The sequence below is a fragment of the Ahaetulla prasina genome, chromosome 2, assembly GCF_028640845.1.
Source record: "Ahaetulla prasina isolate Xishuangbanna chromosome 2, ASM2864084v1, whole genome shotgun sequence".
Lineage (NCBI taxonomy): Eukaryota > Metazoa > Chordata > Lepidosauria > Squamata > Colubridae > Ahaetulla > Ahaetulla prasina.
In genome coordinates this window covers 229,374,324-229,518,502 of record NC_080540.1, presented here as the reverse complement: position 1 = coordinate 229,518,502, position 144,179 = coordinate 229,374,324, and the positions used below count along the sequence as shown (strand labels likewise).

General features: G+C 38.8%; 3 protein-coding genes and 1 long non-coding RNA gene across 4 annotated transcripts; 2 read left to right on the top strand and 2 right to left on the bottom strand.

Annotated features, from left to right (window-relative positions):
• The first annotated feature begins 54,143 nt into the window (after positions 1-54,143).
• Positions 54,144-57,982, top strand: TMEM252 (transmembrane protein 252). The gene is made up of 2 exons (XM_058168058.1): positions 54,144-54,593; positions 57,724-57,982. Exons 1-2 carry the CDS (start codon positions 54,295-54,297, stop codon positions 57,980-57,982), a joined length of 558 nt encoding a protein of 185 aa, XP_058024041.1. The 5' UTR covers positions 54,144-54,294.
• A 1,584-nt stretch (positions 57,983-59,566) lies between these two features.
• On the top strand, positions 59,567-60,345 carry LOC131193391 (uncharacterized). The gene is made up of 2 exons (XR_009153909.1): positions 59,567-59,755; positions 59,864-60,345. It is a non-coding gene; the product is annotated as an uncharacterized LOC131193391 (long non-coding RNA).
• An 865-nt stretch (positions 60,346-61,210) lies between these two features.
• Positions 61,211-125,915, bottom strand: PGM5 (phosphoglucomutase 5). The gene is made up of 11 exons (XM_058173480.1): positions 124,972-125,915; positions 109,639-109,801; positions 108,011-108,157; positions 106,697-106,822; positions 103,036-103,226; positions 101,171-101,325; positions 85,955-86,070; positions 81,556-81,691; positions 80,210-80,393; positions 79,582-79,716; positions 61,211-65,109 (listed from the first exon to the last, which is right to left on the bottom strand). Exons 1-11 carry the CDS (start codon positions 125,230-125,232, stop codon positions 65,020-65,022), a joined length of 1,704 nt encoding a protein of 567 aa, XP_058029463.1. The 5' UTR covers positions 125,233-125,915; the 3' UTR covers positions 61,211-65,019.
• Positions 125,916-129,374: 3,459 nt separating this feature from the next.
• Positions 129,375-135,551, bottom strand: LOC131193387 (forkhead box protein D4-like 1). The gene has a single exon (XM_058173481.1). The coding sequence runs from the start codon at positions 134,159-134,161 to the stop codon at positions 133,187-133,189; it is 975 nt and encodes a 324-aa protein (XP_058029464.1). The 5' UTR covers positions 134,162-135,551; the 3' UTR covers positions 129,375-133,186.
• Between the last annotated feature and the right edge of the window lie 8,628 nt (positions 135,552-144,179).

Genomic DNA, 144,179 nt, shown 5'->3' with positions numbered 1-144,179 from the left:
TACTTTCTTGATGGCCAAGAACATTTTGCTAGAAACATCACAATTCCTTGCAACTGAAAGGAGCTTCCTGAAAAGAAAAGAACTGGAGAGGAGGTTGCCCTCAAGCTATGGAGAAGATTGTAAAAGCACAGCTCTCATGATAAAATCTACACACAATGGGGCAACAGGATCTAAATGACAGAGGAGGTGCTGAAATAAATGCCTGGATTTTTAGCACTGGAATCCCACTTTTCTCATATTTGTTATCTCTTGCATTCCTAATACTAAGATCAAACAGGTTTGACCATAATCACATAAACCAAATCTTTCTCCAATCTCTATTTTACATACAAAAAACTTTGACATATGCCCTATCCTGTGATATCCTGTGGGTCAGAAGTTTTTCCTTAACTGATTAAATTCAGGCTCAGCAAATGCAGGAATCATCCCTTCCACAAAATTCAGAAGGAGATCAGGTTGATTTGACCTTCTCTGTAATTGCACAGATCATCTTTTATCTGCAGCTCCTAGCCACACTGCAAATACATCTAATTTTCTACTATTGTCTCCTGAAATGGTCCTCTTTGAGCACATCTAGTCTCATCACTCCCACATCTCACTTAGAAGGAACGAGGAAGAAATAGAAACATAATTTAGACTCTCAAGCAGGAGAGCTGTCTGGAATACTTATTTATTGGAAGGGATGCTCGAACAGTGCCTTTTCTTGGGAGATGGCAGTTGACATTGATGTGCCTCATTTAGTTTGGCAGCCCCAGTGGCAATACAGTAACAGAAACCTAAATTTGCCATGCAACTGGCCCTTGGCACTTGAAGGGAACATGACAAATGAAAAACATCCAAGAATAAGAAGGAGAGTTTGGTGATGGGGAAACGTCTTGAGAAAGATGTAAAAGAGAGGGAAATATAAAGAACGGTTGCAGGAACTGGGTATGTCTAGTTTAATGAAAAGAAGGATTAGGGGAGACATGACAGCAGTGTTCCAATATCTCAGGGGTTGCCACAAAGAAGAGGGAGTTGGGCTGTTCTCCAAAGCACCTGAGGGTAAAACAAGAAGCAATGGGTGGAAACTAATCAAGGAGAGAAGCAACCTAGAACTAAGGAGAAATTTCCTGACAGTTAGAACAATTAATAAGTGGAACTATTTGCCTGCAGAAGTTGTGAATGCTCTAATGTTGGAAATTTTTAAGAAGATGTTGGATAACCATTTGTCTGAAGTAGTGTAGGGTTTCCTGCCTGGGCAGGGGGTTGGACTAGAAAACCTCCAAGGTCCCTTCCAACTCTGTTGTTCTATTCTAAATATCTCTCTCTTTCTACAGGGTCAAAAGGAGAAATAATTAAGGGGATCTGAAACTTCAGAGATCTCAAAAACTTCAGGTTGAGAAGTAATGGAAATCCATCCTCCTTCCTGCTGTACTCAGTTAGAAAAAAGTTGAGCAGTTGGGGGAGATCTCATCAACTCTATCTGACAAAAAAAGGAAATGGAGGGGCACTTGCCTTCAGGCTCCCCAGAACCAGAAGGAGAGAGAAGAAGAAAACAGAAGGGGGAAAAAACCAGAAATGTCCATTTTTGGCAGAAGCAGTTAAAATTAGAGAAGAATATGTTGTATAAAAACTGAAATTGGCAAGGCAGCTAACAGTGACTTCCAGGCTAATGCAACATGCCTCTGTAACATCACAATGTGATGGAATGCGCACCTGCAGCAGCAGAGGGCGAGGAACGTGCCAGCTCAGAGCTTTCCCGGAAGAGAAGCGATCCGGATCGAGAGATTGCACATTCCCGAGCTGGATGGGGAAGAGATTCAGGGTAACCACACCCTAGAATTTCTCAGAATATATTTAGTAGCTTAGAAAGTTATAGTTTTAGTTTGGGAAGATTCTATCTATTAGGTATTATATAAGCAAATAAAAGTTTGAATTCAATTGGATTTCACAGTCTCATCTCTGGGCTGGGCCTGACACTCCTACAGTAGCTACACCGGATTCCCCTAGGCTTCTGGATGCAACTCAAGCTGCAGGTTCTCTCCTTTAAAGCCTACATCATATGAGGCCTAGTTACTTGTTGAATTATTTGTCCCCGATGGCTTCTACCTGTCCCATTTGATCAGGCAAAGATGTGCGGGTCCACTTGGTGAAAGAGTATCAATTGGCTTCAGAGCTTTGCCTTCTCTGTTATGGTGCTTGCCTCATGGAACAGCTTTTACCAAGAGGTAGGGATGGCTTTAATTATTCTGGTTTTCAGGAAAACAGTGAAGACCTGATTTTTCTCTCAGGCACCAGGCTGGAATATTGATGGAGTTCACATGGTATGACAGATTTACGAATGAGAGTTTTATCAGGGTCTTAACATTGTTTTTCATTTTAAATGTTTTTTTAAATAATCATATTTTTATTTTTGTTTGTCACCTATAGCATTTTCTAATAGATGGACGGATTTTTTGTTTTAAAAATAAGAACAAGGAAAAAAAACCCTAAAGTTTATGATCTGGAACACAGACTTATGTAAAAGCTTTAACTGCAGCTGGCAAATAATCTATGTGTAAGGCTTCATTTTTTTTCCTGAAATGAAGACCACAGTTAATTGAGATGTGTTTGAAAAGTTTCTGCCAACCAAGCAAATTCTTGAAGAAGGTATTAAATGTTTGGAAATTCTAGACCGAATTGCTGAGTTTTGGTGTGAAATCTGATTGACATCTAAGCTGCTTAACCTTGATCTAGAGAGCAACTGTGTGTTCAGGAGTATGAATTGGGCTTTTCTGGAACCAACTCTGGTGCCTTTGTAGATCATATCTGTAGAAAGCAGAAGGAATAGTCTTCAAGGACAGGAGGAAGAGCTACTGCCAAGGCAACGGTCAAACAAAAGAAACTTGAGTCCAGGGCAGACCTGTAACATATGCAAACATCTTGGACAAGACCCTTCCTAATTCACACTAAGATAAAGGAAAGGTTGGGGAAAAGCACATTTAGATTTGCAAAGTTCTGTTACTCTAACTTTACAATAAAAGTAGTGTTGGACTACATGACTTTGATTTACCAGTCTGGTCTATTTTGGGATGACAACTATAACGCTGTGGAAACATCTTGGAGACAGATTATTAAATCAATTATTTTTTATTTATTAAATATACAGGTTGCCAAATCTGGAAGAACCATGGTGGCTTTCCACAACATAGAATACAATAGAATATCCATGGTACAATAACCTTACCTAAAACAATTTCATTCAAGAAGATACTACTAATACTTCAGAACTTCTAGAAGCACTAATTCACAGTGGTTCAGCTAGCTAAGCAACATGACATAGTGAAATAGTCAGAGGGAGCCTAATTAAGATCCTTTATCCTCCTTTCTAGAGGTTGGTTGCTATGTACCACAAATCATTTCGTCTAATAACCAAAGTGGGATTGGCACTAGTAGATCAACACAAAAAAGGAGCAAGTGTATTTTCAGCTGACTCCAAACCTTTTAGGAATGTGCAACATTTTTATAGTACAAAAGACACCTGCAAAACTCTTCATGCCCAACTTTGAACAGCCAAGTAAAGTTGAGTGAATGCACAGATCAAGTTGATACACAGAAAATTGGTCTGTTGAAGCTCTTATAGTTTATAATGTTTTGGATACAGGTGATTAGTGAAAAATGAAACAGAATAGCAGAATATTCGAAAACTACAATAGTACCTTGATACTTAACTGCTTTGAAACTCATCAGATTTGGTGCTCAATGCATTTTGATGTGAAAATTTTGTCCTAATATTCAGAGTTTGTTTGGTACTCAATGCACAATCTAGAACTTATCAGTGTCAGTTAATTATTCCTTATGGGAAAAATTGTTCAGTATTCAACATTTTTGGTAATCATTGCTCTTCCTGGAACCAATTAACAATGAGTACCGAGGTTCCACTGTAATAACAGATATACAATAAGAAATGAACAATAAATTAGCAATCTTGATAACCATAAAATTAAGAGCACCTGGAAAAATTTAATGTATCCCCAAAACAGATAAATACAAGAACACATAGCCATACCAAACACTTTTAAACAATAAATTGGTCAGTAATCCAGGAATAGCATGTTCTCTTTTATATGTATATGGAAAGCACTGAAACACAAAATAAAAATTTGCCTCCCAACCAAATAAACATGACCAATGTTTCCTTACTCTCAGTCAACATAGTAGACAATTTAGGAATTATAGCATGGAGCTGTAGTCCTAAACATCTTGAGGGCATCAGATTGTTTATTGGTATAATAATGTAACAACAATATACATTTGTTATAAAACAAGAACTAATTAGCATTGACAATAATTGGAACAAGATTATTCATATATAATTAAAAATTCAAATCAAAGCTAACAACCAATAAAAATCTTTATGTATTTACAATCCTGAGGAATATTTCTTTTAAATGAAAGGGGTGGCTTGAATAGCAGCACCTAGTTGACCTTGGTTGATCTCAAAAAAATCAAGCAGGATTGGATCTAGTTGAGACCATCCAGATAGAATGAGACATTAAGTATAGCCGTAGAAGTTAAAAACAAACCTAGAAATTCTGTAGAAAAACAGTAGGAAACCTCTTTTGCATATTTCCAGAAAATCTGCCCAGGTATCTATTAAATTACCAGGACCCCAGCTTGATCTTAAAAAGAGTTCACCTTAATAAAGGTATTACCTTTTTTAAAAATATATATATTTTATCACCAATGCTGAAATAAAGTTCAGGTAGCAACCCAACTGGTTTCTGTAATTCTGTGGGACATTGTCACCAATAAGTTTTCTCTGCCCCTGCCTAAGAGGGGCTGTTTTTGCATGTTACATTAAACCACATTGGCAAGATATGTTTGTTGTTAGTTGCGAAATCGTGTCCGACCCATCGCAACCCTATGGACAACATTCCTCCAGGCCTTCCTGTCCTCTACCATCCTCTGGAATCCATTTAAACTCATGCCTACTGCTTCAGTGACTCCATCCAGCCACCTCATTCTCTGTCATCCCCTTCTTCTTTTGCCCTCAATCTTTCCCAGCATTAGGCTCTTCTCCAGTGAGTCCTTCTTTCTCATTAGGTGGCCAAAGTATTTCAGTTTCATCTTCAGGATCTGGCCTTCTAAAGAGCAGTCAGGGTTGATCTCCTCTAGAACTGACTTGTTTGTTCGCCTTGCAGTCCAAGGGACTCGCAGGAGTCTTCTCTAGCACCAGAGTTCAAAGGCCTTAATTCTTTGGTGCTCAGCCTTTCTTATGGTCCAACCTTCACAGCCATACATTGCAACTGGGAAAACCATAGCTTTAACTATACGCACTTTTGTTGGCAGGGTGATATCTCTGCTTTTTAGTATGCTGTCTAGATTTGCCATAGCTTTCCTCCCCAGGAGCAAGCATCTTTTAATTTCTTGGCTGCAGTCCCCATCTGCGGTGATCTTGGAGCCCAGGAAAATAAAATCTGTCACTACCTCCATTTCTTCACCATCTATCTGCCAGGAATTGAGAGGGCTGGATGCCATGATTTTAGTTTTCTTAATGTTGAGTTTCAAACCAACTTTTGCACTCTCCTCCTTCACCCGCATCAAGAGACTCTTTAGTTCCTCTTCGCTTTCTGCCATTAGAGTGGTATCATCTGCATATCTGAGGTTGTTGATAAGATATGTTTAATGTTGTGCAAACTTAGCCCACCAAGTTTAATGCTGAATGAATTCAGAAAATCAGTTTAGGAAAGCCAATTATGGCTGTTTACTATAAATAAGTGTTTTGGCTGAATAATGAGTTAGGAATCCAAAAGAATAGTACGAAAAGATGATTACTGGGACAACAAACAATTTCTTCTCTAAATACAGGCCTGGTTTACAAAGCTATAATTTGTTCAACTATAGCTTTTTGAAGGAATTAAACAGAGTAAATTTATATAATGCATTCAATACACCAGAGTTTATAAAAGTACATGGACTTGGTTCATACTGAATGCTTAATCAAACAAAACCATATTTCATCTGCATCTTTACATTGCTCCTTTTATGTATTCATGCCTTTTTGACTCTAAGTCACTTTTTTAAAAAAGTCTGTTGGGACTGAGACATTTTGGCAACTGTTGGCAAGAAATTCATTTTGAACTTCCACCCTCCTGTCATTGGGCCTTCCCATCTCCTTCTTCGAGAAAAGTAACCTGCAACTGATTTATGTGGCCTTACAGGTCAGTCTTCATCTTATGACCACAACTGGGACTGACATTTCCATTGCTAGGCAAGATGATTAAGTGAGTCACAACGGATTTTATGATATTTCTTTCCATAGTTGTTAAGCAAATCACTGCAATTGTTAAGTGAATCATGCAGCGGTTAAACAAATCTGGGTTCCAACAGTGACTGCTTATTTTGAGGACTGATCATGTCACATTTTCAGTGCCATTGTAACTTTGAGCAGTTGATAACAGTTGTTGGTTTGTGGTTGTAAATACATACTTCTTTATGTGTGCATGGTACTCTCTCTCACACACACGTACACATACAAACACAAACACACACAGACATACAGACATATGCTTACAGAGATATAAGGTTGTATACAGTTGTAACAAAATTAATGTCCCATAGACATGTAATTATATAAACTACATGGTTGAATTGGTTGCCATTTTTTTCTAAATATTCATTTGATTATGACTTTTAAGTATTCTCAAATACAGTAATATTTTCTCTGAAAAAAAGGTTAATTAAAGATACTATGATTGGCCTATGGCGCATGGATTTTGGTACATTCATTATATACATACATTTAGAAATGCATATAAAGTTTAATTTATATAGACCAAACGAAAGCAAAAGGGTGCACATACTTAAAGGCACAAAAATTCCTTCATTACTAGCTTGTCTCTAATGTCTTTAGAGCAGAGGTACTGTATATTTCATTGAGGGCCGCAACAGCACTGTGGTTGAGCTCAGGGGGCTGAGCGGGCATAGTTGATTGGGTGGGTGTAGCCAAATGGGTGGGTGTGGCCATCTTGATGCCACTCACTGGATGTGGCTGACTGGGTGAGCGTGGCTGACTGGGTGGGCATGGTCAGCTTGATGCCAGTTCCCAAATTGGTGGCATGTTTCCTCTTTGCACTGGGTAGACTGGGCCGAAGCAACGGGGGGTGGCCCCTTACATTTTCTAGGATGGCCCTGTGTGTCAGATCCGACCACATCACGGGCCTGATACAAGTCACGTGCCTTGTGTTTAACATCCCTGCTCTAGAACTACCATTTCTTGAGATGCTATGCAGTAGTAATATAGTAGTTATTTTATTTTATTCTTTATTTTTATTTATTTGTACGTATTAGACAATATATATAAGTAAAAACATGAATTGAATACATAAAATGAATATAATTAAAGGGAACATTAGGATATGGACAGTAGACACGCTGGTGCTCTTATGCATGCCCCTTACAGACCTCTTAGGAATGGGGTGAGGTCAACAGTAGCCAGTCTAAGGTTAAAATTTTGGGGGTTTGGGGATGAAACCACAGAGTCAGGTAGTTCATTCCAGGCATTGATCACTCTGTTGCTGAAGTCATATTTTCTGCAATCAAGTTTGGAGCAGTTCACTTTAAGTTTGTATCTATTGTGTGCTCATGTATTGTTGTGGTTGAAGCTGAAGTAGTCATTGACAGGTAGGAATTGTAGCAGGTGATTTTACGAGCTACACTTAGGTCATACTGAAGGCGGTAGTTCTAAATTTTCTAAGCCCAAAATTACAAGTCTGGTGGCATAAGGTATTTTGTTGCGAGTGGAGGAGTGAAGGATTCTTCTAGTGCAGGGCTGGGCAACTATGGCCCCTTTATGACCTATGGACTTCAACTCCCAGAATTCCTGAGCCAGCATGCTGGCTCAGGAATTCTGGGAGTTGAAGTCCATAGGTCATAAAGGGGCCATAGTTGCCCAGCCGTGTTCTAGTGAAATATTTCTGGACATGTTCAATTGTATTAATGTCCGAAATTTCTGATGCTAAGCGAAATCGTTGTTAAGTGAGTTTTGACACACTTTACGACTTTTCTTGCCACAGTTGTTAAATGAATCACTGAAGTTGTTAAGCCAGTAACCCGGTTGTTAAGTTAATCTCGCTTCCCCGTTGACTTTGCTTGTCAGAAGATCGCAAAAGATGATCACATAACCCCAAGACACTGCAACCGTCATAAATATGAATCAGTTGCCATTTTGATCACATGACCGTAAGAATGCTGCAACAGTCATAAGTGTGAAAAACTGTCGTAAGTCACTTTTTTTAGTGCCATTGTAACTTCGAATGGACACAGAATGACTGTTGTAAGTTGAGGACTACCTGTAATTGCAATCTTTGCTAATTGCTCAACAAGACTGAGGGGCAGTGGCGTACCAAGGGTATTGGTCCATCAAGGAACAAGCAATAAGGGTAAAGACACGTGGCGACTCCTTGTGATTTTTCTCTTCATGCAGTTTTCTTGGCAGAATCTTTCAGAAGTGGTTTGTTATTGCCTTCTTCCTAGGGCTGAGAGAATAACTGGCTCAAAGACACCCAACTGGCTTTATGGCTAAGATAGTACCAGAACTCAAGTCTCCTGCTTTCTAGCATGGTGCCTTAACCATTTCTTTACACCAAATTGGCTTTCAGCCATGAAGTGGGTGAGGGAGATTTAAAAAATGATCTATTCTGGATACCAGTTAGTAGCTATGTACACCACTGTGGAGGAGATATCATTAGCTTTCTTAATTACTACAAACCATTGCAGATAGTCCTCGACTTACAACCACAACTGAGCCCAAAATTTCCATCACTATGCAAGGCAGTTGTTAAATGCGTTTTGTTTCCTTTTATGACCTTTTTTTGCTACAGTTGTTAAGCCAATCACAGCAAGGGTGGGTTCCACTTACCTTTACTACCGGTGCGCAGCGGGAGCGTGCGCACTTCTGCGCATGTGCAGATCACCCATGATGATGTCGTGGCAGGTAGACGGAGCCTTCCGCCAGTTTTACTACCAGTTCTATAGAACCGGATCGAATTGGGAGCAATCCACCACTGAATCACAGCAGTTATTAAGCGAGTTTGGCTTCCCCCACTGACTTTGCTTGTTGGAAGACAGCTGGGAAAGTTACAAGTGGTGATCACATGATCTCGGGTAAGTGCGACTGTCATAAATACATGCTGGGTGCCAAGTGCCCAAATTTTGATCAGGTGACCATGGGGATGCTACAGTAGTTGTAAGTGTGAAAAATGGTGCAAGACATTTTTTTCAGTGCCATTGTAACTGCAAATGGTCACTAAATGAAATGGTTGTAAGTCAAGGACTATCTCTATTCCATGAATTGAAGAAAGCTCAGGCTAGTCATTATTTATTAAGCTAAGCTTCTTCTCGTGTCCTGTATATTTCTATGATTGTCTTTGAGGAAGAAGAACATTGGAAGAAGATTGGAACTTCATCCTTAGCACATCTCAACTGGCCTTTGGATCTACAGGAGAAAATTAACAGAATACTTGTGTGCAACATATTCATATCTGACAGAAAAGCTGATTTGTTTTCCTAATAGCTGAATTTTTCTTTCTCCAGTTTGATTATACATTAGACATTTTTTGTTGAATAACTGTTTTCTTCTTCCAAAAATCCAGCTGATTAAAGATGCCATTTCCACAAAATAAAATAAAATAAAATAATAAAATAAAATAAAATAAATCCAGGCCTATAATTATCATCCATTATGTAGTAAATTTAATTATCTCTTTTGTTGTCCCCAAAAAATTGAAGCCAGATTTCTTTGTAGAAAAAGAAGTCTCTTTCTATCACAATGGGGCTCTTAAAAAAATACAAGATTTCTAGATTCTTACTATGAATACATATCTAGGAAGCTTTTTAAAATTTTCTTTTAGCATTATATTTTTATCTAATATCTAACTCTTAATTCTAGTTCCAAATAGCTGTCCCATTTATCATGCTCACCTTGTTACAGAGCATAATGACTAATTTTTCTCCTTAGAGTCATATATCTAGGTTAATATTTAATGTATGCTATTGCTGCCTTTTTGAGTTTCTAAAGGCCAACGGCCTTCAGAGCAGCATTATGCTTCACTAATGTGCCTTTTTATTTTTATTTATTTATTTATTGGAGAAAGCAAATTGGAGAGAACCTGTATTCTCTGAAAATATACCAAAATGGTAAAATATGTAGGTGAATCTGTGTATTTGGAAGGCAAAGCCTTAAATGTGATATGTGATAATATAACACAGTCATGTTATTCATGACAACAAAGAAGAGATGCTTAGAACAAGTATGTTTTGCTTTTGAGGCCAAATTAGTGGGTTTCCCCCCCAATCTGCTTTGCTTCTTGATAATGGATAGTGGGACATTCATTTAGTTATGTTAGGTTGTACAGTAGCAATTGAATCTACTTAACATCAGGTTTACTCCTAGACACATACTGTAGTTTAATATCAGGTGATCCTTTTCCCAGGGTTTTATCGTTTGTTTTTTGATAACTGCCTTTTCTTCTGAAATTGTTTCAATAGTTCAAAAGTTTGTGTCTATTTCATGTTACATATGTCATTTTTACTTTTGTCAATTACAAGATAACTGCTTATAGCTGAATAGAGCCGAAATATTGTCACTGCAACCATATCAGGCCCATTTAATCAAAGTATTGGTAGAAATGGAGAGTATAGTATTGGCAGCAACAACAAATTATTGCAGCGCATGACTATAATTATTTTGCTTGGTGACACTAAAATACAGTAATGGCATTTGGTGCTAAAATAGTAGTAAAATTAATTTAGTAGGACTCCCTTACAAAAAATTCAAAATGATAGAATCATTTTTTTTTTTAAAAAATTGAATTTATTCATAAAATAGAATCCTGGATTCATTTTTTAACATATTAATTAAGATTAAAACTTGAGGAAAGCAAGTAATTGTGTGTGTGTGTGTGTGCATTATAAAATTTAATATATTTTAAGTTAAAATGACATGTAACATCAAATAGACAGAAGAAGAACTGTATCTTTCTTTCAGATATGCTGATTCTATTCCTCATCTACCACAAGCATTGACCTAAAAATACAAGTGGTTAAGGAAGTGATAGGTGAGATTAACCTATCCAAAAAGAAAAAGACAGAGTTACAATGAGAAAAAGCTTGAAGGCCAGATGGATTTGCTTTCACCATCTGTTTGAGAATTTCACCCACACAGCTTACAAATTCAGAATTCTCCTTGATTTGAGTAGGAGTGACCTGCTTCATGGGGCTGTTCTCTTTAACCTTTAAGCTTTATCCAAAAACTTTCTACTATTGACCTCACCCCATTCCTAAGAGGACCATAAGGGGCGTGCATAAGCGCACAAACATGCCTACCGTTCCTGTCCTATTGTTTTTTTTCTTTTCTTCTTTCTATATATATGCTTATACCTCCTTATATTTACCCATATATGTTTATATACTATATAATCTTTTGTATGATTCCTACATATATTGTTGTGACAAAATAAATAAAATAAATAAAATAAAATAAATAAACCTGAAGGATGAACTACATTATTTCCGAAAGCTTTTATCAACTCTTTTATTTAGAAATCTGAATTTGGGACTTCAGAACCAAAAGATGGGCAGGAATCAGAAGAAAACTGAAGGGAGAGAGTAAGAAATATATATATTTACCTTCCTTATTGTGCAGAATATAAGATATACCGGTAAATACCATAACAGACATAATTACTGTCATGTGCATATTTACATTTCAAACATATAATTAAAGACTTCAAGTTATGTTAGGAGCACAGCCACACCTGTACATCCTGTAACAATGCATATTCATCTCTATTATCTTTACAAATTAAGTTCTGCTCTACGTTGGCCATGCCATGTTTAATGTTTTTTTTTGCCTCTTTAACAGAAAGAAATTTGCAGACTATTAGAAGCAAAAAAACTTGTTCCACATATCATGCAAAGCAAACTTTGTATCAAGTTTACAGTAAACTTACAACCTCCCCTTATGATGTGTTTGTAAATATTTGGCACATTCCCACAATTGAAAACATAAGATGTGCATAACTCTAGGAAATGTTGGCTGCATAATATTCCAATCAATTGTAGCTACTAGGGCTGTGCAACACTGCGGGTCTGGTCACTATAAGGAGTCTCTTCAAAATCTTTGGATGGCCAACATAGCAAATATATAAAATCTAGGTCCCATGAAAATAGAAATAAAAGCCTGTTGGCTTTGAAAGGCAGACATTGGTAGGCATTCTATGGTTACCTTTAATTATTGATTTTAACAATACACAACATTCCAGTCATGCTATTGATGGTTTACACTGCTCTAATAATTGTAAAATAATAGATGAGAGGTAATGGGCTTTAAGAGTCATATACTTAGAGGTCAAAAGAGTCAAGATGGTAGCCACAACCACAGATTTAAAGCCCTTCCCCCCCCCTTTATTGTTGTTTGTGTGTTGTTTGCTTCTGGCATGCCCTCAGGACTAACATCTCAACTTCTTTGATTGTCTGCTAGAATCATTCCTGGGCTGAAATAGAATTTGCTGCTATGAAAGCAGCTTCCCCTTTATGCAAATGAAGAGCTTTATCTAAAACACAAGAGAGAGAGAGAAAGCTAAGTAGAAAGCTAAAATGTTAACTTTATTTTGGCTCCTAAGCTCAAGCCTTGGAAAAGTCTGTTCCAGTCTAGGGCTCCAGGAAACATATAGCTGATTTGCTTTCTTCTCTTTTCTCCATAGATTTGAGTGGGGACCAACCTTCACTTTACCGTAGACTCTTTCCAAATTCAGGAAACTGTGTACCAGCTGCAAAACATCTGTGCATCACCAGTGTACTTGCAGAATGGATACCTCGTATATATCAACTGCGTCTCCAATATCTTGATTACCTTCATAGCCAAGATTATGAAGCAAATGGGAAAAGCGAATGGGGGAAATCTTTACAAAAGCTCTTGACTTATGACTGATCATTTAGCAACCATTCCAAGTCACAGCAGGGCTTCTTACAACCCAGATTCCAAGTTGTGACACTTCACAACTTGCAAGTATTCATGAAGGTTGGGGTGTCCTGGGCTCATGTGGTCACCTTTTGACAAGCAAAGTTAATAGGGTTGCCAGATTTCACCTTTTAATAAGCAAAGTTAATGGGAAGCCAGATTTCACTTACCAACCATATTGCTAAATTAACAACTGCATCGGTTCTCTTTAGCACTGTGGCAAAAAGGTCATAAGATGGGGCAAAGCCCGTTTAACAACCGTCTTACTCAATAACAGGAATTTTGGGGTCAATTGTGTTCGTAAGTCAAGGACTGCCCATATGGTGCAGATGCTTTCCACTTCCAAAGCTGAACAACGAGTGGCAAGACATTCTGTACCCCATAAGGCTGAGAGAGAGAAGAGAGATTAAAGTTGACTCCTGGGTGAGCTACATATTTTATTTTTTATTTCTATTTATTCATTTGTCAATCATATATAAGATAACAGGTAAAAGTATAAACATAATTTGGATACATGAAAAGAGTATGTAAAAAAGGAATATTAGGACAGGGATGGTAGGCACGTGGGTGCACTTATGCACGCTTATGCACACTTAGGCAGCTGGATGGGTAGATTTTGCAGTCATTGATCTTTGTCCTGTGGGCTTCCTGTGGGCTTCCCAACTGTAACAAAACCAGTTTTAGCTCTCAGAACTTTGTCCATGTCTTATGCTGGCTGTTGAGTTTTTAGAGAGAGTTTTAGTGCTGTCTCTGGGTTGTTTGCTGATAACAAAAATCACATGTATGAAAGTGGCTGATAACTAAAGAGTTATGAGTGGGGATTATGCTGCTAAATCATCCTGCCACAAACCTTTCTTAACAGCTGTGAGGAATTATTATCCAAGGGTTGAGGCACAAGTTTGGAGGAAAACTCCTACTTTCATTATCTCACAACACTGGAAATGAAGGAAGTTTGAAGAGTATACTCAGTAAAAAAAAAAACAACCAAACCTACATAGCTGTCTTTATTCTAATGTGACTACTAAGAAAACAAGGATTTATTCCCTCAGGAGATATTCTCTCATCAAAACAGATCATTGTGATAGAGATAGACTAAATTTTAAGACCACAAATCACATGGGAGCCCCTGAAAACAATTAGCCTTCCATCTATTTCCCCTTAATGTTTAGACATGGAAATGCAGGTGATGCCATTAAAACCTTTGTCTTTCTCCATCATATCTCTGCAGCACTGGAGACCAGAAATTGTTATGTTTGGGTATTGACGAGGCAGGAGACCAGGTTAGTGACAACAGCTCTTTAATATAGTGTGACCCAGCAAAACTCTGGAGAAAAACCTCTCCTTATATACACTTCAGCCTGAGGCTGCATCCAATCAGAGACGAGATATTTCCCGCCTAAAACTCCCGCCAAAACTTACAGTAATACATTACACTCCTTCCCTCCCAGAAGGCACTTTGCCCATATTTGCATACTACTTCTCTACGTAGTCCTGCAGGTACGTGGGGCGTCTCCTGACTCTCCCGGACCTGCGCAGTTCACTTTCTGGAGTTGAGTCGAGCGTGCCGGAGGGACTTTTCGTTCCTCTGAGCTCCTCCTCCCGGCCATCCGGCCCTGGATTATTCGCCGGCTCGGGCCTGCTGTCCTCTAGAGGGACCGGAGGGTGTCGCTGGACCTCGCCTGACTCAGATAAGTCTCTGTTTGGTTCTTTGCTTACGATTTCTGTTTGTTCTCGGCTCCAGTCAGCTGTGGGGTTAATTAAATCAAAGTCAGGGCTGGTCTCGCCTAATTCCGTCTTATCGCTCACTCTATTTCTTAATTGATCTATGTGGCGTCGCCAGATTCGGCCATCGTCTAGCTCCACTAGATAGGATTTAGGGCCCGTTTGGTCTATGATTCTCCCCCTCCTCCAGCTAGGGCCGGCGCTGTAATTCCGAGCCCATACTGTGTCTCCTATGGCTATTTCTCTGAGTTTCTCCGGTTTAGTTCTGAACCCGTCTTGTATGTAGCTTGGGTGCAGCCGGTCTAGTGGGCATCTTAGCTTTCGCCCCATTAGCAGCTCTGCTGGGCTGCGGCCAGTGGCTACACAGGGGGTCCTATGTTGGACAGTTAGGAATGCGTCGATTTGTGACTGCCAATCGCCGGGGCTACTCCGTGACAGCGCCTCTTTCGCACTCCGAACAAAACGTTCAGCAAGGCCGTTCGACGCAGGGTGGAACGGCGCCGAGAGGGCATGTCGGATGCCCTCTTCGGCCAGGTACCCTTCAAATAGCGCTGCGGTGAACTGTGGACCGTTATCGGACACGATGGTGTCCGGTAGCCCGTGTGTGGCGAAAAGGTGTTTTAGTGCCGAAATGACAGCTCCCGCGGTTGTGGATTTCATTAGAATGATCTCCAGCCATTTGGAGAATGCATCTACCACAATTAGAAATGTTTGGCCGTGGAAGGGGCCGGCAAAGTCAATATGTATGCGGGACCAAGGGCCTTGGGGTGTCCTGGGCTCATGTGGTCACCTTTTGACAAGCAAAGTTAATAGGGTTGCCAGATTTCACCTTTTAATAAGCAAAGTTAATGGGAAGCCAGATTTCACTTACCAACCATATTGCTAAATTAACAACTGCATCGGTTCTCTTTAGCACTGTGGCAAAAAGGTCATAAGATGGGGCAAAGCCCGTTTAACAACCGTCTTACTCAATAACAGGAATTTTGGGGTCAATTGTGTTCGTAAGTCAAGGACTGCCCATATGGTGCAGATGCTTTCCACTTCCAAAGCTGAACAACGAGTGTACCCCATTCTGTACCCCATAAGGCTGAGAGAGAGAAGAGAGATTAAAGTTGACTCCTGGGTGAGCTACATATTTTATTTTTTATTTCTATTTATTCATTTGTCAATCATATATAAGATAACAGGTAAAAGTATAAACATAATTTGGATACATGAAAAGAGTATGTAAAAAAGGAATATTAGGACAGGGATGGTAGGCACGTGGGTGCACTTATGCACGCTTATGCACACTTAGGCAGCTGGATGGGTAGATTTTGCAGTCATTGATCTTTGTCCTGTGGGCTTCCTGTGGGCTTCCCAACTGTAACAAAACCAGTTTTAGCTCTCAGAACTTTGTCCATGTCTTATGCTGGCTGTTGAGTTTTTAGAGAGAGTTTTAGTGCTGTCTCTGGGTTGTTTGCTGATAACAAAAATCACATGTATGAAAGTGGCTGGTAACTAAAGAGTTATGAGTGGGGATTATGCTGCTAAATCATCCTGCCACAAACCTTTCTTAACAGCTGTGAGGAATTATTATCCAAGGGTTGAGGCACAAGTTTGGAGGAAAACTCCTACTTTCATTATCTCACAACACTGGAAATGAAGGAAGTTTGAAGAGTATACTCAGTAAAAAAAACAACAACCAAACCTACATAGCTGTCTTTATTCTAATGTGACTACTAAGAAAACAAGGATTTATTCCCTCAGGAGATATTCTCTCATCAAAACAGATCATTGTGATAGAGATAGACTAAATTTTAAGACCACAAATCACATGGGAGCCCCTGAAAACAATTAGCCTTCCATCTATTTCCCCTTAATGTTTAGACATGGAAATGCAGGTGATGCCATTAAAACCTTTGTCTTTCTCCATCATATCTCTGCAGCACTGGAGACCAGAAATTGTTATGTTTGGGTATTGACGAGGCAGGAGACCAGGTTAGTGACAACAGCTCTTTAATATAGTGTGACCCAGCAAAACTCTGGAGAAAAACCTCTCCTTATATACACTTCAGCCTGAGGCTGCATCCAATCAGAGCGAGATATTTCCGCCTAAAACTCCCGCCAAAACTTACAGTAATACATTACACTCCTTCCCTCCCAGAAGGCACTTTGCCAATATTTGCATATTACTTCTCTCGTAGTCCTGCAGGTGCGTGGGCGTCTCCTGACTCTCCCGGACCTGCGCAGTTCACTTTCTGGAGTTGAGTCGAGCGTGCGGAGGGACTTTTCGTTCCTCTGAGCTCCTCCTCCCGGCCATCCGGCCCTGGATTATTCGCCGGCTCGGACCTGCTGTCCTCTAGAGGGACCGGAGGGTGTCGCTGGACCTCGCCTGACTCAGATAAGTCTCTGTTTGGTTCTTTGCTTACGATTTCTGTTTGTTCTCGGCTCCAGTCAGCTGTGGGGTTAATTAAATCAAAGTCAGGGCTGGTCTCGCCTAATTCTGCCTTATCGCTCAATCTGTTTCTTAATTGATCTATGTGGCGTGTGATTCTGCCATCGTCTAGCTCCACTAGATAGATTTGGGGCCCGTTTGTCTATGATTCTCCCCTCTTCCAGCTAGGGCCGCTGTAATTATGTGCCCACACTGTGTCTCCTATGGCTATTTCTCTGAGTTTCTGGTTTTGTTTTGAACCCGTCTTGTATGTAGTTGGGTGCAGCCGGTCTAGTGGGCATCTTAGCTTCCGCCCCATTAGCAGCTCGGCTGGGCTGCGGCCAGTGGCTACACAGGGGTCCTATGTTGGACAGTTAGGAATCGTCGATTTGTGACTGCCAATCCCGGGGCTGCCGTGACAGCGCTCTTTCGCACTCCGAACAAATCGTTCAGCAAGGCCGTTCGGCGCAGGGTGGAACGGCGCTGAGAGGCATGTCGGATGCCCTCTTCAGCCAGGTACCCTTCAAATAATGCTGCGGTGAACTGTGGGCGTTATCGGACACGATGGTGTCCGGTAGCCCATGCGTGGCGAAAAGGTGTTTTAGTGCTGCAGTGACAGCTCCAGCGGTTGTGGATTTCATTAGATGATCTCCAGCCATTTGGAGAATGCATCACCACAATTAGAAATGTTTGGCCGTGGAATGGGCCGGCAAAGTCAATATGTATGCGGGACCAAGGGCCTTGGGGTTTCTCCCACTCCAACACTGGGGCCGTGGGAGGTAGTGGTCTGGATTCCTGACAGACTTGGCATCGCCAACCCTGTCACTGATTTCCCTGTCCATTTGGGGCCACCAGACATAGCTCCTGGCTAACCCTTCATCCTCACAATTCCTGGGTGACCCTCATGCAGGAGTTCCAGGACTTTTTTCTCAGCTTCTATGAACTACCACCCTATCCCCCAGAGCAGGCACCCCTTGTACAGACAATTCCCTTTTTCTTTACAAACTCTTTAAAACGCGCCCGGGCGATCATCCCTTGAACCCATCCAATCACAGTTCTTAATACAACGTCGGTATGAGGCCCGAGCCACTTCCTGAGATGTGGCTGGGCCAGAGTCCAAAGAGTCAATTAGTAGAACGGGTGCGCCCGGGGTGGGGTCCTCGATTTTCCCTGGCAATGGGCATCTGCTCAGTGCGTCTGCATGCCCCAACTCCTTTCCAGGCCGATGTTGTAGTTTGTAGGAGTAGGCGGCCAGAAAAACCTTTGTCTTTCTCCATCATATCTCTGCAGCACTGGAGACCAGAAATAAATCCCACATCGACACAGTATTTGGCACAAGTTTGGAGGAAAACTCCTACTTTCATTATCTCACAACACTGGAAATGAAGGAAGTTTGAAGAGTATACTCAGTAAAAAAAACAACAACCAAACCTACATAGCTGTCTTTATTCTAATGTGACTACTAAGAAAACAAGGATTTATTCCCTCAGGAGATATTCTCTCATCAAAACAGATCATTGTGATAGAGATAGACTAAATTTTAAGACCACAAATCACATGGGAGCCCCTGAAAACAATTAGCCTTCCATCTATTTCCCCTTAATGTTTAGACATGGAAATGCAGGTGATGCCATTAAAACCTTTGTCTTTCTCCATCATATCTCTGCAGCACTGGAGACCAGAAATTGTTATGTTTGGGTATTGACGAGGCAGGAGACCAGGTTAGTGACAACAGCTCTTTAATATAGTGTGACCCAGCAAAACTCTGGGGAAAAACCTCTCCTTATATACACTTCAGCCTGAGGCTGCATCCAATCAGGCACGAGATATTTCCCCCCTAAAACTCCCGCCAAAACTTACAGTAATACATTACACTCCTTCCCTCCCAGAAGGCACTTTGCCAATATTTGCATATTACTTCTCTCGTAGTCCTGCAGGTACGTGGGCGTCTCCTGACTCTCCCGGACCTCGCAGTTGACTTTCTGGAGTTGAGTCGAGCGTGCCGGAGGGACTTTTCGTTCCTCTGAGCTCCTCCTCCCGGCCATGCGGCCCTGGATTATTCGCCGGCTCGGGCCTGCTGTCCTCTAGAGGGACCGGAGGGTGTCGCTGGACCTCGCCTGACTCAGATAAGTCTCTGTTTGGTTCTTTGCTTACGATTTCTGTTTGTTCTCGGCTCCAGTCAGCTGTGGGGTTAATTAAATCATAGTCAGGGCTGGTCTCGCCTAATTCTGCCTTATCGCTCAATCTGTTTCTTAATTGATCTATGTGGCGCCTCCAGATTCTGCCATCGTCTAGCTCCACTAGATAGATTTGGGGCCCGTTTGTCTATGATTCTCCCCTCTTCCAGCTAGGGCCGTCGCTGTAATTATGTGCCCACACTGTGTCTCCTATGTTTAATTCTCGGATTCTATCTGGTTTTGTTTTGAACCCGTCCTGTACGTAGTTGGTGTAGCCGGTCTAGTGGGCATCTTAGCTTCCGCCCCATTAATAGCTCGGCTGGGCTGCGGCCAGTGGCTACACAGGGGTCCTGTGTTGGACAGTTAGGAATCGTCGATTTGTGACTGCCAATCCCGGGGCTGCCGTGACAGCGCTCTTTCGCACTCCGAACAAATCGTTCAGCAAGGCCGTTCGGCGCAGGGTGGAGCAGCGCTGAGAGGGCATGTCGGATGCCCTCTTCAGCCAGGTACCCTTCAAATAATGCTGCGGTGAACTGTGGGCGTTATCGGACACGAGGGTGTCCGGTAGCCCATGCGTGGCGAAAAGGTGTTTTAGTGCTGCAGTGACAGCTCCAGCGGTTGTGGATTTCATTAGGATGATCTCCAGCCATTTGGAGAATGCATCCACCACAATTAGAAATGTTTGGCCGTGGAATGGGCCGGCAAAGTCAATATGTATGCGGGACCAAGGGCCTTGGGGTTTCTCCCACTCCAACACTGGGGCCGTGGGTGGTAGTGGTCTGGATTCCTGACAGACTTGGCATCGCCAACCCTGTCACTGATTTCCCTGTCCATTAGGGGCCACCAGACATAGCTCCTAGCCAAACCCTTCATCCTCACAATTCCTGGGTGACCCTCATGCAGGAGTTCCAGGACTTTTTTCCTTAGTTTTTCGGGAACCACTACCCTATCCCCCCAGAGCAGGCACCCCCCTTGTACAGACAATTCCCCTTTTTTCTTTACAAACTCTTTAAAACGTTGCCGCGTAGCGGGCCATCCCTTGAACCCATCCAATCACAGTTCTTAATACAACGTCCCGGTATGAGGCCCGAGCCACTTCCTGAGATGTGACTGGGCCAGAGTCCAAAGAGTCAATTAGTAGAACGGGTGCGCCCGGGGTGGGGTCCTCGATTTCCCCTGGCAATGGGCATCTGCTCAGTGCGTCTGCATGCCCCAGCTCCTTTCCAGGCCGATGCTGCAGTTTGTAGGAGTAGGCGGCCAGAAAATAGTCCATCTGGTCAGTCTAGGTGAGAGTGCTACTGGCGTTGGGCGGTCGCCAGCCAGTAACCCCAATAGCGGTCTGTGATCCGTCACAATTTCAAAGTCTCGCCCAAAACGTATTCGTGAAATTTTTCACCCTGACACTATTGTAGAGCCTCCCTATCTAGTTGGCTGTAATTTCTTTCAGCCGGGGACATCGCTCGTGAATAGAACGCTATAGGGGCTTCAGTGCCGTTTGGGAGTCTGTGGCTAAGTACAGCTCCTACTCCATAGGGGATGCATCACAAACCAATACTAACGGCAGCCTGCTACTGTACTGGACTAACAGGCTATCGCTTGATAGCAAACTTTTACTGCCTCAAATGCCCTATTCTCTGACTTCCCCAAGACCAAACAGTGTTTTTCCAACTTATGCAGCGGTTCAGCAACGGTTGCCTTGTCTTTTAAAAATACAGCATAAAAGTTTACCAGACCCAGGAAAGCCTGAGTTCTGTCTTGTTTTTGGGTGCTGGGGCTCTCTTTATCGCTTTGACTTTGCTCTCAGTGGGGTGAATCCTTTTTTGTCTATTCTATATCCCAAAATTCAACAGATTCGACCCCCACCTGGCATTTTTTGCTTTAACTGTCAGGCCGGCTGACCTAAAATGGCCAAAACTTTCCTTAATCGCTTCCCCAGTTCTTAAATCTTCCCTGATACCAACACATCATCGAAATAGGGCACGACTCCTGGTAGCCCCTGTAGGAGTCGTTCCATCAGATTTTGGAATAGCCCAGGGCCACACTCACCCCAAACTGTAACCGAGTGCATTTAAAGGCACCCTGTGCGTTACAATGGTCTGGGCTTCAGCTGTGCTAGCATCTACGGGTAGCTGTTGGTACGCTTGTGCCAAGTCTAATTTGGCGAAAACTTGTCCGTGCCCTAGTGAGTGCAATAAGTGTTGCACTACTGGAACTGGGTAGGCGCTCTTTTGCAATGCTTTGTTCAAGGTAGCCTTGTAATCAGCGCAAATTCTTATGGACCCGTCTGGTTTTATAGGGGTGACGATTGGCGTCTCCCATTTGGCATGGTCAACTGGCACTAGTATCCCCTGGCTGACTAATTTATCTAACTCTTTGTCGATTTTAGGTTTGAGTGCAAAGGAACCCTCCTTGCCTTTAACCTAATGGGAGCTATTTGGGGTCTAAATTGAAGGAGATAGGGGTCCCTTGTACTTGCCTAAACGGTCCTCGAATCGTCTGCGAATTCCTCCATTAGGGTGTTTTGCAGGTTGCATCCGGTCCGGTGGGCGCCAGTCACCCCATTCCCAACGCCGGAACCAGTCTAGCCCCAGCAAGCTTGGCAAGGTTCCTCGACTAACGTGATGGGCAGGGTCTTTTCGTATGTCCCGTACTTGACCTCGACGGTCGTTGTCCCTCGAACAGGGATGCGGTTGCCCTGGTAATCCTGCACCCGGGCCGTTGTTTCTGTAGCTTGCGCTTTGCGATGTGTGGCAAGGCTTTCACAAAAGTGTCCCAGGACATGATTGTGATAGCTGATCCTGTGTCTACTTCCAGTCGGCACGGTACGCCTTCAATCGTCGGGTTTGTGAAGATCTTTTCTTGATGCGGGTAGCTGCGTGGTCTATGGTAACAGTCATTCGGTTTGACTTCGCTCTTTCTTTCCTGGCCAATCGGTCGCCTCGCCGATCTCGCGCTCTGATTGGCTGGTTTGAAATTTCGGGGAATGTGGGGTTTGCATCTCTGACTCAGAGCCGCTCTGATTGGACGATTTGAATTTTCGGCGGGAAGGTTGGGGTGCTCGGCAGACTTGAGCCAGGTGCCCCTTCCTTTCACACCGCCGGCAAATGGCGTCCCTGAACTTACATCTTTGGCGCTGATGTCGCCCCCCGCAACTTCCGCATTCCTCCGGGTCTTCCCTTGTCCATTTTCGGTGTAGTGGACTTCTTCCTCCTCTTCGCTGGTTGACTCACGATAGGTTTCTTCGTGGTGGACTGTGCTCGGCTTTGCGCCCGCCATCGGCGTGAGTCGCTTTTGTAAGGTGTCTGCTGCATGGTTGGACATCTCATGGGCTCTGGCTTCGTCCAGGGCGTTTGCCAATGTCAGGTTGCTCTTGGCTAGCAACCGTCTCCTCAAACGGATGTCTCTGACCCCCCGTATAAGTTGTTCCAGCAGCTCTTCGTCCAGATCGCGGTACTCGCAATGCTTGGAGGCTTGTCTCAGGGCTGCCATGTAGTCGCTGATAGACTCGCCTTCTTGTTGCCTCGCTCCCCAAACTCGTACCGTCGAACGTATTTGGACGGGGCTGGTGCGTAGTGATTCTTCAGGAGGGTCTGAAGGGTCTGCCACGATACGGAGTGTAGCGGTGTTGGCTCCGCTAGGGCTTCTGCGACGGCGATGACTGCGGACCCACAGTGGCTTATGAAGTAAGCCCGTTTGCGGTTGTCGGAGACTCCCTGTAGCTCGTTTGCCTCCAGGAAACTTTCGAAACGGGTCATATATATTCCCCATGTCTCCTGGGCAGGGTCAAACGGAGTGGGTGGCGTGTAGCCGGTCATCGCTGCATTCGCCGTCACCTTGCTGGGTTTGAGTCTCGTAGTGAGTTCAGCTCTGTTCTGGTGCTCTGCCTCAAAATCCCACCTTCGTCGCCAATGTTATGTTTGGGTATTGACGAGGCAGGAGACCAGGTTAGTGACAACAGCTCTTTAATATAGTGTGACCCAGCAAAACTCTGGAGAAAAACCTCTCCTTATATACACTTCAGCCTGAGGCTGCATCCAATCAGAGACGAGATATTTCCCGCCTAAAACTCCCGCCAAAACTTACAGTAATACATTACAGAAATAAATCCCACATCGACACAGTATTTGGCACAAGTTTCCAGTGTCTTTATGTCTTTGGTTTCAGTGGTGTCAGGATAAAAAAGGAAAGCATTTCCATAAATCAGTGTTTCTCAACTTTGAAAAACTTTAAGATTCGTGGACCTCAACTCCCAGAATTCTCCAGCTTGCAGGCTGACTGGGGAATTCTGGGAGTTGAAGTCCAGGCATCTGAAAGTTGCCAAGGGTGAGAAATACAGCTATAACAGTAGTGGGCTTCAAATTTTTTTACTATTGGTTCTGTGGATGTGGTTTGGTGGGCGTGGCATGGCTTGGTGGGCGTGGCTTGGTGGGCATGGCAGAGGAAAGATACTGCAAAATCTCCATTCCCTCCCCAATCCAGGGGAAGGTTACCACAAAATCCCCATTTCCTCCTAATCAGCTGGGACTTGGGAAGCAGAGAATAGATGGGGACGGGGGCGGTCAGAATTTTTACTACCAGTTCTTCGAACTACTCAAAATTTCCACTACCGGTTCTCCAGAACTGGTCAGCACCTGCTGAAATCCACCTCTGAGCTATAAGTCATACATTTTAGCATAATCAGCTGGATTCTATAGCTTTTTTTTTGTCAACTTCAGTTTTCAAATTACCTTGGTATTTAAAACTTATCTGTTGCCCTATGGCAGGGGTCTGCAAACTTGGCTCTTTTAAGACTTGTGGACTTCAACTCTGGGAGTTGAAGTCCACAAGTCTTTTTTTTTTTTAATTATTTTTCCATAACAACAACAAAGAAAAAACACATTCTCATCAAACAATTACAATGTGCTGAAGGGGTGTTTACATATCTTCTTGTGCAATACGTATCTTATATTGTCTTTTCTAACATATCTTTCCTTCTAACCAATGGTAAAAAAATTTCCATATTTCATAATATTGCTTGTCTTCTTGATCTCTAATTTCAAATGTCAATTTATTCATCTCTGCACATTCCATCATCTTCCTAATGATTTCATCTTGCAAAGGTAATTTCTCATTTTTCATTTTTCAGTTGAAGTCCACAAGTCTTAAAAGAGCCAAGTTTGCCTGCCCTATGGGATTGATTGAAGCACATTTTAATGCAAGAGTCCAATCCCAGTCAGTGATTTGGGTAGCACGGCATGGCCAGCTGCAAATAAGGCAACTTGCAAACTTGAAATGCTTAAAAGATTGCCAACAGATTCCTGATGCTTAGCAATACAAATGGAATTGTGGATAACCTAATTAACATCACTATTCCAAGCATGACTAAGTCTCTGTAATGGGATGAAATAATCTCTCCGTAGTGAGCAATCACATTCAGAACATCAGTGCGTGCCATAACTCTTTACAGTCAACATGACTGCTAAATAATTAATACAGCCCTGCCCACAAAATGTCTACAGCTCAGAGGCAAACATAATGATAATAATAACAATAAGAAGAAGAAAAAATACAAAAAACAAAAACAAGGTTGACCTCAATGAATCAGAAGGAAGACATTTCCTGGCAGAGACAAAAGTTCACAGAAAAAGGAAAAGTGCTGTTATCACTCAGAGGGAACAGTCTGGGGAAGGTTCTCCGTTTTAAAGCCTATTCACACTTGGCTGCTTCCGTGAGAGCTTGATTCTAAGCTGTTTGCAGGAAATTTCTCTGGTCTGGGACATTTTGGCAACATCTGGCAAAGTATTAAATCTACACAGCAGGCTGCCATGTTCTCCTGCTGGACAATTCTTCTGTTGTTGTGTCCTTAAACCAGGAAAAGAAATACTAATTGCTTCCCGTTCCAGTGGGAGAATCTTCCTGGAAATATACTTTACATAGGTATAAAATACATCTATATTAAACAAAACGTGTGTGTGTGTGTGTGTGTGTGTGTGTGTGTGCATGTGTTATATGTATTATATATTATGTGTGTGTGTGTGTGTGTATAAGTATATTAAAGGACAGAAAGACACATATATATATACATATATGAGGACCATAAGGGGCGTGCATAAGAGCACAAACATGCCTACTGTTCCTGTCCTATTGTTTTTCTTTTTCTTCTTATATATATATGCTTATACTTCCTTATATTTCCTCATATATAGAATAGAATAGAATAGAATTTTATTGGCCAAGTGTGATTGGACACACAAGGAATTTGTCTTGGTGCATATGCTCTCAGTGTACATAAAAGAAAAGATACGTTCATCAAGGTACAACATTTACAACACAATTGATGATCAATATATCAATATAAATCATAAGGATTGCCAGCAACAAGTTATAGTCATACAGTCATAAGTGGAAAGAGATTGGTGATGGGAACTATGAAACGATTAATAGTAGTGCAGATTCAGTAAATAGTCTGACAGTGTTGAGGGAATTATTTGTTTAGCAGAGTGATGGCCTTCGGGAAAAAACTGTTCTTGTGTCTAGTTGTTCTGGTGTGCAGTGCTCTATAGCGTCGTTTTGAGGGTAGGAGTTGAAACAGTTTATGTCCAGGATGCGAGGGATCTGCAAATATTTTCACGGCCCTCTTCTTGATTCGTGCAGTATACAGGTCCTCAATGGAAGGCAAGTTGGTAGCAATTATTTTTTCTGCAGTTATGTTTATATACTGTATAATCTTTTTGTGTGATGCCTATATATATTGTTGTGACAAATAAATAAAATAAAATAAATAAATAAATAAATATATGCAATGATATACTACATCTGCATTTAAAATAAACATTTTATTGTCAACCCTTTTGTACTCTAATAATTTCTAAATCTTTTCTTTAGTGTGAATGCTAAAATAGCACAATGAGTAACAGTTTTACCCTGTAGCTATGAGGTGACTGGTTTATAAACTGGAAAAACATTTTTTCTAAATTATTATTTTTCAACTACCTAGTTTTTGTTGCATTTATGTTTCTCAAAATTTTTTTATCTTCAATTAGCTACGGAAAGATTGCTAGATAAAAGAAACAGTAATTTAAAATATTTTGTAGGAGGAAAACTATGGTAGTTAAAGAAAAAAAAAAAGCAGGAAATATCTGGCAGGGCCCGGCTGAACTAATAAACTTTATTTATAGTTCATCAAGCTTGTAGTTTTTCATAAAATGTGTTACTCTGAAAAGATACTACAGGTAGTTCTCAACTTACAAATATTAGTTTAGTGACCGAAGTTGACAATGGTACTGAAAAAGTGATTTATGACTGTTTTTTTAAACTTACGACCTTTGCAGCATCCCTAGGATGACGTGATCAAAATTCAGAGGCTTGCCAACTGGCATGTATTTATATGACAGTCTCAATGTCCCAAGGTTATGTGATCACCTTTTGTGACCTTCTAATAAGCAAAGTCAATGGGGAAGGCAGATTCACTTAACAACCAGGTTACCCACTTAACAACTGCAGTGATTCACCTAAGAAGTATAGGAAGAAAGGTCATAAAATGGGGCAAACTTCACTTAACAAATGTCTTGCTTAATAATGGAAATTCTGGGCTCGGTTGTAGTTGTATTTCAAGGACTACCTGTACCAGAGTTCTCTTCATTGTCCGTATGTGACAGGGGTGGGTTCTACTTACCTTTACTACCGGTTCACAATGGGATCACATGTATGTGCTTGCTTCGCTCGCGCCCGCCTGCTCCACACTTCTGTGCATGCACAGATCGTCTATGACGACATCCGGGTGGGTGGGCAGAGCCTCCCGCCAGTTTTACTACTGGTTTTCAAGAACCGGACTGAACTGAGAGCAACCCACCACTGGTATGTGAGAAGGAAAATATAGGCAGGGCATTGAATCAGCAACTTGATTTACAAAACATATATTTTAGTCATTCTGCTGTTTTGATACTGGTTATCAAAGAGAAATCTTAGAAATTCTTTCTGGGTTCTGCAAGTATTACACCCTCTGTGAAGTTCAAAATTAAGGCAACTGACTCATATTTATGATGGTTGCAGTGTCTCGGGGGTCATGTGGTCACTTTTTGTGTCGTGACAAGCAAAATCAATGGGAAAGCCAGATTCACTTAACAACCATGTTGCTAATTGAACAACTGCAGTGATTCACTTAACAACTGTGACAAGAAAGGTCGTGAAATGGGCAAAATTCACTTAACAACTATGTCGCTTAACAACAGAAATGTTGGGCTCAGGTGTGGTCATAAGTCGAGGACTACCTGGAATGAACTCCTGGAGCAGGTTGCAAAGAAGTGAAGCCCTCTTGTTGAAACCGACAAGATCCTTTGAAAGATCTTAAGACAAAAAGCTGACTTTCAAACCACAGCGGGGAAAAGTGCTGGGGATCAAATCTGTGACAGAACGGATGTGAGTAAAAGCTGAGTTCATCTGTTTTTGCTCTGCAGAAATTATTGCTGTCCCATCCTTGGAATGAGGCAATTACTTGGTGAAGATAATCCCTTAAGACTGTACATCCTAGAAGCGTTCGAATTCACAGACTGCCAAATCATATTGTGTTTTGATTGTCAGTGGCTTGGTGCGCTTCAAACTGTAATCCGTAGCCAGCCTTTCCCACTAAATCTAGAAGAGGGAAAGAAAGGTTGGAGCTGTACTTCAAAGAAAAACCAGGAAATCCAGTTACCTCTTGAAAAAGCACCTTTGGGACAACCATAACCTGGATGGCTGAGAATCTCCATAGACGTTTGAGCTGTAGGTTTCTTTACACCACAGAGCAGGGGTGTCAAATCTTGGCCACTTTGACTCTTAGGGACTTCAACTCCCAGAATTCCCCAGCCAGCATAGCGTAGCTTAGGCCGGGGTTTGAACCTCTCTGGCCTAAGCCAAGTGAAACATACTTATCTTGCTTTCACACCCCCTTGCCCACAATATTGCAAAGCTATTCTCTTCCCTCACACCCCACATTTAAGAAACAACATGTTGGAATGAAACTATGAAGTAGCAGTGAATGGCACTTTGCCTCTGTGAAGCTGAGCTATTAGGTTTTTCTTACTGCAGAGTTTCATTGAAACACAGAAATGAAGGAACATCCTGTTCCTTCTGCTTTGATCATTGTAGCGTCAGAGCAACAATAGCACAATAAGGGGAAAAAGAAAGAGCCTACGTTGAATGTTGAAGGGGAGAATGTACAGATAATAGAGGTAGTCCTCGACGTACAACCACAATTGAGCCCAAAATTTCCATTGCTAAGTAAGGCAGTTGTTAAGTGAGTTTTGCCCCCATTTTATGACTTTTGTTCCACAGTTGTTAAGTGAATCACTGCAAATGTTAAGTGAATCATGCAGTTTTTAAGTGAATCTGGCTTCCACCATTGACTTTGCTTGTCAGAAGTTGGCTGGGAAAATTACAGATTGTGATCACATGATCCCAGAACAGTGCCACTATGATTAATAAATACATGCCAGGTGCCAAGCGCCCAAATTTTGGTCACATGACTGGAGATCCTGGAACAGTTGTGCAAACCAGTCATATCACTTTTTTCAGTGTCATTGTAACTTCAAATGGCCACTAAACAATGTCTGTAAGTCGAGAACTACCTGTATGAATGTATCCCAATCATTTGGGAAACAAGGGAAAAGGATGGGAACTAGTGCATTCAGAAAGGAATCGCGAGAGACCCGAATAGGGCCCAGTCAGCAAGCTTTGCCTTGCCTTAATTGCAGGGATGAGAAGGACAAGGAATAGAAAATGACCAACTAGGGTCCAGACTGAAGCACTAACCCAGCCCTGTTACAAATTGACTGTAATCTGAACTGGAATGTTTAAAGCTAGGTTCAGAACAGCTGGAAGCAGAGAGAATCAGCTTAGGTTGCTATGCCTATTGCATAATTGCCCTTGATTCATCTTGATTTCCTTAATAGCCATAATCATTTCCTCCCCAGCCATTGAAATCCTAAAATTTTCTGACTCTTAGCCAAGCCTTCTATACCCCACTTTTAAGAGATCCCAGAGTTCCTTGCTATATTTCCATGGGATTCCCCATTAGAAGATTTCAACAGCAGGCTATTAGAGCCACTGAACATTACATCTCATATACTTTGCGCTTCTTCAGTGGGCAACTGGCATCTGTTTTGAATGAAAAGGATTTTTGTCTGGATTTTCTTGGTATGTCATGTGTGAATGAATATGTTTAGCTTCTGGGTGCTATTAAACAACAAGCTTATTCTACCCTGTTTCTCCCAAAATAAGATTTTTCAGGATGCTCATAATATAAGCCCTACCCCCAAAATAAGCCCCAGTTAAGATAGTCAGCCAGATGGGTGCATTTAGTACCATATTTCCCTCAAAATAAGACCTAACCAGAAAATAAGCCCTAATGTGTCTTTTGGAGCAAAAATTAATATAAGACCTGGTCGCTGCTAACTTAGAACTTATTTATTTTGTCTTGCTGGACTGGCTTGAATTTTTTAAAATTTTTAATTGATTTTATGGATTTTAAATTTTATTAGCTTTACAGGGTTGATATTGTATTTTAAATGGGGCCAATTGAATAAGTTTTTTAATGTTTGTTTTTAGCGTTGTATGTGTTGTTTTTGTATTTTATTGTGGCTGTTAACCGCCCTGAGTCCTTCGGGAGAAGGGCGGTATACAAATTAAATAATAATAATAATAATAATAATAATAATTATTATTATTATTATTATTATTATTATTATTATTATTATTATTATTATTATTATTATTATTATTATTATTATTATTATTATTATTTGGGGAAACACAGAAGGTGGGAAAGGTGCAGTGGGAGAACTGGGTTGCTTGAAAATCTGCAATGGTGCTCTGAAAGACAACTGACGGACAGCCTTCTCACTTTATTGTGACATGGTAAGGATAGGGCTTTCAAAACCTTCCATGTGGTAATGAGATTTATTTATTTATTTATTTATTTATTTATTTATTTTTCGTATTTGTATACCGCCCTATCTCCCTAGGGACTCAGGGCGGTTCACAGGCAAATAAAAAGGTACATATAAATACAAAATAAAATATCAATTAAAAAACTTATTCCACATAGCCAACTAATTAAAAATAACAATATACATAATAAAACCCATTAAAACCAATATAAATTTAAAATCTAGTTCAGTCCTGCGCAAATGAATAGATGTGTTTTAAGCTCGTGGCGGAAGGTTCGGAGGTCCGGAAGTTGACAAAGTCCTGGGGGGAGATATCCCTGATATCTCCCCCCAGGATTGTTATATCTCCCCCCAGGACTGTTGACAAAGTCCTGGGGGGAGATATCTTGAAAGAGTGGTCAAAAGGTGGCAGCACCTTACAATCTACCAAACAGAATAACAAAGTTGGAAGGGATCTTGGAAGTCTTCTAGTCCAACCTACCTCCAACCTCTAACCCTAACCCTAGACCATTTCAGACAAATGGTTGTCCAATCTTTTCTTAAAAATCTTCAGTATTGAAGCACCCACAACTTCTGAAGGCAAGTTGTTCCACTGATTAATTGTTAGTCTAACTGTTGGGAAATTTCTCTTGTTGGTTCTCTTTTTGATTAATTTCCATCCACGGCTTCTTGTCCAGCCTTCAAGTGCTTTGGAGAATCGGTTGAACCCCCCACTTCTATGTAGCAGTCCCTTAGATATTGGAACACTGTTATCATGTTGCCCTTTCTTTTCATTAAACTAGACATATCCAGATTCCGCAACCGTTCTTCATATGTTTTGGCCTTCAATCCCCTAATCATCTTTGTTGAGTCTTCTGTTGAATAAACAGTTGTGTCTTCTTAGATTATGAAAAAAAAATTGGTTCTGCTTTACTGTATAGTTCTGTCTGCCAAATAGCTGTTTGGTAGATTGCAGATTGATGTTGGGTACATCTAGGGAAAAAATGGCTGCAGGAGATGTGCTAGCACCTGGAAGTAGTCAATGGCACCTGGCTGTTCTATCATTTCCTGAGCCCCTGACTGCATCATCACAGGCCAATCAGTGAATCACACACATCCCTCCCATTTTGCACACTTTGAAACTGATCTGGATTGCTGAAGGTTTAAGGGGAAGATTGGAACAAGAAATATAATTAAGGCCTTTCTCATTCTTGCGCAGGGGATATGAGGTAGAGAGCACAGAGAATGTTCTGGAAGGACAGAAAGAAGAGGCAATGATCAGATAAGAGGGACATAAGCCTGGGCCAAAAAAGTAACTTTAAGAAAATGTCTCAGATAAGCCTCTCCCTATCATATTAAGATACAATGAGCATGAAAGCTGACCAGGTGACTTTGGACCAGTCATTCTCTCTCAGTCCAACTCACCTCAGAGAGTTGTTGTTGTGGGGAAAATAGGAGAAGGAAAATGTGTTGGATACGTTTGCCATTTTGAAATACTTATAAAGTAATAAAGGTGGGATAAAAAAATCTAATCAATAAAAATAAAACAGCATAGATATATAAGTCATTTGTCAGCAAGATCTGACAAAAATAAAACTTATTTGGTGACGGTAGGTAAATAACAATTACTTCAGTCTGAAAAGTCTTATCAGATATTCCTTAATGTTCAAAAAATAGAGAAGGGAAGAGTTTGGTGAGTTAGTTAGATGGGGAAACATCTCAGGATTTGGGTGCAGAAACGTTGAGCTGTTCCACATCTTTTTAAAGACAACTCATATGAGCTTTTACAACATCATTGCTCCATCTATCACAGTTTAAAGACTTGTAGAAGAGATAAAAAGCAATACAAGCTTAGTAAGCAAAGGGAATCATGTAGGAACAGCTTATTGTTTGATTGCTCTATTTGGATCCAAAGCTTTTAGAAAAATGGATATTGCTGTCCTAGCCTTTTGAATTGAGAGTTAATTTTAAAATTAACACATTTCCTAAGGGATTATCTTGATATATTTGGAAAAAAAAACCAATCTGGAATCATGTCTCAGATCCACATATTTTATTAAAAGCATATAATCTTTTCCGATCACAGTCCACTTCAATCAAAAACAATGGAAGAGTTAATGTGATGTAGGATTTAGATTGGGATGAGGTGAAAAATTGACAAACTGGTTGTGCTTACATGTGAAATTTATATGTGAAACAGATTACGAGTGTCTTATTAATTAACCATTGTAATGTTTGCAAAATCAATTGTGTTCCTAGTAACTTCAAAATGAGTTGGAGAATTTACCAACTCAAAAGTATGGAGATACACAAAAATTAGTATAGCTCATAACTGCCACTAGATGGTATTATTGCTGTATGAATGCTGGTTGTTACAGAAGAGTCACAATAAAAGGTTCAAAATCCTCAGGGTAAAGTGTCTACACAGTTTATTTGTATTTATGTTAACAGTACTTCTCCACATCATTTAGTTTACATTTTTCTTGACAGCCTTCAACCTTTCCGAATCAATAATTCCATATTACTTGTGAGCTGCTATTTTTAAGGAGTTTGAAAATCTCAAGACACAAAATCAGAAGTTTTGTGACCAAGAACTCCTTTTTTATGACAAACTTCTCAATGTAAGAAACAGCATTTGGCCATCTCTAGCAGTAATTCGAAATGAATTATGTATGCTTCCACATGTTGCCACTTTGCTATATAATGAGGTATATTTATCAATTCAGGAGGCAAAAGTACTAAATATAGTAGAATCCCTATGGCTAGCCTATTAAGAGAAATACAGTTTAGCTGATGCAGACAAGATTTAATTTTCTGGAGTCTAAGGGAGCTTAGCTGTGCTCAGCTCTAAACCCAGTGCTGATATTCCTCAACTTACGACCACAATCGAGCCCCAAACTTTTGTTGCTAAATGAGACAGTTGTTAAGAGAGTTTTGCCTCATGTTACAACCTTTCTTGCCACAGTTGTTAAATGAATCACTGCAATTATTAAGTTAGTAACATGGTTGCTAAGTGAATCTGGCTTCTTGATTGACTTTGTTTGTCAGAATGTTGCAAATGGGGATCACATGACCCTGGGACCCTGGAACCGTCATAAATATGAGCCAGTTGCCAAGGGTCTGAATTTTGATTACGTGACCATGGGGATGCAGCAACAGTGTGAAAAACAGTCATAAGTCACTTTTTTCAGTGCCATTGTAACTTTCAACAGTCACTAAATGAACAATTGTAAGTTGTGAACTACCTGCATCTATAAATGTCTAATAATGAGATATATATAATCAAAAAGAATTAACTAAGCACATACAAGCATGTTTTGCACACCATCTTCAGCCATTAATTATTTAATCATAGTTTGTTTAATAAACCATAACTGGTTAGGTTCTAACAACATACCAAATTAAACCATTTCATAGCCTACTTATCATGTGTAAACTCAGCCTGACTATTATTCCCAATGATGTTGGCTGGACATGAAAAAAAAAATCAGTTCAACACATCTTGGTAAATATTGCATTGGATCTTCTTAAATGTTGCATTAGGAAAATTTAATCATGGACTATTAGACTTAGGAGAGTCCATTTCTGGGTTTGCACAGCTCAATGCATTGTAAATTTAATTACTACAGATTCTATTTATATGGCTGCCCACTCACCAAATGACTCTAGGTGGCTAACATGTTAAAGCCCCCCCACCCAAAAAACCCAAGCCTTGTGTAATCTTGAATTTTACAACATGCTAGGCTAACATTTGGTTGTTGGGTTGTGGCTCTGTATGTCCTGTTAACACAGTAAGCAGCTTTGATTTTCATTTGCCACATGGTAGCTTTGATATGACAAAGGATTGTAATTGTTTGGACATTTCACTGTTAATTACAATATCTTCAGAAGCTAAAAGTGTCACTGCTTTTCTATTTCAATTAATCAGCTGTGATCGCTGTTGATAACTGACCTGCCTGTGGGAGAACAAGGATATATACAAGACTGGTTTAATAGATTAACCAGTCTATAATATTTAACAAGAATTCCTGAACTTCTCAGAACATTTTTGTGCTATCTAGGTATGTCTGCCAACAGATACATAGGCTAAAATCCTGGCCAAAACATGACACTAATTGAAACCCACATAGCCACAGTACCTTGTTTCCTTAACAGTGAAATAATTAGGATCAGAACTTTCCAGTTGCTTCTTTGCTGGCCCCATAGTCACACAAACTCTGTGTATTAGTTTTCCCAAATTATAATGTCCCAAGAATATGTTCCAAGAATAAAATTACTCCATCAAAACAGATAAGATGGAAGTTGCTGATAGTTGCTTATAGGCTGATGTAGTCTGGAATCTGATTCTGCAGGAGTTTTAAAAAAGTGGTTTTATGGGGTCCTTGGTGTCTCTGAGTTTGGTTGTTTTCTTGCAATGTTTCATTGCCCAACTTGGTAACATTAGTACTAAATCCACTGGGACTAATGTTAGATTAGATCTAGCCAGTGGTGAAATCCAATTTTTTTTGCTACCAGTTCTGTGGGTGTGGCTTGGTGGGCGTGGTGTGGGAAGGATACTGCAAAATCTCCATTCTCTCCCCACTCCAGAGGAAGGATACTGTAAAATCTCCATTCCCACCCCACTCTGGGGCCAGCCAGAGGTGGTATTTGCTGGTTCTCCGAATTACTCAAAATTTCCACTATCGGTTCTCAAGAACCTGCCAGAACCTGCTGAATTTTACCCCTGGATCTAGCACTGATGATGTTACCTAGTTAGGATAATGAAACATCTGCAAGAAAACAACCAAGCTCAGAGAGTACCAAGGACTCCACAGTTCAATGCTGGGCTACAAATATTTTCTTCTAAATGGTTTTATGTAGGAAACTTGGATTTTGGAGATCAAAACAGATAACAGAGTAGAGCAATGATGGCGTTCAATTTTATCAGATTCAGAGTTGTGACAATCTGTTATCCCTTTGCTGTCTGTGGAAGGAAAAAGAAGGGAGTGTCCCAGAAAATATTGCCCAAAGGAAAATACAATTTTCTTCTATTAGAGGCACAGCCTTTACTAGTGGTAATAATCCTTGCTTATGCATGGCCATCCACTGGTAGCCCAATACTGATGACTTCTAAAGGGACCCTTCTTTTTTGAGTTACAAAGTGCTTTCACCAAAGATATACAGTATATCATTTGAGCACAAAGACTACCATGAAAATGTATGTCTGCAATTTGCTTAGATGTTCTATCTTCTTAAAACCAATAGCATCTTCCACACTTTGCAGAAGTTACTGAACAGAAAAGATTGCTTCAAGAATTATGATAATTGAATCACTTTCCTAATTATGATATTGATGGGAAACAGTTACAAGTGAGATGGTAAATGATAATAGGTAGGCTTTGACGGAATCTCCTGTGCTACTGTGAAAACACGCATCTCAGATAATGTACTGCAGCCATTAAAGGCAGCCAAAGAAAATTGTATTTTTTCAAAATACAAGATGCACATCAACAGCATGTATTTTAAGGAATCACAATCTGGAATAAGAGGTGTTATTTTCAGATGAGCTAGAGATATAGTTTTAAAAAATTATGTCCTGGCAGATAGCTCTCTCCTTTGAAGTAAACACGGATTTTCCCCCCCAAAAGGATCAAATAAGAACTTAAAGGGGTGCCTCACACTTGCTGAACCTGGAGCAAGTCAGCAATTGCACAACGATTATGAGCGTCAAACCCAATGGTGTGGAACAACCTGTTGGCTGTTCCAAGCTGGGTTTCTGAGAAAGAATTGCTTTTACATAGTTGTATCTCCTTGGCAAGACCATTGTGCAGCAGTAATTCATTATTAATTAACCAATTTCCTCCCTTTGATTCTCATTAAGGATAATTCTTTTCCTGGTTTTCGACATGAGAATGCAGCTGGCTCACTCATGCTAAAAAATATCTTTGCATCATGTGGTCTGAATGGCTGATGGTCAACAGTTTTAAGCAGGAGCCTATCCTGTCATTGCTCCTCTTTTGCTACAGCACAGCTCATGTATCAAATGGTTTATTTAACCATGTTTGTTGAATAAGCCACCGTTGGCTGGCTTTACACATAGTACTAAGCCATAAAATATGTTTTGCAAATGATTATTGATTTTATACAATGCATTAAGCCACAGTCAAACAAACCACATTATGAACACTGTTACATTAGTAAATGTCATTATTTATTTATTTATTTATTTATTTATTTTATTTTGTCACAACAATATATGTAGGAATCATACAAAAGATTATATAGTATATAAACATATATGAGTAAATATAAGGAGGTATAAGCATATATATAGAAAGAAGAAAAGAAAAACAATAGGACAGGAATGGTAGGCACGTTTGTGCGCTTATGCACGCCCCTTATTGTCCTCTTAGGAATGGTGTGAGGTCAATGGTAGACAGTTTTTGGTTAATTGCCTGTTTAAAATACATCGCACATCACTCTTGCTTCTTTTCATGTTTCCTTTAAACATTTCTGCTATATAGTCTCAATTTCAGTTAAATTTATAGGAATTGAGTCTTGAATCTAGAATCATTGGCTTTACAAGCTTCATTAAATATCTGTAAAGCTTAATGCTAATGTTGGATTGCAACTCCTAATCAAGATCTAAACTTAACAAAACTATGGTTTATATTAAAAGTGCCTTGACCATTCTGAGAGTGAATGAAAGCACATGAATGACTTAGACATAAGCAGTGGTGGGATTCAACTGGCATAACAACCAATTCGCTTCGTGCAATCCATACACGTGTAGTACTTTTGAAAACAGCACCTTCTATTTTTATTTATTTATTTTGTCACAACATTATATACAAGCACATATATTGAAAGGAAACAATAGGACAGGAACAGTAGGCACTTTTGTGCACTTATGCAGGCCCCTTATTGTCGTCTTAGGAATGGGGTGAGGTCAATGGTAGACAGTTTTTGGTTAAAGCTTTTGGGAGTTGGAGAAGAGACCACAGAGTCAGGTAGTGTATTCCAAGCATTAACAACTCTGTTACAGAAGTCATATTTTCTGCAATCAAGATTGAAGCGGTTAACATTAAGTTTGAATCTATTGTTTGCTCTTGTATTATTGCTATTGAAGCTGAAGTAGTCTTTAACAGGAAGGACGTTGCAATAGATGATTCTGTGTGATAAACACAGGTCTTGTCGGAGTCGGCGGAGTTCTAAATTTTCTAATCCCAGGATTTCAAGTCTGGTGGAATAAGGTATTTTGTTCTTTACAGAGGAGCGGAGAACTCTTCTTGTAAAATATTTATGGACTCGTTCAATTGTATTAATGTCAGAGATGTGGTATGGGTTCCAGACAGGTGAGCTGTATTCAAGAATGGGTCTGGCAAATGTTTTGAATGCTCTGGTTAGTAGTGTAGAGTTTTTGGAAAAGAAGCTACGCAATTCTTAGAGCCTTTTTTGCTATGTACTTGCAGTGGGCTTTGGCACTTAGATCATTTGATATGAAAAGTCCAAGGTCTTTAACAGGGTGGGGGTCATCTGTAAGGTAATGTCCATTAAGTTTGTACTTAGTGTTTGGGTTCTTTTTTCCAATATGTAAGACTGAGCATTTGCTGGTTGAGATTTGGAGTTGCCAAGTTTTAGACCAATCAGATACAAAGTCAAGGTCTTTTTGAAGGGTAGTAGTATTGTTGGTGGTGTTAAATAGTTTGACATCATCAGCAAAGAGAACACAATAGCTTGAGATATAGTCCCAGAGATCATTTATGTATAGAATGAAGAGCGTTGGTCCAAGAATGCTGCCTTGAGGAACGCCACTTTTGACAGGGACAGGATTTGATAGAGCATTGCCAATTTTGACTACTTGTTGTCTGTTTGACAGGAAAGCAGTTATCCAATTGTGAAAAGGTCCTGAAATGCCGTAGGATTTTAGTTTTAGGAGAAGTTTATCGTGTACTACTGAGTCAAAAGCTTTGCAGAAGTCTATGTAAATTGCATCTATTGCTTTGCCTTGATCAAGATTAATAATCCATATGTTTTTGCAGTGGAGAAGTTGTAAGTTACATGATAATTTTTTTCTGAAACCAAATTGTTTATTAGAGAGTAGGTTGTTTGTTTCTAGGTGGAGGGTAATGGATTGGTTGATGATAGATTCCATTACTTTGCAGGTGACGCAGCATAGAAAGATTGGTCTGTAATTTTCAACTAGGCTGGGATCTCCTTTTCTGAAGATAGGGATGACTGTAGCTAGAGACCAAAGTTCTACTGCAGCTCCAATGACTAAAACAGCTGAGGAGCAGCAATCCATGCTGCCGCGCTGAACAACTGGGCTTCAAACAAAGGAAATAAAGGTTGATATAGTGCAGGGGTCGGCTGGCAGGCCCAGCTGATCGTCGGAGTGAACTGGTTCGCTCTCAGCTGATCGTTGGAGCTACCGGTACGCCCGGCAGAATCCCACCCCTGGACATAAGTCTATAGAGGAGAAAAAAGAATAGAAAGACTAATCTGTTACAATATTGTAAATTACAATATTTTGAATTGTAAATTACAATACAAAAATTACAATATTGTAAAAATTATGTGTAAGATAGTACGATAAAGACGATCCAAGGTCTGAAAAAGCCAAATACCATAAGCTTATCCTTCCCAACTTCCTCCAAATTGGAGGAAAATTCAGGGGGAATCACAGTACAGATAGATAATGGCTTTAGGTGCTTCACAATGCACCTAAAATATGTTTGAGCCTCTTTTAATGGATTTCTGTAAATGCCCAATTAGATATATGATTTTTATGCATTTAAGCGACACCACATTGCTTTATTAGCTCTCCAGTTAAACAGGCTATAAATATTATAAGTAAATTAGTCCTTTTACATGTTTGCAGCTAGTGTTCACACTTTGATTAAGAAGTTTGGAGCCTTTAGAATTTACATCAGAGAGTGATATCCATATAAAACTAAAAACGGGAAAGGAATTCAATCTTGTATACAAAATAATTAAAAAAGAACCCCACAATTTTCTTGACTCGCTCATCTTTCCTTCCTCTCAAATCTCATTCCATTTTTTATATTTAATATAATAAAAACCTAATTCTGTAAATGAGGAGTGGATCTGACCTTCTAATCAGGGGTTGGCTGTAGTGAGTGTTTTAAAAAAGTCAAGATGATGGCTTTGCTCACATGGTCATACCTACCATCTGAAGTTTTTGGACATCTCCTCCAGATGTTCCTGCTTCCAGTGTTGTTAAATACTGGCTGGCCATTTGTTCTTCGAATTTTGGAAAATGTTGAATACTCTGTGTTTTCATATTTGAGTTATTGGTGAGCAGATATTTTTTTTTATTAAGTTAGACAGGTTTGAGGAGGTGGCGTTTCCATATAAGATTTCTTTTATGAGTATCACTTGGGGCACTAACATTTCTTTATGAACAAATATTGTGGGTGTCTCCCAAATACAAATTTTTATTCATCCTAGATAGATTCTAAGTGCTTCATACATACCCAAGAAAAGCATATACATCCCTAAAAAGCAATGATTATTCAAAAGCTGTACCAATGATTTGGCGCTAGTAGTACCCATATGAGTTAATATTCCAGTGCTTATATTGCACCATCAGCAACTACAGAATTGCAACCAACTCTTATTAAACATTTTCTGAGGTGTCCACTAAATAAACAATCGTTCCTGTTTCATTCACATCATTTTAAGATAAAAAAAAACTAATTTCACATTTTTAAAGTAGCTTCTACTGATCTGCAAGGAGAGGATGTTCAAATTAATTATTCCAAAGATCACATAAATAATTAACATAAGTGTCATCCACTCATTTCCCGCTTCTTATAAAAACAGAGTAGTGGCTTAGTAACTATAGTTAATGCTTCTAAAGCATCAGTCAAAAGCCAAGTAAATTATTCCTGATGAGTTGAATAAGCTTCCAAGCGCATGAGAAAGAAATTCTAAATAAACGTCATACCAAGTCTGATTGATATAAGATGGCACAGAAAGAAACATTGAGAACTTTTCAGGATGTTTATTATACCCTATAGCAATAAATTAGCACCACTGCAATTCTTGTGGCATCTGTTTTCTGAGCTGGCCTAACTTGAAGGGCTGACAGTAGCAGATTTGTCACATATTTTTATCTGCTCAAAGCCTTCCATTAGCCTGAATATTTTCCTATTGAGTTCCTTTTTAGATGCTGTTTGCATTGTGAACATCTCTATATTTTTAACCTTCTTTGCTACTGGAGGTTTGTACACATGACAAAGCTGAAAAGGAATGTTTACATTCTCTATTTTTTCTTTTGTTTTCTTTTTGATAACATTTGATTCTATGATTATCATCTTGGGAGATTGATCTACTTCCCTACCAACGACAAAAGGAAAAAGTTGTGGAATTCTTGTGTTCTCTGGAGTCCTTGGTGCTCTCTGAGCTTGGTTGTGTTTCAGAGGTGGGTTTCAGCAGGTTCTGACCAGTTCTGGAGAACTGGTAGCATAAATTTTGAGTAGTTTGGAGAACCGGTAAATAAAACCTCTGGCTGGGCCCACCCCCATCTATTCTTTGCCTCCCGAGTCCCAGCTGATCGGGAGGAAATAGGGATTTTGCAGTAACCTTCCCCTGTCACACCCACTATGCCACGCCCACCAAACCATGCCACGCCCACCAAGCCACACCCGCAGAACCAGTAGTAAATTTTTTTTAAACCCACCACTGTTGTGTTTGCTTGCTGACATTTCATTATCCAACCAAAATGATCAATCAATCAATCAGAGTAGAGGTGGAAGGGACCTTCGAGGTCTTCGGGTCCAACCCCTTGCTCAAGCAGGAGACCCTATACCAGCGATAGCTAACCTTTTCCAGACCGAGTGCCCAAAACATGTGCATGCTCCCGTTAATGCACGCAAGCGTGCCTGAACCCCCAAAATGCAATGCTTGCACTGCCCCACACATGCGCCCTGCATCCGCATGTGGGGCCCTGGGCGCACGTGCCCCCGCGAACATGCCCTGCCTCCCCACGCATGTGCGGCAGAGACCCAAAGACCAGCTGGCCGGAGGGAGTTGCGCGTGCATGCGCAGCAGAACTGAACTGGGGCAACTTTCGTGCCATCAGAGAGGACAGTGCATGCCACTTCTGGCACGCGTGCCGTAGGTTCTCCATCATGGCCCTATACCATTTCAGACAAGTGACTGTCCAGTCTCTTCTTAAAAACCTCCAGTGATGATGCACCCACAGCTTCTGATGGCAAGCTATTCCACTGGTTAAATGTTCTCACTGTCAAGAAGTTTCTCCTTAATTCCAGGTTGCTTCTCTCCTTGATTAGTTTCCATCTATTGTTTCTTTTCTGCCTTCTGGTGCTTTGGAAAAGAACATCATCAATGCAATCTGATGATCCTTTCCCTTCTGTTTCATTAATCTTTGCTCAGGTTAGATTCTCACCTAAGCAAAATGCTTCCAACATGACCTGTTATTCAAGCTATTTTATAGCTTTAGTTGCCTTCCAGAAAAGTGCTAGACCTGTGTTCAGTTATAGCCCACCTGACCATTCATAAGCTCTGGGAAAGGTTGTGAAGAGTATTGGGAAAACTCCTTTTTGGTCCACCTCCTAACCTTCCTCTGCACATGCAACTGTCAGGTGGCAACAGGCCTAGTAGAAGGACATGGGGTGACATCAGAGAGAGTGATGGATAAGTGTTGCAAGGGAATAGCAGTTCTGGCTATGAGTGGCAATGGTAGCGTCAAAAGTATCCCATAAAGTGGGCAAAATGGTGCCATCTCCCAAAGTAATAAAAGCAAGGAAAAGTACAACTACGTGGCATCTCTTTCTATTAGCAGCAATGGAAAACCTATAATGCACTTATTTAGGAAAGACCCAAAAACATGCAACTGATGGAACATGGTTCTTTTATTATTTTAATTATCTCCATGCAGCCCATGACAAGCACTCTTTCAAGAGTTGCATTTCAAAGCACATTGCTCATTCAGAAGTATGCTAAAGCCTGTGTTTTAAAAATAGGCCTAGAATACTTTCAGAACCTGGTTTACACAGCGTTATAAGAAATCCACGTAGTGCATAAGCAACACTTTCAAAAACATTGGCCAACCCTTCTATAAGCAAACGTTTCTGCGGAAACTGAATGAAAATAAAACAAAATACAAAAAGTCACAACCACAAAGTGGACTACGGATCACAGCCATTTCAAAATATAATTTCAAGGCCAAAGGGTTAAAACAAACAGATGTTTAATTAGAAAGAAAAATGTTGGAGATAAAAGGAACCACAGTCAATCTTTCATATCAAATATGAAAGATTGTCAAATATTCAGACTCTTTATTGATAAACCTCAGAGAAGAGAGATACATTTCCACCGCAGGTATGCATAGAGTATATCATCAATTTGCTTGATAAGGAAAACGGGAGGAAATCTGTTAAACTTTGAAGTTTCCTCTCATGACCCAGGTTGCTTGCTTCAGAAAAGCATTTCCTCTTTTGGGATTTTTCTTTGAACTTCCTTTCTGTAATTTGGAAAGAATATTATGCAGGACTGATATTTCCCCCTCTTCATGTAAGCATTGTCTGAAACAAATCATTTTTCCTGGCAAAGTAGCTGAAGCATACCAGCTGTCCAGAAAGGGGCGTGGGGGGGAAGCTAGAACATCTAAATGATTATCTTTCAGCAAAGTTAGTCCTTCATTTATTAAAACTTCCATAAAGGGAACTCACCGGTCTTGCTGAGCGTGGTCTGGAATTCAAACCAGATGTAAATGGGAGACTTGAAGGCACTGCTTTATCCCAGAGGGCTTAATACATCAAATGTTAATAGCAGCTTTAATAATATTGATAATATTAATAGCAAATATGAATGAAGAAGATTGAAGCCTTCAAACGTTATAAGTTCAGGATCTGCTTTAATTTCACCCTTCCCGACATAATCTGGGACTGAGACTCATTTCTTAGTTTTGTTTTAAAGGTCCATTTTCTATGGAATTAATTCTGGCCTCTAAATAGTTCATTGGTTGACGACCAACAGGATCTTTTTCTGAGAAATATATCAGGACATATATTTCTGGTGGAAAGATGGCATAATAATATAAACAATATAGACATAATGGTAGAAATGCAAAATATGCTTAGCACCGAACCTTGAGCATTTAAGGTCTTTGACTTTTGTAAAATAGCATAACAATTTCACCAAGTAGAAGTTACAGTAGATTCTAAAGATGGGATGCCTATTAGACCAGAAGCTGAAAAAGTGCATTTATGTTCCTGCAGGCTACAGCTGCTAGTCCATGGCTCTCAGGAAAACAACAACAACAACAAAGGTGTCTTTTCCTTGCATGTAGAGTGGCCATACAGTCTTAATCCCAGGAAAACATGCATTTGAGTCAAGAATCACTGACAGGGGACAATTAGATGCTACTTGTCTAGTGGGTGGAGTCTAGGACAACTAGTCTAGGACAATTAGTGGGTGGAGTCTAGGACAATTAGTCTAGGACAACTAGTGGGTGAGTCTAGGACAGTGATAGCGAATCTTTTTTTTCATGCATGCCCACACCCATAATTCAATGCCCCCCACGACCCAGCCCCTGCCCCACTGCGCCTGTGTGCAACCGCTTGCGGTCCTCCACGCATGCTCCTGACCCCGCCTCCTGCATCCCATTTTGGGCCTAGCAGGCCTCCCTGAAGCCTCTGGAGGCTAAAAACGGCCTGCTTCCAGACTTCCAGTAGGCCCGGTAGGCCCGTTTTTTGCCCTCCCTAGGCTCCAGCTTGGAGCCTGGGAAGGGCAAAAACTGCCTCTCCCACCCTCCCCCAGAGGCCAGAAACGCCCTCCCAGAGCACAAGCCCTGTACTTACCTGGTATCCAAAATGTGTCACTTGAAGACTCCTGGAAAGGAAAGGGTGGTGTGGGCAGGGCCAGCCAAAAATCAGCTGGCCAGCACGTGCATGCGCACTGGACCTGGGCTAGGTCAATGGCTTGCGTGCCTGCAGATATGGCTCCGTGGGCAGCTGTGGCACACTTGCCATAGGTTCGCCATCACAGGTCTAGGACAACTAGTCTAGGACAACTAGTGGGTAGAGTCTAGGACAACTCACCACAGCCAATTCACCATGGCCAACTTGCTGCAGGACAATACAATGATATATTTATGCTGTAGTTTTATCACTTGTCCACGATGAGTTGGCCATGGCAAGTTGTCCCATTCTGAAGTGGGCGTGGGCATGTTGTTGGCAGTTCCTTAATTGAAAACTATATTTGGTTGGAATTGCACAGGAGAACACACCCAACGTCTTCAAGGAAGTGCCAATAAATGTGATATACAACCCCAAGCCCCTTTTTGGCTTCAGACCTGGAGCACTGCAGGGCCACATTTGCATTATGGTAATCTGAAAAAACAAAGCTTATCACTTCTTCAATCAACATGTAAACACGTTAGCATTTTTTTAAATTATCCAGATCTCTAAGGTAAATGTTAATGCAAAGCCTGACTCTGAATAAATCAATTTACTCAATGCAAGAATTTAAACAAATAGTAAACAATGATGTCGCAGCTAATCTAAACCAAAAAACATCAGCCATTAATCATTCAAACCCAGCTGACATCTGGTTAAATAAGATGCTGAATCCCTATTTGCATTAAAGTAATTCTGAAAATATTTACTTTTAAAAATTATTTTTATTAGGAAAAGATGCATTCAAGTATTATCAAGTTACAAGAATGGCATAGTTACAAAAAAAACCAAACTAGGATATGTTCTGTTATTGATGAATATGTAGTTGTGTGTTTTTTGTTACGATCTGAAGCAAAGAATATGACAGATAAATCCATAGCTTGTCAAATGACAGTTGTTCCATATTTTTGGAGTATAGTTCATAAGTACAACCACCTATTTAAACTATATTAATAAATGTATTAGAACAGGGGAGCAGACCATATCATATGTGCAACTGTCCCTTCGCTCATTTTACGTTTTTAATTTCATGATCTAAGAGTCAACTTTTGGTATGTCCAATAAACACGAAAAAGAATCCCAAAGGTGTTTTTTCAAAAGACAACTGGACTTTGTTTAGCTTGAAGACGTTTTGCTTCTCATCCCTGAAGAAGAACTGAGGAAGCTTCTTGGAAATCTCTTCAAGCAAATCTTCAAGCAAATCAAAGAAAGTCCAGTTGCCTTTTGAAAAAGCACCCTTGGGACCACCATGACCTGGATGACTGAGAATCTACATAGACATGAGAAAAAATCTTTTCTAGTATTACCCTTCTCTTTAAAAAATAAGAAACATACTTGAAATATACTTTCAAAGATCCTAGCCATTGATACTTTTTAGTGTGGGATATTATTGAGAGCCATTTTGGTGTGGTAGTTTATTTATTAATTTGTGAGATTTATATGGTGGTACATCTAGTAACTCTGGGCAGCTGGTATTTTAAAACCACATTGTTCTATTGTGTTGTGGCCTGTTGGCGAAGCCGGCAGGAGAGTCGGACAGTGAGGAGGTTGGGAAAGAACTTGGGCCGGTCCTGGGAGCTGGGGAAAGGTCGGACGAGGGCTCTGCATCAGAGGCAGAGAGGGAGATAGACAGCAGCGAGGCAGAGGAACAGCTGGAGCCTGTTCCCAGTTTGCGCATGCAGTGTGCACACACATTTCCCAGAAGACGAGAACATTTAAGAAAACAGGGTCAACTTGGGAGTAAGGCCACACCTTGGAGATAATTGGCCCCTCCCATAGGAAATAAAAGAGGAGCACACAGGGAGTGGGCTTTTGCAGGAAACAATTTGTTCATTCCGTGAATCCGAGAGACTCTGTTCCTAGTTTTGCCTTGTTCTGCGGTTGGAAACAATTTACCTGGCAGCTTGCCAAACGAGATAAGGTGTGTTGAGAAATATTTTTTTGAAAAACTGTTTGGACAAACCTTGCTGACTGTGAATGAACGTAATTCACAGTCTTGTCAATAAAAGAGGTTTTGCCAGTAATTCCTGCCTCCTGCTTGTTAAGGGAGCCTAGGTCAGAACACATTGCTTCTAAAAAAATACTGTATATCTATTTGATTCTCATAGTAATTTAAGAATTTTCAATGCTGCTAATATTCTGGGACTAAATTGTAATATCAAAAGATGTTTCAACTGTACATCAAGCCACTTCATACAAAACTGAAAAGTCTTAAAAACGTGATTAGCAATAGAATTGACATAACGTGATCTAACTTTCATGATTTCATTCATAAATACTTCCATGCTGGGATTATCCTAGCAGGCAAGTTTATCATGAGAATAAGAATCAAAATTATGCATGCATCCTAAAGTCTTCCAAATGTGACAAGGGAATCACATAGTAACTTCCTAATTATACCCCGAAACCTTGGTGCTCTCTGAGCTTGATTATTTGTAATTGTACGTGTAATTGTAAACTGACTTGGTAACATCATCAGTGCTAGTGCTAGTGAGTATGCGGTTTGCTCCTTGTATACAATGATTTGCCCTGCCAGTGTTCGGTGTGGTTTTATTCTTGGTACTTGTCTCATTAAGGTGTTGTTTTCTGCCTGATTATTTGCCTAGTGTTAATCGCTGCTTATCTGGATATTGATTGCTGGAGAGAAACTGTTCTGGTCTTTTTGCTTCCTTCTTAGCTTTTTTTATTAACGCTTGAATGGCGCATAGATATGGTTTATCTCTATATGTCAGTTGATGGCTTGAATGCCAAGCTTCCAGGAATTCTCTACCATTTCTGAATTTTAACAGAGTTTCCCAGTTGAAATTGGGTAACTGGGTACATCCATGAATGACAACTAGCAGTCAGTAGACACAGTGAAAACGCTTTATACCAAGTCGGGTAATGAAATATCTGCAAGCAAATAGCGAACCACAGGGAGCAGCGAGATCTCCATTACTGAGTGTAAAAGCACCCACTAATATAAATGTCCGCTGTCCATTTCTGCAATCTAATTTTATGTTCAATGACAGTATTCCAATATTATTTGGAAGTTTCTTAAATGTAACAATAGAAGTCACTGGAAGAGCACCAGGGAAGGGAAAGTTGTGTACTACAAGGCTAGGTTGCAGACCAATGACATATGTTCAGTATGATCCAAGTCAGCGGTCTCCAACCTTGGCAACTTTAAGACTTGTGGACTTCAACTCCCAGAGTTCCTCAGCCAGCAAAGCTGTCTGGACTTCAGCCAGCAAAGCTGTCTGACTTCAGCCAGCAAAGCTGTCTGACTTCAGCCAGCAAAGCTGTCTGAGGAACTCTGGGAGTTGAAGTCCACAAGTCTTAAGCTGCCAAGGTTGGAGACCCGTGCTCCAAGTGACAGAGTTGGGGAGAGAATGGAGATACTGATTAATTTGCATTTTAATTAGCATAATGACCAACATCTTGTTTGATTATGTGTGGGTTTTGAAACTACTGGATTACACTTTGATAGGACCAACTTCCTTCCGCTACCATGCAGCTAGGTAGACATTTCCTACAAAGTTATTAATAGTATTAAATGCTGGCAATCTATTTTAGCAAGATGATTCACTACAAGGAAGGACTGTGCCTTACCCTTCACACGCCTATCACACTCCCATGGAGCTCAGCAGGTTGCTAGGCAACCCTGGATGCCTCCTATGTCACCAGATTATAGTTCTATCTAATCACACGGCCCATTGGGCTGTGTGTTCTGCACAACCTAATGGCTGGCAAATAAAAGATGTTACTAAGTGCAATGGCAATATTTTCCCAAGTGTCAATGAGTGCAAGGTGTGCTCAGCACCTCTGTGATTGCTGTAGGCCCTGTGTGTGGAGGTCGATAAGCTCTGCAGATAATCTGTCAGTAATCTTTATTGCAGTCATCTTGTTTAATTGAGGCCTCCGATGTCCACATTTAGCCAGGGATCTTATCAGCAAATGTGAAGGTTGTAAAAGACTGGGAAGGGCCAAATGAACAGGAGAAGACAAAATAAAGGAAAGGGAAAGTTTAAAATGGCAATATTTATTGCAAAACTGTTATGAAAAAACATCAGTGTTTTTGAATTGGCTGTTTTGGATGCGCATGGATTGTGGAAAGTACAGCCCTTATTTGCAACAGGTAGAACTTTGAGTGACACCAGTGTGGGAGATCAGCTGGCATGGCCCTTTTGGTTGCAGCAGGCTTTATAAAATTAAGGAACAAAATTGTACGATTGCATTTTAAAGACATTAGTTGTTATAGAAAGGAGCTCTGCAGGCAAGCTGTCTCAGCCTTTTTTATTTTGCTGCAAACTTTAAAAGAAATCTAGTCATTTATATATATGTACCTACTCCCTCTGCCTCGGTCTCTGTCTACCTCTCTCTGTCTCTGTGTCTCATAGGCATATGTCTCACTGTGTCTCCTGCCATCAGAAATTCTAGTGCAAAAATGCCTAACTATATACCTACAGGATTTTTTCTGAACAATAGTATGTTCAAGAAAGGGTATACTGTAAGTGCTCATGTAAAACCACCTTTTTACAAGCAGAAATTAACATATGACAAACCGGGTTGGGTGCTTTTAGCCACTTTTTAACAACTGAATTGTATTCATTATGGCAATTGCTTTGACTTTTAATGTTCACACATAACATTCTTTGATTGCTGCTATTATATCCAGAATAAAGACCTCTATTTTCCTACAATGCTTAAATTCAGATAAAGCCAAATGCTTTATTTGGCTCTAAATGAGTTTCTAGCAACTATTTCATTTATGTCCATCTATTCAGTTTATAAGTTTGAGATAGATGGCTTGCTAAAGCAACACAGCAGGTGCGATAACTGGATTGGAAGAGACAAATGACTGAAATGCATGTTTGAAATCTTATGAGGGAAAGTGGGTTTGCCTGGAGTCAAATAAATTATCACTCTCTGTAGGCAATTTCAAGGCCTGAATATAAGCTTCTTTCAGCCAGCCTTGTAGGGTAGGCTGCTTTCATGAAAATTAGATATTTAATAAGGTTCAAAGCACTTTTTCGGAATCATATCTCAAGAATGTATCTACTGGTTACCACAGGCTTGTGTTGATACTGTGCTTCTCAATCTTGGCAGCTTTAAGACATATGGACTTCACAGTGGTGGGTTTCAACATTTTTTACTACCAGTTCTGTGGGTGTGGCTTGGTGGGCGTGGCATAGCTTGGTCGGAACGTGGCAGGGGAAAGATACTGTAAACTCTCCATTTCCACCCCCCTTCAGGGGAAGGATACTGTAAAATCTCCATTCTCTCCCCAATCCAGGGGACAGTTACTGCAAAATCCCCATTTCCTCCTGATCAGCTGGGACTCAGGAGGCAGAGAATAGATGGAGGCGGGCCAGTCAGAATTTTTACTACCGTTTCTCCAAACTACTCAAAATTTCCACTACTGGTTCTCCAGAACTGGTCAGAACCTGCTGAAACCCACCTCTGGGACTCCAGCTCCCAGAATTGGGAGTTGATGCCCATCCATCTTTAAATTGCCAAGACTGAGAAAACACTGCATTCAGGCATATTTAAAAAATCCAAAACAAATGCCACCAGTATTAGTTCCAGCTGTTTAATAAGGGGAAAGGTACTGTCAAAGTGTTTCCATTGGTCAGGCAACACTCATAAACATAATCTCCAAGTAATTTCATTACTTGATGGAAGAACAGCCAGTCCCTGGCAAAAGTTCAATGTCCTCCTTAGGAAAATCAAATTTTCACATTAACCGCCAAACACATCCTTGGAGGAATCAATGCTGTTTTACTGCATATGGTAAAGCTGAAAGCAATTGCCATCACTCCCTTGTTGATGGTGTTATACATTGTGCTGACTGAAAGGCTACAAACCTCAACATTAAAAAATCAAAACCTTTCCTTGAACAAAAGATCAGTTGATACTTTTGTTCAAAAGAACAAAATTCTGGGAAGCAGCGGATTTAATCATGGGTTACGGAATAAAGCACAAAATTGTAATCGCCCAGCAAACTAAACCCAACCAAACCAATCACACAATGATTTAAATGCATGTGGGAACTCAGCCAATCCAGGTGTGAATGTTTTGAGATCCAAATGGGGTAAAGAGCTATATATAATCCATGGACTCCATAGAGGATAAAGAAATCAATCAATCAAGGCTTTGCAAAAACCACTCTCTGTAATAATAACGTTTCTCACAACTGGCATGCTGCAGCCCGTCATGAGATTTTCTTAGCAGTACTGAGTTGTGGAAAAAAACAGGTTTATGAAAAAGGGCATAAACATCAGACTTACACAAATATTTTTTAAAATATGCTTAGTCGCATACATTGCCTCATCAAGCTGCAACATAGGCTGAATTAGCGCTGGTTTGTAGTGTTGAACCACTGTCATATTTTTAGTGCTCGAAGTATAAACAGTATATTAGGGAATCACAGTTTGTTGGAGATTTGAACCAGGGATTGACAGTGATTAATCTGTACATCCTAAATTGCTAACAGAATTGGCGAGGATGAAATAGTGAATGTTTTAATAGGTTTTATGGAGGGCTCCACCATTGTTTGGTGGATCCATTTTGCTTTGCTTAATGACTGTCTAAAGTGCAACCCCTAATTTTTCCATGTGTATCTTGTGCACCAGGACTGAAAAACTATTCTTCTGAAACTGGGAAGCAATAAGCCCTTTAGAATCACCAAAACTAGCACAGATGGATTGATGGTTTAAGAAAGTACTGCTTCCAGAGCAGCTTTTATTTAATTATTTAAAACATTTATATGGCCACCCTTCTTGTGCAGGTTGTAACCAATAGGTAAAATCACAGCCATGTAGAATAAAAATATTAAAAACCAATAACCTACCCCCGTGACTAAACTGAACTCACCCCATCTCAGTGGAATGGTACAATTCACCACGGCTAACTCACAATGGGACAACTAACCATGACCAAGTCACCATGCGGCAACTCACTGCAGGACAATTCAACAATTCAATGTAATTACTTAAAATAATTTTTAAAATATTTTATTTTTTGTCATTCACATTTCATTTTATCCCTCCTTTGGCATCCTTTCTTTAACAACTCTATTTTGCTATTTCTTCAACATTAGTGTAACTCTTGTCCTGCAGCGAGTTGTTCTGTGGCAAGTTGGCCATAGTGAGTTGGCCAGTGGTGAGTTGGCGAGAGCGAGTTGGCCGCAACAAGTTGGCTGTGGCCAGTTGGCCACAAGTTGGAACAGCTATTGCCAAGAAGAAAGTGGAAAGAGGGCCACTTGATTGCTTTATGTATGGGACCACATCGGCTGTAAATTGTCTTTTAGTAATGCCAGGAAGTAAATCCATGGAGAACATTGTCCACTTAAGATCTTTGATAGGATGGAGAACCTGGTAGTCTGGTTACGGCATGCATCGAAGGGATAGACTAGCTGCCATTTCACCTGTTATATTCATGAAACAATCTTGAGTACAATTTACACTGCTAAGTCAATAACTTGAGAAATCCACAATGAAACCTAGAACAGTTTTTTTTAATGAGCCATTTTAAGTGACGTGTAAAGATGAATCAGAGAGCTGACTGAGTCCACACTTATCAGGAATCTGAATTGGAAAAAAATACATCATGCTCTTTTGATAAATGAAATTCCATTACAAATATCCAGTCAACTTCATCTCTAAGTTCGGTGGTGAAAGGAAGGAAGGCTTGGATTCCCCATGGCATGAATGGAGGAACTGAAATTTAATTAAAGGGGCATCTTTATTTCAACTTATATACGAGTAATCCATTCCCTTATAGCAGGGGTCTCTAAACTTGGCAACTTTAAGACTTGTGGATTTCAACTCCCAGAATTCCTCAGCAGGCAAAGCTGGCTGAGGAATTCTGGGAGTTGAAGTTCACAAGTCTTAAAGTTGTCAAGTTTGGAGACCCCTGACTTATAGTAATTGAGTGCCCCATTGATTGAAAACAATCTATGTTGTCTGTCTGCATGCCCTTGAAAGTTTTATTTAAGGTGATCTAACTCATCCTTCTAAAAACTTTGAGCATCTTATCAAGCCAACTCAATGCAAAATAGTTCCAAAGCTCCAATACTTCTCTTGTTGAAAAAGTTATTTTGTGGCCAGTAAGGAAGAGTGGAAACCAAAATGTCAAGGACACTTTTCAAACAGGGGGAGTCAAGTCACAGTGATGGCTGGAAGCTGACACTTCATCCTACCGTTGACTTTCATCTGCCGTTGACCTTCTTCTTTGCATCCTTTTTGCCTTAAAATCCACCATCTGACAGACTGTTCCTAGTTTACATCTTGTTAAGCTGACATATAGATTTTTTACTGTGTGAACCTATCTATTATGGTTTTGTCAGGGCCAGCTTATTATGGCTTCTTGAACAAATCAGATTTAAAAATGCTTGGTTTTATGTTATATTTCTATATCCCTGCTTTTGGAGCTCAGAGAGCCTGCTCCAGCTACCTAAGCCTTTTGTTTTCAGCATGAGTGTTGACCTAGGAGAAAATTGTTGTTGGAAAGTGTATCAATAGGACAGGGATGAAAGGGAAAAAAATAGACAGGCAAGGAAGGTTAAGCATGTCCTGCCAATGATCATCTTTCTATCTCTATCCAACAGCAGAATTTGGAGGGTTAAGAATTCTAGGCTTGTGTTGGAGCATGAAGTTCTGTCCTTAAAAGGATTGACAATCGAAGAGTCTGAATACTAAGTGAGTTCATGTTCAAGCTTTTTTTTTTTTAAAAAAAAAAGCACTTTTGCTTTATCTTTACAGCTCAGCTATTTCACAAATGAAGTTTTCGCTCTTTCGGTTATATTATATCTTCTTTTAACTGATATTGCCATTGCAGGAGAAACAAATGCTTAGTCCTACAGACTGCAGATTGGAATAAGGCATTTCTCCACTGACATCACTAAAAACTCTCTTCTTTCGATAGGCTTATTGCACTTGGGAACTTAGCATTTTCTAGGATCGTCAATAGCATTACAGCATGGGATTCTCTCACTGTTTTAGTAAAGAGGGAGAGAGAGAGAGAGAGAGAGAGAGAAATGATAGTGGTGAAGTCAGTCCAGGCAGAACTAGGACATAGTTGATGTATTACAGGTCATGATGTCACTGGCGGTTGGGTGGTATTTGTTCTTGTCATTCAGTGCCCTTGATTCCTTCCTAAGTGTCTCATAAAACAGATAATACATGCTTTCAGGGTGATTTACGCAAGGAAGACTACCTAGTAAAATATTTCCCTTGGACGTGATTCCGGTTCAAGGATCTATATAACCCCAGCTGCACATTTCAATGGAAAGCATAGAAGGTGTTGGTTATGTTGCGTGTGCAACTATAGCAGAAATGAGATAATTCATTGCAAGGACAAGATTTTCTTGTTACAGAAGGGTGCTTTCAGATAAGATTATGCGATGCTCCTATCCTGTTTCCTTCTTGGGATATTATAGAGATGGTGATTTAATTTGGAATCTACTTATTATTCCCCCTTACCTCCCTGTTTGTTGTCATTATAAGATTCAATGGTTGCGCAATGCCTTTTGCTTGATAATTGTAGGAACTATCATCTGAGAACACTTGCAGAAATGTTTGTTCTTCTTCCTTTGCCATTATTTCCAGCCAAGTTTCATTTATGCTTGGTATCCTAAAAGGTGCTGTGGGAATTAGTGGAAAGATCTCCCTCTACAGCAAACTGCCCCTGCATTTAAGCTGCACTACAAAAACATCAAGTGGTAGCTTGCCTAACGGTGGAACTGCTTATCAGCCATGAGACTGATGCTGAATATGTTAAAATAAGAAAGGATCAATCAAGGACAGTCTAAATACCTTAGTTCCCACTTGCAAATCAATGCATATAACCAAAGACGAACAGTTAATCTTTCTTGACCACTGGAACAGAGCTCACAAGTTTTTTTAAAAACTTATTTTTAATAAGCCAAGAACTAATTTATACCTTTGGAACAAATTGGTGGAAGGAAGGCTGAAAAGAAATCTTGTAGATAGGGCAGCAAGGGTTTGCTGAGTTTATGTTGGCAATTAAACAATACAGGAAGTATTTTTGTCTCTTCTTTGGCAGTGTTTTGATTATAAGTTAATCTCCTGAGATACTATGACTGCATTAAATGGTTAATGGGTACCTTAACACGTGTCCAAAGGACAATCAGTCTCTGATCATATAAAATCTGTGCAAAGAGAAGGGCAAATTGTTCAACCAGAGCATGCTGAGACTAAGAGCAAGGATGTCCAAGAACCTCTTCTCATTTGTCCGCTTGTTTGTGTTGTTACTTGGCTTTGTAACTATTTGTTTAGGAGCCTTTTGCATCTCTACAAATGCCTCTGCATGTAAGTGCAACAGTTTGCCGCTTGCATATTTTCTTCTACCATTAGGATTCTTTCTTCTCATTGCTGGGATCTTCTGGAGCACCTATCATGAAGCCAGCAAGCACAACAGCTTGTTCCACAGCATTATACATGGGAGTCCTAGACTTCAAGAAAGTCACATCACGACCATAGATAGGTATGTGTTGACTATTTCAGGGATTCAGCTGGTCCTGATGTACGCTTCTTTTCCATCTTAATTCTCTGCTTTGAGTTTGCTCCATTTAAGTTCTTGTTTTTTCTTCTTGGTAATGACTCACTAATTATACATGCTATAAACACAGCTCTTTCTTAAATGGTATCCCGGGAAGTTAATTGTCTCAAGATATGTATTGCTCTCTGATAATATCCAGTAATTGTTTATTATTTTTCCCCAGCCAGTTGTAAAAGGAATTCTCTTTACATATATGTAGTTGTTCAACAACATATTTAAAGTACCCTCAGTTTTCATTCATTTACTTTTATCTCATAATCTAGTAAAAAAAGATTACAAAATTTTATAACCATACTGAGAATCAGTTGTGTGTAGTATTAAGGCACCAGGCTATAAATGGAGAGACCATGAGTTGGAATGGAACACATATATATGTTACTGGTTGGTTTTCTACCTAACATTTAATGTTTGCATTTTGTTCTCCCTAAGTACCGGGGTCTGGGAAAACTACTCCCCACTGGCTTCCTCTAAGGGAGACTTTTCCTCAGCCTTAAATTCTCTAAATTTGTCAGTGCCATGATCCAACCCATCTAGGGAGAACTAGATTAAGAATGGGTGATTTATTCTGCTTTCTTTATATTTTCTAAAACTAATTTGATCCTTAATGAACTGCTTACTACACTTTATTAACCATTCTAGATCACATGCAGTGGTCTATCATGCAAAAAATCCTGTTTAGTGCTAGACACGGATGCCGCAAAACTAGATTCACTTTCCTACTTAGCCACTAGAGGACCTCAATTGAATAATCTGTTAGACCAGTTTCTCATTCTTGGCAATTTTATGATGTGTGGACTTTGACTCCCAGAATTCCCCAGTCAGAATTTTGGGAGTTGAAGTTCACACGTCCTAAAGTTGCCAAACTTTAGGATGTGTGAAACATGTATGAAACATGTGTGAAACAATGTTGTGAAACATTGGACATAGGCTATTCCTTCCAGTGGTTTTGAGCATGCTCAGTTATAAACTTTTAAAGAATAGCAGCATAACTATACTTAGTTTCACACCTTCTAAAAAGAATAATGTGTATCTTTGTCCGAGTTTCTGTGGTGGGGTCACTTGAAATCATGTAAGAAACATGCACTGTCATGAACTATTACTATCCTGATAACAAGTCTTGGACATTATATATTCTGAATTCAAATCAATCAAATGAATTCAAATGGGCCTCTGTGGCTCAGACTGGTAAGACAGTCTGTTATTAACACAGTTGCCTGCAATTACTGCAGGTTCTAGTCCCACCAGGCCCAAGGTTGACTCAGCCTTCCATCCTTTATAAGGTAGGTAAAATGAGGACCCAGATTGTTGGGGGCAATAAGTTGACTTTGTATATAAATATACAAATAGGATGAAGACTATTGCTAACATAGTGTAAGCTGCCCTGAGTCTTCGGAGAAGGGCGCAATATAAATGCAAATAAATAAAAAAAATCAGAGCGTTTAAGAATACTGTACAGGGCATACCTCAGTCCTATAGGTATTTATGGCTTCACAATATTTTTCCAAAAAGTCAAGAACACATTCTTTTTTTTAATCAGCTGATAGTTCCAACCATGTTCAGTACATGTTGAAGCGGTATGCAGTTGCCTGCTTATTCTCAGTTTAAAATCCTCACTTTCATATTCTGGGCCATTCTGCAACAAAATGGAGAGATTCACAATATATTTTTCTTATAGTCAAGCTGGTCTTCAGGCTGGCATGCCTTTTTAAAGGGCTACAGATACAAAAGTCATTTCTTATTCTGTTATGGTAACAGTGCCATAAACACTCACAATCGGCAAAGCAACAGCTCTATAAATATGACAGAGTGCAAACCTTGCTTAGATAACCAGAAAAATGTCACACTTTGGAAGACACCACAGCCTCATTAGGAAGTAAATTTAGGAACACTTTTAGACAGAATACACGTATGCAATTTTTGTTCAAATACCAGGGGAATTAATGGAAGACTAGCACATAAACTATTTGGTATTAATCAAGTTCATTTTTCCTCAGATGTGCCTCATATAATATTACCATTACAGAATACAGCTAGTCCTCGACTTACGACCAAATTGAGCCCCAAAATTTCTGTTGTTAAGTGCAACAGTTGTTAAGTGAATTTTGCTCCATTTTACAACCTTTCTTGCCACAATTGTTAAGCGAATCACTGCAGTTGTTAAGTTAGTGACATGGTTTTTAAGTGGATCTGTGTTCCCCACTAACTTTGCTTGTCAGAAGGTGGCAAAGGGACTCTGGGACTGTCATAATTGTGAGTCAGTTGCCAAGCATATGAATTTTGATCATTTAACCACAATGCTGGATGCTGCAATAGTCATAAGTGAAAAATGGTCATAAATCACTTTTTCAGTGCTGTTGTAACTTTGAACAATCACTAAATGAACTGTTGTAAATCGAGGACTACACCAACATCCTGAAAGGAAAAATGTTGTTCATAGGAAAAGCTTACCCCTGAGGTGAGATTGGCTCCCACTTCCTGAGTTTTCATAAGAGCCTTAAGACCTGGTTCTGCCATATGGCTTGGGGACCCAATGGGAGCAGTTCTTACTGGAAGTGGTTGAAAAATTAAAACAATCCGACATCTCTACACCCCTCCCCCTCAATCCGGCATGTCTGGTTCCCTCCTTTCCCATCTCGTGTTAATGCTTTTATTTTTAATGATTTAATTTGTGTATTTCTATGAGTGTTGATTTTAATGTTTTTTTTTAAATGTTTTAAATGTTTTTTTCTATAAGCCATCCAGAGCCATTGACTACAAGATGGCTGGCAAATAATAAATGAACAAACAAGTAAACGAACAGAAGAGTTGTGATGCTTGTAAGGCAAAATAACTATCCAAACCTCTCTTTTCCCAATTTTCTCAGAACGTCACTATCTGAAAGATATTTTTTTGTTCTTGAGGTAATGAAATGATTCAGAGGGTAGGAAGGGTTATTGTAAAGAGTAAACAAACAAAAAAAACCCCCAAGTTTGTATAATTTATAAACCAATATGGGATAATTTTTAATACCACCTTTTAAATAATGTGTGTTTCTTGTCTTGGCTGTCTTTTGCAGGCCTGATTTCTACCCGCCCTCTTATGAAGCCAGCACTGCTCTGGGAAAGCAGACTTTCTCACTGCCAGCCTGCTCACTGGAGCCGAAGAGCTATGCTTATAACATACCTCCACCTTTGTACACAGAAAGCCGCTTTGAATTCATTGAAGAAATTGGTGCTCAGGAACAGCAGCCACCTTCCTATGAAGCCTCTGTGCAGCAACAAGCCACAGGGAATGACCCAACATTTGGAGAGGCTTCTCACACACTTCAACCATAGAGCAACTGCTAAAAAGATGGGCTGTCGAAGGACTGGAGAAGATAAGCCGTATCTGTTCTTCTGGGACATAGCCAATGTTTAGACATTGTGTGTAAAGCCTTGGTGAGGAGGTGCGGAAAGGACAGTGCGGTTCCATCACCAGGCACTGGGCACAGATGAAGGAGCATTCAGTGGCTGGCAATCACTGAGCACTGAGCACAGATGAGGGAGCATTCAGTGGCATTCAGAAAGTGTCTTTGTGACCTGGAATAAGCCAGTGTTGCTGGTTTTAGGAATGATGATGAATTCAGCCCAACATTGTTGGTTGATGGATGGAAACAACTGGGTCTTCTTGAAGATCTTATGATAGTTCTATTCTGCCTCTATTAAGCAATGCTTGCAATAGCACGCACAATCTTCTGAATAGCAGCAGGCATGGCAAGAGGCAATGAGTAAATGAAGAAATTTAAAGCTTCAACTTAGCAATGAACATGGGAAATATAGATACAGCAAAGCAAGGTCAGTTACATTCGCTTTCGTCAACTCAAATGTGTTTCACGTGCATTTGACTTCAACTTCCATACTCTTGTCAGACATGCACAGTCTTTCGGGAACTGAAGTTCAACACATCAGAAGAGCACCAGACTGGAGAAGGTTATGTTACTGTAAATATCCTATTCTTGGCATTCATAAGGGAGATGAAAGGCACTTTCCAAAATTAAACTCCTAAACTCTTTTAGTGTTCTGTAAGCTTTCCTCTGTACCAAGAGATGAACAGGTCCAGCTAAAACGACTAAAGACTAAGGACTTGGTTTACCAGCTCCTATTCTCCAGTTTGAGTATAAAAAACGAAAAAAACTTGATTTAAACTTCTACCATTTCAGTGAAATTGGATTTAAACAACTTATCCGAGTTGTAGTTTGGCCCTGCTTTGTTTTTTCCATGTTTAAATTATTGTGATACTATAGTGCAGTATCTGGGATACAGGAAACTAAGTTACAATGGAGCCCGCAGTCACGCAAAAAATATGAAGACAAAGCATACTTTGGATAAAATAGATTGTGTTCTTAATTCAATATTTATTCTTTCTAAAAAGAGTAATTGTATCAATATTGCAATTAATTATTTTTCATTATGTACCCCTATTTAATCAACTTCACTACCGCTCATTACTTTTGAGGGGTGGGAATCTCTTAGCACAACAGATAGCCCATTGAAAAAATAGCCAACTCAATGTTAGAGGTTTAGACAATTGCAGTAAGGTAATTAGCATTGGAATGTCTTCCATACATATACATTTTTAAAATACCTTGGAATTTTAGCATCAATTCTTTTTGTTATCCATTAGCACTACAGGCTGAAATCTAATGAATTACTTAATAGTTGACATTTCTTGGTTATAGTAACTTTTTTTATTGTGTTTTGGGGCTAACCAGTTTACATTGTTTAATGCTGCATTGTAGTTTTCTTGTAATAAAGTTTTATAATGAAATACATTTTGAGAAACAATTAGCAATTATTGGCGGGGAGAATAAATGTGCATTTGTTTCCATCATACAGAAGAAAGAAGGAAGTTTCTTGGTAAATTCCTCCATTGCTCCTTTGTACTATGCAACAATCAAGTCTTGAGCTTGTTTATGGCACCCACTATTCTGTACTGAATTCCAAAATAGGGACATTTCCCCCCCCCTTTCTTTAGGTCAGAAAACAAAATCCCAATTCTCATTTCATGGTAAATACAAAAGTATCTGCCTATCAAGGTATTTAGGAAAAATCTAATACTTTAGGGCAGGGGTCTCCAACCTTGGTCCCTTTAAGACTTGTGGACTTTCAACTCCCAGAACTCTGGGAGTTGAAATCCACAAGTCTTAAAGGGACCAAGGTTGGAGACCCCTGCTTTAGGGCTCTGCCTTATCTTTATGGTAATCTACATGAGCAAAGTAATTTTGTGAATCCGTATTCAGTATTAACTTAGCTCCTATTTTCATGACAAGTTTAAGATGGTACAGCACTTCTTTTAATGAAGTGATTTATCACATATGAAGGATAGTAATCAAATATTCTTTCTGCAAGTGAAAAGAACTCACTTCCAAGTGAAATCTTGTTCTGTGATCTAAAGCAGGGGTCTCCAACCTTGGTCCCTTTAAGACTTGTCGACTTCAACTCCCAGAATCCCTCAGGCAGCAAAGCTGGCTGAGGAACTCTGGGAGTTGAAGTCCACAAGTCTTAAAGGGACCAAGTTTGGAGAGCCCTGATCTAAAGTATCAGTTTGGAACTAATTCAGAGGACAACAAATACACCAGGGAGCTGGAAATGATGTTTTGGGGAGAGAAACTATGGAAACTGGATGTGGTTAACTTTAGAAAGGAAAAAAAAAATGAATTGAGCTCAACATAACAATAGAGTTGGAAGGGACCTTGGAGGTCTTCTAATCCAACTTCCTGCTCAAGCAGAGGCCCTATAGAATTCTGGACAAATGGCTGTCCAATCTCTTTTTTAAAAAAACTCCAGTGATGGAGCACCCACAACTTCTGAAGGCAAGCTGTTCCACTGATTAATTGTTGTCACTGTTGTGAAATGTCTCCTAATTTCTAGGTTGGTTCTCATCTTGATTAGTTTCCAGCCTTTCTTGCCCTGCCTTCAGGTGCTTTGGAGAATAGGCTGACCCTCCCCCCTTCTTTTTGGCAGCCCCTCAAATATTGAAACACTGCTATCATGCCACCCTAATCCTTCTTTTCGTGCAACTAGACATTCCCAATTCCTGCAAGCACTAAGCCACTCCTAATCATCTTTGTTCTCTCCTCTGCACTCTTTCTAGAGTCTCAACACCTTTTTTATATCACAGCAACCAAACTTCACTCATGGACAAGTCCTTGTAGCTTTCTTGGCAGCAAACCAGATGTCGTTTTCTTCTGTCTTCTGGATGGTTTTGCAATTTCACAATCTAGCCTAGGGGTCGCCAACCTTAGTAACTTTAAGGTTTGTGGACTTCAACTCCCAGAGTTCCTCAGTCAGCAAAGCTGGCTGAGGAACTCTGGGAGTTGAAGTCCACAAGCCTTAAAGTTACTAAGGTCGGAGACCCCTGATCTAGCCTACAGCCTTGAGATTTCCCTGAATTTAAAAAACTGCTGCCATCTGCTGATATGGAGGCCATGTGTTTGTAACAAAATAAAAAGAAAAGTTAACACATCTCCAATCCTTTTCCATGGATTGGCTCTAATCAGTATCAAAGACTTCAAAACCCATGACAATATGTATGCGTTTTAATTCAGAAGTTGTATTTCATTTACAAAGATTTCTTAAATTGTGCTCAGCTTTTAGCTCACTCCATATACAGTAAATCCTCCAGCAAATCTTTATATCACTTATGAAAGGCCAGCACGAAATAAACCAAACTAGCTACTTGTTGCTGTGGGCAGCCAAAGGATTATATGCTTTGTAATGTTATATAAAACAGAACAAAAGTATTTGACTTACAAAAAAAATCTGTTTAATAATACTGCAATAAAACACTGTGCAAAGATAAATCAGTGCCTCGTTTACCTAGACACAGCTTTAAAAAAAACAAAACTGTTGCATTGGAGCAAGCTGTTTTCCATCAGCGATTTCATGCAAGGCAAATAGGACACAGCAGTTTATTAAATGTCATAGTAAGTTTTGAAAAATATCAAAAGAATCCAAGCCAGCTACTTAAAATACCGCAGCATTCAAGATTGCACTAGAAATGAAGGTTTGCCGCTGCATACCAGGCTATGAACATTTGATTCCAGATTTTACAAAAGCTGTTGTAATGACACAGTCACACCTCAGCTTCCCAAGAAGAAAAAATATTTGAATTAGTGACAAGTTTTATGTCGCAGTTTTGTGCTATGGATGGAGCCATGTTCATATTTTACAGCAGGGTTAGCCAAACTTGGCAACTTTTAAGACTTATGGATTTCAACTCGCAGAATTCCCCAGTCAGCATTCTGGGAGTTGAAGTCCACAAATCTTAAAGTTGCCATCACCAAAGTTGGACACCCTTATTTTACAAACTCAAAAAACATTTTCCATAGCCCAACATTCACTGAGCAAGCCTCCTTCCTCTGCCATATTCCCCTTTTAGTAAGACATTGGGCAAGCTTTTCATTAAATGAACTAGGCAAATATTTCTAAAACTTCTACTACAGTTTTGCTAACCACCTAGATGGTGTTTTAGTTGGGAAAATTTCCCTCTTCAGCTCCATACACTTTCATGCACCGAAGCCTTGTCTCTTGATTAAATTACTTGGAAAATGGAATTGTAATTCCTTTGTCCAGAGTTATGCAAAACAGCACATTTTAATTCTAATGTTTCCACTGTCTTCCTGCTTTCCTTTTTTAGCTCTCTTCTACCATTTGAGGTTTTACTGCAGGGGTGCCCAAATTTGGCTCCTTCAAGACATGTGGACTTTAACTCATAGAATTCCCTAGCTAGCATGGGGAATTCTGGGAATTGACATCTACAAGCCTTAAAGTTGCCAAGGTTGGGCACCCTTGTTTTAGATTTTTTTTTAAAAACCCAGATTTTCTTCTGCTTTAGTTTAAAAGGATCCTAAATTCCATTTTCAAGGTTGAGGAAATTATCTGCTGTAAAGGAGTGATGGTTTTTTAAAAATTGTTTCTGATGTAATGTTTCAGAGATATTGATAAGGGGTATATAGAAGCAGGAATCTTACACTTCCAACATGCCAGAACATTTAAATATTTTGATGTTATGCGAGGATGGATTCAGTAGCAGAATCCTAGTTGTCGAGTCATATTCTCATACAAAACAATTAAACTACACTATGGATCTCCAACCACGGTATGTAAGGGCATACAGTCCTTAAAAGACAGATTATGTTGCTTATGTCACTTCCAACTTTCTGAATTATGATTATAAATCGGTGCATGACAATGGAACACACCACACAGACTCATTTCCTTCACCTTATCCAAATTCATATGTTTGTGGAGTTCTTGGTCCTCTCTGTTTGCTTGCAGATATTTCATTACCCAACTAGATAACATTATCATCACCATCATCCTCATCAGTGAATGTGGGTTTTCTGCCTGTTCATATATAAGTAATTTGCCCTGTTCATATATAAGTAACTTGCCCTGCCAGGGTTGGTGGGGATGTGGTTTTCTGCTTGGTATTTACTTGATTAGGATATTGTTTTCTGCTGGATTGTTTGTCTGGTGTTAATGCCTGTTTATCTGGGTACTGGCTGTGGGAGAGGAATGGTTTCCTTTTTAGCTTTACTGTCTCTTCTACTGTCTCTGGTGTTTGGTGTTTGGTTTAAAAAAATGTTAGCTGATCCATCTGTTAAAACTCTGCTGTAATAATTAGCCCTTTTAAAAAGTGGGACATAAATATATCTTGAAAGGTATTTTTAAAAGGTTTTGAATTAAATTAATTTTAATTAAGTATTTGTGTATGAGAGAGCGATAGTGAACATGCACACAAGAGTGAGAGGGAAATATCCTAAAGATTTACTTCTAAAAAGAGAAACTGATAACAAAAGGAGAGGGATCATTGTCAAGAGAGCTCCACAGTAGGAGATAAATCCAGAATACAAATCTAATTGCAAAAAGGTATTTTCCTTAAACTGAAGCTGCATAGAGCTGAATCAGAGTAGGAAAAAGTGGTTGAAGAAATACTGTAAGTAGAAAAAAGCAGTCCCATTTTTAAGCTACAAGCAGAGAGACCACACACACAAACCAGTTATGCTGGCGATGGTGTTTATGAATAACAGCAGACAGGAACAAAACATGAAAGCTGTTTGCCAAACAGATTGCTGCAAGGTAACTTCTCATTTTTCCATTTAAATACGTAAGATTTAGTTACATAAAGTGTGTATAAATGTAGCAGCTGGTGCATAAAAATGTAGTCATTAGTCTTAAAAATTGAGCTGAGAAATTAGAAGTGGCAGTTGCCAGTATGCTTTGAAAAAGATAATCAGCTAACTAAAATCTCAGGATAAAGCTGCAGAATTAGGCATATTTATGGAAGATTACACTTTTTTTGACACTCAGGGGGACCTATTTCCAAATAAACCTGCTGGGCTACATATTTGTAACCTCATTGATTAGAATAGCCCCACCTGCAGATTCTGCTCATAAGCTGCACCCCTTGGATTCAATGGCTATGGTCACACAACATGAACCTACTCATCATTAACTCATCGTTTACTTAATAAATCCAAATTTGTAGAAATCACTGAACCATAAATTAACCACACAGACAAGAGTCACAAAGCCCTAGGGTCACTAGGCTAAAATGTGATTGGCTAGTTTGTGGTTCACTGCATTACACAAATGCTTTGTAACAGCCCAAAGAAAGGATAAAATTGCTGATATTCTAGTTCACGGATGTCAAACTTACTGCGTCATGTTGCCATCATGTGATGCTTTTCCCATTTGTGGAGCTGGAGTGGGGGTGGCCTGCACGTGACGCATCTGGCCCGTGAACCGCCAGTTTGACACCCCTGTTCTAGGTTGTTCCACACTCTGAGACTTCAACTATCTAAAATAAGAGCCCTATTATATTTTAATTCAAAATCAATCCATCATAACTCCCAGATGGGTTTAGAAAATAAGGTAACCTAAGAATAATATTTTGTTTTTGAGCTCCTAAAAATGTTCTTGACTATCATAAGAGTGCTTTCTTTTGAAATTATGATGGGAGATTCATAAAACACTATTATCAAAAATCTATGTTTTTCAGCCAGCTCTAGCTAAGGAAACATGTATGCAAATGCAAATGCAAAACACAGGAATCTTTTTTTTTATCATCTCTTATAAATAAATCTTGACATTGTTCAGAGAGAGCCCTGGTTTTAATTATTTGCATCACAAGAAGATGCTGAAGCTATAAGAGACAAGTGCACATTTTTCTTAATAATGAAACTCAAAATAAATTTTGTCCATCCACCTCCCTCCCAACTGCCCCCAAGCCCTTAAGCTAATATAAGGCACAAAGAACTGGTGTGTTTGAGCAATGTCTTCATTCTTCCTTGTCCTCCCGAGTTTGGCCCTGAGTCAGCAATTCTCCTTCAGGTGATGACAGTAGGACCCTTACGACCTGTCCTCTCATGAATCTGAGATATTTTCAGTGCAATGGCAATGAGCGGACTCAAAACTGCCTAGAGAAAAGAGAAAGAAAAGATACTTTGAAGAAAACAAATTTGAATACAGAAATCAGTGGTTTATGTATCAAAAAGGAAGAAGTTATTAAGGCCCATCAACATATGCATATATTAAGTCTTCCGACTCCACCAATACGTTTCCATAAACTAACATGTCTTTCAAAATTCATGTTTAAAGTAGAAAAGGAATTGGATATTAAAAATACCAAAAATAGTATGTGACTAAAACGTTCATGATGTTAATTGGAAAGAAGATATTATTTTTTTTCAGTGAGGAAAAATGGGTATTTTCAAGAACAAGGTGGAAATGTTGAACTAATTTAAACATTTAGCATTATTTACAGATTGAAAATCATTTTGTTCATTTATCTGAGTTGATGTGTTCAGCAACTGCTGGTCAAGGAAAGATCGGAATAGTTGGACCAGATGCAGCTGCTCAAAAGTTCTCTTTGCCACAGCCTCCACCTACTCATCCAGGAGAGACTCCATATTTGTATTTACTCCTTCGAAGAAGTACAGGAATCAAGAGCAATTTCAGGTGCTACCTGCTTGGTACCTGAAAGCCTCTGTAGAAAAATAATTCTGTCTTGCTAGGATACAATCTGGTCTATCCCCACCCACTCTTTCATAGATCCAGGCACTGAGTCAAGACATCCACTATATCTCCAATGACCTCGGATGAGAGATATGTCATTGGTTATCATCAGTATATTAATTTTTTGGGGTGCCTTGGAGTCAGTGTTGACTCTTGGCAAGTGCATGGACAATTTTGGGGGGCAAGATTTGAGATGTGATTCACTATTGCCTCCTTCCAAGAGTTGAGAAAAAGAGAGCGATTGGCGCAAAGTTACCCAGTTAGGTTCATACTTAATGCAGGACTAGGATTCTGGGCGTCCTGGTTACCACCCTGATCCTTAGTCACTACAACAAATTTACTCTCTGTATTTGATCACCTCAAACCCAGGGTTGTAGATTTAGATGTTAAAGAAAACTGAAATGTCCAAAAGTTCAAACTCTCCCATGAATGCCTAATTTAAAATTTTGCTAACCAGAGAGAATGACTTAAAAATACAGAGTACAAATTTTCAGCATTCCATCAGACAAATCAAATACTTAAATGAAAAATTATCTTGGAAAATTCTGCTTTTATGCTTTTATGACTTTGTGAACTTTACTGTGGATGGGGAAATGATACAACAGAGGAAGTGCTTACTTAATGTCTAATGTCAGAGGTAATATTTCACTCTTATCCATTGATTAAAAAAATCAATACTGTACTAACACCAAGTCTAACCCAACAAACAAATCCCACAAATTCTATATCACAACTTTGATATGATTTTAATGTTCCTGTACTAACTAGCTGAACTTTTTATGTGTGAGAAAATCACATAATGGTTTTAGAAACGTCCCTTTTAAACTGAAAACCCAGAAAGTTTTTGGCTGAAATCAATCAGCTTATCATAAATAAGACAGGAATCATTTATATTAGCCTAAACACTGCTCTATAATACAATGCATTATGAAAATAGGAACTTGTTTAATTCATTGCATTTTTAATTGTATGCGATTCAAGTAATTCGAAGATTTGTTACACAAAAAGTGACATCATTTTAAGGGTGGAGGACATGTTGTTTTAATATATATCTGAAATGTTATTCTCTTCTGCTCCCAGCAAAACTCTGCATACCTTTTTTCTGAAAAATGAAAACGATCAACTAAAAAACTGATACGCGATGAGCTAGGAAGATAACTAGATATTTCTTTCCAGCCCATCACATATCTATTTAATAGATAAATAACTATTTATCTTTCTTTATAACTTGCTTTTTTTCCAGTACTCTTATATCTGTAACTTAATATTACAAAAACAATGTGCTTTCTAAGATATCTCAGAGCCACAAGCACTACGAGGCTCAGGACAGGTTATTTTTCTTATAAGGGATCAAATGGGAATTTGGTCCTGTAAAAATCCAGGAGTAGAGTAGTTAATTATACATTCATTAGAAAATAATAATAATGCTGAGCATGAATGGGGTTGGTCTTTCAATTTTTGAGAAATTATTGAGGATTCTATCTTAAAATGTCGGCTTAGTCTCTAAGCATCATCTTCATGCAAGGAAGAAGGGGAAACTGGTAATAGATAAGTAGATGGATAGATAAGATAGAGGACAGACAGACAGAAAGACGGATGGAACAGAGTACAAGGCAAAACTATGACCATAGTCCAAAATGCAAACTCCATTTTTGCTTCAATAAAATACTTGTTTAACTGAAGTTAGCTAATTTTTTCTAAAATTAATGTTCTTCAACTGAATCACCTGTACAGATCCTGCCCTCAGTGTATTTCTGTTCAGTTCACTAATTTCTCTTCTGCTAACCATCTAGTTTTCTAATCTCTACCCGTCAACCCAGGACCACCTCTGCCAGCCATTTCACTCATGATTCACCTGCTCTCTCCAATCACCCCACTCTTCCCTTCTCTCCTCAATAATTTACTCAGCACTTTAGAAAAACAAAATTGCCATCCAATTTTACATCATCCTATGGCTGCTTCAGGTCTGAACAATGCTCAATTAGTGCACCATCAAAGCTGACAGCAGCCAGAGCATAGGAAAACTCAAAGAAGTAATGCAAGATAGGTAGATGTGGAGAGACCTGGCCCATAAAAGAGTTAGAGAACACTGAATGGATAACCCATCAATCATCAGTTATTGCAATGTAAAATAGTGCCTTCTCCTGCATTCTTGGAGGTTTCTAGCTAAGATGCGTCAGGACAGCTACTGCCAGAGTACATTTCATTAAAAAGAACCATATTTTTTTCTCCTTTTGTTTCAGGGGGCAACTGGATTTATGCTGTACTTCACCTTACAGCCACTTGCACTTTGCAGTATGCATTATCAAGCAATGCATTTTTTGCACGCACTGTTCTGAAAATTCACAGAATGTAAATGGAGAATAAACACACTTGCTGGATTCTGTATGTGAAATGGCACTACTTGTGAATTGAGACGATTCTTGCCAGGTAGATCACAAGGATTCACTTAAGGCAGTGATGGCTTACTTTTTACTGTTGTGGGCCAAAAGCGTGGGGAGCGTGTGCCCACACCCATAATGCAATGCCCCTTGTGTGCCCCGCCCCTGCACATGCAACCCCCCCATGCTCCCCTGTACATGCACGCACATCCCCATGTGACCCCCCTGTGCATGCTTGTGCGTCTCCCACATGCTCCCCGCCCCCACGCCAGAGATCTGAAAATCAGCTGGCCAGGGGGAGATGTGCACACATGCGTGGTGGAGCTGAGCTGGGCAACAGCTCGCGTGCCTGCAGAGGGCTCCGCATGCCACCTGTGGCACACATGCCATAGGTTCGCCATCATGGACTTAAAGCAAGGTGACTTTACTTCGAAATATACGATTACTCCTGCCTCCTTGTTAAGGGGCAAAATAGCAGAGATCTAGCTAGGTGTTTCGTTAATGTTATGGGACATTCCAAAGAATATAACCAATGGTGCTGTTACTATTTATCAAGAATCTTATTTTATTAATCATGCAAATTATATCACCTCTATTTCACTAAATAAAAAAAGAAGTTTGGGTCTTCATATCTGTTTCTGCCAAAACAGTATTTTCCTACCTGGGTTCTCCAAATGTGTTTGATGTCTTTCCTCACTAGCTGGAACTGATTTTTATAGTACTTTTTTTTTAAAGAAAGGAACACTTTCTTTGTTTCAGATTGTGCATATGGTTACACTGTAGAAAACACCGATAGCTGAGTGACACTATCTTGTGTAAGAGGAAATGGAAAAGCTTCCTGTTGCTAAGGGGTGTTTAAAAAAAAGTCAACATGGCAGCCATGATCATACAATTGAAGGTCTACCTGATTTTATGCCTGCTACACATATCAAACGGGGTATTGGGCATTGATTGCACTACCACAGCTGCCATCTTTACTTTTTTTCCATATGCTGCCAAAACCCCTCTTGTTATTGTTCTTCCAGAGCCAAACAACATTTTTTCATAAGCCACCAACTTTTCCATAGCAAAATTGCTGTTGCTAGGAAAATATTATTCAGGAATGTTCTGCTAAGACAGTTTTAAATGCTACTATCTGACTCTTCTTGCATAAAGTAAGAACAAACGTATTTTTTTTATTAAACATTACAATTACAAAGATAAAACTAATAGAAATTAAAAAAAACCCACTAAAACCAGAGATTCAACCGGTTCTTTCTGGATCGTGCAAACCGGTAGCGGCGACTACAGGAGGCTCCGTCCACCCAACTACTGCGCATGAGCAGAAGGCCATGCACATGCGCAGAAGTGAAGCACACACTCACATTTGCCAACCAGTAGGGAAGGTAAGTGAATCCCACCTCTGGCTAAAACAATAAAAAAAGATAGCAAATGCAGAGAAATAAAAGTAAAAAAGAAAGAATAAGAACACAGTAAAAGAAAAGAAATATATAAAGAAATGACTTCCCCCTTCCTTGGAACAAGTCTAAACAATTTGTTAACTTATCACCCTCTCTTAAAGTACAACAAATTACCTCTTCTGGCCATATCTCATCTCTTATCTATAAATAAAGGACGGAAATATAAGTTTGTAAATATATAATCCAGTCAAGTACAACAAATTATATCTAAAAATAGTTCAGATATTGATTTGAAATGTGCAATAATTATTTTATTATTCTGTTCACCTTTTCATCTGCAGCTAGTTGGGAACCACATGATACAAATGAATTTAGCACAGTCATAGTTTCAGTTGATAAAGAAATAAAATCAAATTATAAGAGTACATAGAAGTTCAAGGTTCAATTTATTATAACTATCTAATAAAAGCCATGCAAAGGTTATGGCTGTTGAATAGTAATATGACAAGCAGGGGCACTTTTTCAACTAATTATCAAGAATGATACACATGATTTCCAATTCTGTTGTACTCAGACTGCTTGTTATTCCAGTTATAAAGTGAAATAAAGGTTTTGTTCACAAAATTATGGTTTGTGGTAAGCAGGTATTTGGTCTGGTATCCCAGCAACTTCTAGAGTAGCCAATATTTTAACATTGATATGTTAAAACAGGGGTCTCCAACCTTGGTCCCTTTAAGATTTGTGGACTTCAACTCCCAGAGTCCCTCAGCCAGCAAAGCCAGCAAAGCAAAGCTGGCTGAGGAATTCTGGGAGTTGAAGTCCACAAGTCTTAAAGGGACCAAGGTTGGAGACCCCTGTGTTAAAACAATGGCTTGATTTGAGGAATCTTTTGTTCTACCCATCTCATATTTTCTGCCTCTCAGGATCAAAAATACCCAGGTGATCAGCCCATCTGGGTTCCACTTAAGATTCCTGAGTTTGTGTTAAAAGGCCAGGAGAAATATAATTACAAAGCCAAGTTTAGTATCTGGAGGCAGATATTATAACAAGACCGGATGAAATAAGTAAATTAACTTACGTATATCTAATCTTGGGGAAGAACTATGGACAAAGCATTTTGCCTTAAGTGCTTTGAACCATGTTCTTCCTTCGGATGGCACATTAATAATCTATTAATATTAGTTATGTAATAAGCGTGTGATATACATATATTTAACCTGTAATTGGAGAGACATAAAAGCACCAAATTCAATTGGCTTACCTAAACTCAAGCATATAGGCCATGATAGACTAGGAGCCTGAAGCCTTCCATATGATGTTCAGTAATGATCTCATTATATAGATAATCCTCAATGTACAATTGTAATTGAGCCTGGAATGATATTCGTAAATTCTTGCAGTCATTAAGCCAGTCACAATGTGACCGTGTCTGATTTAACAACCTCTTCTGCATTGGTTGTTAAGTGTGTGCAATGGTTGTCAAGTAAATTCCTTTTATTCAGTGGAATTGTTTTTGGCCAAAACTAGAAGTAAACACTGGAAACTGGTTAAAAAAAACGTAAAAAATCATGGTCATTTGACCCTGGGATATGCAGAGGTGGGTTTCAGCAAGTTCTGACCAGTTCTGGAGAACCAATAGTGGAAATTTTGAGTAGTTCGGAGAACCAGTAGTAAAAATTCTGATTGGCCCTGCCCCCATCTATTCTCTGCCTCCCAAGTCCCAGCTGATCAGGAGGAAATGGGGATTTTGCAGTAACCTTCCCCTGGATTGGGGAGGGAATGGAGATTTTACAGTATCCTTCCCCTGCCACACCCACCAAGCCATACCATGCCCACCAAGCCACACCCACAGTACCAGTAGTAAAAAAATTTGAAACCCACCACTGGGGATATGGCAAGTGGCTTCCTGTTGCCTTTCGGGTGCATTTCAAGGTTTTGGTTACCACCTTTAAAGCGCTCCATGGCTTGGGACCTGGGTACTTACGGGACCGCCTGCTGTTACCTCATGCCTCCCACCGACCCGTACGCTCCCATAGAGAGGGCCTTCTCAGGGTGCCGTCCGCCAGACAATGTCGGCTGGCGGCCCCCAGGGGAAGATCCTTCTCTGTGGGGGCCCCTACTCTTTGGAACGAACTTCCCCCTGGTTTACGACAAATACCTGACCTTCGGACTTTTCGCCACGAACTGAAAACATATTTGTTTGTTCGTGCGGGGCTTTCTTAATCGTTTAGTTTATAATTTTAAATTTTTAGTTTTAACTGGGGTTTTTAGATGTTAATTATTTTAATTTCGGCCACACTGTGTAATAAGTTTTTTAATTTATTTTTTAATTGTATATTGTCTCTTTTTATCTTGGCTGTACACCGCCCTGAGTCCTTCGGGAGAAGGGCGGTTTATAAATCTAATAAAATAATAATAAAATAAAATAAATAATAAATACAACAGCTGCCAAGCACCCAAAATGTAATCATATGATCCAGGGGTGGGTGAGTTTGTAAGCCATTAGAACTTCAAAATCAGATTGTAACTTTTTGGGGGAAGTCTGTAATTTTGAATGATCACTAAGCAACCAATCATTAAGCAAAGACTACTGCATGACACGAACATCTAAGAGTTACAGTTCAACAACATCTAGAAGACCAATCTCCATGGGTGACAAGGAGAAGACTTTTACAACTTGAAGTCTGCCAGACTTTTACATCTTGAAGTCTGCCAGTCCAGGAGGACTACAGCTCCTAGCATCCTGGAGAGCACTACGAATGGCCATAGGATTGTCATCCACCAATGTATCACCAAATACCTCAAAGTCATCTAGAGTTCAGGTTTTAGCTTATTCCCCATAACATTCCCCCATAGCTTATTCCCCATAACATTCCCCATAGCTTATTCCCCACAACATTTCTGTGGTAAAACAGTTGCCTTGTCTACTGCGCCAGACAGTAACTTCTATCAAATCTGTAAATGAAAACTGAGCAAAAATCTCCAAAAAGTAAAATGTGTCTTTTGCCTTTGTGATATAAGGCACTATTAAATCTTGGGTGTCAAACTCACGGTGTCACTTTGCTATCACGTGATGTTTCACGACGTTTTCCTCCTTTGCAGAGCTAGGATGAGTGTGGCCTGCACATGATGCATACGGCCCGCAGGCCGCCAGTTTGATACTCCTGGCCTGTACAGTGACTGTGAATTTCATGAAGGCCGTGGATTAAAGGGAAAATAAAACCTTATTGGAATTATATACTCTGTATATTGATGCCTTTCATTTTAGCCATGTTCAAATTTGAGAAGTGAATTTGCTTTTCTGATTAAATCATTTGATCTTTCACACTGCAAAATCATCTTGTAATTTACATAACCATCCCATATGTTCGCCATAAACTTAACTACGGTCACTATAAATTGTGTTCGTTCAAAAGCAGCTGTAGACACCAACCATCCCATGAGGGCAGATGAATTTGGCAGCTAAACTCATGACTCAACTGCGATGTTATACAAATGCCTTTGGGGGGAGGACAGAATTTCATTTTGTAGTAGTGAAACTCGGCTGAGGTTGAGAGCCATCTGTTTCCCCACTGGAAAGAACGCCCGCCTCGTCCTTCTTCCAGATTTCTGAATATTAAACGCAGAATTTTTAAGGCAGGGTTTTCAAGCATTTTCAGCTCAGCCTTTTTCAACTTCAGATCCACAGAAGGTTAGCCATGGCATATTTTTTTTTGCAGGAAACAAAATCAGCCCTAACCTTTTCATTGCATCTTAAAAAAAGTGGCAGAATTACAGTCAGGTTAACTTGACCTCTCAGTTTCACCTTCTCTTCTAAATGTAGGAGATGAACAGGTATAAGTTTCTTGAAGTTTATAAATTTTATTTTAGTTTCCTCCTTACTAATTGATTTCACTTCCTTTTTGCGTGGAAAGACTTTCTGCTCCAGGATCGAGAACACCTTAGACAAGGTACTGGCTAAACCAGGGGTGTTAAGCTCAAGGCCTGGAGGCTGGATGCGGCCCAAGGGGTACTTAGATCTGGCCTGCGGGGCCGTCTGGAAACAGTGAAGAAGCGGCGCGCAGTGCTTCTGCCAGCAAAAACGGGCTCTCGAGCTCCGTTTTCGGCTGCCACAGCCTCCTACAACCCTCTGCCAGTGAAAATGGAGCTCAGGTGGGATGCACATGTCCCTCCCGAGCTCCGTTTTCACTGGCAGAGGGTTGCAGGAACCGTGGCAACTGAAAACAGAGCCTGGGAGCCCGTTTTTTTTTTATTTCATTTTGTCACAACAGTATACACAAACATTGTCATAAAAAAAAACATATCATGAAGAATATATATATATATAAGTAAAGAATATGCATCAGCTATATTAATTTAATATAATGAAGGGAACAATAGGACAGAAACGGTAGGCACTTTTGTGCTCTTATGCATGTCCCTTATAGTCCTCTTAGGAATGGGGTGAGGTCAATAGTAGACAGTTTTTGGTTGAAGATTTTGGGATTTTTCACTGGCAGAGTGCTCGGGCCACTACAGGAGCCCCTGACAGGAGTGACGTTGAGTTGGCAACATCCACCCTGGCCATTTTCCCACCGCTCCCCAAGGTCAAACACAATCCTGATGAAACGAAATCGAGTTTGACACCCCTGGGATAAACAATGGCTTTTTGGACGAAAGCACTGATTGTCTTCAGCTTTCAAAAATTGGAAGGAATAAAGCACAATAGCTCTAACCAAAGTTGAGAGTCAGAACTTAGGTGGTCCTTCTTCTTTTTTTAGTTAATTCCCTTCTGTCCAAAATTTCTTCACAATGCAAACCAATCAGATTTTTTTTACACTACTAAAATTAGTCACCTGAAAGTTATTTTTAGGAAAAATATGTTTTAAACTAAAAAAAAGTAATATATGAGCTTGGTTTGTCCATGAAAACTAATACTGGTAGTTGTAAAAGAGATTTGGGGGGGGGAAAATATTATTTGGGATGGTTGAATTATTTATGTTCAGGTAGTAGTGGATCCAGAGAATAAACATCAAACATTTGAAATATTTGTTTTGTACATACTGCATTCATGATGCTTAAAGTTTCTCATGTAGATGCATTGTGTTTCTGAGTGTGATTCGAAACTAATTTCAGAGACTGTTTTCTATGTAGGTAACATTAATTATCTTTGCATTTTGACCAGGTTTTGTTTATCTCATTGAATATTTCCCCACTTTTGATATAACTGTACTCGTGTGGACTCCATCGATAATAAAATATACCTAATAACTTTTTTACTGTGCTGGAATGGATCACTGTTCTTGCTGCCATTGATAAAACAGTGCAATTTGTCTTTTTTTAAAATGCTGCTTAAGCAACCAAGAGGTCAATGGAAAATAAAGAGAAAGCAAAAAGGCTATATTGCAGAACAAAGGGAAATCGATTAATAATTGTAATTACTATGCTACAATGCATAGTAATTTTGTTGTATAATTCTATTTTTTAACAGAAGAACAGAGTTGAAAGGGACCCGGAGGTCTTCTAGTCCAACCCCCTGCTCAGGCAGGAAGCCCTATACCATTTCAGACAAATGGTTGTCTAATCTCTTCTTTCAAATTTCCAGGGTTGGAGCATTCACAACTTCTGGAGGCAAGTCGTTCCACTGATATATTGTTCTAATTGTGAGGAATTTTCTCCTTAGTTCTAGGTTGGTTTTCTCTCATTGATTAGTTTCCATCCATCGCTTCTTGTCCTTCCTTTTGAAACAAATATTTCTAAAAACACTGTTCTTGTTTTAAACAAAACTCCATTGTAATTTAATTTTGAATTTATAAGTATGTACATAAGCATACCTCAAAATTACAACATATAGGGACCTATGTAGTCTTTCTTGGGGTGTTTTTCTTTCTCAAAATGATTCTATAGGATCTACCTTTATCAATCGTGCTCTGCTGGGTAAAAGTTAAATATCTTGAGATATGCACCATATTTTATGGAAAGCACATATTCGGTACATTAATTTCAAATCATTCATTGAAAATGGCAACTGAAACACAATTATTGCTCAGTAATCTATAAGACAGAGTTGCAACTAACAATACCTGCTCTTACCCTTTGTATTTAACAGAAGCTAATTCCAAATTGTCATAGATGAAGCCTTTTCTATCAAAGAGGAAATGATAGGAAAAAATCTTTTTTTAAAAAAATTCCTGCATAGAAGATGCTGCCAAAATCCCAGACACAGAGTTATTTGAGAAAGTTGACAGCTTTAATGGCACAGTGTTTTTGGATATGGTAAAATCACAGCGCTCCCCACTTTTTACCTCATAACTTCTACTTATTCTGGTCTGAATGATTACAAGTATCCAATCTTTTTTGCAGAAGGGCCTCCCTTTCGTCTGAATTAGGTGGGTCAAAATATCTCAAATAATTAGGTATTTTATTGGCAGAACATTCCCTATTGTTTTCTAGGTTATCTCAAAATACTTAAAAAAATAAAACTTGTAAAATACATGGTCTCAGTTGCCAGTGGACAGGAAGTATGACTCCTGCATGTGTTTCAGAAAAGGCTATTATAAATGCACTGCAGGTTCCCTCAGATCTGTCCGGAAAGGAAATCACTACATAAAGTCTTATTTCTTTCCATGACGCATCTCCAAGTGACTTATACCCTGCCCACATTGAAAAACAACTCTCTTAAATATCATGATGTTTAAGTACAAGATATGGCAATGAATGGTAAATTTACAGAAATATTGATGACAGGGAAATGAAGGAGTAAAGGAGATTAATAATAAGAAAAATAAAAATAAATTTCATATACAGTCTAAATTCACCCATAATGGTAAGCAAAGATTTTTAACTACAGATTGCTGGGGAAAAAAGCTAACTCACACAGTTCAGGGATGAGCAACCCACTTTGTGGCTAGGAGACACACATTGTAAAACACCTTCTCAGCTTTTAAGGGTTGTAGAGTTTGTGATGAGGAAATCAGGACTTTCTGCTGGAGGCTAAAACAACTCCTGTACGTTATTTGTTTGTTTGTTCTTTCTGGCTTTTTGTTTAATGAAAAATGTTGCTGCTGCAATTGGCAAATTAGATTTATAAACTTAAGTTTCCTTCTTTTCTATGAAAAGAAAAGAGCTATGTATGGTGCACATAAAAGTAGTTTTATAGAAAGAAATAGGCAAACCGCCCCCCCCCCAAGATATACTCTCATTACAAACAATTTCTGCCAACTCAATGTTGGGGGATACTGGATGCCATGAAAAATGGTCTGCAGATCACTTATGACTCAATGATAGCTTATTTCTGCAACCATTGGTGAATTCAGGTAAAGCAAAAACCAGTAAATCTCATTTTGACATAATGCAATGTTTAAGAATCACTTGTAGTCCGATTGCACTGTCTATTCTAGTAAATTATCTGGGTATCAGCTGGAGATTAATTTTTCTCCAAAAAGTATATCCATTATTGCACTCGCTAGGCACAAAATAACCCAAGTCATGCTATTTCACACATGAAGGAAAATAGCTGGTTATTCTAGCAACTGCAGCAAAACATTACTTGGGGAAGATTCCCCATCTCACTATTCTTAGTTATGGGCCAAAAGCTGGAACAGATATCCACAACGCCTATGGGCAGACATTGTTGCTTGTTTGTTTGTTTTTAAATCACTGTTTCAAGATGTTACAACATGTATTAGTAAATGAGAATGACCTTTGGGGTCAAGGGGAAGAGATGATGGCTAGGAAAAAATGAGACAAGAGAGCGGGCAGCCCCCAATGGCTTAAGAGTCAGAGGGAAAAACGTAGGAAGGCTATGCTTATATGTTCTCCTTTTCTGGTTTTTATGCACTCGCTTGTTTTCCCAATTTATTTTTCCTATTGATAAAAACAGCAGTAAAAGTTTTTTTTTTTTTCCAAATAGAAAAGTGGGGGGGAAAGAAATAAAACTATTGGCGCTTTGTTCTTAATGGATCTCTAGCAAAACATCCCATCATCTCAGATTCACTTTCCCTCTGAAAAAAAAAAGCTGGATTGGATAACTTGATAATTTTGACGATCTCAAATACTTTTCCTACAGAGAGGCAAGGTTATTCTGCAGCTGTGATAGCCATCCTGAATGCAAGGCTGAACCCTAATTTTTAATTGCACATGTTAGTCTCATCCCTCTGATAATTAAGATACTGCACTTCATTCTCCTCTCTCGGGAAAGCCCATCTAGCGAACGTTCCCAATGAGGCAAAATTGACAGCAAGTATGAATCTGGAGAAGCTGGCTGCATTCTGCTGAAGCACTCCTTTAGCCTTTAACTCCTCTTTAGTACAGAACAGTTTTTGTTTATAAATACAAAAAAGAACTCTCCAGCAGCTTCGCATTTCTTCCTTACAAGGAATCCAAAAGTTGCTCGGATGTATTTCCCAACTGCAGTATTACTGCAGCAAATTACTGGAATACATTAGGAAACTAATTCTCCAGACAAATTAGCTTAACAGCAAGCTATGTTAAAAATGTTGAATTTTAATTCAGATTTATGAAAGTAAAGTAAAAGAGAAAGGGAGAAATAAGGTCTCTGATCATAAATCTTAATAGATTTATGAACTTAAGCTTCCTTCTTTTCTTCTATGAATAGAGCTATGTATGGTGCACATAAAAGTAGTTTTATAGAAAGAAATAGGCAAACCGCCCCCCCCCCCCGCCCCGGCAAAGATACTCTCATTAAAAACAATTTGATCTTTCCTTTTGAGTTGCAATCTTTTTAGGCATGGCAGGACAAGCTTTCTTAAGTTCTGCTTTAAGGAACAGGCAGAGCAGATGAAATCTATTCTTTTAAAATCAGTGTTTCATAGCCTGATTTATTTATTTGGAAATGCAACTCTTGCGCTTCAAATAAATTTGCTTAGACTTGCAATCTTATTTAGATGATGTAAAGAAATGCAGGAATTACTGAATTTCAACCATGGAAAGTTTTGTACTTGCCAATGCTTATCCTTGAACCATGAGATAGCATAAGAGTACAGAGCCTGTAATATATATAAAGACTCAAAATGAAACCCGAAGAAAGTTTGGAGTAACTTGTTTGTGGGATGGGTGGTCATAACAATATGACAAAATAAAATAAAGAAATAAATTACTAGATTTATGATTTAAATTCATGGTTTAAAACCTTGGCATAGCATTGGTGACCTCAGCCAAGGAGAGATGTGATGCGAGATGTGATTGCAGTAAACAGCATTTTGAAATAAGAAAGAACAAGAGACAGAGGTAAAAGTGGGACCAGAAACAACATGTAGAATTTTCAATACTTTGTGATCTTTCTGAAAATTCTCTTTCTAGTGAGAAGGGGTTTTTTTTTGTTTTTTTGGGGGGAGGGCAGGAGGGACAGCATTTTTAGAATTTTTAAAAAGTTTGAAAAACTCCCCCCACCTTTGTCAATTCTGCTTTGCTACCCATGATTAATTCCAAACTTATACATCCTGTAAAGCAGTCTATTACTTAAAACACTCTTGCCAAGGGTATATGTTGTACGATTTGTATTGTTACAATGTCTGGCCACGTGAACTTCATTACATAGTTAAGAATGAAACTGTATCGATCTACTATCTGCTTACAAAACATGCAGATATTCAGGGTTTTCCTCCAGTTTGAAGTGATTTCAGTTAATACATGTAAGAGTTGAAAGGTATGATGTCTCTGGTCAGACCTAGCTGTACCCCTGCCCCTACCACGTCCCATGAACAGAAGTGGTCTCCAGATATAAATGAAGGCCAACCAGCGGGGGAAGTCTATCATATATCTTAGTTTCCTTTGAATCTCTTAACCATATACACCAGGGGTCCCCAACCCCCGGGCCATAGCCCATTACTGGGCCGTGTCCTATTTGCAACCGGGCCGCATAAGCGGTGGACCAGCACATGCGCATGTGCAGCTCAACTCATGCGAGCAGAAGGCCGCAGTACATGCTCATGCACACACAGCTCCACTTGTAGTCGAGCTGCGTGTGCATGTGCATGGACACTGCTCTCCTCCCCATTCCCCAAGCAGGGCTGCCAAGCCACAAAGGTTGGGGACCTCTGATATATAAAATATCTTTTTCTTGGAAGTGTAAAAGTAATTTATCTCTGTTTACCTGTGGCTCCCTCTCATGTTTGCTGGGATCTTTTTCATAGCTCTCCGCATAGATTCTAAGGGTGGCACGCACATGGCTAGAAGCACTTAATCTAAAGATGAGTCTGGAAGCATCAGTGAATATAATCCTCAACCCCTGTAGAGCAAATAAATATAGTATAAGTATGGAAACAGAATTCTTGAGAACAATAATGTAAATGTTACTATACTGTAGCATCTAAGAGTTCATTTGCAACAATAACTGATTTTCTTATTCAACAGAAGGACATAATTTTCGACCTTATTCTATATATCTGTACAATTGGAATTGTTTGGCTTGTCTGCTAATTAAAATAGAAATGATTTGTGTTATGCTTACTATTTGGACTTTGGAGATATTTTCCATTATTAAAATTGTCATGTTTGTAATAGCAAAAGTTAAAAATAATGCACATTTCTATTCCACTTCCCAATTGCTATGTTTGGAATCCACTCAAATCTAATTGTTGCTGCTGGCAGTGAAGGACAAAGCAAAAGGGAAAAATTATTCAAATTCTCAATTATCTTCCTTAGTCTTGGCCTGGTTCTTACCAATTATTTCTCTTTCAATGATGTCATGTTATGTGAAAAAAAAAATCTCCTGGACATACCTGTCTTTTGGTCACAGTGCCATCTACGGGATCCACGTATTCAAAGTTAGTTGCTTTCTGCACAGTGTAAACATTATTTCCAACAGCAAACTGTTGATTAATGAAAGATTTGTCAGTGATCAAGGCTTCCAGGTCTCTCATTATGTAGTATGCCATTCTAGGATCCAGGGCTTCATAATCAAATCTTGTATTGCAAAAAAGAGAAGAAATATGTGAAAAGTTAATATATATTATTTACTTGTGAAATCTGTTACAGTTGCATGTATATGACTTGGCAGGTGACAGTTAAAATAGAATAGAAACAGGAAACAAAACCAGTCATTAAACTCAAAAATACATAAGAAGTAGCAACCAAGCTTTCCACAATAATTCAGCTGAGAAACAGCTCGCTTACACTATCAAGGCTCCAATTTTGATGGCAAAGTCAGGTTTTAGTGCCTTGTGAAAGGCCAGAGGTTTGGAGAAAAGTCTGATCTTGGGAAGGTGTAAGGATGTTGTGAAGAGTGGTTACCATGTCACAAATACAATACAAACAGGACAATTTTAAATCTCTTCTAACACCTGGGTCTGAATCTGGTTCTGTTGGACACCTGCTGTAGTCCTTGTCTAGCTAGGCATTTGCTAGTTTGGAAAAGTATGGGAAATTCATATCCATCTATTATTTTTATACTGCCAGCTGACACATCCCACTGATTTTACCAGATCTATGGTTCCAGGTATGATGGCATAAACCAGGGATGTCCAACCTTGGCAAACTTTAAGACTTGTGGACTTCATCTTCCAGAATTCCTCAGCCAGCCATACAATTCTGGGAGTTGAAGACCACAGTTTTAAAGTTGCCAAAATTGGACAGTCCTGGTATAAATGACACTACTACAACATTAATGTTATAATTATGGGACAACGTTTGTCTATTTTATGACTTTCCTTTTATAATAAAATGCAAATAAAAGTTCAATGACATTAAATAATACACGGTAAAACATTTTCAGCATTCTTAATATTTTTTTAGCTTTAGAATACCAATATTGTCCGGTTTTGATTTTTTTGGAATATGCTGTTATACATTTTTAAAATGTCTGAAAGTGAACTCCACATCTTGCCTATAAATTAATAGCACTCAAATTCTATCTGAACGCAGAAGTTTACTTTATAATGATAACCACTTCTCCATGCTGCAGTACAAACCAATATTGTAGTTTTTGCAAAAATTGAAATGATGGTTTGTGGTTCGACACACCCACACTCATAATTGTAATTACTTTTATTGTTATTTCTAAAGGCATAAAACAGATGTTGTAAAAACCGGAATTAAAATGGCTATTATTCTGCTGATAACTCTTCACCTGCAATAATAGTGACGGCCAAATTTTGTCCAGTGATCTCGAACAATTTCCTCCACGCCCTGCTTTCGAGCTGCCATAATTGAGAGCCAAATTAAAACAGCCCAAAGTCCATCTTTCTCTCGGATGTGGTCAGATCCTATGGAAAAAAATAGTAAACATATTATATGATAAGAGATAATCTCATTTGGATTGGAAACAGAGATGCTGTTATTCAGTGAATTACTGTACTTCCCAAACATGTGAGAATATTCTAACTATATTAAAGGTGGACTAGGATTTGGACTATTTGATAGTTTTTGCTTATGCAACATACGTAAAACAACAAACTTCAACTTCTCCAGGCTGGCCCCCTTCCTAATCCTTTATTACACTTATTGATTGCTTTTTAAAAAATCCATGCATTTTAAAAAAGAACAGTTTATCAATTAATAGTATACAACCAGAGAGGGCCGGTTTGGTATAATGGTTAAAGGCAATAAAACTGGGAGATTGGGAGTTCTAGTCCTGCCTTAAGAACAAAACTGGGTGACTTTGGGCCAGACATTTTTCTTAATCCTAGGTAAAAAAAAGAGCAAACAATCTCTGGAAAGCTTCCAAGAAAACTGCAGGGACTAATCCAGGCAGTTGTCAGAAATCAACACTAACTAGAAGCACAAAAAAAGAAAAAAAAGAGTTTTACTAAATATAAACAAGAATGGTTCCACTATATTTCCAGTATCATACAAGGCAAACTCAGACATTAAGAATATGGTAAAGGGAAATAATTAACATACAAAAAGAAGTAATTGCACTGTTTATAAGAATCTTGATATAATTATGTCAGGCTGGGAAGAAATTTGGAATTTTGTAATTTTACTGATTTTTCTACTTTTTTCTCTTTTCAGTTTTCTTTTCTTTTCTTTTACTTAACATGATTATCTGCATTTATTCTGGGCACCATGACAAGTGATATCATTAATGAATCTAGTTCTATGCATTTAATTAATGAAATAATTTTAAATTTTATGATAATTGTAAATAATTATTGACTAGATCCTTTCCCACTTTTTTCCTTTTATATAGCTATTTATTCTATTCTTTAAATGCTTTACAACTGGTTCTCTGCCCTACTGATTTCTTCCAACAACCAGTTCACCAAACTGCTCAGAAAGTTAACAACCGATTCTCCCGAAGTGGTGTGAACTGGCTGAATCCCACCACTGGTTCTTCCCACCCTTCAAAATGTTTCATATAGAATTTAGTTGTTTTTATTGTTTGGTGTAAATGCCAATATGCTGCCAATATAGGAACAAAATCTTTTTCTGTTGTATCAAAAAAGTCTTCTAGACATCCTGTATTTGCTTTTGCTCAAAAAATTCAGAATTAACAGACGCTAATCTGATGTACAGAGATTCAATTAACATGAAGGTGAAGGTAGATATTTGCCACTATTGAAAATATGAGACCTGACTCTATGTTTAATACATTCAGCAGAAATTTAATTGATAGTCCTTTTAGAGTTGTGAAATGGAGTAGGCGCTGTAGTTTAACAATACAAGAAATTCTCAACTTACAACAGTTCATTTAGTGATCGTTCAAAGTTAAAACGGCACTGAAAAAAGTGACTTATGAGCCTTTTTCAGTTACAATCTTTGTAGCATCCTCATGATCATGTGATCAGAATTTAAATGCTTTACAACTGGTTCTCTGCCCTACTGATTTCTTCCAACAACCAGTTCACCAAACTGCTCAGAAAGTTAACAACCGATTCTCCTGAAGTGGTGTGAACTGGCTGAATCCCACCACTGGTTCTTCCCACCCTCCAAAATGTTTCATATAGAATTTAGTTGTTTTTATTGTTTGTTGTAAATGCCAATATGCTGCCAATATAGGAACAAAATCTTTTTCTGTTGTATCAAAAAAGTCTTCTAGACATCCTGTATTTGCTTTTGCTCAAAAAATTCAGAATTAACAGACGCTAATCTGATGTACAGAGATTCAATTAACATGAAGGTGAAGGTAGATATTTGCCACTATTGCAAATATGAGACCTGACTCTATGTTTAATACATTCAGCAGAAATTTAATTGATAGTCCTTTTAGAGTTGTGAAATGGAGTAGGCGCTGTAGTTTAACAATACAAGAAATTCTCAATTTACAACAGTTCATTTAGTGATCGTTCAAAGTTAAAACGGCACTGAAAAAGTGACTTATGAGCCTTGTTCAGTTACAATCTTTGTAGCATCCTCATGATCATGTGATCAAAATTTAAATGCTTTTTTTAAAAAAAGAAAAAAAAGAGTATTACTAAATATAAACAAGAATGGTTCCCCTATATTTCCAGTATCATACAACAAGGCAAGCTCAGACATTAAGAATATGGTAAAGGGAAATAATTAACATACAAAAAGAAGTAATTGCACTGTTTATAAGAATCTTGATATAATTATAAGTCAGGCTGGGAAGAAATTTGGAATTTTTCTACTTTTTATCTCTTTTCGGTTTTCTTTTCTTTTCTTTTACTTAACATGATTATCTGCATTTATTCTGGGCACCATGACAAGTGGTATCATTAATGAATCTAGTTCTATGCAATTAATTAATGAAATAATTTTAAATTTTATGATAATTGTAAATAATTATTGACTAGATCCTTTCCCACTTTTTTCCTTTTATATAGCTATTTATTCTATTCTTTTTTTAAAAAAAAAAAGATAAAGCACACATACCAAAGGTACTAAGTAAAATGGATGAAATATGAAGTAGAATGTTTTATGGATAAATACTGATCATGCCAATATACCTTGGAAGAGTTCATTGTTAAATTTCTACCGATTCCAGTTCACTGAACAAAAACACACATACATTTCGAGCAGAAAGTACACATTAGAATTTCATGTTCATATAAGGTTAAGTTGCTGTTCTGATTCATATTTTAAGTAGGCTGAGAGAGCAAGAGAGAAATCATTTAGAAATCCTGCAGTCCAACTCAAAATTGAATTAGCTATTTTTATTTATAGAAGTTTTCATGGCACGTAGTGATTGGCATTGACTTATTCAGTGGAGGGCAAAACAATGAAGCATGTCTAACTTCATCACACAAAAGCTGCAACTTATATATTTTCATCAGATGCTGAGAGGCAAGTATGCAATGGCAGCTTTGGCCACTGATGGTACCATCGATTTATCTTCACTTTGGCCTTATAATGGTTTGGAGAACATTAAGTGCTTACTTATGCATTATTGTTCTTCTCTTCTTCTTCTTTACTTCCTTTTACCACTTCAGGTGTTGAGGGAGATACAAAGTTCTAGATCTTGCTCTTCTGGCGCCCTCAATCATTGTTAATTTACATGCATCTTTGATGTTGTCTCTCCATTTTCTTCTGAGTCTGCCTCGTGTCCTTTGACCTTCTCCTCTTTTTGTACATACCTCATACGCTATGGAATCCCCTGACATCCTCTTCAGGTGAGCTAACCACTTTATTTGCTGTTTTTGTATGTATTTGTATTTGTATGCATAATGTTCTTCCCAGTGGTGGGATTCAAATAATTTAACAACTGGTTCTCTGCCCTACTGATTTCTTCCAACAACCAGTTCACCAAACTGCTCAGAAAGTTAACAACCGATTCTCCCGAAGTGGTGTGAACTGGCTGAATCCCACCACTGGTTCTTCCCACCCTTCAAAATGTTTCATATAGAATTTAGTTGTTTTTATTGTTTGGTGTAAATGCCAATATGCTGCCAATATAGGAACAAAATCTTTTTCTGTTGTATCAAAAAAGTCTTCTAGACATCCTGTATTTGCTTTTGCTCAAAAAATTCAGAATTAACAGACGCTAATCTGATGTACAGAGATTCAATTAACATGAAGGTGAAGGTAGATATTTGCCACTATTGAAAATATGAGACCTGACTCTATGTTTAATACATTCAGCAGAAATTTAATTGATAGTCCTTTTAGAGTTGTGAAATGGAGTAGGCGCTGTAGTTTAACAATACAAGAAATTCTCAACTTACAACAGTTCATTTAGTGATCGTTCAAAGTTAAAACGGCACTGAAAAAAGTGACTTATGAGCCTTTTTCAGTTACAATCTTTGTAGCATCCTCATGATCATGTGATCAGAATTTAAATGCTTTACAACTGGTTCATATTTATGACCATTGCTGTGTCCCAAGGTCGCGTGATTCTTTTTGCGACCTTCTGAAAGTCAATGGGGGAAGCCAGATTCACTTAGCAACCGGGTTACTAACTTATCAATTGCAGTGATTCACTTAACAATTGTGGCAAGAAAGGTTGTAGAATGGGACAAAATCCACTTAACAAATGTCTCACTTAGCAATAGAAATGTTGGGCTAATTTGTGGTCATAAGTCAAGGACTACCTGCATTCAGAAATGCTTTTAGAGTATTAATCTTACCAGTGCCAAAACTTTCTTCTCCACAAAGAGAGCATCGACCAGAATCCATCAGATTTGAGAAGAACCTCCATCCTGCTGGTGTTTCATATACAGGTACTTTCATTGATTTTGCAACCCTAAAAAAAGGCATTACACAACATACCTTATTAATATACTATAGTTTTTTGAATAGATGGCTACAGCATTATTTAAATGCATTCATTTTAAGTAAAGCCATGGATTAAAAATTGGATTCAGGTTCTGCCCATAACAACCTATCACATGCCACTTAGTACAATTGCACTAAAAAGTTTAAATAGTTAAAAAAAATATTTCTTAGAAGAACAAAATGCTGTATTCCCCTGAAATTTTTTCCTTCAAAAATTTCCCCCCCAAATAATTTAATGTTTACAAATATTGTAAAGTAGCAGATGTTGTAAAAAGGGATGTCAGGTTTTCAGTAATTCCTGTTTTAAAATTTTCTTTTCTTTCTTTTTTCTCTTTCAGGTATTTTAATTCTTATTAAATTTTCTTTATTTATCTAATTTTTTTCTTTATAAAGTCTCTCTGTGTGTGTTGGTAATTTCCAGGCTTTCAGTTGCATTAAATGAGAATAACCAAACACAATGAAATTTTACTTAGTGATTCTCTCTTTTTCTTTCCCTCCCTCCCTCCCTCTCATTCACTCTCTCTCACACACACAACTTTAACATACAGATACACATCTTAACTGATATGGCAGCCAGCCCCATGTCTCTTTTCGTTATAATCAATATCTCTAACATATTTTCCTAACTCTTTCACTGGAAGAATCCTTGAAATAATTTTCAGCTATCGGGAAACTCTGGCAAAAAATACAATTGCTTCACTATACAATTCATTACACAATTCATGATTTATGATTTATAACGTTTACAACATCAGAAAACCAGGTTGTGCCACTGCAAGTACTAGCATTTCAAAAAGCAGGGTTTTATTTTAAATCATGACCTAGGGTTTCAATGAAAACTAATTGAAAAACGCTGCTCATATACCTTAGAAATCAGGATATAATAAAATATGTCCACAAAGGCAAATTATAGATTGCATATATATCAGCCAAGGTATTATTTGGAATAAGTACAAATATTTTAACTTTAAATAAGATACTTTAATTTATGTGTAATTAGCTCTGGTACAAGATCTGTATTGAGAGAGAAAATTATGATCATTGATTTAGTGCAACTTGAAATTCAAAATGTTAGCTAGCTATTTCAATCCAGCAAGTTTGTCTTCAAATTAATCTAAGATGAAGTGTGCAGTCCTTTTTGTTGGGTATCATTTAATGCCAATAATACCCAATATTTGCCACTTTTAGATGTTTTTCATACACCAAAATAGCTATAATTGCTTGTTACATATGTACACAAAAATTCACATAGTTTACAGAAGAGTATTTTTTGATCTTGATGAATAAATAAATAGCTTGTTGTATCTTTAGAAAATTTTATTTTATTTACTTTGTTACTTTCACAGCATGTTTACAATATAAAACAAAAACATAAGTATAAATTTCACAAGTGCTACCATATCTGGGTTACAATAATCCAGTTGACCACTAAATAGCACCAAACCAGTTTACAATAACTCTCTGCTGCCTTAATGATGATTATCAGGTAGTCCTCAACTTACGACCAGAATTGAGCCCAAAATTTCTGCTGCTAAGTGAGAAATTTGTTAAGTGAGTTTTGCCCATTTTGTGACTCTTCTTACAGCTATTAAGTTAGCAACATGGTTGTTAAGTGAATTTGGCTTCCCCATTGACTTTGTTTGTTGGAAGGCCGCAAAAGATGATCACATGACCCCAGGACACTGCAACGGCCATAAATATGATTCAGTTGCCAAGATCTGAATTTTGATCAGGTGACCACGGGGATGCTGCTATGGTTGTAAGTGTGAAAAACGGTCATAAGTGTCTTTTCCAGTGCCTTTGTAACTTCAACATCACTAAATGAACTGTTGAAAGTCAAGGACTACCTATAAATTATGTTCTAGAGAACCAAGCCAGTGTGGCATTCAAAAATTGTGACAGAGACATCTAACACTCCCACTCCTCACAATATCATAGATTATCCTTTTGAATAGATGGAAACACATTTTTTTAATTCAGAAATTCTAGATAAGATCTCTGGAACTACAGAGAGAAATATATTGTCTCAGTTTTTTCATGTGATGGTTCATCTAATTAACTATGCTTTGTTAAACTACTCAGACCAGACAAGTTGCTGTTACAGTATAAAATATCACATTAAAATTGTACACTGATATTATCATCTTTTATGGCATATTAGGCAACCTGTGCCCTGTTAGGTCATCCTTTCAGAGATATTTCCTAAACAGAGAAATAAAATGATCACGAGAGTGCAAAAGGAGCAGAGGGCATGGAAGCAATGCCTAACTTCTTGCAGGCTTCCTCCAGTGGGAAAGCCTTCAAGAAGTTGGACATTATTTCCATTTCTGCTGCTTTCTAATTAGAAATCCTTCTTTAGAAGATTAGCAATTTTCCTTCCTTCCTTCCTTCCTTCCTTCCTTCCTTCCTTCCTTCCTTCCTTCCTTCCTTCCTTCCTTCCTTCCTTCCTTCCTTCTCTTCCTAATCCCTCTCATCTTCCTTTCTCCTTCCCTCCCTCTTTTTCTTCCTCCTTAGAATTCTTGCCGGCTTTTCCATTTACTTTGTCTACAGCTTTACCTAAACTTGTAGGGAGAAAATCGGTGGGAAAATCAGCAAAATGTTGCAGGAGAAAGCCAGCAGGCAGATAAGTGGCTGCTGCTTTGTGGGGAAGGGAGAAAGAAAGTGCATTGGGGTGTAGTTCAGCAATTGTACATGGGAGTACATAAGGAGTGGTGAGGGTCAGGGAGGATATGCAGGGATGCATAAGATGTACCACATGGTTGAGGAAGGTGCACGGTGGGGTGGGTGGGGAAGCATGAATTGGGGAAATGTACAGGGGTGTTATTGGCCAGAAAAGGTACCCTGGGTTCCTTCCTCTCTGTTTCTCCTTCCTTCCCTATTTCTCCTTTCCTTTTTTCATTTCTCCCTCTTCCCCTTTTCCTCCCTCCCTCCCTAATTCTGTACATTAGCCCATTTGAGGTACCTTGTTCCCCTATGATACATTGTTTTGCCCTGTTAAATGACATGACAATGAGGGTTTTAGTAGTATACAGATAAATATGTAAGGAGACCTGTGAAATTTTAAAAAATGATTTGAAAGAAAAAGCTAGCTAGTTTTACTGGGCCAAGAAATGGAAAATGTTAAAAACAGTCAAAGACATGTAGTTATCTTCAAATGTACTTAACCCTCAAAGTTTTGACTGTTTCATCTTCAGACAAAAGGCGTGTAATACAGAAGATTTATGAGAGTTTTATGTGATGTATTCCATGAACAGAATGGGAGTATAACTAAGAACATCTGTGAGAGCAGCACAGGACCATGATAAGGTATTTGACAATTTTTGCAGCCTGCATATTTTTTTAATAGAAAGTACTTCAAAAGTTATTGACGTTACTGTTGAATTCAGTGGAGGTTTTACCTCAAAGTATATGCAAAGACAGCAGTTTATTTTGTAAAACTTTGTAATAATGTGTAAGTCAAGAGACAAACCGCAAAAATGCTATCCTATATGAAGAACTTGGACAGTAATTTTCTCTGTTGTTCTGGAGATCTTATCTAAGATTTCTGAATTAAAAAAAATCCACCTCTTTTCCTTTCTATTCGAAGTGTTTATCCCCGGAGCTTGTACTTCTCATATGATCCTAACAGTAGAAAAGTGGCAGGTCTATGAAATACATGTTTGGTTTCTGGATATTTTCACTCTGCAGGCACTGAGTTCCCTTAAAAGGCATCAAGTGTATATACCAAGAGTAGAACCAGGCAACTGCCAATATCCCATATATGGCAAGCACTGCAGCTGCTATTCCCATTATTTTGGATTTATGTGCAAAATAAATGAATAAAATAAAATAAATCTCAGGAACTGCAGCTTTGACCCAGCAAACAGATAAAAAGGATGCTTCAGAAAGATAAGAAACATAATGACTAAATGGCCTTCTTGGATAAAATATTACAGAACTGGAAGGGAATTCAGTAAAACACTGCTTTTCCAATGTCCTTCTTACATCTGTCTAATGATGGCTCAGCTAATTCAGACTTACTTGTAAACAAAGCCACATGCTGTCTGTAGAATCCTAGTTTGATATTGTTTAGGACAACCAGATGTGGGCTGCAGATATCTGAATGATTGTTATTGAAATCTGAAGGAAGGGCTCATTTTTTTCTGTATATTTTTGTTGCCATTTAATGGTTGGCTGGATTTTCAGAGGCCAGACCGAATAATCTGTACGTTTTTAATGCAGCATATCCATTACTTCAATTAAAGAAATCTTACCTTATTTTATAAATTGCATTCATGACACTGCAAATAAATCTATTTGTTCAATTATAATATTCAGTATTTTGAAAGATTCCCTTTAATGCAGGGGTCCCCAACCTCCGGTCCGTGGATTGGTACAAGTCCAGGACATGCCAGAAACCGGGCCATGCAAACAAGCAACGCCCCATGCACGGAATGCAAGTGGCACACAAACCACTTCCCTTCCAGTCTGTGGAAAAAGCTCTCTCCACAAAACTGGTCCCAGGTGCCCAAAAGGTTGGGGGCCACTCAGGGGTGAAATGCTCCCGGTTCACACCGAATCAACTGATCCGGTAGCAGTGTCGGCCGGTGGTTCAGAGAACCGGTAGCAAAAATCCCTGTCCCACCCATGCCCAGCTGAGCCACTCGATCGTCACAGCCTTTTTTTTTTTTTTTTTACTTTTAAAAGCATTTTTTTACAACCACTTCGGCTGAAAAATGCTTTTAAAGGGTTAAAACAAGGCTCTGATGATCCCAGCTGAGGTTCCTGATTGTCAGAGGCTTTTTTTAAACTTTTAAAAGCATTTTTTAAAAGGTAAAAAAGCTGAAGCCTGCTAGGCAAAAAATGGGGGGTGCAGGCAAAAAATGGGGGGCTAGGGGTTCGTTTGAGAGAGAGAAAGAGAAAGAGAGAAAGAAAAAAAGATAAAGAGGGAGGGAGGGAGGAAAAGGGAGAGGAAGGAAGGACTACAAACCTGGCACTAGACGCAGCTTCAGAGGATAATTCAGAGCTGGAAGGGACCTGGAGGTCATCTAGTCCAACCCTGCTCCAGCAGGACATTGTTAGTGAGTTTCTGTCTTTTGATCCCCCAGTCACATAGCCACACCCACCTAGTCACATGATCCCCACCACCAAGCCACGCCCACAGAACCGGTAGGAAAGAAATTTAGATTTCACCACTGGGGCCACTTTTCTAGTACAGGGGCCTCCAACCTTAGTCCCTTTAAGACTTGTGGACTTCAACTCCCAGAATCCCTCAGCCAGCAAAGCTGGCTGAGGAACTCTGGGAGTTGAAGTCCACAAGTCTTAAAGGGACCAAGGTTGGAGACCCCTGTTCTAGTATATTTCTATAAGCATTTCTCTATATTATTTCATGCATATGACCCATCGGTCTCAACAAAACAACTCTGGGTGGCAAAATATTTCAAAATTTAAAACAGTGACATAAATAATTGTAAGAACATGCATCATATAATCAAAACTAAAACCTCAGAATAGTAACAAGTCCCAGGGGCTGAACTTACTTTCCAACCTCCATACCAGAACATTGCCAGGTCTTGAAAGCTTTCTGAAGGCCAGCAGATAAGAGACTGTTCTGATCTTGAGTAGAAAGGTGTTCCAGAGGGCAGATGTCATAACAGAAAAGAAACCCTTTCTGTATCCCGCAATACGTCATTTAATTTAATTGAGGGAACTGAAGCACACCACTGCTGCCAGATATAATAGGCCAGGTAATGGCAATTGGACAGAGACAGTCCTTCAAGTATCTTGGCCCCATGCCTTTATAGGTGACCATCAGTACCTTTTAGTTCAACACAAACCCATTATGATTGAATAAAATGAACTCCTGCATAGTAAAAAACCTGTAACAATTCACAAGCAGTTTGAAACCAATCTATTACAATTTTGCTACCTGCAGATCTTTGCTCATGTTTGAGTTTTGTTAATTGCTTATAAATCTAGTGCTCACAGAGAATTTCATGAGTCCATTGATTCTTTCAGTTTCTAGATGGCCAACCAAGAATGCAACATGGAACATTTGCCCCACATCCTGAGATGCCACCAATCATGGAGAATGAGAAAAAGAAAAAACTCCTTACTCCTGGAAATTAATAAATTACTTCTCTCTCTCCCAGTGCCTTATACTAAAAAAAGGAACAGAACTTTTAGAAAAAAATGATGCACCTCCCTCTTTCCAGGTATTTTTTTCCCAGTTGTAGGAAATTTCTAACAGCAGAAGTAAAAGAAAAACATTTGGGGGAAGGGACTGCAAGGGACTCTTCCCGGGCCCATCTACTTTTAAAACTGAATTCATACAACCTTGTGGTTCTTTTTCCTAGTCAATTAAATCTGTATTAACAATGAACTGTTACCATTTAAACCAGCTTTCCTGGAGATTCCCTGAAGTATTTATTACTTGCTAATAGTATATTTTCAGAATACTTCATTTGGCTAGTTCCTGGAATATTTTTAGACATATTTTTCTTCAATTCAGTTCCTGAATTCCGTGATTTCCCCGTGAAGTCATGGAAAATTACAATTGTGCCAAGGCAGCATTTATACAGTGTATTCTCTCTAATTCAAGTCAAATTGTTTTTGCACATGAAATATTTAAGCAAAAACATATACCAATCACATGACTTTCTTTTGGAATAAATAACATTATGCAAAGTAAAGTAATGGAGTACAAAATAATAAGCAAAAGAAACTAAAGGCATGTAAATACAAAAAAACTGCATTGCTGAACCTAATTATACCAATATAGTTATTATACCTCTCCACACATTCATTCTGCCTACATTTGCATATATTAAAATTTTATTCATCCACTTTTTCATCTTTGTCAATGGACATTCTAACAAGATTAGGTTTAGTTTTTTTGCCACTTACGTATTACTCACAATCATTCATACCATGTTCCCTATCAAACATAGTTATCTTGGTCTTTGATATATTATTTTTAAAAGGATTACTCTTTGGCGTAATTTACAATCTAACATTTGCTGCAAAACATTGAAGTTTTGACCCTGCAAGATGGTAGATATTTATAATGCCTAAAAATATATTAACATGTTCACATTCCCAGCAGAGATATCTGAAATCTCATGATGACCATTCCTTATAGATTTTCCATAAATATTTTAATAACCAAGGGATGCTATATAGCTACTCTCTTCTCAGGACTGAAGTATTCATTAAACATTTTGTTTAGCCTCTTGGGTGCTTTACAGAGGTGGGTATCAGCAGGTTCTGACCAGTTCTGGAGAAGCGGTAGTGGAAATTTTGACTAATTCGGAAAGCCAGTAGTAAAAATTCTGACTGGCCCCACGCCCATCTATTCTCTGCCTCCCAAGTCCCTGCTGATCGGGAGAAAATAGGAATTTTGCAGTAACTTTCCTCTGCTACGCCCACCAAGCCACGCCCACCAAGCTATGCCATGTCCACCAAGCCACACCTACAGAACCAGTAGTAAAAAATTTTGAAACCCACCACTGGTGCTTTACTTTCTTTTTTTTTTTTTTTTTTTTTTTTTTATAAAAGTTTTTATTGGTCAAAAAAGATTTATGCAAATACATATCAGGTATGGTAAATTTTCATTTTTCTTATACATGATAAGAATTTTACTCAAAATTTTAAGCACATACAACAGCCATATGGCAAGCAGGTGAAACGAAGTAGCTAAGTTTCAATCTTACATACACAATGAGGAAGGGTCAAGAATAATCAGAATATCATACGAAAGAGAATAAGGAAAACCAACACAATACCAAATATCTTTATCACTTCCTAGTTTTGGATCTCAGAACTCTGGGTTCAGCCTGACCCAACTCCAGGGCCGCAACAGCGGCAGCCGCCTCCGCCCATGGTCTATAACCTCCCTTCTTCAATTCCTGGGTCATCTAAATCCAGGAGGGCTTTGTGTTCCTCCACGTAGGCCGCAGCCTCCGCAATTGTACTAATTTTTTCCGTAATGCCCTCCCGGAAAATCATCAATCCCTCTGGCATCAGCCATCTGAAGCCCACTCCCTTCTGGTACAATCTGCTTGATAAAAGTAATATTTCTTTCTCATTTCACGTACCTGTCTGGGAATCTGCCTCAGAATGGCTATCTCCCTGCCCCTATAAGTCAGTGCCCCACTCCTATGTTTTCTAAGAATTTCATCTCTCGTCTCTCTTTTCACAAATTTGACATGAACCTCTCTAGGAACTGCATGCGTGCGTGCATATTGTGAATTAACTCTATAAACTCGATCCACATCCCAATTCATAAAATCAACACCTCTCCCAAGAAATTCTCCCAACAGTTTAGTCACAACATCTCTCAAGTCTTCTTGGTCCACTTCTTCCAAATTTTGAAACCTAAGGAAATAAGACATTTTATCCATCTGTAGTCCGAGCACAGCATTGCTTGTCGTCTCCCTCTTTTCTGCACTGCCGCATCTCACCCTCCAGACCTTCCACTTTCTGCTTATTTTCTGCTGAGACTTGTTGAGTATCCTTTAAATCCTTTTGGATAGTCACAATTTCTGCTCTTATTTCATCCAGTTTCTTGTCCATATTAGATAACTTTTCCAGAATTCTCTCCATTTCTCCAGCAGTTGGTCTCTGACCTTTTGCCATTTAAAAAAAAAATTTTTCAAAATCCTCAGGCAGGCACAGTATCCTTATAATTTCCTCCGGATCCACCAGGGGGCACTCACAGGAGCAACGAGTCCAGAGTATAGTTAATCAACCAGGAAGCCGAAGGGAAGTGATGTCATCAAAATTCTCATAGTGAAGGCGGAAGCTGGACGCCACCATTGTTCCCCAGAGGGAGGGGGGGCCACAAACCCTCCCTCCTAAATTTCTCCATCACCTCTTCTCTCCAGAGCTCCACAAAACCGGTAATCTTGTTATTTTAAGTTCTCCTCTCTCCAAAGTGATTCGTACTCCTTCCAGTCGCAGGGGAGAAAACCCCCGCACCGAGTACTCCACCACGCTTGCCGATATTCCCTTCCCTTCTTCATTCCTCAATTCTTCTCCGTTCCCTGTTCACCACCAGGCTGCTGCAATTATAAATCCAAAGCCCCGGTGTCACCGGGCACAGCGGCCCAGGCGACGACCAAAGTAATGGCCGCGGCCTGTGGCCTCCGCACCCCGCCGAGCCTAGGACGCGCCAGCATCGGTCCCCCCAGTCCTGTATATCGGCTGGGAGACCCCTGGCGAGCCGTCCGTACGGCAGGTGTCCTTTTCGGAACACCTGGCCCCTAAGGGCCTCGGCGGCGGCCGGATTCGGACACTGGAGGCAGGAGAAGCCTTCCAGACGTCCGTTGCCACCGGACACCGGAAGTCGTCTCCCACTGGTGCTTTACTTTCATCATATATTGCTCTCACCAGATTTAGCAATCACCTTCAATTCTATATTTGCAACATTCCATTATTTAAGCATATCACTTTTTCAAACATTTTCTCTTCAAAAAGAGAAATATTCATCACATTTAAACGCTTTTCAATGACATCCTGAAGGTCAAAAAAACCAGATCGGCATGCTCTCTGCAAAGCATAAAATTGCACCATTTTTTCCAAATTTTGGTCATTGACAACACTCATGCCCTTTCAGTCAGAATTGTGCCACGCAATTTCCCATGCACACTCAACAAACTGATCCTCCTCTAATTTTTCCATTTACAATTGTTATCTTATAAAGCAATCAAGTAACGGTTAGAGGGCAGTATTGCAGGCTAATTCAGCTCACTGTCAGTAGTTCCTCACTGGCTGAAGGTTGATTCAGCTTTCCATCCTTTTGAGGTCAGTAAAATGAAGACCCAGATTGTTGGGGGCAATAGGCTGACACTGACTCAGAGAGTGCTGTAAAGCACTATGAAGTGGTATATAAGTCTAAGTGCCATTGCTATTCCTATTGCTAATGTCTCATTCGTGCAGTATTTCAAGGAATAACACATTAAAAGGTAAAGGTAAAAGTTTCTCTCGCACATGTGCTAGTCGTTCCCGATTCTAGGGGGCGATGCTCATCTCCGTTTCAAAGCCGAAGAGCCAGCGCTGTCTGAAGACGACTCCGTGGTCATGTGGCTGGCATGGCTAAATGCCAAAAGGTGCATGGAACGCTGTTACCTTCCCACCAAAGGTGGCCCCTATTTTTCTACTTGCATTTTTTATGTGCTTTCGAACTGCTAGGTTGGCAGAAGCTGGGACAAGTAACGGGAGCTCACACCGTTACGTGGCACTAGGGATACGAAGCGCTGAACTGCCGACTTTTCGATCAACAAGCTCAGAGTCTTAGCCACTGAGCCATCACGTCCCCTTAATAACACATTACTGTGGTCTAATTGTCAGATACAGATGGAAATTTTAACACACATTAAACAAGTATGCAACCACCTATAAGCAAACTCTATTTTTTAATATTTTTGCAGTTAGTCCATATTAGGAATTAATTATAATGATCGTAGCAGCAACACATAGCTATTTTTCTATTTATCACATTCACGGACAGCTCCCCAGCAGCAATTTTTAAAGTGATCCTTTCCTTCATGGGGAGGGTCAAGCCACAGTTCCACCTTTATAGCCACTATAAGAAATATACTAGACTTCTCTGGATGTCTTGAATGTGGAGGAACATATGCAAGTTTAACTCTGAAGAGACTGAGCCACTCGTATTTGGACCAACCAGGTCTGGAGATGTTCCTTTGGGACTGGCATGCCAGAAGCAGATGATAGCTGTGGCTATCAAGGGCCTTCCACAAATATGTCCATAATGACCAGGAGAGCCTTGGCACAGCTGGTAGTGCTTTGGTCATTTAAGACTTGACTACTGTAATGCATTCTTTATGGGACCACCCTTGAAGCTGCACCTTGTCCAGAATATGGCATGGGCAGTTATGGGACTTGCACAGTATGCCCATATAGCCACTTCTGGAGTTGCAGTGGTTACCAATAGGCTTCTGGGTGAAGTTCAAAATGCTGGTTATGACCCAAAACCCCTTTATAGCATAGGGCTGATTATTTGAGGGTCCAGATCTTCTGTAGCTTCTACCATCCTACCTAAATGGGCAGAATCAGTATATTTTGGGTGCCATGCATGCCCAACATTTGACATTTTACAGCTTTATTTTGACCGCATGACCTCCAAGTGCTCTGGAGGATATACATGGCCTCAGGTCCTCATCCCTTCATTAAACCCTAAAGCAGAGTTAACATAATGCTATTGCTTAATTACACAACATGCTATGCTTGAATTAGTGGCTTTATTTACTTAAAATATTTATACAGCCACCCATCCTATACCAAATCCCGGACTGCTCCCAAGCTTTTAAATTATTTGACCTAATTGTCCCTTTTCCCAATAATGAATAACGTCACTACTTCTAAAAACAAAACAAAATGAGACTGCTACATAAGCCTTTTGGAAGTGATAGTCCCAAACTAAATCCGTGACTCAAAAATTACAACTTTCTCCATTACCCCCAGGATATGCCCAAATTATCCCCGTGAGTGTAATTACCCACTATGTAAGAACACTGCAGTAAACTGCATTATAGTTTAATGTAATTATCTGGTTCACAAACCACACAATCAATAGATTCTTGCAACCTGCTGAACACAATTTATCCAACCCCCCTATCCTTAGCCTAATTTAGCTTTTTGCATAAACCATACTAAAAAAATATAAATTTAGGCTTAATATAGTGGCCAGGTTTGTATAGTCATTAAACTAAAATTAAGCTATTATGTATTATAATATAATATTTGAACTGTGTCTCTTTAGGGGATTAAAAGCAGTATTTTCAGATCATAGCCCTTCATTAGACCTCCTATGGGAAGTGGGTTAAAAAAATCTTTTCCTTCCTTCCTTCCTTCCTTCCTTCCTTCCTTCCTTCCTTCCTTCCTCCCTCCCTCCCTCCCTCCTTCCCTTCCTTCCTTTCCTCTGCTTTTCATTGTCAAAGGTTCAGTCTAGGACATGAAGGAAATGAAAAGAGGCCCAGGTCTCAGATGAAGGCTACTGAATAAAAACTGCTCTGAATATTCTGGAGTTAATAACAAAATAGACCCCATTGTTTACAAAGCCATTTGATTAGTTTTTGGGAAAAGTCATTAAAAATATTCATTTCAAAACAGTTTTGTCATATCCAAACAAGAAGAAAGGATACTGTGCCAAGCAGTGCCAAGTTAGACATGTCTGTGTAAATAATGATAACATGGAAACTTTCATTTTGGTGGTGGAAGGAAAATATCTTACCCTTAGAAGAAAGGAGAAAAATAATTTTGAGTTATCTAAAGTTCCTCAGAAATTCTGAAGACCGAGCTCAATAGTACAATTTGCAAATGAGTTTTACCAAAGTCACTTCAACAGGGTTAGCCATCTCAAAGCAAAAGTGGAGGGCCATTTTGGATGTTTTCCTCAGCCCCTCTGGCATGCAAAAGGCGCAGTTAGTGACACAATGATATAATTGAAGTTAGTGTTTTGTTTCTGGATAGGTTTAAAATACAAACTAAGCCTATCAAATGCCATCGGGAATAAGTAGCCCTAGTCTGCATGTTCTTTAAGGAAAAATGCAAAATCCATGCCTCACTGAGGATCAAAAGTTTGGTCACCAAATATTGTTCTGAGCTTATTCTAAGTCTTGAAAAATGGAGGTTGCACAGAGTTCACAAGCCAGGGAGAGCCCATTCCTGCCATAAAACCAAACAGGGTAAAAGTATCAGGCACTGAAGAAACAGTTGAATAGATTACAGGTAGCCCTCGACTTAAAACCATTCATTTAATGACCATTTCAAAGTTACAATTACATTGAAAAAAGTCATTTTTTAGACTTATGACATTTGCAGCATCCCCATGTTCACGTGATCAAAATTTGGGTGCTTGGCAACATATTTATGACAGTTGCAGTGTCCTGGGGTCACGTAATCACCATTTGTAACCTTCCTAGATGGCTTCCGAGAAGCAAAGTCAATGGGGAAACTGGAGCCATTTAATGACAGCATGATTCACATAACAATCACAGTGATTCATTTAACAATCAGGGCAAAAAAGTTCATGATATGGGGTTCTGATTTGGTCGTAAGTCAAGTACCTGTACCGTCGCCTTCGGCATGACCTGAGTATAACTCATAAAATCATCTGCTACAATGTCCTTCCTGTCGAAGGTTACTTCAGGTTCAATCGCAACAATACACGAGCACACAATAGATTTAAACTTAATGTGCACCGCTACAATCTTGATTGTAGAAAATATGACTTCAGTAACAGAGTTGTTAATGCCTGGAATGCACTACCTGACTCTGTGGTCTTTTCCCAAAATCCCCAAAGCTTTAACCAAAGACTATCTACTATTGACCTCACCCTATTCCTAAGAGGTCTGTAAGGGGCATGCATAAGAGCACCAGCATGCCTACTGTTCCTGTCCTAATGTTCCCTTTGATTGTATCCAATTCGTATGGTTATTTCATGCTTATACTTATATATACTGTTGTGTTTGACAAATAAATAAATAAATAAAATAAAATATAACAAAGAGGATTCTTTAAACCCACATGTTTATCAGCAGATCAGCAGATTCGTGTCTATTTAGCCAAGTTCACACATCACATAGTTATGATTTGGTTTAACTATGCTTGCTTACAAGAGCCACAGTGAAGCAGTGGTTAGAATGCAGTACAGGTAATCCTTGAATTACAACAGTTCATTTAGTGACCAATCCAAGTTACAACCATTCAAAAAGTGAACTTATGACTATTTTTCACACTTATGAATGTTGCAGCATCCCCATGATCATGTGATCAAAATTAAAATGCTTGGCAATTAACTCACATTTATGATGGTTGCAGTGTCCCAGGGTCACAGGATCCCCTTCTATGACCTTCAGACAAGCCAAGTCAAGGGAGAGGGGGAGCCAATTTCACTTAAAAAACGTGTTACTAACTTAACAACTGCAGTGATTCACTGAACAACTGTGGCAAGAATAGTCGTAAAATGGGGCAAATGTCTCACTTAACAACGTAAATATTGGGCTCAAATGTGGTCATAGGTTGAGAACTACCTGTAGTCGATAATTCAAAGTCACACTAAATTCAATTTTATTTTGTTTATATCAAAATTTTAAATACTGGTATTAATTTAAAAAAAAAAAAAAGTATCAAAAGCAGTGGTTTGAAACATCATGCCCGTGGCTTCTCCAAATCAGGAAGAGTGAGTGACGTGGGAAAACAGCTAGAAAATTCAAGCATTTTAAACAAAGATTTGTAATTTGGTAGCAATTTTCCTGAAACAAAGATGTTTTGCTCATAGCTTCTACTTTCTATTATGTGGAAGTGCACACACATGCACTACACACAACAACAATAGCTTTGAATTGTATAGTTCCTCTGGAAAATGATTCTGAAACAGACAAGGATTTTATAGAGATTATTCTGGTTCATGAGGTCAGTGTCTCTGCAATTAACTATACACATTAAATACTTAACTCGGAAATGGTCAATTTGTGGGTCCTCCACATATAATGAAATATAACACCTAGCACAGTGGTAGGTTGCCCCCAGTTTGGACCAGTTCTATAGAACCCGTAGTAAAACCGGCGGGAGGTTCTGCCCACTGACCCAAACGTCATCAAAACTCTTCTGCACATGTGCAGAACAGCATGCGCGGGCACGATGCAAATCAGTAGTAAAGGTAAGTAGAACCCACCCCTGGCCTAGTAGCCCCGATCAGAAAGCTTAATAGTGTGAGAAGCTGAAGTTGAATTTCAGAGATACATGTCTGTAAAAATAAAAATATCTGGAAATCCAGGACAGTAACACCCCACCCCACCCCAAATAAGTGGGGCTATTTTGAAACATACTGTAGATTGAAAAAAAAGTATTTTGCTATATTTTGGGTGCATTTAGACAACTGTTTTATGAGTACCCTAAACTAGGGGAAAATAAAACAGGAGGGAAATCATCTCTTGGTGGTTTGCTGATTAAATTTAGTTCCAGAATTTCTGAACTTGCAACCAAGGGGTTGGGAGTTGAACGCAGTAGTAAATTCCTTATCCATGCCCAGATATATAATGATATGAATGAAACTTGTCTCCTACCTGTCCAAGGCAGTGCTGGTAGGCATACTCCTACCAAACCCTCGCACAGCCATCTGATTAAAATATGGAATGCAATGGAGATTTGCTGCAATAATGGCCAAGGAATCAGAAGGGTTAACAAAAAATCCATTTTGACCCAGAATCATGTAGCGGTCCTGAAAGAGAAAATAAAATATATTGGATAGGGAAAGGGGAAATGAGTAAGTAAAGAACATCTACAATGCTTGTGCAAAAATAGCTGGATTCTCCCTTTTTTCAATTTGCAGTCTAGCAAGAGGGAGATCCAAAATTGTTATTTGGCTTTAGTCTGTTTCATACGGTAGCACTCAGCTACATGGCTTGATCTAAACCCCATGGAGAAGTTTAATTTGGTTGAATAAATTATGAAAAAATATATATAATAGCTTGTGACTCCAAAGTTTCATATTATTTTTTCCTGGAAACATACTCCCTTGAAGAATAGTAACATTTCCCCCTTACATTAAGCTTGATTAAAAAGGAAGGAAGGAAGGAAGGAAGGAAGGAAGGAAGGAAGGAAGGAAGGAAGGAAGGAAGGAAGGAAGGAAGGAAGGAAGGAAGGAAGAAAGGAAGAAAGGAGATACCTTTTATCAGTACTCCTTCATTGGGAACTGCAAAATCAATTTTGAACTTTTAATTCTTATTTGTATCTTATAACAAAGTATAATGTTATCAACTGTTTTCTTTAATTGAACTATGAAGATTTCCAATAATTATGCCCTATAAATCTTTCACTACTAGATGGGAATTGTTCTTCAACAATCTTTTCAGCAAAGGAAGGATAAACAACCATAAGTTAGAATGAGATAAAGAATTGATTTAACTGGAAATATCAAGTCCAGTATTACATTTCCTAAAGTGGTCACACAATACTTGGTAGAAAGTTCTTCATGCCCTAAACAAAGGAGTTAAAATGTGCCTCCAAAGTATCATTTACACTGGTTTATTTATTTGTTGCTTACTGATTAAATCAGAAAAAAAAAACTTTCATTGTTCTACCAAGAACTGGAGATTATTTTGGTAGTACTATGAATAATGCAAAATGGAAAAAAAACCAGAAGTGAGATGGGGTGGAGGTCCCATGGCTAGGTTCAGCTGTATACACAATTTGTTTACCTGACACTTAGAATAGAATAACAGAATTGGAAGGGACCTTGGAGGTCTACAATCCCCTGCTCAGGCAAGAAATCTTATACCATTTCAGACAAATTGTTATCCAATCTCTTCTTAAAAACTTACAGTGTTGGTGAATTCACAACTTTTGGAGGCAAGTTGTTCCACCAGTTCTAACTGTCAGGAAATTACTTCTTTGTTCTAGGTTGCTTCTCTCCTTGATTAGTTTCCTTGATTAGTTTCCACCCATTGCTTCTTGTCCTGCCCTCAGGTGCTTTGGAGAATAGCTTGACTCCCTCTCTCTCTTTTGTGGCAATCCCTGAGATATCTGAACACTGCTATCATTTCACTGCTTCCAACAAGAAACTTCTATCAGTTTTCCAATTCTAACTGCCAAGCATTTCTAATACCATCAAAGAGATGCATACATCTGTCTGGAAAATCCATGAGATACATTATGAACTTGAAATGTAAGGTATATTCCAATACATGTTATGAACTTGAAAAAGCTACAGTTGATCCCCCGTAAGCAGCTAAACGATATATTTTAAAACTCTAAATATTTTAACACTGAATCGTTCGTAATAGTGAGGGAGTTTTAAGGTGCATAACTGATAAACTAAATTGTTAATTTCTTCTGTGCTTAAATAAAAGTCCAATATCTATGTGAAAGATAGAAATCCTTTGAAAGTTAAGTCACTTTCAGCTATGAAGTTATTTTCCCCAAAACCTACCCCGTCAGCATCAAATGCAGCTCCAAATCCGTACTCTCCTCCTTTCATTGCTTCCAACAAGGAAGTGGCATATGTTAGGTTTGGATCAGGGTACTGGCCACCAAAATCTTCCAGAGGGACACAATCAACTGCAGAATTAGCAGGAGCTCCCAATTCCTCACACAGGATCCTCCGGACATAGGGGCCCATCACTGCAAAATGGATTTGCCTTCAATTTAAAGACCATTTTCAAATAAATATTCAGAACGAACACCTTCATGCATTTAAAAAAATGGATTTGGTTTGCATTAAACAGGGTCCCAAAGGTGCTTTTTCAAGAGGCAACTGGACTTCCTTGTTTTTCTTTCAAGATGTTTTGCTTCTCATCCGAGAAACCAGAAAGTCTAGTTACCTCTTGGAAAAAGCACCTTCTATGATCTGGATGACTGAGAATCTCCATGACATTAAGCAGGGTATTATATCACCCTCTATTAGTGATAGAGAGTGATATAATACCCTCTATTAGACAAGGTATCTTGCAATTCTCGAAATAAAAATGCCTCTGTATTTATATGCATGTAATCTCCTTTATTAAATGTAATCTCCTTTATTTATTAAACGTAGTTTCCTTTATTAAAGATTGAGGGCAAAAGAAGAATGGGACGACAGAGAACGAGGTGGCTGGATGGAGTCACTGAAGCAGTAGGCATGAGTTTAAATGGACTCCAGAGGATGGTAGAGGACAGGAAGGCCTGGAGGAATGTTGTCCATGGGGTCGCGATGGGTCGGACACGACTTCGCAACTAACAACAACAACAATCTCCTTTAAAAAGATGAATGCTAGAAAAGATCAGTTTATTACCATATAACTTAGGGAACAAATTACAATAAAAACAATAGCAAAACCAAACTATAATCAATAAATCAATGAAAATAGGTTCAGCATTAAGCACATGGAATAGGCACCATTTTTTGTTTTTTTTTGTTTTACAACTATTTCAGAAGGAATGCAGTAATTTCACTAAGTGGTAAGAGCCATGTCTGATTCAGTTTTAGGGCACTTCAGAAAAATGAAACAAATGTATGATGTTTCTGTCATTTATTGCACTTATTTTGTTCTCTATGGAAGTATAGGTAGTAGTCATCTTACAATCATTCATTTAGTGACTGTTCACAGTTACAAGGGCACTGAAAAAAGTGACTTATGACCAGTTTTCACATTTATGACTGTCGCAGCATCCCCATGATCACATGATCAAAATTTGGGCACTTGGCAATTATTTATTTATGACAGTTGCACTGTCCTGGAGTTCATGTGATCATCACTTGCAACTTTCCCAGCTGGGTTCTGACAAGCAAAGTCAATGGAGAAAGACAATTTCATTTAACAACATCAAAATTCACTTAGCAACTGCAGTGGTTTGCTTAACAATCGTGGCAAAAAAAATTGTAAAATAGGGCAAAAGTCACTTAACAACTTCCTTGCTTAGCAAGAGAAATTTTGGATTCAGTTGTATAAGTTGAGGACCACCTGTAGAATATCTAAATTGGCAGTTTGTCCACTTTTTCAGCTACACAATTTGGTGACCCACTAGGGCCTACCCCAGTTCAGCTGCTTATGTCATTTGTAAGCTTGAATCAAAACCAAACCGATTAGCGTGGTGATTAATTTAAAGGCAGTTTGATTCTGGATTAATTTGTACTCTGGAAATTTCCAAGTGAAAGTCCAGCTATTTTATAAAAGTCGTGAGAACACAGGGCAGCAATATATGCCATCTGGTATATATTAATAAGTAACAAACTTTATTTGGGAAAAAAACCCATGAGAATGCTTAAGAAATAGCTGTATAATACCAGAAACAAGTCAAATATTCTACTAGTGAACATTTTATAGCAGTGGTCACACTGAAAGAATTTCATGTTTGAGTAGTAGAAAGAATGGCCTCAGGAAATGAAAGGAAACTGATTTTTAAAAAAGAATGTTGTTCTACTTAAACACCAACATCAAACGTAATTAAAAGAAGAGATAGATTTTCTTCCACTTCTGCAAAGAATTTTGTGGCTCTTTGAAAATATCTCCTTAGCCAATTGTTGAGGGAAATAGCTGGTATGAGGTCATATATCTAAACTCAATTATAGTATCTGCATTTTTGTGGGGAGAAGAAAAACTGAATAGCATTTTTAAAAAATACAAATGGAAAACAGGCAGTGGTTGAAATGAGATATCACTTTGCGTATAAGAATGTAATAGAAAGATGCATTTCAACCATTTATTTGTGGTATAAACACTCTTGCCATATTTAACTTTCCTCAAGATGATAGTAATTAATTATTTTAAAACCTATTATTGAAGAAACCAGTTTGTGGGCAAAAATGTATACACTCAAAAAATGTAATCATGTATTTTTTCTTTATCTGTCACCTTTGCCCCAGTTATTTTTGCCACATTTGAAGAACTTCGGTTTCTACGAATTCTTCAACATATAATCCATTAAATGCATTTGTCATACCAAGTAACTATATCACTGTTAAGAATAAATTATCTTAGCACAGAGGTAGCAACATGTATGTGGAGTTGCTGAAAATAGTTTAGATCTTAAGGGCTAAGGAGCTAGATTTCTCTCTCTATATATATATATTTGATGTCCTTTCAATTCAAAAAGAACAAAGCTATACTTTTCATGAGTTAACTGAAACAAAAAGTGTCCTGGTCACTCAAGAACTGCTTTTTCCCCAGAGCTAAATAATATTTTGGTTTTCAGCTGAAGAAAGGGGTTTTTCCCCTTCACTCTCATCTCCAAACTTAAGTCAGTAGGAAATTTAAGGCACCTCTGACTCTGTCCCACTCTCACCATATACATAACTCCCTTAAGAACATGAGATATGGGAGACATTTTGAATATTATATTTAACAGCAAAATCATGTGCATTTTTCTGTGTTCATTGAAGATCACTCTCTAGCACAGGGGTCTCCAACCTTGGCAACTTTAAGCTTGGAGGACTTCAACTCCCAGAATTCCCCAGCCAGCTTTGCTGGCTGGGGGATTCTGGAAATTGAAGTCCTTCAGGCTTAAAGTTGCCAAGGTTGGAGACCCCTGCTCTAGCAAATGTATTTAGAAAATATTTACAGACCCCTCACATCCTAGACATAAACTGTTTCACCTCCTACCCTCAAAACGACGCTATAGAGCACTGCACACCAGAACAACTAGACACAAGAACAGTTTTTTCCCAAACACCATCACTCTGCTAAACAAATAATTCCCACAACACTGTCAAACTATTTACTAAGTCTTCACTACTATTTATCTTCTCATCGTTCCCATCACCCATCTCCTTCCACTTATGATTGTATGATTGTGACTTTGTTGCTTGTATCCTTATGATTTATATTGATATTGTTTCCTCATTGCTTATTTGTACCCTATGACTATCATTAAGTGTTATATCTTATGATTCTTGATGAACGTATCTTTTCTTTTATGTACAATGAGAGCATATGCACTAAGACAAATTCCTTGTGTGTCCAATCACACTTGGCCAATAAAAAATTCTATTCTATTCTAGAAGGATAGCCTGTTATAAATCAATAGTAATTAATTACTGTATGAGTTTTAAATCTTATTTTCAGCATTTTAAAAATCAGTGGTTTACATATTGCATTAAAAATGGTGCTCTTTACCTCCATTCATGGCATCAATTCTGATCTTAAGTTGATTTGGCCCAGTTAGCAAGCCTCTAATAGAACTGAGATCAAAGATGGTCCGCAGAAGATTAAGGTAAACCTCCACAGAGTCCACTATCTCAACTGTGCACAAAAGATCAAACAAAGAATGTATGTCAGGATACTGTGGTTAGTTGTAAGTACACACCAAACCAAAATTATTACTGCAAAAACTTTTATCACTGAGTAAGTGAAAATCTACGTCATAAACGCTTTGGGAATTAACCCAGCACCTTTATCAAAAATCACCGCTCAATTTGGCAATTCAGTGTCCATAGTAGAATTCGTGCTAGGATTGCCTGAACTATTTGAAAGGGCAAAGTTGCTTAAAAGTTGCTGAATCAGCAGAAGTGTTTTCTGTTCATGTATACGTACATGCATGTTCAGACAACCTAGCAAGGTCCTTGGAGTGTTTCACTTTTAAAAATACAGGCCTCAATGCTTTACTGTACCTCCGAGTGTTACTTTAAGGATTTTTTACTCAAAGGGTTACTTCACAAAATGTTCCACTGAATGTTTTTGGTCAGTCATTATTTCTATCTGATCCTGTCAACTCTGAATGATATTGTTAGCTTTTTGGCTATTCTAGGAGTAAGCAAGGAAATAACTTGAGACACGCTTAATTTATTTATTTGTATTTCGTATTTCTTAACTACCTATCTCCCTCAGACAGGGGCTCTGAGCGGCAATAATCATGTTGGACTGATAAAGGCACAAGCAAAGATAGGGTTATAAGTTCTAAAACTCACTATATTACTTCCAGAACTGTTGGCACACAATAGAATAAAACAAAATATCAGTAAGATATTGAAAAGTCTAAATTTAAACCACATATGAAAAAACTTTATAAAATGACTATATGGCTTAGTAAGACAATGATCATAAAAATCCATAATCAATTTAGCAAAAATAAAGGCTGTAGAATGAGAAACTGAAATTTCAACTCATGCTTTAAGTTTAGAAGTAAAATGCCTGAAGAAAAGTATGTAGAATGGGAATGCTAAGCTAACAAGAACCAGGGAAACAGAAAGTTAGATATTAGTTTGAATTTCAATCACAGCCAGAACAAGATCATTATCAATATGGTATTTGCCTTTATAGTACTAAAATTTATATGAGACTTATAAACAGTTGGGTAACAAGGGAAAAGTCACATTTCCATGGTGGATTTCCTATTTCAGTTCTAAAATACTACCATGCCAATAACTTTTTAAAGGACTAACTTTTCAGTTTTAATTGCAAATTTCCACACTATGGAAAAGAATTCAATACCCCGGAAAGGCTTGAATTTATTCTCCAGATCAAACTCCTGTCTTCCCAACCGAGACAAATCAATTCTCAAATCTGGGCAAATGGCATATTCTTCAAGGGTTTTGCTGATCTGATAAATTTTATCAGAAACAACATCTGGAGCTGGACCTGAAAATATAATACAAACATAAGCTGTTTCAATTCTTGAATATTACCACAAAATAAGAGATTAAATGCTCTTAAATACAAAATAAAATCTATATATTATTACGAGATATACAATTGTTTAAATTAACATCGTATTTTAGCAGTGCATGCATATTTTATTAAAGCTTGTTATGGTCTCTGAAATCTTCAGATTAAAACTGATATGAATGTTCAGAAGTTGAATCTTCTGAAAAATCAAATTAAACTCCTTGGGTTTAATGTCTCAGCAAATATTAATTAGTAGGAATTTTTTCAATCTAGTTCAATTATTGGACCCAGATTTTTGGGGGCAATATGCTGACTTTGTAAACTGCTTAGAGAGGGCTCTAAAGCACTGTGAAGCGGTGTATAAGTCTAAATGCTGTTGCTATTGCTATTATGTATAAAATTTTGCAGCTAATGAGCATATTAGAATTTTGAGAGCTTGCAATGTTCTCACAAAATGGCTACCATGCTCTATGTGGAGAGTAGCATATTTAATTTACCATAGGAAAAACTGGTGAGAATATTCCTTGTCGCTCTTTTTTCCCCCCCATACAGGATGCATTCTACCAGTTAACTTTTGGAGGAGAAGATGGGTACATTTCCAAATGGGGCTGCTGTAGTATATCAGATTTCTATTTATTTATAAGTAAAATAATATTTTAGATATTCTAAAGAGGAAATCTAATGGGACAGGAAGCTGTGCCGATATCAACGGAGGCTGTGGCTACTACATCAGACTGCTTGTCACAGATCTCATGCCTAAAACCAAGAGAGATGAAAACATCTCAAAGATTTTAATTCCAAAAAACCTAATAGTTGGAGAAGTGTACAAGCCTTTTAAACATTGTTTAAATATACTGCATTTAAATCTAAGACGTCTTAAGATAGATAGCTGGGTTGCTGGCTGGCTGGCTAGACAGATATAGACAGTCATTATTTTAAAAATTTTATATGGTTATAGATGGTGAATGTAATAGGCAATAGGTAATGTAATAGGCAGGAACACGGTGGCTCAGGGGCTAGGACGTTGAGCTTGTCGATTGAAAGGTCGGCAGCTCAGCGGTTCGAATCCCTGGTGCTGCCGTGTAATGGGGTGAGCTCCTGTTACTTGTCCCAGCTTCTGCCAACCTAGCAGTTTCGAAAGCACGTAAAAATGCAAGTTGAAAAAATAGGGACCACCTTTGGTGGGAAGGTAACAGCGTTCCATGCACCTTTGGTGTTGAGTCATGCCGGCCACATAACCACGGAGACGTCTTTGGACAGCGCTGGCTCTTCAGCTTTGAAACGGAGATGAGCACCACCCCCTAGAGCCGGCAACGACTAGCACATATGTGCGAGGGAAACCTTTACCTTTACCTTTAATGTAATAGGCAAATTCCTTTTTGGACCTTACATTTTTTCTAAAAAAACAAAAACAAATCAGAGTTTGTAATAAGATGCATCACAATAACTCTTACCTCCATTGGCAATGTTAAACTTTACTCCAAATTCTCCTCCAGGTCCTCCAGGACAGTGGCTAGCTGTGAGAATAATCCCCCCAGCAGCTTTGACCTTTCTGATAATGCAGGACACAGCAGGAGTGGATAAAATGCCATTCTGCCCAATAATCAATCTTCCAATCTAAATGCCAGAAGAAAACAATGTCAGGTGTGGTTGATGGTACGTGATTCATCGATTAAATATTATCTCTATTTTTAAAAAGGGAGAGCTTAGTTCCAAACATAATCATACTGGCTGACATCCAAACTGCACAGCCAACGATCACAATAAAACAGCAAGGATTTTCAATTCTGACTGTATTGATGAATAAAGAAGACTTACATATAAGTTTTATACATCTGCATCTATTCCATAGTTTTCACCTGCCTTTTTGCTCCATTATATCTTAGTCTATAGCAAGATTACGGCCGGTGGCCGAAAATTCTATGTGCCATCAAACTGTGCTATAATTGAAAGTCTAATAAATAAAATTAACTTATAGCAATTTGAGAAATCTTTCATTATAAGCTAGATCCATAATGCACATTCATCAATGTCACACAGAATACAGAAATATTAGAACTATTAGAATTATTTATATCATATTATAAAATACAGATTGATGTCTAAGACTTTGTCTCTATTAAGAAAAAGCTATCTTAATAAAGACAGTCAGTGGTATAACTTCAGTAAAGTTTGGGGAAAACACTTGAGAATCAAAGCTGGGGTCTGTAATTTTCTCAATGGAAGTCATTAGAAATCAACTAGGCTTCATCAATATGCAGGAATCTGAAACATGTGGGTTCAACTGTAGGCTTAGACCTTTAATAGGCATGAGAAAAGACAGCAACTGTCATTCATGGGAGCCTTTAGCAGGATCAAAGAATGATTGATAGCTAGGACCTGTAGCTTTCCCCAGAGTCAGATTTCTGGGTTAAAAATAAAGGCCAAGAATACAGTGCATTTCCGAACACTTTGGCTTGCTGTGTTGTACTCGCCAAAATTAGTGTAAATCAAGAAGTAAGCCCCATTCCATTCTTATAGTATGACATAATTTTGGGTATGCAGTTACTAATAATTTGCTCACTCTCTTTAACATAACAAGCAGTCATTAATTGAACTAGTTTTTTTTTCTCTTTCAATTGTGCCCAATTCTCAGAGACTCCCTGGACAAGTGCCTGCAGTTTTCAGATGTGGTTTGCCATTGCCTTCTTCCTAGAGCTAACAGAGGCTGACTGGCCCGTAGTCATCCTGCCAGCTTTATGCCTAAAGTGGGACTAGAATTCAGTCTCCCAGTTTTTAGCCTTACTGAATACATCGAACTGGCTTACTGTACTTTTGTAACATTATTCTAATATTATTTGAGTTTAATATAGAAGTATTTTCAGAGGCAAATAACCTATTTCCCATTTGGCACCATAATATAAATTGACAAGAGCAGAAATTAGTAGAAATACTTTATTACAATTAAAGACCAGATCAAGAGCAGAAGAAAAAGAATTGTGCGTCGGGAAATAAAAATGCAGTAAAACCCAATAATTATGAAATTGAAATCGGTTGAAGTGTGCTAAATTTAATAAACAGTAAAACAAAACCTTGTTAAAAGAAATAAAATTACAGTGATTAGAAATAACAATTGTAAATAAAATAGATCTAGGTGACTTGGAAGTCTGCTTAGATGTGGTATTATCAGCTTCAGCTAGGCATCTTTACCATGAGAGCAGTAATAAATATAAATATAATAAAATGTGGGTTAATAGGTCAAAGTCTCTTTCATCATAGGGACAAAGTTTTGTTCAAATAGGATACTCCAAATTTTAATTCTTGTCAGGTTAAAGCTCTTCTGAATTTAGGAACCATATTTAACTCAAGTATTTAGTTGGCTTCAAAACGGAAAACATATTTGAAAGCCAGTTCCTTGGCACACTGTTTAAAGGCAGCCACTGCATGTCCACATACCTCAGGATTGCTTTAAGAGAGAAACCACAGCACTTTGGTTTCATGTGCACTTTTGTAGATGAAACCAAGTCATCGCTTAAAATCAAAGATGAAAATCAGAAGGGTCAATTCCCTGTTGTAAAAAATGTAATTTCAACCAGTAAAAAAGATACATGACCAAATATTAGTTTCAATTTTGGTCACAACAGCCTCATGATTTAAGTCGATGTTGGGAACACAAACCCATCAAAGGATCCGCAACATATTTTAAAAATAATTTTTCATCTTCTCTAAAGGGAGTGAAGAATCTATATGGTGCCAATTGGGCTCAGAACAAAAGTGGTGGTGTTACACTACCAGCTACACTACCAGTTACACTAGCTGAAAATAGGTATGAATAATGCACTGCTGGAGTAATACAAGGACTGCAGGGCTGTTGCTGATTTTTGTTGCTAGAGACAACATACTTCAAGTGTGCCATGCATAAAACACTATTCTCATATATGTGAAGATCTAAACTTCTTAAATTAGGTAAGCATGAATTTTAGATCACTTAGCAAATGTGTGTGTGTGTGTGGGTAACTATATAAAACATAATTGTTATATTTTATTACTATTATATTATATTCTGTATATACACACACCCCAGTATCTTAGGTTTTACATAATTAATGTTGAGTGCTTCTATCTTGCAATATACAGCTAAAGTATTGCTTTTGACCAATTGGTATCTAAGATAATAGCACATCATCCACCTAATTTTTAAACTAGAGTTCTCATAAAGTTTTATATAAGAAGAAGCAGGCATCCATTATTTTTTAAGTTTGCACTATGGGTGAGCTCCCGTTACTTGTCCCAGCTTCTGCCAACCTAGTAGTTTGAAAACACGTAAAAAATGCAAGTAGAAAAATAGGGACCACTTTGGTGGGAAGGTAACAGTGTTCCATGCGCTTTTTGGCATTTAGTCATGCAGGCCACATGACCACCAAGATGTCTTTGGACAGCGCTGGCTCTTCGGCTTTGAAACGGAGATGAACACCACCCTCTAGAGTCGGGAATGACTAGCACATATGTGCGAGGGGAACCTTTACCTTTTCCTTATGCGTAGCAGCAAGTACAACAGTGATTCTGAAACTGATAAAATTGTATATTGTGCGGATCCAGACTTAAAACTATATTTTCACTTATTGTAGATGTTGCAAAGTAAGAAAGTGACCTAATACTGAATGTCCAGCTGTAAAGCCTGTTTGTTCTTCAACCAAAATATTTTCTGATTTGATCCATTCCAAGGAACAAATTTAATCTAGAACTGCCTACCAGTCTGAAAACTAACAAACTTAAATATAAATCATTTATTTTTTTGAAAGAGGAAAGCATATTACTGGGAGATTATTGATGAATAGAGCATGTTTTCATATTGAAGACACCACCAGGGTTGTTGTTTTCTTTTTCAGTTGCTAAAATCCAAGTAATCTACTATATTGACAGCTAAGAAATTCTGCTTACAACTCTCCCTGATTTCTCAAGCCAGCTCTGGGTTTCCTTTTGCCCCTAGTTGGTATGTAATCAAGTCTTCAGAGATAATAATTTTGTCATGATACCAGTCTTTGTATGGTATGCAAAACAACAGCATCACCATATATGGAGTTCAAGAATGTGGCTTAGCGCCCTTAACATAGTGAGAATTTAGCAGATTTTGATGAGTGACGTGAGCCTGAGGCTTCCTCCCAGCGCTACAGCTGAAAAAGAAGAGGGATCTTCATTCCCTCTGCACATCCAAACGTGTATGAGAATGGGGTGCCTACAATTAATTTTAAATTGATGTTAGCTGGCACAAACTGAGAACTTTTTGTTGAAGGAAGATAGGTGATGCTTGTCTCTGTGCTTATGTGGTATTTTATCCACAAAAAATATAGAAGAGAACCTCTCATCAATTAGAAGTTCAAAAGGTTTGTGAGAGATATTGTGGTGCATTTCCTTGATGTAGCATAAAGCCATAGACAAAACACATAATCACCTAAAATTCATCAATAAATCCAGGCTATAAAAACCTTCATTTAGACATTAAACTCACTGAGTGATTTTGCATGTCTTAATCTACTTTACCTCACAAAATTGTTAGATGGAAAAGGGCTTCAAAATTTTTGGGAAAATATTATACCAAAAATATTAGGGAAAGTAAGGTCATCACCAATGGCAGAAACTCCAAATGCAGAAAGGCAACTTCCCCCTTTCTCCATCTTTCTTTCCTTTTTTTTTTTTAAATTATCAGAACGCAACTTCAATAGATTATTTTTTAAACTAACTCAGAAAAATGGACCTGTCAAACATTCTTAATACACTAGGTAAGAATAGGTTTTCAAGTGATTACCAATAAGAAACATAAGAGAGAAAAGAAAGAAAAATAATTATGTAGACACATTTAACTGATAATAAATTTATCACTTATTGGGTAGATTGTTCTTCAAAACCTGATGCCTCCCAAATGTGTTGAAGCACATTTCAAATACAAGGAAGGCTGGCTGAGGATAAGAATAGTATGTACATATGTACATGTATGTATGTATGTATGTATGTATGTACAGTTAGTCTTTGACTTTCAACCATTTGTTTAGCAATCGTTCAAAGTTATAATGGCACTGGAAAATGTGACTTATGACTGTCCTAGCTTCCTCGTGGTCATGTGATCAGAATTTGGGTACTTGACAACCAGTATGTATTTGCGACTGCTGCAGCATCATGAGGTCATGCGATTGCCATTTGTGACCTTCCCAGCTGTCTTCTTCAAGCAAAGTCAATGGAAAAAGCTGGATTCACTTAATGACCATGATTCACTTAATAACTGGGCAAAAAGTTGAAAAATTGTATACAACCTCCCTTTAACCTTGATTAGCAATGGAAACTCTGATTCTAATTGTGGTCGTAAGACAAGGATCATCTGTAGCGCATGTAGGACTACAGTGGAAAACCAGATTGAAGAAGACTGCCATAATCAAGCGGGTCAGTTTTTATTGGCCCGCAGCAAATTCTGAAAGTATAATTGAATATGGCCCTTTTCGGCCGCCTCCCGGTACTTGCCCGGTGGTTCGCTGCGAGGCTCGTGGCTCCTCCCCATGGGCGGGGAATAATGAAGGGAGGGGGCGGAGGAGGCGGCGAGCGGGAAAGAGGCTGCTGGCCGTGCCTGACCCCAGCAGTTCTACCCTCGCCTTCCTCGGCCGCCTGGCGAGGCTCCTCGCACCTCCCCATGTCGGACACGCGTGGCGGCAGTGACAGCCATCGAGAAACAGGTGAGGAGGCGGCGAGCGGGAAAGAGGCTGCTGGCCGTGCCCGACCCCAGCAGTTCTACCCTCGCCTTCCTCGGGCCGCCTGGCGAGGCTCCTCGCGCCTCCCCATGTCGGACACGCGTGGCGGCAGTGACAGCCATCGAGAAACAGGTGAGGAGGTGGCGAGCAGGAAAGAGGCTGCTGGCCGTGCCTGACCCCAGCAGTTCTACCCTCGCCTTCCTCGGGCCGCCTGACGAGACTCCTCGCGCCTCCACCCCTTGGGCAGGGAATAACGAAGGGAGGGGGCGGAGGAGGCGGTGGCGAGCGGGAAAGAGGCTGCTGGCCGTGCCCGACCCCAGCAGTTCTACCCTCGCCTTCCTCGGGCCGCCTGGCGAGGCTCCTCGCGCCTCCACCCCTTGGGCAGGGAATAACGAAGGGAGGGGGCGGAGGAGGCGGCGGCGAGCGGGAAAGAGGCTGCTGGCCGTGCCCGACCCCAGCAGTTCTACTCGCCTTCCTCGGGCCGCTTGGCGAGGCTCCTCGCGCCTCCACCCCTTGGGCAGGGAATAACGAAGGGAGGGGGCGGAGGAGGCGGCGGCGAGCGGGAAAGAGGCTGCTGGCCGTGCCCGACCCCAGCAGTTCTACCCTCGCCTTCCTCAGGCCGCCTGGCGAGGCTCCTCGCGCCTCCACCCCTTGGGCAGGGAATAATGAAGGGAGTTTCAAGTTCATACCAAATACAAAACAAAAGCCAAGATCAGGGGTGTCCAAACTTGGTCTCTTTAAGACTTGTGGACTTCAATTCCCAGAGTTCCTCAGCCACACCCCAAAATAAGCTACGCCCATAGAACTGGTACGGAAAAAAAATAGCCCTCCCCCCCCGTTCAATGGTGTGGCCCGGGCCTTTGCTTATTTTTCTGTATTTGGCCCTCACCAAAAAAACTTTGGACACCCCTGATCTAGAGCTAAATTAAAAACAACCATATTTCATTTTTAAAAGATGGTATTAATGTAACAGTAAATATTTATAGTTTTTAGTGAGGGATAAGCCCCTTATGACTTGTTTGCTTTTCAAAACAAGATTTGTTATTTCTACCTTATTGGAAACAGTTGAGGTTTTCCAAATTCCCTTTAAGTCACCTTGTTCTTCCAAATTTTCCCTTTTAGAATTTATTTATTAGACAGTGTGGACCTATTCCGGCTTGATGGAACTGAGAAGGAAAATTCCATTGGGACTTCCATTACTAGCAATTCAAGGAAGGAAGGAAATCGTATTTGTTGTCTTAATGAGGTTGCCATCACCTCTGCTACTGTTTAAATGGAATTGAAATGAATAAGGAAGAATTTGGGATGATTAACAGAACATTCTTCTACTTTGACCGAGATTCTAACTCTAATCAGAAAACAGGGAAGAAACTCTTTCTCTGAAACAAACTTTTTCAAATCTCTAGAGATCTGCACGAGAAGGCCAAATTAGTAGAATTTTTAAAAGTAAAACTTTTCAGGCAATTCTAAGTCTTATCATATTTAGAATAGAATAGAATAGAATAGAACAGAATAGAATAGAATAGAATTTTTTATTGGCCAAGTGTGATTGGACACACAGGGAATTTGTCTTGGTGCATATGCTCTCAGTGTACATAAAAGAAAAGATACCTTCATCAAGGTACAACACTTACAACACTTAATGATAGTCATAGGGTACAAATTTAACACTTAATGATACAACACTTAATGATAGTCATAGGGTACAAATAAGCAATCGAATCATATTAGGAAACAGTCAATATAAATCGTAAGGATACCAGCAACAACGTTACAGTCATACAGTCATAAGTGGGAGGAAATGGGGGATAAGAACAATGAGAAGATTAATAGTAGTGCAGATTTAGTAAATAGTTTGACAGTGTTGAGGGAATTATTTGTTTAGCAGATTGATAGCATTTGGGGAAAAACTGTTCTTGTGTCTAGTTGTTCTGATGTGCAGTGCTCTATAGCGTCGTTTGAGGCTACGAGTTGAAACAGTTTATGTCCAGGATGCGAGGGATCTGTAAATATTTTCACAGCCCTCTTTTTGATTCGTGCAGTATACAGGTCCTCAATGGAAGGCAGGTTGGTAACAATTGTTTTTTCTACAGTTCTAATTATCCTCTGATAATATCCACAATCATAACAGATAACAGATTAACAGAGTTTATAGGTCAACTAGTCCAACCCACCACTCAAGCAGGAGACCCTATACCATTTCTGATAAATGGCAGTCCAATCTTTTCTTGAAAGTGATGAAGCTCCCACAATTTCCGAAGGCAAGCTGTTCCATTGGCTGATTATTCTCACTGTCAGAAAGTTCCTCCTGATTTCTAGGTTGAATCTCTCCTTGGTCAGTTTCCATCCATTATTCCTTGTCTGGCCTTCAAGTGCTTTGGAAAACAGCTTGACCTCCTCCTCTTTGTGGCAGCCCCCCAAGTATTGGAAGACAGCTATCATGTTTCCCCTGGTCCTTCTCTTCACTAGACTAGCCATGCCCAGTTCATGTAACAGTTCTTCATATGTTTTAGTCTCCAATCCCCTAATCATTTTGGAGTATTTTTCATTCTTTAAAAGACTTTTTTCTGTTTGTGAAGCTGGCTTTGAAATCATGCCCCTTATTTCTAGATCATACTGTAGACTTGTCTTCACTCAGTTTTTTCTGCCAAGAGGAGGTACCAATGCTAAAAAGGTGGGAACAGATTGCTGCAAACTCTGGGGTAATATTTCCAGTTTTTGTTTGTATGCATGTCTTGTAAAACAATTCACATTTACATTGCACATATTTACAAAGTCATTTTTTGATCCAATCTGCTTAAAAACATTCAAGCAATTCATAAAATGACAGGTCATATATTTTTGTTGACATAATAAAAAAGTAAGAGTTGAAAAGAATAGAGAATGAGAGAAAGTCAATCATCTTGGCTTAAATTTTGTTAAGGAAAGGTGGAATAAAAATATTAAATAAATATTAAATAACCACCAGAATCAGTCGCTATCACATATTTTTACTGAGAATTGCAAATACATTTCTAAGTTATATTTGTTATTTAAAATTCATTGTGGCATAGCTTTTGGCATTTATACAAAGTACAGAAAATCATAACATGGCATTGTATGACATGTTTTACACATAAACATAGTCAACAATCCAGTTCAGACCTAAGAAACCAGGAAGCAATGCAGAGTCCCTGCTCCCTCAAGTAGCTGTCGCCAAGTAAGGAGAGCCCCTCATGATTCATGTGTCAAGCCGTGGCTGGCCTCGACAGATTGTTAAAATTCACACTGTAAAGATGCTGCCAAATGATAGGCACAGGAATCATGTAAGGGACTGCACATATCTTCACAAGACTGTATGCACCTCAAATACATCAACATTTTATACAGATTTTATGTGGTTTGTTCTTATACCACTTTTCAAATACACTACAAATGAGTAACAATGAGCTAGTATGGTCTAGGGCAGGGGTCACCAACCTTTCGTACCTCAGGGACCACTAAATCCATAATTTTAAATCCTGCGGACCAGTAATATGCATTTTTTAAAAAGACAAGTAGTATTTAGTGCAATATAAAAAATGAAAACAGTTTTCTGCGGACCACCACCATTTTCTCACGAACCACCAGTGGTCCACGGACCACCAGTTGGTGACTGCTGGTCTAGGGTTAAGGCACTAGGCTACAAAATGGGCAACCATGAATTCTATTCCTGCCTTAGCCATGAAAGCCAGCTGGATGTCCTTTGGACAATCACTTTATCTCAGCATCTGTCACAGGATTGTTGTGGGCAAAATAGGAGGAGAAAGGTATTTTGGATATTGAGTTATTTGAAAAAAATAATAAAGGCAGTATATATGGTATTTGTAAATATGTGTGTGGGGTGTGTGTATAATAAATAAATAAAATGTCTGGATAGGAGTGACAAAACCCTAGAAAATGTATCCTTTAATATAAAACTTATCAGCAGAGTATTAGTGCTGTTTCAAGCTTTGTACAGCAAATCAAAAGTCATATTCCAAAAGAGAATAGAGTCAACATCTAAAGGGGATGGAGCCACAATTAATACTTTTATTTTAACTTAAGTTAATATTTTCATTTTTGTTTTGTTTTGTTTTGGTAATGGTGAGTTTGGAAACTCACCATTACACTACCAAAATTGCAGCTAATAGAATACTATGAGACCAAGACTCAAGTCGCCTCAAACTGTGAGATGGGCGGCAAATAAACTTAATAAATGCAAATAGAAAACTTTTTTTTGCAACATGACAGCCCAAAACATAGTAGACTTAAGCACAAGCCTGGAAAGGCAATGAGGAGTAGAGAGGTTGGCAGTTTGGAGAAGCAAAGGATGTGGGAAATGTAGCAGAGGTGAATTAAGTGCTGGAAGGAAGCAAGAAATGCAGTGGAGAGCACAGCCATGAATACATGTATGGGAAGAATGTTTGGAGGAAAGGAGACTATGGGGAAATCAAATAGGTCATACACTTAAAGAATGGTTGGAGAACTCAGACTTTTGGCTAGAATCAAGAAAGTTGTAATGCAGTGATGGTGAACCTTTTAGGCACTGAGTGTCCAAACTGTGTGCGCATGCATGCCCAAAATGAAAAGTGTGTGCGTGTGTGAACATGCGGATATGCACAAACATGTGCATGCACAGACATGTATGTGTGCATGCATGGACATGTGCAGCAGAGACCCGAAGACCAGCTGGCCAGTGGGAGGTGGGGCACCCCATCAACGGCAGCGCAGCAACAGGTAAGATCTTTTTCTCTTGGGAGCGCCTGTTTCGTCATTTTCAGGGAAACAAACACTCAGGAAAGAAATGCCATGGAGATCTGACCTGGGGCAACAGCACAGAGAGGGCTCTTCGTGCCACCTCTGGCACATGTGCCATAGGTTTGCCATCATGGTTCTAATGTATTTCAGATATGTATTAATATATAAAATGATAATTTTCAAATTGGGTTGAATGCCTTACCATCTGGCAAACCAAGGTAAGAGTGGAGGCACTGGCTGAAGATACAAAGTGAAAACATAATTTAAAACTTTTAAAAGACAGTCCCACAATCAGATTGCTGATCATTTCTATCCCCACTACAGCTTCTAAGAATTGCATGCAAAATCCAATTTCCTATCCTTATACTAATAGATGCAGGGGGAAAAATTGGCCAAACCTTGAAGGCTTAACATGCAGTAAAAGTTAATTAACTGTTCTATCATACCGTGCTATTAACTTTACAACTGCTATATCATCAGTTGTTTTATTCTAAAAAAAAAAACCCCGCAAGAGTTTATCCCTTGAGAACGTGACTACTCAAATGTTTTGTACTTCCAAGTATTAGAAGCATTTAAGTGGGAGCCATAAGCATATTCCACTTTGCTTCGCATGGATCCCTTTGGCTATTAAAATAACTACGCCTTACTTTATGTACTGTATGATCTGAACGGTATTCTCAATTTTAAAAAAATGTCTTGCTGGTTTATGGGCTTTGAACATAGATAGGATCTATATAGACAGAGTAGCCGTCTGTTGAAGAACCTGAGAAGAGTGTACATTTGGGTTGGACAATTCTGTAGAATATCATAAAGCACAACAAGTTCTTAGATGTTGTTCAGCTAGTTTCAAGTTTTGAAAAATTCTTAAAACAATAACAAACGTATAGATTTGAAACATACTGGTGCACAGACATTTATAGTCTAGCCGTGCGGGGGATGGGGGGGAGGGTTTGTGTGTGAAGGAGCTCTTAATCATGCAACTCCTTTTCGCAAACTGTAGAAGAATATTTCTCAAAAGACTATGGTTTTTTTCTTTTAACAAAAATAAAAATGAGCTGAAGAAACTGGGACACATGGATGAAATTGTTTAAAGCATACTTGACTACAGTGTCTAGAATGTTTGAGCCCGCAAACCCTATACATTCAAATAATGGATTGTTCTAAATTCTCTGGGCCTTGCCTTAAAATTAAAATGACATAGTTTATTTAAAAAAAGCTAACTCTTAAAATGCCTCACTTTTGATACATTTCAGTGGAATGTAAAACTATTTCTGTCTGTCAGTCAAGGTACCATTATCAGAATTCTAATGTCCCATATATAGTTTGAAAAATATAAAACACATAAAATTCTATCTGAGTGATTTGTTAAGCAAAAGTCTAAGAACTACTACTTCGACCAACTTGTTTCATAGTTGTCATACATTTAAACCAATAAATTAACTTTGATATATGCGTAGACAAAAAGATTACATCTCAGGTGCTGCCAAGTTTTTGTTTTTGTATTCCTTATATGTTCTTCGTAACGGCCAAGTTCACATCACTTAAAGTAACTTGTTTGAAGAGGCTTCTTGGATGAGAAGCAAAATGTTTTTGAAGGGAAAAAAAAAACAAGTAAGTCCAGTTGCCTTTTGGAAAAGAACTTTTAGGATAACCATGATCTGGATGATTGATAATCTCCATACACTGTCCATTTTGGTTTCTCAACCAGTTTTCATGGCTTAATTTACTGTGTAGTACTGGCCAACTGTAATTTAGTCAATAAACCATAATTAATAAGAACACTGCTTTATGAACCAGCTAATGTTTTTCCCATTTTAATCAAATGTAAGGGCACTGAAACTGAAAGTAAGCTGTCTTATAGAAAGTAATACTGCATTTTTAATGCTTCTGACTCATAACTGTCATTACTGGCAAACAGTCAAGTAAGAGGCATGTTTTTAAGATTCTGGATCAAACATGGATTTTTTTTCCCCATACAAAGCATGTTCTTCAGCTCTTTCCCACATTCCACAACGAAGAACAGATTTGTTTCCCTCACTTACATTTTTTCCTCAACAAATTTAACAAGATTAAATTAAAAGAAGAAAGTCTCAGCGTTCATGACAAGTCAGATTTTTCAAGAATATAATGAACATTTAACTAATTCTAAATTATGATGGCATTTGATAAGGAAATGGTTGAGAAGCTAAGTTACTACGATGTCAAAATAGCAGCACTATAACCTGCAGTTATGACAAAATAATCACAAAGAAATTATGATTACAATATAGTCATCTGATCTGTCCTCCTGACGTATCTTGTGGGGAAGGTCAAGTTTTATGTGAAACAACAGAGAAAAAGGTTAGATGTTTTTTAATGTCAACAATTTGGAATATTTAACCAGGGGGCTCCAAAATGCACAGCAAAGAAAAAAAAATTAAAGTGCTGATACTGTACAGTATGGACAAAATATCCAAGTAAAGGGAGGGGATAAAGAAAGAATCTACTGGAACAAGTATATGCTGTTTGGGTGATCAATTATATCCTAGGCTAGCTAAAATATTTTCCAGGAACTATTCCAATCAGAACTCACAGGACTCTTCTTCACTGCTGAGTTAATATGCTCTCCGGCAGTTGTTTAGTCAGCAAAACAATATGTCAGCACAATGTTGACTGACCCCATTCAGATCCCCATTCTACCATAAAACAATGTCACCGGATTGCATTATCCTTACTTATTGTGTACCAGGTTAAGGCAAGGGACTGATGGGTTCTCCTTCCTCCAGGTGTTACCTGAGGGCCACCAATCATCCTCCCTAAGTGGGCAAAATGAGTATAGACAGTAGCTTAGGCCAATGGGTTCTACCCAGTGGTGGGATACAAGTAATTTAACAACCGGTTCTCTGCCCTAATGATTTCTTCCAACAACCTGTTTGCCAAACTGCTCAGAAAGTTAACAACTGGTTCTCCCGAAGTGGTGCGAACTGGCTGAATTCCACCACTGGTTCTACCTCTTCTGTGCAACAAGGATTTGTTCTCTGTTTACTGTCTGAGGAATCCATGCAAGACCTGAAAAGTCCTATGCAAAGCACCAATCAGGCATTATGAAGCCGATGTTTCTGAAGTCCAAGCCAAATTGGACACAGAGGACCAAACCCAACAACCAGCCAGAAAGGAGCATAACTACAGCAATCTAAAGTGGCAAAAAAATAATAATAATAATAACTGAGGAAATCCTAAACCCTGACCACACTAGCAACCAAATGCTCAGTGAAGGGTAACAAACTTTAGTTGTTAAAATTATATCAGAACAAAAAACAAAATATAAAATTTAGACCTGAAAGAGGGAAGGATGCCTGTCAGAGACGGGAGGTGGGAAGGAGGCTGGTAGTGAAAAACTAACATGACAGAAAAAAAATATTACTGGGCCATATTTGTGTCTTAATCAGGAGCAAAAGAGGAAGAGACAACTTTTCCAACTCATCTGATAAAATCCTACAGATAAGATTGATTTAGCCTTGGAAATCATACTGACTAATTAGCTGCCTGTTTGTTCTTGCTTATTCTAGCTTTTAATCTCCTTTATCTCCAATTTGTGCCTTGCTCTTTACAATCACTAGCTTCAGATTATGTCTATTCAAGTTTATATCTGGTTTATATAGGCTATTCATAAATTTTTTTGTGCGTAATTTTGGAATGAGCAATCTATCAAAGTGCCAAGAGGTGCGCCATCAAATCTAGTTTCTTAATATCAGTAGGAAAATCCAAATGGTGGGCACTCCTTGTTAGATTATCTCTCTCTTTGTTAAGAGCCTAACAAGGACCATGTCAAAATTCTTCAGTAAAAGTATGAAAGACATTTGCAGAGGATTTGGCTGAATGTTCTAATTTCCTTCCAAGGCAGATTTGTCTCCAATACTTTCCCACAGCAAATCTACTATTGTCTTTTCAGAGGGAGATTCCTTATTTTCTGCAAGCCAAAAAAAAAAAGGTCAGGCAGATGTCACTGACTCAAAAATATACTCTATGGCCTTCAAAAATACAATAATGTGATATGTATAGTTTGGATATCAAACATATCCTTGTTATATTGAAATTATTATGGGTTTTAAACTTGTAAATCTGCCTTAATTATATCTAAGTCACATTTTTCTTCCTAAATATGGCGTGATGGAACTACATTTAAACTAAAGGAATGTAGATAACTATGCTTGAGAAACTGTAATCTTTCACCTCACAGATTTTAAATCCACCTTATTCTATGAAATTATGGAAATATAAATAAATTACATGAGTGATTACTGACTGAATTCACACAATACACTTACACATATTTAACCACATACTCTGCTTAGTTAACACAACTTCCTGGTTTTGTTAACACACACAACACACTGAACTAACCATACAGACTGAGTTTGCCCTATACGCTAGGCTAAATTTTTGATGGTGTTATATTGTAGTTCTATTAGATCATGAAAAGGCAGGAACAGCTGAAAGCATGCCATATGCAAACTATATGATCAGGCAGATTGAGTGAATAAGAATAACAAAAACAACTAGACTAGAGGGGGAAAATTAGACAAAGACTTTGGAACAATTTGATAGATATGGATTGATAGAAGGCAAGATAACACAGTGCAAAACCACTATATTTTTGGAGTAAATATACTACACTATTGGAGTAAATATGTCAAACTCAAACTTAATATGTCAAACAGAGAAATTTAGTGAGCTTCCTAAATAGACCCCAGTAATCTGTAAACTATCAATAGCTGTTCTCTAACACTCACAACAAACCAGTCAGTACATCAAGTCCTGTGGCACACTTTGATCATTACAACAGTCAGGAACTTACACAGATGGGGCAATGAAGGGCAGGCTAACAAACAGATCTACAAAGGAAAGCATGAGCCCTTATAGATATAAATTAATTGGATAGAAGCCATAGATGGCGCATGACAGAATATATATCCTACACATTTGTAATAAGACCTGATAGAATAAATCATGGGCTGCAGAGCCATTACCCTATGGATCCAATCCATTATCTACTAGAATAATGGCAACTTGGAAGATTCAAAAGGAGATCGGATCTAGTTGACCTTCTAAATCGGTTTTACAAGATCAACTGGATCTAATCTTTTTTGAATTCAGAATTCCCCAAAATGGATAAGAAGGACAGATTGCTCTAATAACATCCTCATCCTGGGTTAGAAGTGCGCGCGGGGCGGGGGTGGGGGAGCAATCCCCTAATATCCCGCTGGAGAAAGTCCGCCTTCAACGAAGCTCCGGAGGAGCCAAGGGAGGAGGAGGAGGAGGCGCCGCCCTTACCCCGTTAGCTGCTGCCATCTGCACCACCACCTCGGTGGCCGTCCTGCTGAAGTACCTGCCGTCACTGCCCACCACCATGGTGCAGCCCTGGCGGTCGCGCAGGTCGATGGAGGAAAGCAGGCTCTGAATGAAGTTGGGCAAGTAATTGCGCTGGCCCTCGAAGACCGCCGTGGGCCTCCTCAGCCCGCCGCCACCCGTCGGCTTCTGGTCCTCGTACGGGACCGTCTGCACGGTCAGCACCGGGATCGGGCTCCCTTCCATGGCGCTCGGCTTCTAGCCTGCACGGGATCCCGGCGAGGAGCGTCTTTCGGTCGGCACGGCGATGCTTCTTACCCGGGGCGCTCCCCCTTAGGAGAAGGATGAGCTCCCAGCGCCGCCCCGCCCTGCCCAGCCACCCCACCGCGCCTCTTTTCCCGCCTTAATCCTCGTTCTGCCTCGGCGTCCCGTAGCTGTGCATGATGCCGAAGGCAAGTTCGCTTTAGGGAAAGCGAAGAGCAAGAGGTTTCTTCCCGCCCGGGGCGCTCGCAGCCGCTTTGCCCGTGCTCTCCCTTCTCTGCAATGTCCTCCGGGACGAGCCAGCTGCCCTTTTCGAAGAAGGACACGAGGGGGCTGCCAAAGCCTCTTTTTGCAGGCGGCCAGTAATAACCCTGGTAAGCGAAGCTGAGAATTGTTGTCCGCTGCCAGAGATGTAACTAGAAGCTGGGGCGTCTCTCTCTCTCTGTGAAAGACATTTGTTCCAGAGGATCACATCCTGTCAGTCCTCCAGCTTTCTATTTTGCACAAAGCCGCCCAGCCCCTTTATAGATCAGCCTGGCGCGCTTCTCGACTTGCTGGTTGGGAATGCTCTTTTGGATCAGCTAAAAGAGAGCTCTGGGCTGGAATCGCAGCCCCCCATAAAGCGTGCAAGAGGGAGGTTTGCTCATACACCCACCATGCTAAAAGCATTAGGACAATGTTCTGTTAGGACAATGTTCTGTTAGGACAATGGGATCAACCAGGATGAAAGGTTATGTATTTCCAAATGATCGCATGACACACCAGCATTGACAGTGTAGTTGGGTTCCTTTTATAACTTTTATAACCTTTTTTTCCCTCCCCTGTTACTTTAGGCCTTGGTATCAGGTGAGTTTTCAAGTCAGCATTTTTGAAAATGCTCTAGAAACAAGGTTAGGGTTTCCTTTTTCTAATACTGGAAGCGGCTGGTATGTGTTAGAAAACAAGAAGTTTCCTCCAAATAGTAATTAATTGAACATTGTTTGCTTAGTTCTTTGGCCAAATGAAGTTGCTACAATGGCTGTTTAAAATCAGCAATTTTACAGGCCCCACCCTCAGGTTTGCACTGTGTAAGACACAAGGAAATCTCCTTTGAGATTGAGATTGTAGTACAGTCCTGTTGATTGAGATCAACAGGACTGTACTACATTATTATTATATTTTCAAGCCCTTAGATAAGGACTTTTTTTTAATGCCAACAGGCTTCTCAGACTATAGCCCCAAACTGGGATAGCCCTGGTTAAACTAGAACATATTCTAATCTTAACACAATTTACCACCCAAAGACCATTAAGTCCAGAATCTAAAGTTACTCAATAAATAATATACTGTTTCCTCACTGCGCTATTTTGGATCCATTACTCTGATGATGCCAGAGATAGCTGGGGACAAGACTGGCTGGAAGAGAATATGGAAGAAAAAAAATACGTCACAATAAGAACACACTGATTGACATAAAACAATTCAGTTTCTCATCATGTTAAGGGAAAATAAGCATATTCTATATATATATATATATATGTTTTCTGAGGTTTTCGCGGGTGTTTGTATGTAGATCTTTGGTTATTCGGGTTTTCTCCCGCGTAAAATTGGAAGTGTCTTGGCGACGTTTCGACGAAGTCTCATTCGTCATCTTCAGGCTTCAGCTTCGTGCTTCTGGGAGCAAATATATATAATTTTGTCATAACAGTATACATCAACATTGTCAAAAGTAAAAAACATATCACGAAAAAAAATATATAAGTAAAGAATATGCATTAGCTATATTAATTTTATATAATAAAGGGAACAATAGGACAGGAACGGTAGGCACTTTTGTGCTCTTATGCACGCCCCTTATAGTCCTCTTAGGAATGGGGTGAGGTCAATAGTAGACAGTTTTTGGTTGAAGATTTTGGGATTTTGAGTAGAGACTATGGAGTCAGGTAATGAGTTCCAAGCATTAACAACTCTGTTGCAGAAGTCATATTTTCTGCAATCAAGTTTGAAGCGGTTGACATTAAGCTTGAATCTATTTTTTGCTCTTGTAATATTGCGATTGAAGCTGAAGTAGTCATTTACAGGAAGGATATTGCAATAGATGATTTTATGTGTTAAACACAGGTCATGTCGAAGTCGACGGAGTTGTAAGTTTTCTAATCCCAGGATTTCAAGTCTGGTGGTATAAGGTATTTTGTTGTTTTCGGAGGAGTGAAGAACTCTTCTAATAAAATATTTCTGGATGCGTTCTATTGTATTTATGTCAGAGATGTGGTGTGGGTTCCAGACTGATGAGCTGTATTCAAGAATATGTCTGGCAAATGTTTTGTATGCTCTAGTTAGTAGTGTAGAGTTTTTGGAAAAGAAGCTGCGTAAAATTAGGTTTACTACTTTTAGCCTTTTTTGCTATGTAGTTGCAGTGGGCTTTGGCATTTAGGTCATTTGATATGAGAACTCCAAGATCTTTGACAGGGTGAGGGTCGTCAGTAAGGTAATGACCATCAAGTTTGTACTTGTTGATAGGATTCTTTTTTCTCATTTGTTATATCTTATATATATGTTCCTAAATACTGTGAGTATTTCTCCTGTATGTTTAAATGGGATAAACTTATACCTCAGGAATTCTAACCAGCAAGTTTTGGTCAGGCAGCTATTGATTGTAGACATTGCAGCAAGGAATTCACCAGGCTTACTCCATATAAAATCAGAGGCTGGGGCGATATTTGCACACCATGCTTATTCATGGTTAACTTCATGGTTTAGTCTACCCAGTTTCATATTATATGCTAGTTTATGGAACAAGAAGTAGGGTGGATGTCATCATTATGAAATATGTCTTTGGGAAGGTGTCTGTTAGGACATGTACATAAAGGGAGAAAATAATGGAAATATGATGTCTCCACAGAAACTACTCCTTTCATATATATCACATGTTTTGTATGCACTTACATAAATGAACTTTATGTACCTTGTGATATGCATTTAATCACTGATGGAACTTCTGGGCTCAATGGGTGGCTTTGAATACAGGAAGGGGAAGGGGTAAAGGACCTTAAAAAACTGTGATGTATAGAACAGTTTGAAATTTTTAATTGTTAGTCAAGAAATGGGAATTATTTAATTGCAGCTTGCTTAACAGCTTTGTTTAGCTGAAATACTTGATCTTAAACTTATCTACAGGACTATGCTTGCAGGAAGTCTTCATTTAGTGACCACGATTAGAACAGTAAGTCAGAGTTAAGTGAAACAGCCACTAAGTGAAGCTGCAACTGTGCTTACGATCTTATTTCAGCTTTCCTTTGCTTTACAGATTTGTCAAGGTAGTAAATGATAGTAAAATTACTTTTTCATCATAATTGTAACTGCAAATAGTCACTAAACGAGGCAGTTCAGTTAATGAGGACCACCAGTATTTAGAGAAAAATACCAAATGGAAATTACAGGTAAGTATATGCTATATGTATGACGACAAAATACGAAGAATTACATTGCCTTCTGGAAACCAGCAATTCATGACTTTCAGATAAATTTATTTTATTTATTTATTTATTTATTAAATTTTTATACCGCCCTTCTCCCGAAGGACTCAGGGCGGTGTATAGCCAAAAATAAAACACAACACAAATACAATTAAAACCAACAATTAAAACCTAGCAAATTACAAAAGGCTGATAATTAAAAGTTTAAATTTAAAATTATAAAAGATTTTTAAAAACCCAATAAAAACCCAGTTTAAGATTAAAACTATTAAAACATTATGCCAGTCCCGCTTCAATAAATAAATATGTTTTTAGCTCACGATGGAAGGTCAGAAGATCAGGCACTTGACGTAGGCATGATGAAATGCTTTAAACACCAGTACTAAATCCAGCAAAGGGTGGGGCGGGGTGGTACCATGTTTGTAATGTAAGTCTTACACATTGGAAAACACTCTGAAACAAATTCTAGGATGTTCAGTCAATTCATATGGAGCATTGGAACAGCCACAATGCATAAATCATGTTTGAAAACTAAGGTATCAGATTGCTCAATTTTTACTCTTGGCAGGTTTACCAAATGCTTTTAGTTTAAGCTTACTTTCCATTATATTTATGCAAGTGGGGATACACAGCAAAATATTACCATGCATTTTCTTCCTTTACAAAGGTTGGTGCCAAACCTAATTATTCTGAAGCAAGCTTTGGAAAACTATTTTGGATTTACAAAGAGGCAAAAAAATTTCTGGAATAATGGTTCTTTTTTTCACCCTTTCACTATATAAGAAGAAAAGAGTTGTTTGTAAGTTCAGAACGCACATTTACCTGCTTACAGTTTTCTATTAAAACCAAAGGTAAATAGCACTATTCCTGTGGACAAAAAAAGTATTAATAGATAAATTTATTTAGCATCTGCTAGATTTTCTACTTTATCCAGCTTCCATTTTCAGTGAAAAATTCTACCAATTCTATTACTATATATTTATTATGAACGCTTATCTCTTGTATTGAGCTATATTAAAAATTATTTAACATGTACACATAATGAAAAATAAAACAATTGTGATACACATCCCTGTTATATTACATATGGATATTTTCTGCTTATTTCACTGCTGTATTGGGTATTTTCTTAACTGCCTGAATGTTCTGCATAGAAAGGCTAACTGTTGAATAACTGCCAATAATCTTTGTGAAATATAACAATAAGCTCCTGGGAATTAAAGTTATGGAAAAAGTAAAATAATTTTCATGAATCATCAGAAAAATACTATTTTTATGCATCTCAATGCTTGTAATTACTTTAAAAACATTCACAAATGCTAAGACATGCATATGTATTTTAATCTCATTTATGAGATTGATATGAGATTGCATTAATCAGACATTATTAAATATGTATAATTCTAACATCTTAATATTCAAGATAAGTATTATTGTTTTAGATCTAATATATTTGAAAGGGAAAGTGATTAACTAAGGGTACTGTAGAAATGCAAACCTTTTCAGACCAAGATGTTTTTCTGACAAAATCTGCAAAAATTGTAGCAACTATTCCAGATAAAACTCATAATGTTAATCTCATTATATTGCATACCTTTTTTTTAATTCGTCTCTTTAAAGACTGTACTGACTACCAGCAACTGGGCAGCAGGTTCAGAAACTTATTCAGTGCTGCTTTTCTTCTCGGAGAAAACCTTAAATAAATCATCCACAATAATTACACCAATCCTAGAATACAGTACTAAAAAAACCAAAATAAGATTTACTAATTTGAAAAGCAAGCAAAAAAAGTATTTATTCTGACAACAGAAATCCAAAATAGCAGCTTGGTGTCTGTATTTTAAACTTTTTTAAATACCTGAGAAAGTGGTTAAATAGCGCCACCTGGAGTGAAAAAATCTTCATTGTATACTATATTTATTTTCAAGATACACATAACCTTAATTGGAGCAGTACAGTTCAGCTGTATAAAAATATAAGTTGTGGTAACCTTGAAAAAAAGTTGTTTGTTAACCACTATTAAGATAAATTCAGAAGCAGTTTTCTTTCTTGTTAATAAAACATATCTTATATCCTTTAATTGGTTGCATTTGTAATATCTATGTATGCTATCAAGACAAACTTTTAAATAAAGTTAAATCATGTGTATATGTTTAGATGGGTTTAGATAGATAGATAGATAGATAGATAGATAGATAGATAGATAGATAGATAGATAGATAGACAGACAGACAGACAGACAGACAGACAGACAGACAGACAGACAGACAGACAGATAGACAGACAGACAGATAGACAGACAGATATAGGTATGTAGATTTCATTATTAGCCCAAGTCAATCCACTGCAGGATGAAGTGCCATCTTCAGCTGCTTTCCAACTGCTTTGACATGTTTTGCCATTTATAGTTAACACATTGTATAAATAACAACCTGTGTTGCTGTATGGTTAGAAGCTTGATGTTGAATGCAAACGCCATACAGAAATTGAAAGTTGCATAAAGAAGCATGGAGCTACAAATGCTTTATATAATGCAATCTGACAGGAAAAGATGTGTTTGTTTATCAACTGAAAATCATTCCGCTGCAGAGTGAAAGCATCTTCATTGAAGGTTATAGACTGTATTTTACCTTACTGGTCCAGTGTGGGCTATTAGATAGATGTTTTTTGATTCCCCAATCTGGGACTATGAGATGATGTTTAGCCTAAACACACACTTAACCAAAAATGAGAGCAAATTTTACACACTGTACTATTTTTACAAATTACATATAACTCACACACAAAGAATCACAAAAAATTAGCATGGGTCCTTCTCTCATCTATTACTTTATTGTAAACGGAATTGTTATATGTGCAGAACATTAAAAAGGAATTTTCTCAATTTCACAAAAATGTTTTTTACTATCTTAATGTAGTGTTTGATTCTGTGTTACACAGTTTGCCTTTACATAAGTCTCACAGAGGTGATAACAGTTTGTTTTGATAAAATCCAGATCTCCCAGGTTCATGTATAAAACAAGAAAGATTAGATAATAAAAAGCAAGCCGATGACATAGGATGCTTAATTCTCCATCTACCCCAGCGGATGAACTGGGTTACTGGAAATCTTTATTTTAACCTCCCTGCAGTCTCTCTCCATGAACTTTTTTTTTGAATTGAAGAAAAATTCATCCAAAACTATTTTGTTCTCTGAAGCAAATAATAAAATGAGGTTTCCTCCAGTCCAGAAATAGAAGTTAATTTATTAATAGCTGACCCTTGAAATTTTGCTGTGGGATATATTACTGAACTAAATTAAATAGGATACTTTTAAGGCCTAGGTATGAGAATAGGTATATCTCATATGAACAGATTACCCTTCTTCGAGAATAGATCAGTATGTATTATGCAATCTGTTCACATGAGAAATACCTATATTTGACTTCAGTGCCAAAAACAGTCTAACTCATACTACTATAATTCTTTGCCTGTAGTTCAAAATACGTTTTGAATTGATGCTTTATAAAAAGAATAAACTAAGGAATTGGAAATGTATATAAAGTAGAAATGCAAACAGAGATCTTTTCAGTTCAAAACTAATTATAGTTGCTGAGAATTAGGAATGTTGAACCAACTAGCTGAAAGCAGAATGTAAGGAATAACAAAAAGTGACGGTTTTTAGTTTCTCTAAACAACCTGTAGATGTTTGAAAAACAAATCTAATGGAAGATTCCTGGAATTCTGGTCTCTGCATGGAGCTAGTCTCTCTTTGGATCAGCTTAAACTTTGGTTAATTTCTTAGATTTTAGATGTTATATAGGTTTTATGTGAGTGATTACAATCATTAATGAGGAATACAGCATTATATAGGTAGGCACGGGAGCCCCGATGAAAAGGACCAGACTAATATTGTCTCCAGAATAACACACAATATTTGGGGAAGAAAAAAAGAGGAATGAGTGTTCTGCTGAGCTGGAAGGAAACACAAACAAGTTGCTATAAAGAGGTAAATGCAAAACCTGGGAATCAAAGTGCCTCATGCTCTTCATAAAATGGAACTTCTTTTATCAACTTAGCCCTTTCATCTCAGTTGTCTATTTCTGCTTTTATTTATTTAAAATGTTGACAATGAAGCCATCAGTTGACATGAATTCAGCTCCAATCCAATTCTGATTAGAAATCAGAAGGATAGTCTGATTTTTTTCTTTTTTCTTTTTAGTTCAGTCACACTTCATTTCAACACTGCATTAAAGTGGATCCTTAGATGTTGGGCACATGTAAACCTTGCTCAGTCGTTGCCTGAAGCAGGATGGAAATTTCGTTCTGTAGGATGCTGTCCTTCACCCCAGAAGGGTAGTCAGACACCTTAATCGGCGTGGTGAAAAAGGGAGAGTAACTTTCAGAATTTAAGGAGCCACCTCTTCATTTTTTGGGGAGGGGGCGTGCTAAAGCAGAGCAATTGGAGGTCAGATTAAAAGATTAAAGAGAAAAAGAGTGTAGATCTAAAAGGCAGGAGACCGGCTGAGGGTCAACTCTGAGTGACCCGCGAACAGCGCTGCGGGACGTTGACCGGTGCCGGGAGCCAGCAAGGTCCTCCACGAGGCCACGAAGCGCTCCGGCCGGGACAGCAGAGCCGGACTGCGGTTGCAGATCGTGGCGGCAGAAGAGGGGATCCAAGCGCTCAGCTGCACCAGGGTGGGCGCCGTCTTCATGATGCTCTCGATGCTGAAGGAGCACCTGTTGCTGTCGCCGTCCTGCAGGCCGATCTCCCCCGAGGCCCGCTTTTCTTCTTCTTCCCCGGGACCACGGCGCCCCTTCCCTGCTTGCTCGGTCCCTCGGGCCGCCCCCGCTCTTCCTTCCCTCGGCGGCGGCGAGGAGCAAGCGGGAAGAAGTACGACCGCTGGAGGCAGCAAGGGACCACCAGGGGGAGGTGGGAAGAACAAGATCCCGGCGGCGGAGGGCGCGGGCCGCTTGAAGCGCTGCCTGCGCCGGAGGAAGCTGCCGTTGTGAAACATGCCCTGCGAGGCCGGGTGGAGGCGCCACAAGTGGCCTTTGCCGGGACTGCCGGGCTGGCGGGGCACCTTGACGAAGCAGTCGTTGAGCGACAGGTTGTGGCGGATGGAGTTCTGCCAGGCGGGGAAGCGCCGGCCGTAGTAGGCGAAGCGCCCGCGGATGAAGGCGCAGATGCCGCTCAGAGGCAGCTGCTGCTGCGGGCTCTGCAGGATGGCCATGGTGATCAGGGCGATGTAGGAATAAGGGGGCTTGGCCAGTCCCTCGGGGGCCGTCGACGCTGCAGCCGCCACCGTTGCTCCGGTGGGCTGGCTGCGACCCCCGGCACCGACGCCGCTCCGGCTTTCCTTGGCACGGGTCCAGAGTCCCCGGCTGCTTTCGCCCAAGACGCCGGGACTTTCTTCCCCATCTGAACTGCGACCTCCTAGGAGATGGTCCTCAAAGGCTTCCTCGCCGGATGGGCTCATAGGAAGGGAAGATCCACCCACGCGGCCACGAAAGAGGGGCGAGGAGGGACCTGCAGCCGGTGCGACCGAATGGTCCAGCTTCGAGGCTCTGGGGGTCTTTTATTGCTCTCCCTGTCATCTGAAGAGGGAGGGTCTCCTTTTCCATTGGCATGCTCCAATCCCTGGGGAAGGAGGGAGCGCATCGGAGGTGACCCCCGTCCCCAACCCCTGCTTTCCTTCTGACTCTGATAGGAATGTCGGATAGGAAGGTGAACTCAGAAGTCCTATGAAGGCGTCCCGTGTGAATGGTGGTCTTAAAAGAGGGGCATGATATGGCTCTCCATATGATGCGTTCTATCTAGTCCATCAACCCTTGATAACATGGTTAATGGGGACAGAAGCTGTGGTCCAGAAAACTTAACCCAACTAGCCCAGATGGCTGAAATAAAGAGAGCTGCGATATTTGTATGGAAGAAGTAGGAACTGTCTTTAAGAAAAATTATTGGGCTCAGAATTCTCATAGGGTTTTTTACTCCGTTGTTTTGGTAAATTAACATTGGCTGAAAGATCTATCCTACTTTCTGGTGGCTAAGTGTCCCAAAATCGCAGAGTATTCTGAAAAAGAGCCTCCAAGCAATGGCAATTTTTAGAAAATAAGGCAAACTGAACACTCAGGTCAAGAACCCATGGCTTATTCTTGAAGTGGGTAAAATAAAATGGGAAGGTATTCCAGGTTATACAAAATGCGGAGTGGAGGTTGAGAAGAAAGAAACGATAGATGAAGAAGCATTTTCAAATCATGGGAGGAACAGCACTTTACAGATATGGATAAAGAACCTTTTTAATTTAAAAAAATAGATGGGAGAAAAACCTTACCCATCCCCACCCCTGAAAAAAACCAGCACAAAAATTAAAATTCCTGTCAATTGCCTATGCAGTAAATGAAGAGGTCAAAATATATTTCAATGTATTATGCAAAATATATTACACATACAATAGGTATGTGGTATGATACAGATAAATCCAGGAAAACATTTATTCGTGCCAGGAAAAACATAATTATTCATCAACGAGTTTCGTTCCTAGACTCCGAAATAATAAAAAGGTGAGAAAGAGAAAACTTGGTGCAGAAAATTCAAGATAATTTTTTGCTCAGCTGATCTGCTAACTGTACTCTGGAACTGATCCAACCCAGCTCTGTAGTTCTTTCATTATAAATTCTGCTACGTGCTTCTACCGTAATATATTTGTGTTTAAAAATAAATGAGAACATTCATCCTATTCTCTTTAGAATTAGAATTAAGTTACTTTGCTTAACAGTGCATTGATTACAAAGCTTGAAGTGGATGGTAACATTTATAAAATTCTTATTTTTTTAATGTGTTCATTGATCACCATTAAACTAAATGAAACGAATTTATTTATAAAACACCACTGCACTACACTGTAAAAGTAATGAATTCTTTTTTTTTTAGTGCTTTTTACCCCATCAGTCAGGCAATAAGACATCTACCATATTGTAACATCACTCAGGGTAGACTCATACATTTCTGGTCAAATATATTTAAATTTTAGAATAATCTTTCTGATGTTAAGCTATTGCCTATTGAAATATACTGTTGAATGTTTAATTTCAAACCATAGCTTGTTTATCTATAATTGAATTACAAAACTGAATTACAAAATTTACTAAGATTTAAAGCTTTCTAGCAGAACATATTAAAAGTTATCCAGTAATATATTTTGTAAAAAATCATTGAACTGAAGAAATAACCTACTTCTAGAATAGAATAGAATAGAATAGAATAGAATAGAATAGAATAGAATAGAATTTTTATTGGCCAAGTGTGATTGGACACACAAGGAATTTGTCTTGGTGCATATGCTCTTAGTGTACATAAAAGAAAAGATACGTTCATCAAGGTATGAATAGAATTTTATTTATAAAACACCACTGCACTACACTGTAAAAGTAATGAATTCTTTTTTTTTTTAGTGCTTTTTACCCCATCAATCAGACAATAAGACATCTACCATATTGTAATATCACTCAGGGTAGAGTCGTACATTTCTGGTCAAATATATTTAAATTTTAGAATAATCTTTCTGATGTTAAGCTATTGCCTATTGAAATATACTGTTGAATGTTTAATTTTAAACCATAGCTTGTTTATCTATAATTGACTGAATTACAAAATTTACTAAGATTTAAAGCTTTCTAGCAGAACATATTAAAAGTTATCCAGTAATATATTTTGTAAAAAATCATTGAACTGAAGAAATAACCTACTTCTAGAATAGAATAGAATAGAATAGAATAGAATAGAATAGAATAGATTGAAATCTTTATTAAGATTTATGTGAAATCTGATACATTAGAAGAGTTAATAAAGTAGTGCTTTATTACAGGGTGTGATACTTAGGTCCATTTGTCCTATGTATCTATGTCTTCCAAAGAAATAACAAGCACGATGGCAGTCCAATCCCTAGTTATTATTCCAGTTCGGCAACTGAACAAAAACCAGAGTTTGCAGTGCAATGGAAAAGGGTGACAAATGAATGTTTTTTGCAGTTTGCAGAGACAGAGAGAGACATAGAGGGACAGAGACACACAGACATCACTGGCCAAGATTTTTCTCTCTTTAAAGAACTAGCCATGTTCTCTACCTTTGAGAGGTTCAAATGTCCTTTCAAGCAGAGGCTCACGCTCCTACCCTTAAAATAAAGTTGTGTCATCCTCATTTGTTTCGATAAGGTATCCCAATTCTTTTAAAAAAAACAACCAGAAGCATGTTAAAACTAATGAAATCTATTCACATTTGAGCTGTGGGTTCATGATGCTGAGAGTTGAAGTCCACAGGTCTTAAAGTTGCCAAGATTGGACACCCCTGATCTAAAGAAACAATTTTCATCATTCATTAGAGTACCTTTCCCTAACCTTTATCCTGATATACTCCTGAACAACTTCCATTACCTATTGGCCATATTAGCTGAAAATTATGGGTATTGTAGCCGAATGCATCTGGAGAATTCCAAGTTGGTAAAGGTTGTATTGGATAGTCCTAGTCAAAGTTTAATTTACTGCAAGAGCTCAATCTTAGCACCTGTTCACCAAACATGGTCTAGAAGAAGGAAAAGAGATGTAGAATACATTCCCTTAACGTGTGTGTGTGTGTGTGTGTGTGTGTGTGTGTGTGTGTGTGTGTGTGAGTGTGAAAAATTATGGAATCTCTCAAAAAAAATGGAGAAGTGACATTTCAAGGACATACACATATTTTCTTTATTAATTGCTAATTCTAGATAAATTCGGACTTAATATTCTATATATGGACAATAGTTTTATAAGGCTCAACCATTAAAAAGAAAAATAGGCCCAAAATATTTTAATAAACCCTTGGTAAAAAATGCAGGGTTACAAAGCACTTTTCCTCAGAAGCTGGTATCAACTATTTTCCTCTCTTTTGGTCACAGTTGCTATGAAGAGGTCAAATATATCAATATAAATCATAAGGATTGCCAGCAACAAGTTATAGTCATACAGTCATAAGTGGAAAGAGATTGGTGATGGGAACTATGAGAAGATTAATAGTAGTGCAGATTTAGTAAATAGTTTGACAGTGTTGAGGGAATTATTTGTTTAGCAAAGTGATGGCCTTCGGGAAAAAACTGTTCTTGTGTCTAGTTGTTCTGGTGTGCAGTGCTCTATAGCGTCGTTTTGAGGGTAGGAGTTGAAACAGTTTATGTCCAGGATGCGAGGGGTCTGTAAATATTTTCACGGCCCTCTTCTTGATTTGTGCAGTATACAGGTCCTCAATGGAAGGCAGGTTGGTAGCAATTATTTTTTCTGCAGTTCTAATTATCCTCTGAAGTCTGTGTCTTTCTTGTTGGGTTGCAGAACCGAACCAGACAGTTATAGAGGTGCAAATGACAGACTCAATAATTCCTCTGTAGAACTGGATCAGCAGCTCCTTGGGCAGTTTGAGCTTACTGAGTTGGCGCAGAAAGAACATTCTTTGTTGTCCTTTTTTAATGATGTTTTTGATGTTAGCTGTCCATTTTAGATCTTGCGATATGATAGAACCTAGAAATTTGAAGGTTTCTACTGTTGATACTGTGTTGTCTAGTATTGTGAGAGGTGGAAGTATGGAAGGGTTTCTCCTAAAGTCTACCACCATTTCTACGGTTTTTAGTGTGTTCAGTTCCAGATTGTTTTGGTTGCACCACAAGGCTAGTCATTCGACCTCTCGTCTATATGCGGATTCGTCATTGTCTTGAATGAGACCAATCACTGTTGTGTCATCTGCGAACTTCAGTAGCTTAACAGATGGATCATTGGAGATGCAGTCATTGGTATACAGAGAGAAGTGGGGAGAGCACACAGCCTTGGCTGTGCTAATTGTACAGGTATTTGATGTGATCTTGCTTAGCTTCACCTGCTGCTTCCTGTTTGTTAGGAAGCTTGTGATCCACTTACAAGTCTGTTCCGGTACCAAATTATTTAAAATTACTTAAATTATTAAATTATAAATTATTAAATTATTACAAATTATTTAAAATTACCAAATTTGGTGAATTATCAAATTCACCAAAATGTATTATTTTCCTATCATGTTAAAAAAAGTAGAAAATAACATCCTTGTTTTGAACTATTTCAAATCCCTGGATTAGAAGTACTGGGCACCTGATTTTATGCAATCTTATTGTAATTATATCAATGGATTTTATTCTTTACTAAATGTTTAGAATTTCACTTTAAGAACAAGTCTGATTTTAATATTACTGAAGGTCAACCACCCATTTTCACTGACAGAATATAATTACCCTGAACATATGGATTTAAAACCTGAACTGTTCCTATTGGCTTTCTTACCAGAGAAATTTAGTAAAGAAAATACTTATTTGATTATACATGTTATAACTGCAGCAAGGATAGCATTTGCGCAAAGATGGAAAACAGAGAAAATCCCTACAGAGGGAGAAGTAATTAAGAAAATATTGGACTGTGCAGAAATGAATAGATTGACTTCGACAATTAAAAAGAGGAATTGGAATATTTTAAGATATGGGGCAATTTTATCAGTGGTTAGAGAAGAGAGATATATAGGATAATGTTCTAATGATATGAATGAAGATGAAAGAAGAGAAAGAAGATAGATAAATGTATTAATAGAAATGTGGGAGAAATGTTATAATAAATGGAATGATAATATTAAGATACTATAAATAGTGGAAAGACACAAAAGATGTACTCAGATGATACACTGAATGATTATGTACTGTGTGTTTGTCTGTTTATAAAAAAAAACTTTTATAAAAAATATAATTACCGAGGATGAGAAAATCAGTCAGACAACTGGTAATGTTGAAAAGTAGATTGAAATCTTTATTAAGATTTATGTGAAATCTGATACATTAGAAGAGTTAATAAAATAGTGCTTTATTACAGGGTGTGATACTTAGGTCTATTTGTCCTATGTATCTATGTCTTCCAAAGAAATAACAAGCACTGCCTTAGAGATTCAGGAAGTCAGTGCTTGGGATGGCAGTCCAATCCCTAGTTATTATTCCAGTTCGGCAACTGAACAAAAACCAGAGTTTGCAGTGCAATGGAAAAGGGTGACAAATGAATGTTTTTTGCAGTTTGCAGAGACAGAGAGATAGAGACAGAGAGAGACATAGAGGGACAGAGACACAACAGACATCACTGGCCAAGATTTTTCTCTCTTTAAAGAACTAGCCATGTTCTCTACCTTTGAGAGGTTCAAATGTCCTTTCAAGCAGAGGCTCATGCTCCTACCCTTAAAATAAAGTTGTGTCATCCTCATTTGTTTCGATAAGGTATCCCAATTCTTTTAAAAAAAACAACCAGAAGCATGTTAAAACTAATGAAATCTATTCACATTTGAACTGTGGGTTCATGATGCTGAGAGTTGAAGTCCACAGGTCTTAAAGTTGCCAAGATTGGACACCCCTGATCTAAAGAAACAATTTTCATCATTCATTAGAGTACCTTTCCCTAACCTTTATCCTGATATACTCCTGAACAACTTCCATTACCTATTGGCCATATTAGCTGAAAATTATGGGTATTGTAGCCGAATGCATCTGGAGAATTCCAAGTTGGTAAAGGTTGTATTGGATAGTCCTAGTCAAAGTTTAATTTACTGCAAGAGCTCAATCTTAGCACCTGTTCACCAAACATGGTCTAGAAGAAGGAAAAGAGATGTAGAATACATTCCCTTAACGTGTGTGTGTGTGTGCGTGTGTGTGTTAAAAAAATTATGGAATCTCTCAAAAAAAATGGAGAAGTGACATTTCAAGGACATACACATATTTTCTTTATTAATTGCTAATTCTAGATAAATTCGGACTTAATATTCTATATATGGACAATAGTTTTATAAGGCTCAACTATTAAAAAGAAAAATAGGCCCAAAATATTTTAATAAACCCTTGTAAAAAATGCAGGGTTACAAAGCACTTTTCCTCAGAAGCTGGTATCAACTATTTTCCTCTCTTTTGGTCACAGTTGCTATGAAGAGGTCTTTAAGGATATCATTATCCAGGTTCCTTCCTAAAGACAACATAAAATTGAAAACATTTTTAATATTTTACAATAATTCACCATACTGTTTCCTGAAATACAACCAATGCTTACCAAAAAAATTTATTAAAACCAGATGATAAAGAGATAAAGGAAAGCCCCAGCAAGTCAGTATGGATCCATTTCTTCTCACGTAGTCTACTTCAGTTACTTTCTTGCAAAGACAAGACTGCTCAGATCTGCTTGTTGTCCTGACTATGCTGGGGGAATTGCTTGGATGAAGAGTTACGTCCCTCAAATGCAACTCCCAACATTTCTCCCCTTCCCCCAAACACACACCATTCTTATTCCATGAAGGCTATCTTAGTTCTAGTTCTCATATTCCTTCTCCCAGCTTGTATTGCAGGAACGTTTGCCTTTTATCTAAATTTTTAGTAAATTAGTGAAGGAAAAGTTATCATGCTTTGAATTAATCCTCTCTAACAAACTTTCTAGAGCTACCTTAGTTGCAAACTTTGTGGAAATCCAAGAACAACTGCAGACCTTCCTTAACCCCTTGACAATGCTTTATTTCTCTAGGAAGTAGTCTACCCAATCAACAATGCTACAATGCCGTTCATCCAGGAGGACGCCCAAGTTGCGCACCCTCTCCATCGGGGCCAGTGACTCGCCCCCGACAGTCAGCCGTGGACTCAGCTGATTGTACCGGGATGCCGGCATCCACAACCACTCTGTCTTGGAGGGATTGAGCTTGAGCCTGTTTCTCCCCATCCAGACCCGTACGGCCTCCAAACACCGGGACAGCACTTCGATAGCTTCGTTGGGGTGGCCCGGTGTGGAAAAGTACAGCTGGGTGTCATCAGCGTACAGCTGGTACCTCACACCGAAGCCACTGATGATCTCACCCAGCGGCTTCATATAGATGTTGAACAGAAGGGGCGAGAGGATCGACCCCTGCGGCACCCCACAAGTGAGGCGCCTCGGAGCCGACCTCTGCCCCCCTGTTATATTTATATAACACTATAATCCCAAGGAACTGTCAGCAGTTCATAGGGATAACATTGTAATTGAAACATGGTTGAAAAGCTTATCTTTTAAAATATACAAAAATATATAAAATATACAAAAGCTTTATATGAGAATGGAAAAGATCTAAGATATGATTTTGCTTCCAATTACACCTAGACTGGGTAAGAACTGTCCAAGACTGTCACATATTATTCAGAACCGCTTTCAGAACACATTCAAATAACAATAAAATGGAAGCAAACCAATTCAGATACAGAATCAATTGTTTTTGAAAATGTTCACACGTGCACACACATTATAAAGCTACTAAAAAGGGAAATTTATGTCAATGAAACACAAAGTTTAGTACTGTCAAATGTCATGATATCTCTTTAGAAACTGGGTTTTAATTCATTTTCTGTAGGATTGTATCAAGAACAATTACACTGATTAGATTTCCATTTTTTTGGTAGAATTAATAGTTTTATACAACCGGCATAGCTAATGCCCATATTCTTACCTATAAAGACCAATCGATTAATTCGTTCATCCTCTTTCCATTTCACAGTTGTTTCCTCTAGATCATAGAGTTCATAAACACCCTGAACTATCACCTGATGAGATTTATCTTTGATGGACACCAATCCCTGGTTAGAAAATAAGATAAAATTAGCAAAGCGGCTAGTGAAGGCTTCTATAAATTGAGTACAAAGTTTAGAAACACTATACAGAGAATTTATAAATAAAACATATTCTAAGATCCTTGGTGATGTAAAAGGAATTGATTGCTTTCATCTTAGTGATGAACAGAGTTTCCTTGAGATAAGATGAGTGGCCTATATTTTATAATATTCTTTACTGCCTAACATAGGATGGGATAGCATAGCATATGTAAGTAAGTAAATGTCTGTTGTGGTAAAAACTATATAACTTATGTTTTCATAACATCTATAATATCAACAACCTTGTATAGCTAATCCTTGATTCACAACTGCCCATTATGGTTGTAAGTCATGACAGTTGTAAAGTAACCCATGTGGATCACCAATTTTTTTTGGAGAAATCGCTAAGACCTTTTTTGCAGAATCGCTAAGCAAACCAATTGTTTCCTATGGACCACTTTTGTCAAAAACCAGAAGTAAATGCTGTTTTGGCAAAAAGAACTTGGTCACCTGACTGCGGGATGTTGCAAACAGCCTTAACTGTGGGTCAGTTGCTGAGCACCTGAAATATGCCCCTGGCATGGTTTGTTGTAACTTCAAATGGGCACTAAGCAATTGGTCACAAGTCAAAGACTATCTGTAGTTTTAAAGATCATGAAAGAGTTCCTTCTCTAATAATCAGTGTAATGTCTGCGCACTAAGAAACTATATCATACATTTCTTCCAGAAGGTACAGAAGTTGCAAGTACAGACCTTTTGGGATTATTAAAATTTGATGAAAAAGAACCACATATGCTGTAATACACAGAGCAAAATTTTAGAATTTTAGCTCTTTAAGTGTTTGAGCACCACATGACTCCAAATTAGCATATGCCCCACTTTCCATATTCAACCACTTTCTGAACACATTCAAATAACAATAAAATGGAAGCAAACCAATTCAGATACAGAATCAATTGTTTTGAAAATGTTCACACGCACACACATTATAAAGCTACTAAAAGGGAAATTTATGTCAATGAAACACAAAGTTTAGTACTGTCAAATGTCATGATATCTCTTTAGAAACTGGGTTTTAATTCATTTTCTGTAGGATTGTATCAAGAACAATTACACTGATTAGATTTCCATTTTTTGGTAGAATTAATAGTTTTATACAACCGGCATAGCTAATGCCCATATTCTTACCTATAAAGACCAATCGATTAATTCGTTCATCCTCTTTCCATTTCACAGTTGTTTCCTCTAGATCATAGAGTTCATAAACACCCTGAACTATCACCTGATGAGATTTATCTTTGATGGACACCAATCCTGGTTAGAAAATAAGATAAAATTAGCAAAGCTAGTGAAGGCTTCTATAAATTGAGTACAAAGTTTAGAAACACTATACAGAGAATTTATAAATAAAACATATTCTAAGATCCTTGGTGATGTAAAAGGAATTGATTGCTTTCATCTTAGTGATGAACAGAGTTTCCTTGAGATAAGATGAGTGGCCTATATTTTATAATATTCTTTACTGCCTAACATAGGATGGGATAGCATAGCATATGTAAGTAAGTAAATGTCTGTTGTGGTAAAAACTATATAACTTATGTTTTCATAACATCTATAATATCAACAACCTTGTATAGCTAATCCTTGATTCACAACTGCCCATTATGGATGTAAGTCATGACAGTTGTAAAGTAACCCATGTGGATCACCAATTTTTTTTGGAGAAATCGCTAAGACCTTTTTTGCAGAATCGCTAAGCAAACCAATTGTTTCCTATGGACCACTTTTGTCAAAAACCAGAAGTAAATGCTGTTTTGGCAAAAAG

Bases quoted from the DNA above. Each gene is read 5' to 3' on its own strand.
- TMEM252 (XM_058168058.1), top strand. From the start codon at position 54,295: ATGCTGAGACTAAGAGCAAGGATGTCCAAGAACCTCTTCTCATTTGTC. The intron at 54,594-57,723 runs GTATGTGTTGAC...TGTCTTTTGCAG, and splicing joins CACATCACGACCATAGATAG to GCCTGATTTCTACCCGCCCT.
- PGM5 (XM_058173480.1), bottom strand. From the start codon at position 125,232: ATGGAAGGGAGCCCGATCCCGGTGCTGACCGTGCAGACGGTCCCGTAC. The intron at 108,158-109,638 runs GTAAGAGTTATT...TTATATTTTCAG, and splicing joins GTTTAACATTGCCAATGGAG to GTCCAGCTCCAGATGTTGTT. The intron at 81,692-85,954 runs GTAAGATTAATA...TTTTTTCCATAG, and splicing joins AGAAGAAAGTTTTGGCACTG to GATCTGACCACATCCGAGAG.
- LOC131193387 (XM_058173481.1), bottom strand. From the start codon at position 134,161: ATGAGCCCATCCGGCGAGGAAGCCTTTGAGGACCATCTCCTAGGAGGT.